Here is a 140168-nt window from a genome sequence, read left to right as displayed (position 1 = left end):
GAGCGCGTGTGCCCAGAGCCTGGGCCCTGCAACAGCAGAAGTCAGCTCTGTGAGAAGTCGTGGACGGCGACAAAGAGCAGCCCCCGCTCGCTGCAGCTGGGGAAAACCTGCATGTAGCCAAGCAGACCTCAGTTCAGTTCAGTCGCTCAGTCGTGTCCGACTCTTTGCGGCCCTGTGAACCACGGCAAGCCAAGCTTCCCTGTCCATCACCAACTCCCGGAGTTTACTCAAACTCATGTCCACTGAGTCAGTGATGCCACCCAACTATCTCATCCTCAGTCGTCCTCTTCTCCTCCCGCCTTCCATCTTTCCCAGCATCAGGGTTTATTCAAATGAGTCAGCTCTTCGCATCAGGTGGCCAAAGTATTGGAGTTTCAGCTTCAACGTCAGTCCTTCCAATGAACACCCAGGACTGATCTCCTTTAGGATGGACTGGTTGGATCTCCTAGCAGTCCAAGGGACTCTCAAGAGTCTTCTCCAACACCACAGTTCAAAAGCATCAATTCTTCTGCACCCAGCTTTCTTCATGGTCCAACTCTCACATCCATACATGACCACTGGAAAAACCATAGCCTTGACTAGACGGACCTTTGTTGGCAAAGTAATGTCTCTGCTTTTGAATATACTATCTAGATTGGTCATAACCTTTCTTCCAAAGACCTAGTGAAGCCAATAAATAAATAAGCACATAGACAATAAATACCAGTAGCCAGGAAGGAAAAGAAGGGTAAACTGGGCTATTAAACAAACCCATCAAAGCACACCAATTCAAGAGTGGAGATGCAAACTACAGAGAAAGGGAAGGTATTTTCAGCGCAAAAAAGACAAACGAGCTCATTTCTACAGGGCATAAAAGAACCACCAAGCAATGAGAAAAAGGCCATTCTAGAGACTAACAGGCAAGAAGCGAAAGGCTCTGCACCAGAGAGGAATCTAATCGACCAGCGATGCTGGCAGAGCTTCCCTGCCTCCCAGGAGTCTTGGAGTCACAAGCCGAAACCCACAGCTCCGGCTCCGTGGCCACGGGATGCCTCCCATGCAAAGCGGACCACAGCAAGTGCTGCTGAGGGTGTGAAGCAGCAGGAACCCTCGTACGCACGGTGGGGGAGCGCAAGTTAGCGAAACCACTTTGTAAAGCTTGTATTTCTACCCAGAGGGGACATCCATGCACCCGGTGACCTTGAAGTTTTTACTCCTAGAAATGCACCCAGCAGAAATGAATGCCCAGTCATCAGAGACACACACTCACACCGATGCTCAGGGCTGCGTGGCCTGGGGCCAGGGGGTGGGCACGGCCCTGAGCTGCAAATAGCCTGGGTGTCCATCACCAGGAGGCCGGATCTCGTGGACCGGACACGCTACAATGATGAGCATCGGTAGCTACTGTGGAGGAAACTCACAACACGATATTCCGAGGAAGACTCCAGTGAGGGTGTGAGGTGGGATCCCATCTGAATAGTGAAAGGTGCAGGCAAAACTCGCCTCGCATTGAGTGACGCAGACGGAGGAGGTAACACCTCAAAGCAAGGGGAGGAAGCAGCGACTGCGGTGTGAGGGGAGGAGGGGGCATCGGGGAGGGGCTGCAGGTGGTCTGGGGCCGGCGGGGCTCTGCTCGGGACTCGGCAGTGGGAGGCTGGTGCGGCTCTGTCTCCGGATGGTGCACTCCACCGCGGGCGGGTCCTTTCCTGCCTGTGTCATGCTTCACAGGGAATAAATTTTGAAAAAATTAAACCATTTCAAGCACGTCAGCTTGCCTGTCACACCTTGGGCTTCCGTTAGAAAACATTTACTTGAGGAAACACTTCAAAGAAAATGAAAAAGAAATGATAAAAGAAGTCGACACTGAATCCAAGAAAGGTGGGCGTCACATGACATGCGGTGTGAAAGGAGTCGTGTACAACACGGTGCGCCGACGGACGGGACGATGGGGAGCAGGGCGGGCACGCGGTGTGTGCACGCCCACGTGCCTGTGCGTGTATTCACGCGTGCGTAGTCATGTGTGCTATGGGCACACACACGTGTGTGTATTCGCCTGTGTGCCGTGTGCACAGTCACGTGTGCAGTGGGCACATTCTGTGCATCCTGGTTGTGTTTGCCCTGGCTTGGAGAGCCCGGGGGTACCGGGGGTTCAGGACGTCAGCGAGGACTTGGGCAATCAGTGGGTGAGGGGTAAGGTGAGGGGCTCCTCCTCGGAGCCCTGGGGGGCCCAGAGTGGGGGCCTCGTTTGAAGTAGGGGGAGGGAACGGGGCAGAGGCTGGGGCTGGCGGGTGTGAGGAGGAGGGTCCGTTCCCCCTGGAGGCTCCCCTGCCTGGGGGTGTCCCTGGAGGCTGCCGCGGGTCTTGGGCAGGGCTTGGTGATAAAGGAGCAGCACATGGCCGCCCCATCTGCAATGACGCTTGCAGGTGGGGGCGGCACTTGCTCCTGGGGTTCAGAGAAACGCATGGCAATGATGAAGGTGGTGCCCTCCCCTCCCCGGGTCCTGCCCCTGGCACCTGGTCTTCCTTGATGTGGAACTGGGGGTCTGGTCTGCAGTGATGCGGCAAGCGTGGGCCCAGGAGGGTTTTCCCCAAGCATCTGCTCTGCTGTGGGCACTGAACTGGCTCTGGGGACACGGCTGGGACCTCAGACACGTTCACGGTTCGCCTGATCCTGGAGCTGGCCTTCTGGGGTAGGGAGCGGTCAGCGTGGAGCTGATCAATGGGACAGGCGGGATGCGGGAGAGGTGGATGGCCTTCTGAGATGGTCTGGGGTTCCTGCCCTCAGGGATCACAAGTAGGCTGACTGAACAAAGCCCCTGACTGTCACGGCGCTCAGGGTCAGGGTCACCGCTGAAGTCCAGGTGTGGCCAGGGCAGGTTCCGCTGGGGGTCTCCAGGGGAGACCTCATTTTCAGCTTCCAGAGGCGCCCACAGTCTTCAACCCCTTTCTCACGTCACCCCGACCTCGTGTCTTGTCTGACCCTCCTGCCTCTTTCTCTAAGGACCCTGTGGTCACGTGCCCGGGCCCCGGAGAATCCAGGATCTTATATCGGATCACACCTGCAAGCTCCTTTGGGCCAGGTGAGCTGACATGACAGGTTCTCCGGGGCTATGATGTGGACACTTTGGAGACCACTTCTCAGCCCGTCACGAAGAAGATGGTCAGTAGAAAGAAGCAGACACAGAGCAGCCTGGAGTAGATCCCAGGAGAAGGGCACTTCCATAGAGGCGGGGAAAGCGCGGGGGATGAGACCAGAGCCAGACCCCGAAAGACAGCAGAACTGTGGACCGAGGTCAGGGCAGCCACGGGGCAGCGAGCATGGAGACGAGCATCCGAGCCTGTGGGCGGAGGGGAGGCGTGAACAGGAGGCGGGAGGCTGCCTGACACAGACCCGGAGCTGGGCAGTGTTGGCAGGCGGGCCCCAGCCGACCCCCCAGGCGCCGCTGCTCAAGTCTGGGGCAGCCATGCCAGGCCCCCTGCTGTTTCCCTCGCATCTCACCCATTCCAGAACTTCCATCTTTGGTCGTTGTGTTCTGGATTCACTAATCCCGGAGGGAAAGGGGAGGAGGATGCCTTGCAGGTCCGTAGCTCACAGGAACAACAGCCATCCACCTCCAGAACGCTGGCTCCTGGAGCTCCCGGCCTGGGCCCCACACACTCGGACAGATGGATGCTTGTCCGTCTGCAGCTGTGGCCACAGCTGTCTGCTCCCGCTCAGCCCTGTGCCCTGCAGGAGCCAGTCCCTGGCTCACATGTGACCCCATGTCCTTCTCCCCTTTGGGCCTCAGTTTCAGCCTCTGTGCAATGGGTTGTTTGAACCAGGGAAGCTGTGATGCCCCCTTCCAGTCCGGTCCATCTAGAGATCCAGGTGTTTTGGACGGGGGTGGAAATCCCAAAGCCAGAAGTGGGGGCTGGGGCTTCTGACCTTCTCAGAACCCTGTTTTCAGCTCCCAGGACACAGAGCAGGGGAGCAGAGGGGTGGAGGGCTTGCGTCAGGAGCCTGAGGGTTGCACAATGGCTCGGGCGGCAGCTGGCAGGCTCTGAAAAAGTTGTTTTTCACCAGGATCCGCTGAAACAGCTGCAGAGAGGCCAGGTCTGCCTGGCTGGTGGTCGTCAGGGCTGAGTGGCAGACAGGGATCAGAGGCCTCGACCCTCACAGAGCCTGCTGCTGCAGAGCCAGCCCAGGGGCAGGTGAGTGGGTCTCCTCCAGCCTCAGGCAAGGGGTCCCTCCGCCCCAGTAGTGGTATCCGTGGGCCTCCCTGAAGGCTGAAGCACAAAGTCAAGGGCGCCCACAGACAGGCAGCGAAGGGCTGAGCTGAGACCCCAGCCCAGGCCTGAGCTGAGACCCTCGCATCCCACCTCCCATTTCACACACAGATGGCCTGAGGTCGCAGAGGGCCGGGTAGCCCTGTTCCCCAGGGCCTGGTGCAGGAAGTGACCGGATATGAAGTGATATTTTGGGCACTCTGGGGCCAGACTGTGAGTCAGGAACCTCCTTTGTGACTTCTTTTTTTTTTTTTCTGATTACACACAGGGCTTGCAGGACCTTAGTTCCCTGACCGGGGACAGGACTCTTGCCCCCTAAGTGAAAGTGCCAGTTCCTAACCACTGGACCGCCAGGGAAGCCCCCCTGTGCGACATTTAATTTGACACTTGCTGCAGCAAAGCAGCTTTGGGGCCAGACGGGCCTCAGCCCCCCGCTTCGGGGCCACAGTCACGACTGCCCTCCAAACACGAGGGTTTCTGGGTGGTGGTGGAAGTGGGGGGCGATGCTGATGGGCTGGTCATCATTAACGCCCGCAGAGACGATGTCAGGGAGCCTGGCGCACCCCAGCGCCAGACCTCAGGGGAAGATGGTTCTGGACAATGCCCGGAGGGCACTGGTGACCATCCTGGGCACTTGCGAGTATGTGATGCCCCTGGGCCTCTGGGCAGGCGACGCGCACCCTGCTGTCTGTCTCTCCAAGTCTCAGGCGGGGACGGCCGGCCATGTTCCCCCTACACCCGAACTTCTGAGGACGCCTGCGGCCGCAAGGGACAGTTCTGGGCTCAGGGCTCCCTCTGGGGCCTGGGGGCCCCCTCTGGGCCCAGAGGACACTAACTCCGCCCTCTGGAAGGAGGGCAGGGGGGACCAGCACTGCCACCAGCTTTCCACCTGCACAGCTCTTCACAGAGGCTCAGCCAGCTTTGTCACCCCCTGATCCCTCCAGCACAACACCCACAGGCCTGTGTGTTTCCCTTGCTTCCCCGCTCCCTTCCTCCCGACCGGCGCCGCTGCGCCAAGGACTGGACTGTGTCCCCCAGTTTCACAAGCGGAAGCCCTCCCTATCCTCAGCGTCGCGGGAAGTGGAGGCAAGGCCTTGGGGGAACGAGCAGGGTTAGACGAGGCGGGGAGCTTCACGGTGGGATTACCACCCCTGTAGGAAGGGACTCCAGTCCTCTCCTGCCCCCTCCCCATTCCCACCCCTACCCCTGCCTCCTGGGCATAGAGCCATCAGCAACCTCTGCCAGGCCAGGAAGCAGCTCTCACCAGGAATCGAACTGACCCCCTTGATCGCGGGCCCCAGAGCCCTCTCAGACACCTGGCCCCATTCAAGTCCAAGCCTCCGCTCTGAGTGCCCTACTTCCCGCTTATCGTCCGGCCAAGCCCAGGCCCCCAGGCCAGCGGCCTTGATCTGGACAGATGGCCCAGCTCCCCCGGGCTCCCCACCCCCAGGGGGAACCACGTGGCCACTGGGCACACTGTCAGGGGGCCGGAGATGGAGAACAAGGACCAAGCTCTGTGTGCCGTTGTGGATGTGCAAAGCAGGGGCCCGCTCAGGGCCGGTGAGAGCAGGGACCTCAGCAAGTGGACTGACCCTGGGCATCAGGACTGCTCCGGATTGGACAGTGGATGGGGGGAAGGGGCGGGGGGTGAGATGGCACAGGCCTGCTCTGTGGGGATGGGCTGGTCCACCCTGGGTGGGCGAGTGGCATGGGGGCTGGCTGCAAGGTGGGTGGTCCCACAGTGCGGGCTGGGCCAGGCTCCGGGGAGGTGCCCGGACAGTTCCGGAGGACACTGGCTGCGGGGTGGGCTGTGGTAGGAGCCCGCTCAGGGTGGACGGGGTGTGGGGGTGGGCTGGCTGGTGGGTGGCAGGCACCACTGTGTGGTGGGGCTGGGAGGGGCCTTGCAGGGTGGCCTCTGTGCCCAGCCCCCTCCTTCCTCAGCAGGCCCTGGACGTGGCCTGGCAGCTGGGGAGTGTGCTCTGTTCTGTGATCGTCTGAACCCTGGGATTGCAAGACTAGGCTGGTGAACGGGATCACAGCATCATCAGACGCGCTCGGGTTCTTTTACGGCTGTGGGTGCTGAGAGCTCTTCAGTCTGACTCCCTATCCACCCCCACTCCATTTGTCCAGCCGGCCTGTGGCCACACAGCCCCCTCAGCCCCTCCAGCCCCCCACCCTCTGGGCCCATCTCCCACGAGTCCCTCTAGGTACTGAGCGGGATTCCAGCTACCTCCGTGGCCATCCGAGGCTAGCTCCTAAAATTAGCCCCCTTGGCGGGTCATTTAAGTTTGGACCTGTCGAATCTCAGGCTTTAGGAGCTGGGAAAGCGTGACATCTGTAGTTCCCCCACCCCCGAGGGACAAGCTGGCTGGGTCACACAGAGGCCAGCTGGGGGCAGGCCCTGCTGCTCTGAGAGGTTTGGACCAAAGGGGTCTCCATCTTTCCAGGATGGTGGTCCAGAACTCTGGGCTGGGCTCTCCTTCTCAGCCTGGATCAGTGCCCCTTACCCTCCTGCTCATGCGACCCTGGGGGCGGGCTCTGGGTGACTTCACAGCTCTCGGTCCCTGCCGGCAGCCCCTGCTGGGGTCCCGGGCAGCTGACTTTGCTCCGCCCTCCCTGGTACTGCCTCGAGCCCCCTTGCTGGGCGGTCTGCAGTGGGGATGACCCAGGGAGACTTCACCCCACGGCCTGACCGGGCGTGCACTGCACACTCAGTGGGCTCGCTGCTGCCAGCCAGACCCCTCTCCAAGTGGCCAGGAGGCCACTGCCAGGAGGTGGGTGGTCTCAGGACCCTCCTGTGTCAGGGGAGAGGCTCCTGCAATGGGGAGGGGAGGCATCTTGCTGGGGACCAGGGGCCAGGAGTCAAAGTGGGGAGCCTGGGGCTGAGGGCAGGCCGGCTGGGGCATGGCGATGCTCAGGCGCTGCTCCTGGCGGTGGACCCCCGCCCTCTCTGTGCCTGCTGACGGATGGGTGGGCTCTGGGTCAGGAGAAACTGTGCAGCAGCGGGCAGGGGGCCCCAGACACGCCCTTGCTGGCTCAGAACCACGTGCTTGTAAACTTTAATTTCCATACAGTAGAGAGACACACAGTACAAGCAACCGGGGACCGGGCTGCACTGGGGAGCTCACGGAGCCGCCCGGAAACAGGCTCCCCGCCGAGAGGGGGCGCCATGAGTCCCCGTTGCCCACAGAACAGCTGGGGAGGCCAGCGGCTCAGTCCTCGCCTCCCCTTGCCCGCGGGTCCCCGCTTCCTCCGCAGCCCCCACCCCACCCCAGGGTCTTCTCCAGGAGGACAGGCCAGCCTCCCGGGAGGTGGGGGTGGGAGTTACTCTCTGCTCCCTCTCTGCTTGCTTCTCTCCCACCTGGGAGGCCAGGGCTGGTCGCCAAGCCCTAGGGCTCGGCTAGGTCGTCAGGGGACCCTTCACAGTGCCAGCTGCCGGCCAGACCCGCCACACCGGACTCCTCAGTGGGAGCAGGTGAGCCAGGCAGACAGCCCTGGTCATTTAAGGTGATAGGCGCTGTGCTGGGTTGGGGGGCGGGCAGAGGGGCACCCCAGGGAGAGGAGGAGGCTGGGGGCCTGAGACCTGATCAGTGAGAGCTAGGGAGGTGCGGATGGGGAAGGAACGGCAGGCGTTTACAGAGAAGTACCCTTCGGACGGGTGCAAAGGCAGGAAGGCGGGAGAGAGGAGGGGCTTTGGGGGGAATACGAGAGTCTTCTAGATCTGGGAATGTGGGGGGCCCCCCGGAGCATTTGGGGGTGGGGTGGGGGACACCGTGATGCGGCTGAGATGCGGGCCCCCGGCCAAGCCCAGCCAGCCTGTGGCTCCGGTCCTGGACGCCGGGAAGAGTCTGCTGGCTGTGCTGAGGACCGACCCGGGTCCTTCGTCCTGATCCCGTGAGGGGCAGCGGCTCTGGAGGGAGACAGCCCAAGGGGCCCCCGGTCCTTGGCGGTGGGCTGGGTGGGGGAGATGGCCCTGCCTTCACAGGACCACCTCGGGTGCGATGCTGAAGAGCAGGTCGTCGTTGCCACGCCGCACCTCCAGCAGCAGGGCCGACTCGGTCAGCACAGCCTCCTGCAGCTCGCTCGAGTCAGCCAGGGGCCGCCCGTTGACCTTGACAATGATGTCTCCATCCTGGATGCCCCCCCTGCCAACAGGAGAGAGAGGTGGTCACAGCTCATCCCTGAGAGGCTGGGGCCGGGGTGCCTCTAACAGCCGCAGGTTTAAGGAAAGTCATTGCAACAGGCGAGGACAGGGCCGTGACTGCCAGGCTCTCACCCCGGCAGAGGCCACTGTCCAACCACCGGCTAGCACTTTGTCGGTTGACTTTACTGCACAGCAGAGGGACTGGGGTCACGTTCTGGCTGTGGCCTCCCCACCTGGGCCAGGGACGCAGCCCCGTGAGCCTCGGCTCTCGCCGCTGCAGCCCTGGATGCGGATACTCTTGGCAAATTACAGCGAGGTCCGGGGTATCGATTCCACCACACTGCAGTTACTAAGACTTTCCTGTTAGGGCTGGAGCGAGCGAGGCCAGCCCCCTTCTGCACCTGACTTGCCATGACCTCCCCCTCCATCCAGAGGGCAGGCAGGGTGGCACCAAGGTCAGGTTCACGAGTGACAGGACCCAGATCCACACGGGCTAGCTGCATGACCTCGGAGGACTAGCTGCATGACCTCGGAGGACTGACTGCGTCAAGGCTCAGTCTTCCCGTCTGAGCAATGGGACGGGAGCCCACACCTCGCAGGCTGCAGTGAGGAGCCCCTGAGGGGACACACCTGCAACGCCCAGCTCACGACCCAGCCTGGGTCAGCCGCAGCCACCGTCGCCACCAAGCTCCCCTGTCCGGGGCACCCTGCATGTGGCCACTCTCCCTGACGCTGCCTGCTACCCCAGAACCCCCATAGAGAGCCTGAGTTGGGGGTGATTATTCTTTGGCATCACAGATCTGTATCTTGACAATTTTTACTGCAGGGCGGCTGCGGGCTGAGCACGCGTGCCATGTTCAGGGCAGGAAAACTCCAGGGATCTGCGTCTTCCAGCCCAGCGCACAAAACAGAGAAAACGGGTCCTGTTGGGTTGAAGGGGCTGGGGGACCCTCCTGCCTGGCTCCACTGTCCCCCCCGAGGGGCCCCAGACCCTACATGGGCCACTTCTTGCTCCTGAAGCTACAGTTTAGAAGCAGGATGCAAAGGAGCCCACCCACTGCACAGACGGACGCCAGGGAGGAGGAGGGGCGGGCGCTCGTCCAGAGCCGGTCCAGGGCACGGGCTCACGCGTGCCATCACCCCCCAAGCCTGCTTCAGGCCACCAGGCTGCAACATTCGACCTTTCTGTCACGCTCAGTTTCCGAGAAGGCAAGGCCTTGTTCCCTAACTGATCTTGACAGTGTCCCGTGGGGCAGGAAGAGTAGGCAGTCATACCCATTTTGCTGATGAGGAACCTGGCCAGGAAAGACCCAGGCTGACCCGTAAGGCTGATGAGAGTCAGGCTGGCATGCAGGTCTCAACTTGGGGGGTGCGGACCTCTACTACACTGTCTCTCTAGACCCAAAGGGAAGGACATTCTGGGCCAAGGAGGGGACGGCCTTCACCCTCCAGCCTGAGCCCAGCTTAGAGGACTGGCCAGGATCCCGCCTGCCACTTTCACATTACACCACGTTGCCAGGACGCTCAAGGTCATGCAAGGTCAGTGAAGTCCGGCCCAGGTCCCAAGCCCACCCGCCCAGCCTCCTTGCTTCCTCTGGTGGAGCCTACCTCTGAGAAGGTGAATTCGGAACAACCTCTTGCACATAAATCCCACTGCTGACTGCCGGGAAGTCCGGGTTACTGGCCTTTAGCTCCTCCACCAAACTGAAAAGACAGTTCCACTGTTAAGGCGCTTCTGGGCCTCTGAGCTGACTCTTCAGTACAAAGCTGCCCCTCGTCCCCTCCTCCACCCGGGACGAGGAGTCTCCTCTGACCCCACGCTGCCGGGTCCTGCCACTGGCCACTCTGGGTTGTCACTGGTTCTTGCCTGTGACCCCCACTCAGCTCGGGCTCCTCGAAAGAACTCTGTGAGGGTGAATGATTGGAAGCGTGGAGAGGGGAGAGTGACGGACAGATGGGAGGACGAGCGGGAGGAGGGGTGAGGAGGGAAGGAGAGGAAGAGGGATGTGTGATCAGATGGCAGGATGGAGGGAAGGAAAGAGCGATGGACAGATGGGCAGACGGCAGGAGGGCGAACAGACAACGGATGGGCGCGGAGAGACAGGAGGCTGGAAGGGAGGCGGGGTGGACGGATGGCGGGACGGAAGAGAAATATAGCACCTTTAGACGGTGACTTGGCACATTGGTCTTGATTCCAAATCGCTTTCAGATTTACTCCCTAGAGGAACGGTTGCCGACACAGGCACGAATGTCATCTTAGGGACCGCGTGGGTGGGAGGGTCACTCAGGTGAGCTGGGTTCTCCCCAGGTCTCCCCAGCGCAGTGACCTCTTCCTTCTCCAAACCCCTGGACTTTGCATCTTCTTCGCTTCTGCCTCCCTTCCCTCCTCCCTGTCCCTCCTCTTCCCCAGCCCCTCCCCTATTTCACGCACTCAGAATTGCAGACACCTGCCGTGTTATAGTCCTGGCCCTGGGGGTAAGCAGGACCCAGCCCTTGCTCACAAAAAGCTCGTGGCCACGGCTGGGGGTGGGCAGGTCTGCCACCGGGGGACCCAGTGCAAGCTGGGGAGGGAAGCGCAGCTGTGCAAGAGAGGAGACATCTCCTCCCCTCGAAGTGGCCTCCGGGGAGGCAGAATGGTGTCCCATTCCCAGAATTCACATCTGCTCAGGCCTCAGAATGTGACCTTGTTTGGACATAGGGACTTGGCTGATGCGGCTGGTTAAGAATCTCGAGATGAGATTAGCCTGACTTAGGGTGGTCCCGAAACCCAATGGCTGGTGTTTTTATCAGAGAAAGAAGAGGGAGAAGGCAGCAGGGGCCACCCTCCTTGGACCAGCCCAGCTCCTGTGTGATCAGGCGCTCAGAGTCACCTCTCCCCACGTGGCTGCTCTTGAGAGTCTGCGAGATATCCTGGCTCTAATCTGGGGGCTTTGTGCCCACCATGCAATGAGAAAGGCAGAGCTTGTAGCGATGCAAATGCAACCAAAGAACCACCAGAAGCTGGGAGATGCAAGGAAGGACCCTTCCTCGAAGCATCCAGGGAGCGCAGCCCTGGTGACCCCTTGAGTTTGGACTGAGGGCTTCCAGAACTGTTGACAGAAAAACATTTCTGTTGTTTTAAACCACTAACTTGGGGGTTCTTTGTTTTGGTAGCCCCAGGAAAACTAATCTGGGATGCTTCCTGGAGGAGGAGCACCTGAAAGGAGTCCTTTGGATCAGGCTGAGTGGGAAAGGCGTTCCAGGCTGAGGGACTGACCTGAACAAAGGCTCAGAAGCCTGGTGCGTGGCCCATGGGAGCACCTGCTGGTGGGCAGGCCCGCTGGGGCCAGGGCCCGGGAGGAGGGCGGGGGTGAGGGGCGGCGGGCGCCAGCGTCCTTCGGACACTCACCTTGGCGTGATGGTCCGCATCCGGATGCCGATGAAGCGCTTCTTCCAGTCTGGAGACAGAGCATTGGAGCTCGGTTAGAGCCGCCGTGGGAGCCTTAGTGCTCCCCGAGGGGCCTGGCCAGGGAGCAGAGGGCAGCAGGGGCCACCCTCCTGGGCCCAGCCTGGCTCCTACATCACCAGGTGCCCAGAGGCACCTCTCCCCACGTGGCTACTCCTGAGGGCCTGGGAGAGGTCCTGGTTCCGATCTGGGGGCTTCGGGCCCACCCTCATCATCAGGCACCATTCACCCACTTCAGCTCTGATATCTGCTCTCTTGCTGGTCCCCTCCACCCGACCCCAGTGGAAAGCGGAGCTCCAGCCCCCATCCCACAGGCTCCCCAAGTCGCCTTGCTCTGATCTGAACTGGTCACCTTCTCCTGCCTTCTCCCAAAACCAGATATTAATTGATAACACCCAGTGAGCTCTAACGGCGTGGCAGGCCCCCTGGCTGGAGCAATATAAACACAGAAGGCTGAGGTGGTAGCTCTGTGACCCCAGCCTCTCCAGTCTGTGACTTAGCAGATGCCTTAGACTCCAAAACAACCTCACACAGTCTAACCCTAAACCTGGTGAAGGACGGGGAAGCCTGGCACACTGCAGTCCAAGGGGCCACAAGGAGTCGGGCATGACTGAGCAGCCGAACAGCAACAGCAAGCGCTAAACAAGTCTCAGCACGTTTTAAAAATGTCGTGTCACAAAAATGCGCTCCCTGGCCGCAGAGGAACTGACCCACAAGGTGTCTACAAGGTTCACAATAACTGGGAAAGTAAATATACAGACTTCTAAATAACCCAACTCTAAGGAATAGAGCAAAAGAGAAATTAGAAAGCATTTTAAATTGAAAAAACAAAATACAACGTACCGAGCGTCGTGGGATGGAGGTCAAGCAGTACTTAGAGGGAGATTAATAGCACTGAAGTACCAATATCAGGAAAAAAGAAAGATATCAAATCAGTGACTTCAGCCTTCTCCTTAAAACTAGAAAAAGATCAAATGAAATCTAATGCAAGCAGAAGAAAAGAAATAATAAAGAACAGAAATCAAAGAAGTAGAAAATGGAAAAAGCGGAGAAAATAAATGAAAACCAAAAGTTGATTTTTTGTAATCAGATACGTTTTTAGCCAGACTAACTGGCGGGGGGTGGGGGGGGGGGAAGACAATGATCAATATCGGGAATGGGAGAGGTGACGTCACTACAGATTATACAGGTATTAAGAAGATAAGAGACTAATATGAACAACTAGATCTCAGTAAACTGGACGACAGAGGTAAACGGAACAAATTTCTTGAAAATTTCAGACTACGAGAGTTCCCTCAAGAGGCAACAGACAGCCTCCGTAGCCCTATATGGGCTTCCCTAGTGACTCAGACGGTAAAGAATCTGTCTGTGATGCAGGAAGCCTGGATTCCATCCCCAGGTCAGGAAGATCCCTTGAAGAAGGGAACGGCAACCCACTCCAGTATTCTTGCCTGGAGAATGCCATGGACAGAGGAGCCTGGTGGGCTACAGTCCACGGGACTGCAAAGAGTCAGACAAGACGGAAAGCCTAACACTTTTTATAGCCCCGTACCTAGGGAGGAAATTGAAGTAGTTAAAAATCTCGCCACAAAGTAACTTCAAGCCCAGATGGTCTTACAGGAGAATTCTGACGCCTAAGGAAGACATATATCAGCTCTGCACGAACGGTTCCGCAAAACTGAAAGGAGTGACTATTTCGGTGATTCTTTGACTAATAATAAGAAATGTATGCATGTTTTGGTCTTCATCCAGGGTTCCTAACACATAGCTCCTAAAACTTTTGTACTTCCCTAAAGTGATCAGATTTCTAAGGGACATTTTTTTCTCACAGCTACTGAAATAGTTCCCAGACCCCTAAAGGTGAAGTTGTTATTGTTGGTCAGTCACTAAGTCGTGCCCGACTCTTTGCAGCCCCATGGACTGCAGCACGCCAGGCTTCCCTGTGCCTCACCATCTCCTGGAGTTTGCTCAAACTCATGTTCATTGAGTCGATGATGCCATCCAACCATCGCGTCCTCTGTTGTCCCCTTCTCCTCCTATCCTCAATCTTTCCTAACATCAGGGTCTTTTCCAGCGTGACAGCTCTTTGCATCAGGTGGCCAAAATCCTGGAGTTTCAGCTTCAGCATCAGTCCTTCCAATGACTATTCCATTGTTGATTCCCTTTAGGATTGCCTGGTTTGATCTCTTTGCTGTCCATGGACTCTCAAGGATCTCCAGCACCACGTTTTGAAAGCATCAATTCTTTGGTGCTCAGCACTTTTGTTTTTTTGGGCGCTCAGCCTTCCTTATGGTCTAACTCTCACATGGTTTTTCATTATGCACAAGTCCCTTTCAATCACATTTGACTTTAATCAATGAGGTGACCTTTGGAAAGTCCCTAAGGGTGTCTGTTGGTTGCAAGGGGAACCGACCACGTAACTGGAGGATTGGAACGTTTCTCCTCAGCCTTCTCTGCCTTGCTTCGGGGAGAGGAGATGAACTAGAGGTTGGATCAATTGCCAGTGGCTAATAACTTATTCAGAGGCTTCCCTTGTGGCTCAGATGCTAGTGTCCGTCTGCAATGCAGGAGACCCAGCTTCAACCCCTAGGTCGGGGAGATCCCCTGGAGGAGGGCATGGCAATCCACTCTGGTATTCTTGCCTGGAGAACCTCGTGGACAGAGAAGCTACGGTCGACAGTAGACGGGCGACAGGCTGTGGGGTCGCACAGAGTCGAACATGACTGAGCAACTAACGCATACACAGCAGCTTAGCCAACCATGCCCACATCACGCGGCCGCCACAGAAACCCAGAACGATGGGTATGAAGAGCTTCTGGGTTGGGGATCTTGTGGAGGTGCACCCAGAGACCACGGGCTCCGCATCCTTCCCTCACACCTTGCCCTGTGCATCTCTTTCATCAGGCTGTTCCTGAGACATATCCTTTACAATGAACTGTTATCTGTTGAGAAAACAGTTTTCCTGCTCTAGCAAACGATCCAACCCAAGAAAGGTGTCATGCGCAATTCTGGTTTAGAGTCACAGTGTGCAATGGGCCTCTGAAGGCAGGGCTGGGGGCAGTCATAGGACCAAGCCCTTAACTTGTGGGGTCTGATGCTATCTCCAGGCAGACAGTGTCAGAATGGAGTTAAATTGTAAGACACCCAGCTTGGCAGGGAGAAACCCCACTTATTGCTGACAGGATGTGTCAGAAGTAAAACAGCCCTGCAGTGGAAAATGGACAGTAGAAGAGACGGACAGGGGGACTGTTTTTCCTAAGCCACTTCTCAGCTCATTATCCCAACACCAGAACCAGAAAGAGAACTAGACCCACATTCCTCATGAAGATAGATGTGGAAAGTCTTGAAATGCTTTCAGCAAATCAAGCCTAGCAATATATAAAGCAGGATAATACATCACGACTAAGTGAGGTCTATTCCAGGAATGCAAGGATAGTTTAATATTATAAAACCAACCAAAGGAATTTACCATATCAAAAGATGAAGAAGAAAAACCATCAACTCAAAAACTAGATAGATAAAAAGAGGCAGGAGGGGTGGATGCATGAATGAGCAGGAGGAAGGATGGAAGGAAGGAAAGCAAGAAAAAGAAGGGAGAAAGGAAAGACAGGTGGATGAAGGGATGAGTGGATGGATGGCTGAGCTGGTGCGTGGGTGGGATGGTGGGTGGAAGGATGGATGGCTGAGCTGGTGCGTGGGTGGGATGGTGGGTGGAAGGATGGATGGGTGGGTTGGTGAGTAGGTGGATGGGGTGGTGGGTGGGAGGGCAGATGGGTTAATAGGATAGAAGGAAGTTCTGTCTGGGTCTGGCAACTATGGAGTGGCTCAGGCAAGTGAAACCTGGGGGCCACCACCTTAGAGGCGGGAGGTGAGATGGATGATCCCCAGCCAGAGGGGACCGTCTAGAGGGGTGGGGGTGGTCATCGTCATGAGGTGAGGAGAGGATGGGAGAGAGGCTGAGGTATCCCGGGTGGGGGTCTCGGCACATCAGGGTGGGCTGGGGGGTGGGTGCCATCACAGAGCACTGTGGGATCCCCTGGCCCTGCTGGAGGCGGTGAGCTCAGCCCTGGGACAGCGCTCCTGACCCCACGTGGGGGCTCCGTACCTTTGCCGGTCTTGTCCTGGAACTCTGAGAGGAAGCGTGTGATGCGGTCCGAGGGGATGGCAAAGGAGATGCCGGCCGCGACCTTGAGCGTGTTGATGCCAATGACCTCACCGTCCTGGGGAGGAGATCAGAGCGGGCGGTCACTCTGAGAGCCCAAGTGGCCGCTGCCCTCAGCGGCAGAGCAGCGTGTCCGTGGGACTTGGCTCCCAGATGGGGGCCCTCCCTGAGAAGCTCCCTAAAGGTGCTCCAGGGTCCAAGTCTGAGTCAGGGACCCCCACCTTTCCTGCCATTTGCCTCCACACCTGACCCCCTAGCTGCATCACTGCAGAGTGTTGGCCTGGGAAGCTACAGTCTGCCCCCTAGAAGCTGTGCCTACTGACCGAGGACGCCCCCAGCCAGCCTTCTGAGGGGCTGGAGCCAAGAGGGATGTGGTGAGGACTGAGGGACCCTCTATCCTCTCTTTCAAGAAGCAGGGTGGGGGGACGTGGGGCCAGGGCAGCCCCCAGCATCCTCCGCTGTCTGTCCCTTTCAACCTGGGCTCCCTCCCTGTCCTGCCTGCCCCCCACATAAGGAGGCAGGGGCAGCTTGGCCTGATCTGCCACCTGAGACCCCACTCCTGGACGCAGCTCCTCCCAGGGGTGCCCAACAGACACCCCTGCCCCAGAGCTCCTGCAGGACCCCGCCTGTGTCTATCCTTACATGGCCCAGACACCAGCCCCAGGGAGCCTGGGGGCCGAGGTGCGTGGCAAGCCCAGCTCCTCTCCCATCAGCATGATGTCGAGGGGACCGGCCCCTGACCCGTGTCCCCTGCCCCAGGCCCACCACAGGCACCGGGTCCTGCTGCTCTGAGAACTCCCTTGCTCCTCTGACGGCACCAGCTCCCTCGGGGGCAGCACATGCTTGGGGTCACATCCTCCTCCAGGGCCCGCAGACTGTTGGGTGTGAAGGCGCGAGGGCCGTGTTCTGGGTCCCAAGTCCCCATCAAGGCTGTGCCGCCCACCCCAGTGTGAACAGGGCCCCAGGAAACCCGAGGCTCCCGCCCCCAGGGGACACTCACCAGGTTCACCAGTGGTCCCCCGGAGTTCCCGTACTGCAGGGAGGAAATGCACGTCAGCCAGGCCCGCACCTCCCCTCCCGGAGGCCTTCTGAAGCTTTTTCTTTAGAAACTACCATCCAACCAGCCCAGAAACACGTAATTGAATTTCCTCCCCCAATAGGGTTGAATGGAGAAGGAAATGGCAACCCACTCCATTATTCTTGCCTGGAAAATTCCACGGATAGAGGAGCCTGGCAGGCTACAGTCCGTGGGGTCGCAGAGTCAGACACGACTGAAGCGACTTAGCACAACACGCTTCAAAGGCCTCAGTGCCCATTCCACAGACAAGAAGGCTGAGGCCCACAGTGGCTGAGTGCACAGCCGTCTCTGATCATCGGGGTCTGAGCTGGCCGGTGCTGTCCAACCAGACCTCACGGGCTCCCTCCAGCCTCTCATCCGTGTCTCTGCCCTCCCCAGTGGATGCAGGACAGGGCACCGCTTCTCATCCCACTGGCATCGAGAAGGCTTTCAGAGACCAACACTTCCCAGAAGAGGGTCTAAACCATGGCAGAGCAGAGGTGGCGGGTGCTGGGTGTCTGGGCAAAGGGCTTCGTGAATGCAAGAAGTGGCATCCAATAAAATAATAACAGTAGCAGCAATAATAGTGGTAATGATGTTGATGGGGTGAGTGATTGAGGCAAAGATGTTTCTGAGGTCTTGGCTGCATTTCCATGACTCTGAAGGGCTGGCGTAGATCAGGGCTGCGGCCTCTAAGGCTGCGAGGGCCGGCCTGGTGCCCACGGGCAGAACTCCCGGGAGCCAGAGCTCCACTTAATGTAAAGAAAGAACTTCCAGCTGGTGGACATTGGAGAGATAGAGGGGCTCTGGGGGGGCGGGGCCCTGTGGGCGGGGCTCCGGGGACCGGCCTTGAGGCCGCTGTGCGGACTCACGTTGATGATGGCGTCCGTCTGGATGTAGTCCATGTCCGAGTCCCGGAGGCCCAGCTCCCGGCCATCCCGCTGGGCTGTGCTGACGATGCCAGTGGTCACCGTGTTCTGCAGGGCGAAGGGGCTGCCGATGGCCACCACGAACTCGCCAGGCCGCAGGTCTGCCGAGTGGCCCAGGAGCAGCGCCGGGAGCTTTTTCTGGGGGTGGAGGGAGGCAGGGAGGACAGGGAAGGGAAGCTCAGTGGTGGGCCTTTGGTGGGACCAGAGCCAAATTATGGCCAGGCCCCCGGCAGGGTGGTCCCTGGAGCAGCAGAGCCATCAGGGTGCAGGTGACCCTTGGGGCCAGCAGACCCAGGGCTGGGCATTCGCAGAGCAGGGCCTCAGCCCACCAGCGACCACAGGTCTCCCCAAGGCAGGCCACGGGTCCACGTCAGGGAGGACACAGAAAGGTCTGGCTGGGCACAGCCAGGAGGCACAGCCACGCCCAGATCCCAGGGGCCTCTGCTGACTCTGGAGGTCAGAAGGCAGACCCTGAGCCACAGACCCTCAGGACCGCGGGCTCCATCCATCTGGCCTCTCCTCCCATGTCAGGAGCATCCCCTGTGTACTGTCTGCCTCCAAGTCAAGTAAGAAGTTTTCTGTTTTCCACAGCAGCTCTTGATAAAGCAGGAAAAATGCTGTGCACAGAAGTGAGGGTTAAGGAGGCGTTGAGCAGCTGTGCCCACGTGGGAGGCATGGAGCCTCAATGCGCCACGTTCTGTGCTGCTGGGCAGTGAAGCCTCTGCAAGAGGCACACGAGGTCCCAGGTGAGGACCTAGGAAGTGGCATCTGGGATGAGGACCCAGAGGGGACAAAGCAGGTCAGCAGCTTTCCCCAAAGCCCAGTTTAATGCAGGGCTGGGGGCTGAGAGTCAGACTGCGGTCAGGAGAACCCCATCTGGGCACCAGGGTACCTGGTCTTACTGACCCTGCCAGCATCTTTGGTGGCTGCTAAGATGCACCCCTCCACTCCCCAGGGGGGGATTCCAGTGCCTGGAAGGGGAGAGACCCAGCGGCCGCCCACCCAGGGCTCTGAACGGCTCTGCCTCTCCCCACAGGGGTCCTCGGGCAGGGGGCGCATACTATGGCCCTCGGCCAAATCCAGCCAGATCCAGCAGCCTCTTCTGTAAACACATCTTTCCCTGGACTGCAGCCCAGCCATCTGTCTGGCCTGTGGCTGCCTTCCCAGGACCGTTCCGAGTGGAGAGGTCGCGACAGAGACCACGGGGCCTGCAAAGTCTACGTCGCTCACTGTCCGCGCTTCACGGAAAGCGTCTGCCAACCTCTGACCTTGAGTACGGCCTTCCCGTCGCCCCCAGTTTCCCCGCCTCCAACATAGAGGTGGTGCCCCGGGCTCAGGAACAACTGTCACAGGGCTCCGAAAGTGGGCGAGGGTCTCCCTTAGGATAATTTCGTGGAGTCACTGAATTCCCTCTCGCCTGACCAGGCGAGAGGAGGCCTCCTTGCAAGACATTGATCATCTCAAGTCCTGGCAACTTTTATTCAGAAAGAGCAGAAGCTGGGTGCAAGCTCAACCAAGCTGGACTCGCCAGCCCACATGGGCCCCCACCCCCACGCCACCGCCGCCGCCTCCATGGACTTCATGGCGTGGGCTGGGCACAGGTCAACCCAGGTGAGCCCACGGTGCCCCATGGAGCTGGGACCATGAAGCTGAGCAGCAAGAAGCATGCAGGAGGGAGTCACCCCTTCTGTGACCCCCAGGGGGACAGTGGCATCTCCAGGAATAGGCCCAGGAGGGACAATGGAAGTGTCCCCAGCCTTGGAGACCCTCCACCCTCCATGTGGGAGCGGCATATTTCCTGGACGGCAGCCTGCTCTGCCCTGCATGGGCCACTTAGGGCCCTGCAGGGCGGTGTCCAGATATCGGGGTTGTAGTCTGACTAGACCCAAGACTAGGACATGTTGCCAGTCCCCAGGGGCCTCGGTTCCTCTGAGTGTCTGACGGGAAAGTGGGGCTGAGAGGTCCCTGAGCCCCAGGGTCCAGGAAGGGCTCCCCCCCCTACTCACCTTGGGGTGGATCTTGATGGTGGCGATGTCCGACTTCTTGTCGATGTCCTTGATGGTGGCCTCGTAGGTGTCACCATTCTGCAGCTGCACCTTGAGCTGCTGCCGGCCTGAGACGGTGTTGGTGCTGGACACCACGTGAGCGTTGGTGACAATCAAGCCCGCTTCCGACATGATGAAGCCTGAGCCGCTGGACAGGGGCACATTGCGGCCAAACAGAGGGTGTCTGTGGGGGAGGCAGGTGGGTGGGCTGGGTCAGGACTTGGGTGGGGGCAGCCACAGCCAGGGTCTGGGGGAAACGAGCATCCACCAGGCCTTAGGATTGAATCCTGGCTCTGCCACCTATTGGCTGTGGCCTTGGCCAGTCGTTAAGTCTGGACCCATTTCACAGCCACAGAGAGGGCGACAATGGCCTGTGACTTGCCATTTGCGAGGACGAGATGTGAGGCCTGTGAATGTCAGCTCCGTGACAACGCAGCAGGCACTTCCTGCCCTGGAGCCAGACAGACCAGGATTGTAACCTTGAGTCCAATCCCCACTTACACCTGCCTGACTGTGGACAGCCAGGGGGCGGACCCCTCTGGGCCTCAGTCTCCCCATCTGGGAAATGGGCCCATACCACCTGCTCCACCAAGCAGGTGCAGGCAGTCGGTCAACAAGCCATAGGGAAGACAGGAGGATGTGCACACAGCTCCACGGGACTCAGCAGGCCCTCGGGGAATGTCAGCTTCCTAATCTCCAGCTGCACAGAGAGAGGGTCATAAACACTGAGGGGCCCATGCTCCCACCTCCCTCTGGCACCTTGGTTGCCTGCCCTGAAGCCCTGGAAGGCTCAGGGCCTTCCCGGGGGAGGGTCGCCACTGTCTCTGGGGCCGCAGTGCAGGGTCTGGACGGGGCAGGTCAAGCATGCCTGAGGCTGCTGGACAGACACCAGCCATAAAGGGTCTAACTGTGTGTGTGTGTGTGTGTGTGTGTGTGTGTGTTTGGGGGCGGGGATGGGGAAGGGCGGGGAGGAAGAACAGAGAGGATCTCTGGGAAGCGCAGAAACGCCACCTCCCCAGCAGGTCAGGGACTACCAAGGTCACCAAGAGTGCCCACGGAGCCAGAGACCGAGTCCCACCGTGCTCACGGCCGGCCTACAAGAGAGAGAGGCCCTCCAGTTCACAGGTGGGGAAACAAGGCCTTCAGGCGCCTGGGTCAGTGGAGGTGGTGTCAGCCCCTTTCCTGGATGAGGAGACTGAGGCTCAGAGCGGTCAGCCTCCTGCCCACAGTCAGTTCACAGGTGGTGACCCAGGCCTGGTGACATGAACCAGCCTCCCGGGTCAGGGGAGGTGGTGTCAGCCCATTTCCTGGATGAGGAGACTGAGGCTCAGAGAGGTCAGCCTCCTGCCCACAGTCAGTTCACAGGTGGGGACCCCGGCCCAGGGACACGAACCAGCCGCCCGGGTCAGGCAGGGGAAGGGCAGAGCCAGGCTTTGACCTGGGCAGCCTGGCCACTCAGCCCCTCCAGTGGTGACCAGAGCATCTGTCTGCTCAGGCCTGAGACCAGCTCCTGCCTCCACCCGGTTCCGTGCAGTTCCCTGAGCAGTGGCTGCACCCAATTTCGGGGCCTGCCGGGTGCAGGATTCGCCTCGGGTCTGAGGAAGAGCCCCAGGCAGTCCAGGGCCCCTCCCTGTGCACTCGGAGGTCACAGCCGGAGGTGCCTGTGCTGGAGGACCACGCTGCCCGTGTCTGGGATGGTGCCCACCTCGGCCTCACCCTGCCCCCACCCCAAGACTTCAGCCTCCAAGGAAGGCTGGACCCACCATTGCGGCCTCCCACTGTAGTCAGCAACTATCTGGTTCAAGGGCTGGTGTCTGGAAGGACGCTGCCCCCCAACAACCACCTGCAAGGCCAAGGACGGGCCATTCACACATTGGGCTGTCGTTTCCTTAGAGACACATTTCAGGGTCTGGGGCCCGTGGGAAAGGCAGTGAGGGGTCAGGGTGTTGCAGGGGGATGGGCTTGGCTCTGAGATGCCAGAGACCTGGGGGGGAGCCCTGAGCCTGGGGCAGCTGCCTGGGCCACTGTTTCCACATCCAGAAATGGGAGCATGGGACCCTGCCTTCCCGACCCGTGGGAGGGCCTCGGAGTACGGTGCAGCTGCTGTCGGTCAGCGCTGAGGTATGGGCTGCTGGGCCTGGCTGTCTCCTCCGGGAGGCGGCACCAGGCCGGGGCGATGGGAGAAGCTCAGGAGGGCAGGAAGGGCAGCCCGTGCGGCGACGGGCACAGAGCAGGTTCCGAGGACCGTGCTGAGCTCGCACCAGGCATCTGCTCAGCCCCTAGGCCTCCAGAGGTTGGGGGCGGGATGCAGGTGCTCCCACTGATCAAGCTCCACGGCCAGCGGGCAGGGGCGGGGTCCCGTGCCGGGGTCAGGAGTCAGTGTGGGAGCGATTCTGCCCACTCCTGGCCCCCTGCTCGGGGTGGGGTTGGGGGCGGGTTGCCTCGTCCCCTGTGCTTTGGGGGGCTTGATGACGCTGGCTGCCCCCACTGCTTGGGGAAAGCTGTGAAGTCAAGTCAAGCGAGGCCCCGGGGTTGTGGCCGAGGCCTTGGCGATGGTCCCCTCGGGCAGCATGGCATGCAAGAGGCTGGCTCCCTCTGACCCCAACAGGATGGAAGGGGAGTGTCTGACCCTATGTGTCCCGTCTGGGCCCCTGCCAGCCCCCTCCACACACAGCGGCCGTGAGGTTAAGACAGAGCTGCAGTGTCGAAGTTGGTCTGGGAGGAGACCCCAGGATTCTGTGGGAGCCGGGGGTTTGCAGGGCGGTATCAGCTCAGACAGCCCTCGTGACCCTGCAGCAGCCGCTACAGCTGGGTCAAGTGCGAGCTGCTTTCTGCCTCCTTAGGCCACTTGGTCAGGGTCGGGGAGGGGCGTCCTCCCCAGGGCAACAGCGACCAGGAAGTCTGAGCAGGGTCCGCTGGACTCCACAGCCACTCTCGTCTCTACTGGCCCCCTTCCCCCCAGTGCTGGGATCGAGTCTAGTCTGGGCCCAGCAGATGGTGGGGTGGGGGTAGGAGGGGCTCCACGCACCTCAGGAAGAGCTCTATGTGGACCACAGCCGGCGCGATCTTCTCCACCACATCGGCAATGAAGTTGAACTTGTACCGTGGGCTGGTCAGCTGGTGGAGACCTGTACTGGCAGGAAGAACCAGGTGCATTAGTGAGGCCCAGACCTCCAGGCACAGGGCTCGCTTCTCCCAAGGGTGGCGGACGCCGGGCTTCCCCACCTTATATCGCCAGGGCCGCCGGGAGGCTCCGAGAGGTCAGGACACTTACGCTAGGACACGTAGCACTCACAGAAAGTTCGGGCTGGACCTATCTGGGCCAGCTGCCAAGGGCCCTTGCCCTTTCTCTCCTAGACAGCAGTGTGCTGGTGTGAGGAAACTGTCCCCCACCCCAGCTTGCAGCTCTGGCCTGTCCCTGCAGGCCCTGGGCCTGTGCAGTGGTTGGACAAGGTCACGGCCGAAGCCCCCGGCCATGGGGTGGCCCCCTCCTGGGCCGCGTCGGGCTGCCGCCGTCTGAGTTGCCAGGGCCCCTCCACGTGTGTGCCAAGCTTGGCCCGGCCCCAGGATGTCCTGCCAGGCAGCTCGCGACCTTCCCTGGAGCTTTCACTGGCTCAGATTTCTGCTGCCATCAGCAGCCGCCTGCCGGGACCACAGGCCTGAGGTATGTGGGTGCCACGAGACCCACTCCCCTTGGTCTCCCTGTGGGCACATGTGCTGGGGTCTCCCAGGTCCTCCACTAGACAGCAGGGTCATCTGTAGCCCGTGCTGCTCAGCACTGCTTCTAAGAGGCTCCCAGGGCCCGAAAGGAGCAACGGGCTGGGCTCCAGCTGTGTGGCTTCAGGCAAATCGCTTACAGTCTCTGGGCCTCTCCACCCCTGCCCGCTCCAGAGAGCTGAGGGAACAGGCCGTGACTTGCAAACCTTAAGGCTCCCCGAAGTTGCTGAGTAAAGAGGGCTCAGCCCGTAAAGCCCAGCCCCGCAGCTGAGGGTCTCTGCGAAGTGACTGGACACCAGGATCTAGAGAAAATCTGGTTTTTCCTGACTGTCCAAAGGGACGGGAAGGAGCGCAGGCCCACGGTCGGGGCCTCGGAAACCTCTGTGGACAAGTGAGGTCCCCACCCACAGCCGGACTCATCTCCCCAGCTGTCCAGGGGGCAGCCAGGGCAGGGGTCATCAGTTCCATCCCGAAGGTAGAAAAACAGAAACTCCGTTGGAGGAGAGCCAGGCTCTGGACGGGGCCACAGATCTCCCTTAGGTGACCCTTAGGCCACCCACCTTAGGGACCCCCTCCCTGCTGGATCCCCTACTCAAGGCCCTGACTGTGCATTAAAGCCTGACTGGGACTCGGGGCCCAGAAGAGAGCTTGCCTTGGGCTCTGTGGTCAGGGGAGGCGAGGAGGGCCCACCCTACTGATCCTGTGATGTCTGCCTCTCAATCAGCCCATGGTCACTGACCGTTCAGGGCCCAGCCTCCCGCGGTCAGCCTGAATCAAAGGCCGCCTGTCCAGGGTGGCCGGAGCCTAGCTGGGATGTGCCCCACTCTTGGCTCCTTGACGATCAAACGGCGGGCCGCCAGGGACCCCCTGCAGAGGCGGAGCCCAGTGGAGGGGTAGCATTTCAGGTTCAGAGGTCATGGTCAGAGACCTGGGGCCCACCCCGGCCAGGGCTCTGTGGCTCCCAGCACACACAGGTGCCCAGCACGCTTATTTCCATGTGGATTGCTAGTGGTCCCCGAAATTCTGGAGGAGAAGCTACTGGCCAGCTAGCCCGTGGAGGCTGAGCCTAGCTCTGCGGCCCTGCCCAAGGGCGCTGGGAACCTGCATTCATGTCTGCCTTCAGGGCGGAGGGGCCACTTCAGGTTCTGCCGTCTCACAAATTTCTCCCCTACCAGGCAACCCCCCTGTCCCCAAGGTTCCCGGACAACCCAGGCAGCGGAGGGCTTGGCACTAGGCCTGGATATTCTTTAGTCTGGGCTCGTGCCCACCCCCACTCTGCACTGGGGCGGGCAAGGCCAGGTGTCGCCCCTCCCGGTGGGGCCACTCACCCCCAGGCCCTGCTCTGTCACCCGCTGTCTGTGCCTCCTCCTGCCCGCATCTCTCCCGAGCCCTCCCCACCACGATGCTCCGGCCCGTCCCAGGTGTAGCTCAAGCCCCTCCTCCTCCAGGCAGCTCCCCCACCCCCGCCAGCAGGTTCCTCCAGATCCTCCCTGGGGCTCCCGGCATAAGACCGGTCTGCTGCCCTCGCTCTCATGGGGTGCCGAGCACCTTCTGGGCACACAGCCCGTGCTGGGAACGGGCCAGTGACCGGCCAGTCCCAGCACCGTGCGACCAGCGATGGGACCGAGGCAGGCCTGGGGTGTGCTGTGGAGTCCAGTGCCTGGAAGGGCGCACTGAGTTGGGGGAGCAGAGGTGCAAAGACACAGCATGAGGGCAGCTCCGGGTGGATCTGGCTGAGCACAAACTAGGCCCAGTGTGAACAAGGCAGAGAAGGGTGAGAGCATCCGGCCAGAAGAGGCCGTGCCACCACACAACCCTGTCCCCGGCCTTGGGGACCCCGTCCCCGACCTCAGGGACACTGACTCCATCCCCGACCTCAGGGACCCCGTCCCCGACCTCAGGGACTGACTCTATCCCCAATCTCAGGGACTCTGACTCCATCCCCGACCTCAGGGACCCCATCTCCGACCTCAGGGACACTGACTCCATCCCCGACCTCAGGGACTCTCACTCCATCCCTGACCTCAGGGACCCCGTTCCCCATCTCAGGGACCCCATCCCCAACCTCAGGGGCCCTGTCCCCGACCTCAGGGACCCCATCCCTGACCTCAGGGACTTCATCCCTAACCTCTGGGACTCTGACTCCATCCCCGATCTCAGGGACTCCACAGCTTTAGGCACATCTGCTCCCCACTGGCTGACCCTGCCCAGCAGGTCCTGCCAGCTGGCAGAGCGTGCCCTGAGCTGCCCAAGCCGCTGAGGCGCTGACCCGGCTGCCCGCAGATCCAGACCGCATATGGACCGTCCCCCAGATGCTCTCCTTTCCAATGCAGCCTCTCCAGAGATGAGTTAAAATAGGCCACACTCGATTTCATGTAACGAATTGAAAACAAAAACCCCCTGTAAAACATTCACAGGTTACAGGCTGGTGGGAAAACACATCACAAGGTTTCATGGTGGCCACCGGGGCAGAGGCAGGGCGACGGGCGACTGTGCTTCGGTTTGTGGATTTCCTGAAGGTTCTCCTCTAGGCAAGTTAGACGCAGAAAAAACAGAGACTGGAGAGAGGGAGGCCTGGTCCGGGCTGTGTGTGCATGCGTGTGTGTGTGCTCACGTGCGTGTGTGCATGCGTGCGTGCGTGTGTACACGTGTGTGTGCGTGTGTGTGTGCACATGCGTGCTTATGTGCACATTCATGCATGTGTGTGCGCGTGTTTGCATGTGTGTGTGCGTGTGTGCACGTGTGTGTGCTCACGTGCGTGTGTGCGCACGTGTGTGTGTGTACACGTGTGTGCGTGCATGTGTGCACATGCGTGCATGCGTGTGCTCACGTGCGTGCGTGTACACGTGTGTGCATGCGTGTGCACATGCGTGCATGTGTGTGCGTGCGTGTGTTTGCATGTGTGTGTGCACGTGCATGCGCTGGGCTAGGGGGGTGTGAGAGCAAGAGTTTCCAGCGCCGCAGGCGGCAGGGCCCTGGTGGCTGCAGGAACCCCAGGGAGAAGGTGGGCAGGACTTACCTCCCACCCATACACCAGCTCCTTTGGGACACAGCAGATGTCGGGATGCCTCACAGCCCAGCTGTCACCAGCAGAGGTGACCCCCAAGGCAGCCCCTGAGAGGGGGAGGGTGGGAAGGATGGAGAGCAGGGATGCTCTGCCAGACCTCAACTGACCCAGCAGCACACAGTAGGTCTGCAAACACCACCACAAAGGTTGTTCAGCCTGCTAAGCAGGTCTCGCCGTGGGAGCCGTGTGCCAGGAAACAGGCTGGAGGTAAAGACGGTTGAGGGTGGACACAGGCCTGGTGCCTCCAGAACCTCTGTCCTCCCTGACCCTGGGCCCCTGCAGAGCTCCTGAGTCAGCCAGCTGGTTCACAGCAACCCCCTCCACCACCCCCCCGGAACCAGGTCCTGTCCCTTTAAGAGGGCGAGGTGGGTGGTGGGGATGGGGGGGAGGCGGGGCAGGGCGGGCTGCCTGGGCCGCCTCCCCACACACAGATGAGTCATCCCATGAATCAGTGGGAAAGGAGAGACGCGGTTCCCACCGCCGTGCTCCACATGAAAACCGCGGGCCCCACGGCTGGGAGGCGGACTCTGTTTATTTGGGGGGTTTTTGACAACCCCCACCCCGGCCTCACCCTGTCCTGGAGCCAGAGTTCTGAAGTCAACAGTGAGTCTTGACCAGATTCAGCTGTTAGCACTTTGTGCGTGTGTGTTTGTGTTAGCCCTAGCCCGCGGGCCTTGGAAGTCCTAGTCAGGAAGACCTTGAAAACAGCGCAAAGCAGTCAAGGCCAGGTGTCCAGTGGCACCTCCCGGGGATGGGAAAAGTGTGCCCAGCGCCCGCCTCCTGCATTTCTGTGTGGCAGCGCTTCCAGGAGGGCTGACAGTGGCGGACCCTGAAAGAGGCTCTACTGTGTGTGCTGACTCTGGGTGCTCACGACGGCCCGGGGAACGGGTGGGGAAGTCCCGGCCCAGGAAGGCAGAGGGACTGGCCCAGACACCCCACCCAGGGCCACGCGTATTGTCGCACAGGTTGTGAACTGTACAACCCTGGCCGTTGTTAACAGAGATCACAGCGTGGCAGCTGCCCTTGGAACTGTGCAGTGCGCAACCTGCCTAACTGTACACCTCACCTGTCTAGCACACAGCGGGCAGAGCCAGGACTGAGACTCAGGGTTTTTCCCTCTAACTCGGAGGTCACTGCCCATTCTTCTATTGCCTCCTGCAATCAGAAGACTCCCCTGCTGCCCCCGTCCTCACCCAGCAGTCAGCTAAGAACTGAGGATGGAGGGACCATCAGCAAGTACCCACAAGGTCCCAGGCTGGGCCCATCCATCCACAACGCTGACAGCCTGCAGGCCGGAGGGCAACCTCTCGCCCGGGCTTGGGGGCCGGGGCTTCCCCTTTAGTCCCACAGCCTCGCTAGTGCCGTACCCGCCTCCCGGTGGCCTCGGCTGTGGTTCCCCAAGCACGCACGTTCTGCAGTGGCCCCCCCAGCCTTTGTAGTCAGTCCTCCTGCAGACCCCCAGGCCGAGACCCACACACTGCCCCTGGGGAGGCCGCCCTGCCTGACTCAGTGGGCTCAGGGACCAAGCTGTCTCATCTGGGGCCCAAGGCCCTGTGTGACCCCCTCCCAGACCTGTCCTTCGAGAAAGTCCCCATGGCCTGGGCACCCCGACCCACAGAAGTGAGCAGAGAGCCTCAGAGAACGGGGGGCCTGAGAGTGGGTGCACCGTCCCAGGGGCTCCTCCGCAGCCTCTTGTCCACACCCCCAGGCCCCACCCACCACCCACAAGGGGCCGCTCTGCAGCCCCAGGGGCTGCCTTCCGGATCTAATTAGTTCCCAGGATGGCTCTCTGCCTGTGTTTTTCTTTTTCTTGAAAACATGCCTGTCCCGGAGTGAACTGTCTCCCCGCAGCCAAAGACGGTGACTTCAGATCCCGCTGCGGCTCCAGGGGTGGGGTAGGAGGGAGGGGGGACCCCTGCTGTCTGTGACCCCCAGGCTCCCATCCCTGGAACACAGGGCTGAGGGCTGCAGCCAGACCTCCACTCCACAGGCCACACCAGCCCAGGCTCTGGGCATTTAGGCTTCAGGGAATTTTCACAGCTGTTCTGCAGGGCAGGGATCATCACGATTGTACAGGCGAGGAAAAAGGCTCAGAGAGGTCAGGGCACCCAGCAAGGCTGGCAGCCAGGTCCCCCGACCCCTGACACGTCTCTTTCTCCTCGTTGGTCCTTGTCCAGGGTGGCGGGCTGTCCTGCTCCCAGGAGAGCCTGGCATGGCCGGTCCTCAGCTTGGGGCCAGCCCAGCTCTTCCGGCTGTGAACCCCACTGCGGCTGCAGCCAATGCCACGGGGCAGAGGGCTCTTCCACCAGCCTGTTTGCGCTTTATGAAGGGGCCCCACAGGCCAGGCAGGACTCCAGGCCACCCGGAAGCTAAGGTGGGGTCAACCCCTGGTCTTCCTCTTACAGGAAGCCCTCCCTGCCCTACTGGCCCATCAGTTGACTCCTCTGGCCCGTCAGTTGACTCAGCTGTGACATGGGGGCTAAACGAGGCCAATGGAACCCCCGTGGGCAAGGCCTGGCATGTGGCAGCCTTTCTGCCAGCGCTGCCTTCTGGCTCCTTCCCATCCTCAATGGCCCTGCCTCCCTCTCATAAACTCCATGCACATCAGAAACGTCCACTTGGCAATGTTTAGGTTTCTTTCCACCAAGGCCTGTTAACCCTTACACGGGGGTAAATTATCTCATCGACTGTCAGTGATCCAGGGAGGAGGGTCTGTTGGCCCCCCTTCACAGATGGGGAAGCTGAGGTGTGGAGAGCCTAGACTTGCAGGGCCTCACCTCGGGAAGTGGTGGAACTCGAACAGAACTGGGTCTCAGTCCTGGCTCTGCTAGAGGGCTAAAGCATACAGTCGGGCAGGTTGTGTGGGGCACAACCCCAGGGGCCCCCTGCTCCCCTCTGCAGCAGACCTGGTGTTCTGTTTGGGAGACACACACCCACATGTCCTGGCCATGTCTGTGCTACTCTAGGACGAGGAGTCTGTGCTTTCTTTCTTTCTCCAACTATTCAACACCTTTATCAAAGCTGGGAGGCCACTTCCTCAAGGGGCTGGAGGCCTGCCCGGTGGCCAAGACCAGTCTCAGGGCAGAGCTGTCTCTTCCCACCTGCTGACCTCGGGCAGGCCACTGCACCTTGCTGGGGTCTTTTCTTATAAGAGCCATGACAAACACACCCAGACACGACGGGCGTTCAGCCTGCAGCACAAGGCCTCGCCTTTGACCCTGGTAAAGCCTGCTGGCTTCTCTGCATCAGAGCAGCCCAGGAGGAGGTGGCTTTCAGTGCCTCTGGCGGGACTCAGCCAGTGGCCCACCACTCCACACCCGGTTTGTACAAACCCCAGGCCTGCAAGGAGGCCACGTGACTCTGCTTGTCCTCATTTCTCCCAGGCTTTCGGCAGCCGAGGGGCAAGTGTCGGGCCAGGTGGACGCCGTCAGTGGGTTGAGCCTGGCTCACTTGGGCTCCGGCTCCCCTGGCACAATGCTCGCGGCATGACGGACTCGGGACAGTTTATCCCCCAAGTGGCTGGGTGGTCTCCACTGGGTCCGCTTGGGATGTGGACTTGAAGACAAGCTCAGACCTGGATTTGGATGGAGTGGGGGTGGGGCTCCACGGGCCCCACAGGTCATGGAGGGGGCTCCCACAGTCAGGAGGGGCGATGAGCCTGCGGCCCTGCCCCAAACCTCAGCCACCCCCCTCAATGATGCAAACACAGCAACACAGCAGCACCAACCCAGGGACAGGGCCGCTTACCAGCCAGGCTCCTGCCGCGGAAGCCCATCTCCCACTGGATACCCTCCACACCAGAACCCACGCCAGAACCTAAGAGCTCTCCAAACCTGCTCTTTCAGGACAGGCCCAACCACCCACCTGCCCTGCACCCTGCCCCCTCAGTCATGAGACCCCAGAGCCTCTGGGGCCTGTCCCCCTCGGCTGCCAGCCGAGCTCAGACCCACTCAGGCACCAGACTCCTGTGAGCTGGGCCCCATGCCCTGCTCTGCACACCTGTTACCCAGAAGCTTCAGGGGTCTCTCACTTCCTGAAGATGGCTCACCCTCACTGCTCCTCCCGCCTATGCTTAGCATTTCCTGCTATCCTCCTCTGCACAGGCTCTGCCTGCATCGGCCATCTCCACGGCTGTTTAGATGCCACCTCCTCCAGGAAGCTCTCTCTGATTGCTCCCTCTCCTCATCCCAAAGATGTGTTCTCCCTCCCCTTCACGGCACAGATGATCAGGGATTTCACAGGGACTCGGCTGGTGGTGGTGGTGGTGGCAGTGGACAGGAAGCAGAGCCCAGGATATACTGAGCCGGTGGGCTGCATGGGAAGTCCTGCTTGGTCCCCAAAGGCAAGTGGGGGTCCCGTGTGGAGGTGCACTGGAAGGGGACAGGCCTGGGGAAGGCAGGACCGGATGGGGTGCTGTGGGATCCCAGCGCACCTCCAGATCAGCTTTAGGGAGTGTGAGGTGGCGGGGTGAGGGTGCCGTCCAGGCCAAGCCCTGGCCGGGAAAGGATGGCAGCACAGCAGTCCAGGCCCTAAGCTCCTCTTGGCCGGATCCCTGGCTCCTCACGGGTCCTCAGGAGCCACCAGAGGCTGCAACTCAGCCCCTGGTCCGGGGCGGGGGGGGCGGGGAGGGGAGAGGTGGGGGCCCTGGTGAGTCCTGAGTGCAAGGCCCGGGAAGCTGCTAAGAGGATTAAGCACCGAAAGTCAACAAAGCTCTTAAATAAACAGAGCCCAGAGTCTCCACTGGCACCTGCTCTGGGGCTGAACAATAAAAACTGGTGATTAAATGCCACGTTGTGAATTGCCCTCCAGGATTCTTGCTGGGAAAATCCCAGGGACAGGGTCGGACGACTGACCTCTCAGCGACTGAGAACGAATGAACTGCCCTGGGGCTCGAAATTCTGAATTGCAGACGCGCAGGCCTCCTGGTCTGCAGCTGTGGGCAGAGGCTGTGAAAAGAGACCCCTCTGCTCCATGCAGACACAGCTTTCTGGCCTTTACTTTCCCCTTGATGGATACTCTTCCCCGACACGTAGCATCTGCCTTGCACAGACATGGGAAGGCGCAAAAGCTCCCTGGGTAGGTAGTGAGCCCACCATCACTGGGAGTATGCAAGGAGAGACACCCACCATGTGGGCCGGCCTTTCATTCCAACGGCACCAACTGAGCTCAGCTGCTGGACCAGGCCTGCAGAGAACCAACAGACCAGACGTCCGCCCTGTGAGGCTCAGAGCCTGGTGAAGTTGAAAATAAGACATTGAGTCAGAGAAGAAATGAGAGGTGGTTCAGAGGAGTCCCCATGGTGGGCCCATGAGGCTGATGCAAGGGACCACCCAGGCAGTCAGGGAGGGCAGCTCATCTAGGCTAAGGCAAGTTGAGGACTCGGTCCTACGAAGGTGAAGGAATGGGAATTGGGTGCAGCAGACACTGTACTTGCAACGACCCCGAGGCGGAAAGGAGACCAGTGTGGCTGCAGCAGGGGAGGAGAGGGTGTTGGAGGGGTGGGCAGGGCCAGACGGCACAGGGGGTTGAGGCTCAGGGTAGGTGCTGGGGAACGGCTGCAGGGGTCCCACCCGTGATGGGCAGCTCGGATTTATCACGGTCACCCTGGCCGCCGTGTGAAGAAGTGACCGAAGGGAGGATGAGGGAGGTGGAAAAGGTCCGCGGAGGCCAGCGTGGCTGGAGGGACCCTGGGGGGAACATCTCAAGGTCTAGCTGAGGACCCTCCTGTAGACAGGGAGTGAGGAACGAGGGGAAGTAAGGGGTCAAAGCGTGACGGAGCCTTCTGACCTAAACTCCCCAGGGGTGGTCCTGTCGGACCAGGACACAGGACTTCGGCTCAGGGAAGGAGGGGGCTGGAGACAGGACCCTGGGTGCATCCGAAGGCAAGTGAGGGTGGAGCCGGCAGGACTCACGTCCAGGGGAATATGTTGAAGATAGTAGCCCCTTACCTGCCGCTACACGTGGACATCACCCAGTGATTTCTGACCAGGCCCTGGGAAGGCCCGGGGTCGGGGAGCGAGTATCGCCACCAGGGATGCTCTATAGAGGTTGAGCCTATTGGCGCTGGAGACCCAGGCCTGATCCTGACCCCAGACCTTGGGGGCCCACCGCCCTGCCTGAAGAAGAGTGTCAGCCGGACCCGGGCCAGGCCTGCCTCTGTCATTTCCCAGCCGAGTGACCTCAGCCCCATCACTTGGCCCTTCCCTGCCTCCGTGAGCACATCTCGGGTGCATGAGTAAGGAACGGATTCGCCAAGTGAGACAGCGCCAGTCCACAGGGGCTGGACTCTGCCCCTGCTGCCTTGCGGGAAGCCGGGTGTCTGAGGTCCCTGTGCCCGGGCGCCGGGAGCAGGGGCGGGCCGCGAACCGTGGTGTGCAAGGCACCCATGGGAGGCTGGGCCCATCTGGCCCCGCCCACCGAGGCCACCGTGGCCGCAGACCCTCTGGGCGCCCCCTGCCCCAGGGGGCTCTGAAGACAGGGCTTGCGGTCTGCGCGCCCACCCGGTGCGGCTGGTCCCTCTGCCTCTGCCCGGCTCCCAGCTCCCTGCATCCTCCCCATCACCTGTCCAGAGAGCCCGGGTCACCTCCCACCGCTCAGCACTGGAGCTCTGCCTCTGGGGAGCCTCCCAGGCCTGGTCAGGTGATGGAAAGGGTGGTGGGAGGCATCAGAAGCGCGATCATGACACACAAAGTAACCGGCCGTTTGGCGACCGCTGGTTGGAGGCACGTGTCTGCGTGCCGTAGCTCATTACTCTCTGCACCAATTCACCGAAACTGAGCATTCGTCCCACTTGACAGATGAGGAAACTGAGGAGCAGGGTCTCGTGGGCAGCACCGCATTCGGAGGAGGGGCAGGGCCAGCCCCAGCTGCGGGCCTCCCACTCCGCCCCTGAGCCCTCTGCGGCTGCCTGTGGCCGCCACGCTACCGTTCTCTGCTCAGCCTCCAGTGTCTCCCTCCATCCGTTTCTCCAGGGCCCAGCCGGGCTCTGCCTCATTGCAGGGGCCTTGTTGCCAGCCCACGGCGAGCAGGACACGCAGAGCAGGGGCTTCGCAAGCTGGGACTCCATCGGCCAAGAAGAAAGGTTTCATGACGCCCCTGGTGGTCCAGGGACTAAGACTCTGTGCTCCCAATGCGGGGGGCCCAAGGTTCAACCCCTGGCCAGGGAGCTAGGTCCCACTTGCTACAACTAAGAGTTCACCAACCACAACTAAAGATCCCCTGGGCCTCAACTAAGCCCCGGCGCAGCCAGGTAAATGAACATTTTAAAAAAGAATACAACATTTAATAGTTATTAAAGAAAATAAAGGCTTCGAAATGCCTAGACCACCTCCAACCCACTCCAGCCCCTGGCGCCCTGGAGCCTGACTCTAAGAGCATCCACTACTTGGGAGAGTTGGCTTTGGGGAGCCCACCCTGAGCCCTCTGCCTATCTGACCTGCCAGCATGGCCTGAGATGGGCCTGCTGGCTCTGAGCCCCAAGGCAGAGGGTGAAGTGGGCACGCAGTAAATGATAACTTTTCCACCCCCGTGACATTGAGTGGCCCCACGCCCCCAGTCTCCCAGGCACAATCCAAGCACAAGCCTGAGCACATCACAATCACTTCTCTTAAAACCCTTCAAAGGCTGTCCCATATAATCATGGCTAATCCCACATAATGCTTCCCAAACCAGGCTCCCTGGAACCCCGGCGTGCCAGGGGGAGGCCCCGTGCGTTCTCCCGGGAAGGACCTCTTTGCTGGAGTTCTCTTGGGAAACCCTAGGTGTTTATCATTTTTTTTTTTTTTTACCGTGTTGCAGGGAGCTCTGAAAGACTCAAGCTGAATGTGACTCCCCACTGCAGGGCTGGAGTTTACTTTCTAGAACGTTTGGGCCCCAGGACACTTGTTTTCAGAATCCCAGACCCGATTTGGGAAGCCTGGTCTACAGGGTGAAATCTAAGGCACAGTGTTTATGGGACACGCATGGTCCTGTCCCTGACAAGCTGTCCAGCCTTGGGTGTCACACACATGCACACACGCACACACGTGCACACATACATGCACATGCGCACACACACGCACATGCACATGTGTGCACACATTCGCACACATGTGCACGCACACACACCCCTGCACACCAGCTGCTCTGGGCTGTGTGTTCTCCCTGACCTGGCTCACCACACACGCTAAGGTCTCCATGTGGCGATTCACACTGCCTTCTCTTCCCAGAAGAGCTGGCACTTCAGCCCTTCCAGGCTCCCTGGCTCCCAGGTGGCCTTGTGCCCCACGGTGGAGCCCGTCCTGGGGGTCAGCATCTCCCCAGCTGTGGGCTGAGGGCACACTCGGAGCCTGATTCCTCTCGGTTGCTGTGAACTCAGCACAGGGTGCTGTTCTCAGAGCGCCTAGGAACCAACGCGGGAGCCTGCCTTCCCAAGAGATGCCCCAGACAAACATGGGCACAGCAGGGTTTTCTAGCATTTTCTTTCACAGGGTCAGCCTGTGTGGCAAGAAGCCACCTGGAGCCAACCCCAGGTTAGGGGGTCTACTCTAAGGTTGGGCTTCTCCCGTGGCTCAACGGTAAAGAGCTGGTCTGCCAAGGCAAGAGACGAGAGATGTGGCTTCCATCCCTGGGTGGGGAAGACCCCCTAGAGGAGGGCATGGCAACCCACTCCAGAATTCTTGCCTGGAGAATCCCATGGACAGAGGAGCCTGGTGGGCTACAGTCCATGAGGTCACAAAGGCACGACTGAGCGACTTAGCACGCACGCATGCTCCAAGCTTTGATGGGACTGAGAGATTTCTTACCCCACGGCCTGTCCACACAGAGCCCCCTCACACAGTCCAGAGACGCCACACACTGGCTCACCATTCCTAAACGACCTTCCAGAGACGTATTTTAAATGCAGTACAAAAAAAAAAAAAAAGAAAAGAAAAAGAAAACACCCTATGTGGCTCAACTGCTGTCTGTCGTACGGATACCCAGACATCGCAGGCCAGGAAAGAGTGCTTTGCATCCAACTCCCAGGCAGGGCAGGGATGTGGGGACCAGGGGAAACGAGACACAAGGTGGGTACATTTTAATGAGGCTGGAGAAATGCTGCGCGGACCAGGCCCACTGGGGTGGTCAGAGCCCTTGGTCTCACCACCGGTGGGCTACTTCTGCCACCTTGGGGACAGCACTTTACCTTTCCCCGTCTTGGTTCCCCGACCTGAAAACCGGAAGCCTGGTTAGAGATCTCTAAAAGAAATCGTCACTTGTTCCCTGGGGAGCGTTCCGCCCTGGCTCTGGGCCCCGTTTCCCAGGAGACGCTTCTTCATCCCCACCCCCCCCCAACCCCGCCAGCGATGCTGGCGCTCCCTCCCCGGCCGAGCGCTTACCCGATGGGCAGGCGCCCTTCTGCAGCTGGCGCACGGGCGTCCCAGAGAGCTGCAGCGCGCGGCGGCTGGCCGCCTGCAGCGCGCACACGTTGGCGTAGGTGTGCCCGTCGGTGCCACACACAGCGTGCGCCCAGCGGCAGCGACACAGCCCGCGCACGCACTCCAAGCTCTCCCCGCACGGCGAGTCGACGGCGCGGCCGCACGGCTCGCCCTCGGTGGCGGCGCACACCAGGCAGCAGTTGCAGAGGTCCGGCACGTAGCCGCCAGGGCAACGGGGGCTCGGGCACCGCGACACGTCGCAGCGCGCGGGGCACGACGCGGCTGGGGGCTCCCGGGCCAACGCCAGGGCGGCCAGCGCGGCCAGCGCGGCCAGGAGCAGCGCCCGCGCCTGCATGGCGGACCGGCCGGCGGCGGGCTGCAGCGCGGGAGACCGGCCCGGGGAGGGGGCGCGCACCGAGGCCGCGGCTCCGGGCGCCGACGGAGGGAACGCGGCCACCTGCGCCGGCGGCTCGGGCTCAGGCGGGCGGGCGCCGGGACCGCAGGGACATGCCCGGGGCGCGGGGAACGCGGCGGCGAGGGACTGGAGAGGCGCCCCGTGCCGGCCGGGCCGACGGTCTGCGGGGCGGCCGGCCCTGCCGCGTTTTAAGGCGCCGGCCGCCCGCCCTCGCAGAAAGGGGGTGGCCCGGCCCCTCGCCAGCTCCGCCCCAGCCCAACCGCCGCCCCCCTCCACCCCCGCGCCGGCCTTCCGGGGCCTGGACCCACCCGCGGCCAAAAGCTGGGCCTGCCTGGTCTGGGGAACCGGGTGATAGTTATGCAGCGGCCCGCCCGGCGTGTCAGGGGCCTTGTAGGGGAGGAGCCACCGCGTGCAGGCCGCGGGCACCATCCCGGGCGGGAGTCTCTGACCCGCCCGGCCCGGTTCATGTCCCAGTTCCAGTGACCTCAGCTACTCCTCCGGGTCCCCCCCTTCAAAGAATGGGCAAGGCCAGACCGTTAGTCCCGGCCCCTCCTCCCCAGCCCGTCTCCTCTCCCTGCCCTGCGGCCCAGCGCCCCCACCCCCACCGCAGGCCTCCTGGGCCTGGGTGCCCTCAGGACTCACAGGCCTGGCCCCCGGCCCACCGGCGGTCGAGGTGGACATCGCCCCCCCTGGGGAGATGCTGGGGACAGACCTCCAGGAAGCACCTCCACCCCACCGACCCCGGCCCTTGGAGCTCGGAGGAGTTGCTTCCTCGGGCTCCGCACAAGGTCTGTCTGGTTCCGCCCGAGCTCTCGGTGCCCTGGAACCCTGGCGGGGTCACCTGACAGCCCTGTGCCTCAGTTTCCCCTCTGGGAAAGGGGAAGGCGTAGGGCTGTGCCGTATATGGGGCGTCCTCTGCTTTGGGGCATGGCACGCAGTCAGCCCACAGGGGGCGGATTATTCTGCACACGTTCTCAGAAAAGACGCTCCAGGCTGGGGGCCCTGCCCCGAGGGCCCAGAGCCTGGTGACCGGACTGCCTGCAGTGTGACGAGGGCTGTGGGCGGGTGTGGTCCAAGGAGACAGAGGACAGAACCCTCTTTGGAGGTGAGCTTCAAGAGGGTGTACGGTCTGGATGCTGTAGTGGGCCTGTGGGTTGGGAGCTAGTTCCCAACCTGGGTGAAGGCTCGGAAGCAAAGCCAGGTCAGAGGGGCGACCTGTCAGGCGGAGAAAGCCTTCGGCTGAAGACCCTGGAGCTGGGGGTCCGCACCTTCTTTGCAAGGCCCTGCGGCCGCCTGCTGAGGTCTAGAGAGCCCTGCTCAGAATGATGGCTTTACATGCATCAAACAAGCTGCACAGCATTACTGGGGGGGGGGGGGGGAGCCATGCTGTTATGAACACAGTTGTTAAAGTATGTGGTAAAGAACCCACCTGCCAACGCAGCAGACTCAAGAGATGCGGGTTTGATCCCTGCATCGGGGAGACCCCCTAGAGGAGGAAATGGCAACTCGCTCCAGTATTCTTGCCTGGAGAATCCCATGGGCAGAGGAGCCTGGTGGGTACAGGCCATGAGGTCACAAAGAGTCGGACACGACTGAGCGACTCAACAACAGTGGGGAAACTGAAGCCTTAAGTGAAAGGACCCATCCCTCGCTTTCCTTCTCCCATCTGAAACTGGGGTGCAGGCCCCTGGGGTCACCTTAGTTTTTGCCTGGAAAGGGCAGGCCCCCCGGTCGCAGAAGCTGCCGTGAGCATGGCTGTTTGGAGGCCCCAAGTGCTCTGTTGGTAAAGGGAATCGGGTTCCAGGTGTCCTGGCAGTGCCCAGGAGATGGAGGGAGCAGTGCCCCCTGCTGGTCAGACTCTGTCCTGCCTCCGGGTGCAAACCAGGACACCTTCAGGGCTTCCCTTTGGGCGGCAGGAATCCTTCACCACCACCCCTGCTCCCCGCATCTCAGTCTCCCCCAGAGCCCCGCCCCTCCTGAGGGTCAGTTCCGTTCAGCAGTCGCTCAGTCGTGTCCGACTCTTTGTGACCCCACGGACTGCAGCACACCAGGCTTCCCTGTCCATCACCAACTCCCGGAATTTAATCAAACTCATGTCCATCAAGTCGGTGATGCCATCCAACCATCTCGTCTTCTGTCGTCCCCTTCTCCTCCCGCCTTTAATCTTTCCCAGCATCAGGGTCTTTTCTAACGAGTCAGCTCTTAGAGGCCAAAGTATTGAAGCTTCTTCACCTTCAACATCAGTCCTTCCAATGAACACTCAGGACTGATCTCCTTTAGGATGGACTGGTTTGTCCTTGCAGTCCAAGGGACTCTCAAGAGTCTTCTCTAGCACCTCAGTTCAAAAGCATCAATTCTTCAGTGCTCAGCTTTCTTTACGGTCCAACTCTCACATCCATACATGACTACTGGAAACACCATAGCTTTGACTAGACAAATCTTTGCTGGCAAAGTAATGCCTCTGCTTTTTAATATGCTGTCTAGGTTGGTCATAGCTTTTCTTCCAGGGAGCAAGCGTCTTTTAATTTCACGGCTGCTGAGGGTGGGCATCCTCAAAGCTCTAGGATGCCCCTGGGTGGAGCTTCAAGGACGCTAGAGGTTCCTCCTGTTTATTATTCATTTACATTTAACCCCCCCAACCCCCACCGCTGCTCTCAGTACTAAAGCCCCTTTACAAACAAGATCAAGATAAAAAGGAAAGAAGAAAAACCAAGTAAAGCCAAAAACAGTGATAGAAAAACAAAAAACCAGGAAGCCAGAGGTAGGGCTGGTCCACAAATTGTTGCCCTGAGATGCTGTTTTTTGGTGCGGTGGTCCCCAACCTATTTGGCACCAGGGACCAGTTTCCTTTAAGACAACTTTTCCACCGACCTGGGATGGAGGGGATGGTTTCGGGATGAGTCAAGTGCGTTACATTTTTTGTGCACTTTAATTTCTGTTACATTAGCTCCATCTCAGAACATCAGGCATCGGATCCTGGGGGCTGAGGACCCCTGTTTTAGTGCATGGCTGTAAGTTTGGCTCCCAGCTTCCTAGCAGCTGGGGCAAGGATGGAGATGAGATGCCCGTGTTGCAGAAACAAGCCGTCACTCCAGAGCAGCCTGACTTCTCACTACGGAGAGGAGAGAGTGTCCCCAGGGGAGCCTCAGAAAGGATGCTGTGGTATGTCCAGGCACCCCCATAGCGGGTCCCGCGTGGCTCCCCAGAAAACAGCTCTCAGTGGGAACGAGGGGCAAGCAGCCTAGGCGTGCTTCAAGAAACGCCATTCGTTAGCAGGTGGGATTCAGACGCCCCGGGCAGGCAGGGGAGCTCTGCAGTGGTAACTAGGCCTGGCAGAACATCCTGGAAGCTCATTCAGGAGCGAGAGCATGTGATACTGAAAGTGATGAGAACCGGCCTCATGGATTCATAAGCATGTCTTCCCTGCACACGTCCTTGCCCCCATGACACATTAAACCGCAGGGAAAGAGCTCCAGGAACCTTTGTTCAGTGCACGGGCTGGGTCGGCCCATCCAACTAGTGGCCCACAACCCAGTAGGGCAAGAAGGTTCTAGAAGAGGTGGGAGGCCCGAGAGGACTGAAGGCCATCAGAAACAAGTCAGCAAGGGCCCCGACACTCTGCTTCGGGGCCCTCTAACAAAACATAGCCCGGGGGACCAAGGTAATCTCCCCATAGCCTGGCACCCAAGGGCCCCAAGGGTTGCCCAGCACGTTCCTGACCACCAGCAGAGCAGCAGCGGGCAGAGGACAGTCCTGCTCCCTGCAGACTCCACCGCCTCTGTGAACTGGGGGAGAAGCGCCCCCCAGGAAACAGCCACAAATTCTTGGGCCAAGGGGATGCTTTCTGTGGGGCTCAAGGTCTTGCACCTGCCGGTAGGGCTTCCTGCTACAGAAAGTGATCTTGCTTCAGCTCTCCATCACAATACGGTCACCCTCTAGGTCTGGCTCCCATCTAGACATCAGCCCCTTGCGGACGATGGGGACAGTGTCTTACCTCCCCAGCGCTGGCCAGGCTGGGCGTCGGCCAACGTTACTCCCACTGATGGGAATGGGGTCGGCTCCCTCCAGGGGGGAACCTGAGCTGGGCCAGGGTGTGCGGGCCCCCTGGGGCACCCCTATCCCATGCCTCCATCTCTGCACAGAGTTGGACAGCCAGCGGGGCCTGGGTCCCCAGGCTCTGGGCAGCCTCTGCCCTTTGACCTCAGCTTTGTCTACAGCTTCACTCTGGATGAGGTCATGACTCATGTAACTTTGGGGACCTGAAGGCCATCCCAGCCACACCTCAGCTGCAGTAAGACTCATCAGTGAGTGACTCAGAGGGTGGGCCCTGCACAGGGTTGGGGTGGGGAGGAGGGTCGGGGTGGGTGGGACCCGCTCTGTCTTCAGCCCCCACCCCCTGGGCCCTCCCCACACTTAGAGGAAGTGAGTCCTTCAGAGAGAGAGACTTCTCTCCCCAGCCCTGTGCCCACCCTGGCCCCTGGCCTTAAGGGGAGGAACACGGACAGGCACCGGCCAGCACTCAGGACTGCTCAGGGAAATAGGGGCTACTATGATCCCTGCTTCCTGGGATCCCTGATAGCTCAGTTGGTAAAGAATCCGCCTGCAATGCAGGAGACCCTGGTTTGATTCCTGGGTTGGGAAGATCCCCTGGAGAAGGGATAAGCTACCCACTCCAGTGTTCTTGAGCTTCCCTGGTGGCTCAGCTGGTAAGGAATCCGCCTGCAATGCGGGAGACCTGGGTTCGATCCCTGGGTTGGGAAGATCCCCTAGAGAAGGGACAGGCCACCCACTCCAGTATTCTGGCCTGGAGAATTCCACGGACTGTATAGTCCATGGGGTTGCAAAGAGTCAGATAGGACTGAGTGACTTTCAGAAAAAAAGAAATATCCCTGCAAGTGAGGCAGCTAAGGCCCAGAAAGGTGGAGTAACGTGCCCAAAGGCACACAGCCTGCCCCAGACAAAGCCAGCTGTGGACTCAGGCTGTCTGGCTCCAGAGTTCATGCCCAGGGCCAGTCCCCTGCACTGTCTCGGGGCGACCACACTGTGACTGCACATCCAGGAGATGCTGGGGCAGAGGGAAGCGTGGAAGTGTGAGGGACCCGTGGAGGGGGTCACAAGGCAAGGATCTGGGGTGACCTCTAAGAGCTACGTGGTCCCCAGCCAACAGCCTGCAAGATAGTGGGGATCTCAGCCCTACCCACAAGGAAAGGAATTCTACCAGCAACCTGAAGGGCCTGAAGATGTTCCCCCTGCTGAGCCTGCAGCCGGGGGTGTGGGCCGCTGAGTGAGGACCGGCTGAAACGTGCCGGGGTCTTGAGCCACAGAGACCAGGAGAAAATAAACATGTATGGTTTCCAGCCACTAGGTTTGTGGTGAGCATAGAAAACAAATATAGGCAGTGAGGACTGAGTAAGTGGGTGGCTGACTCAGAGGAGGAGAGGGAGCGAGTCAGGGGAGCAGCTGGGGGGCTGGGGGGACAACGGCCTGGAGGAGGGGAGGCACCCCCCTGCACCCCGGGGCCGGGCCCCAGCCCTGGGAGACAGCCACTCCAGAGCCCTGCAGGCCGGGCCAGGTCTGCCCTTTCTTGCGAGCTTTTTTTTTTTTAAAGTTCCAGGGAGGATACAACAAGGTGGGCACTATTTATACCCACCAAATGGGAGGAGAAAACCAAGCCGGGAGGGCTTGTGGTTTTCCAAGGCCCGAAAGGCATTAGGTGATGATGGACCCAGGGTTAGAACACAGGTGGGTCTGTCCCCAAAGCTCATGCTCTTACCTCACCCCACATTTCTGTTCTACGTCCATTTTACAGAAGGGAAAACCGAGGCTCAGGAAGGAGAGGTGGGTTGCAGAGACACCAGGCTAATTGATAACAGAAGGTCACGCGGACTGAGCCTGTACTACGCAGAAGCCCGAACACCTGTATCTGACCCTGACCACGTGCTCCGGCTGACGTGCTCATTTCACAGATGAAGAGGGAACGGAGAGGGTCAGTAATTGTCCGAGGTCACAGAGCAAGCGAGGGAGCTGTAGGTCGCGATGGGAACCCAGGCAACGTGCCTCTCCTACAAGAGCTGGTTCAGAACCAGCGGACACTGAGGACTGGGTAAGCAGAGCTGGTAGGAAGGAGTGGACAGACGTCTGTAAGGGGCCCCAGCTGAATGAAATGACGAAATCAGGGCCACCTGGCCAGCAGAGCTTTGTCCTTTTCCCTTCTTTTAAGACAACAGCTTTCAGCTTTGACTGTCTGCAGCCCAAGACTTTCTTGGAAATGACCCTGCCCGCCCCACCCCAAAGCTGATAGGAGTTGGACGTGAAAGTTCCCCTAGACGAGACTGCCTCCCCACGCCTGGGAAGGTACATATTGTCCATCCTGTCCAGCAAGGCAGCCCTCCCTGGACTGCCGGCTCACCCCCTCCCACACCAGCTGACGGTGCAGCTGTCCTGGAGGCTGCTTGGCCTCTGGCCACTCTCTGAGGAGCCTGAGACCCTCCTCCATCCTCCCCAGAGCTGTGGCCGAGCAGATGCCCAGAGACTCACACTGGCCCCCTAAGGTGTCAGGCCGGCTGGCTGGGTGGGGATCTCGAGCCGCTTTCCTCCAGCCCCTGGGCCACGCTGCCCTTCGGGACCCCTGAGCTGTTTCCACACATTCCTGGCGGCCTGCTGCACCGAGGACGAGCCAGAGAGGAAGGGCTGCAGAGCTGAGGGCGAGGAGGCTGCCTCTGGCCCTCCGGGGGCTCCCCTCCAAGCTTTCAAGCTGCTAAATGGGGTCCAGGTGCTGCCCAGGCCCCCGCCCCCTCAACGGTCCACATTCTCGCCCTTCCCCACCATGCTCCACGCCCAGGTTTACCCCTCACAGGGTCCCTGCAGAGAAGCTCCTGCCATCCCCGTGTTACAGGCTCAGAGAAGGGGAAGTGACTCCTGCAGGGCCACACGGCCAGGGCACGGAAGACAGGGTGCTGGCCCACGGGTTTCACGGCTGGGCCCTGGTTTGTGGGGAGGCCAGCTGGAGACTGACGTCACACAGTAGCCAAGGTGAGGTGGTCCGGGCCTGCGGGAGCCCCTTGAGAGGCTAGAGGGCCTCCGGGCAACCTCCTGATGACCTGCACCCCCAGCAGGGATGGGAACCCCTCCTGCACACCTGCCAGGGCAGCCTGCCCTGCTTTGTTCTTGGGCCCGGGAGACCCTCACACCCACGTCTCTTGAGCCAGGCTGGGCTCCCCTCTGCCTCTCAGCCCACCCGGTGACAGTACAAGCTCTGGAGGCAGACCCTGGTGCCTTTCTGGAACTGCCTATCATTTATCCATCACGTGGAGCCTGGTTTCCTGACCATCCTGAACCTCACGTGGGTCTGAACCCCAGTGCCTTCAGGGGTGAGCCCTGATTGGCTGAGCTCGTCAGCATGTCCTGCCCCCCTTCCATGGTGATTGGTTCAGGGGCGAGTCCTTTAGCCAATGAGAGCCAATCTGCACGACGGATCAGTCATTCACTGGCAGTGTCCGGAGGAAACACTTCTTTCTGCACAGACTCTCTTCCTCCATGTGGGAGCCGTGAAGAGTGGCCAGTCGCCATCTGATGGTCTTGAGGGAAAAGTCTGCCTTGGAATGGAGCCGCTTGAGGAGCGGAGATGAGCAGAGGAGAGAAAGCAAGCTGGTCTTGAGCCTGGATCGTGCCACGCCTGAAGCTGTTGATTCTCAGCTGTCAGATGACTGAGCCAAGTAGTGCTGAAGTCAGCTTGATTGAGCTTCCTGTGTTACCTACAGCTCAGATTGCTGTTCAGGGGCTGTGCCCAGCCAACCCTGACGATAAACATAGATTCACAAGAACTCAGCCACTTGGTGGGGGTTACGCCACTGAACGGACTGCCTGCCATGTGCCGGAAGCTGTCTGTTTTACGTCCCCACGACGAGGTTCCCTTTGCGTGGGCGAGGATCTGAGAATGATAGATCACCGACCCTTACCCAAGGCTAGGATTTGAACTTGGGTCTGTCCGACTCCACAGCCCCTGTGGGTTCTCTGCCCCTGGGCAGTCCCTCCCAGGGCACCGCCTGTGAGCTGGAGCCCAGAGCCTGGCCACGCTGGACATCTGGGGAGGCTCTCCCATGTGGACCCCCATCCTGCCAGCCAGCCTGGCAAGTCCGACGGCACTCCTTGGACCGGGAGTGTTGGCTGGCTGGGGGCATCCCTGAAGGGGGTGGGAGAGAGCACAGTGTTGGCCCGAGCCGGCTCCAGGGTGCAGGCGGCTCCTAGCTCAAGTTGTAGGTTCTGCCACGTCCTGAGCTCACCCCTCCCTCCCCAAACCCGAATGTCAGTCCCCATCCCACCCAGTGACTGAGTGGACGCGCATCCTGTGGCCCCTTCCCAGGACCCCTCACCGCAGGGACTTCCTCTTCCACCCTTCCTCGGCCCCCACGCCACATCCTGGATCTCATATCACCAGAAACTGCTCACCTCTGAAATCTCAGTTTCTAACCATCCCCCTTGGTTTTATTTATTTCTTTTTAGCTGTGGGATCTTAGTTCCCCGATCAGAGATTGAATCCATGCCCCCCTGCAGGGGAAGCTCAGAGACTTAACCACTGGACTGACAGGGAATTTCCCCTAACCTTGGTTTGAAAAAATATATAACAACTTTGTTGGGATGTGATTCATATGCCATAGAGTTCACCCTCTTATGAAGTACAGTTCAGTGGGTTTCTTTTTTTTTTTTTAGCATATTCACTATGTACAGCCATCACTAGACAGCATATTAAAAAGCAGAGACATCACTTTGCCAACAAAGGTCCGTCTAGTCAAAGCTATGGTGTCTCCAGTAGTTGTGTATGTATGTGAGAGCTGAGCTCATCATAAAGAAAGCTGAGCACCGAAGAATTGATGCTTTCGAACTGTGGTGTTGGAGAAGACTCTTGAGAGTCCCTTGGACTGCAAGGAGATCCAGCCAGTCCATTCTAAAGGAAATCAGTCCTGAATATTCATTGGAAGGACTGATGCTGAAGCTCCAATACTTTGGCTACCTAATGCGAAGAGCCAACCCATTGGAAAAGACCCTGATGGTGGGAAAGACTGAAGGTGGGAGAAGAAGGGGACGACAGAGGATGAGATGGTTGGCTGGCATCACCGACTCAATGGACAGGAGTTTGAGCAAAGTCCGGGAGATGGTGAAGGACGGGGAAGCGTACCGTAGTCCATGGGGTCGCAAAAAAGAGTCAGACACGACTGAGCGACTGAGCAACAGAAACAACTGTCACTACGACTGACTTAAGGACATTTCCCACCCGAAAAAGAGACCCTGCACCGGGCAGCTGTCACTCCCCATCTCCCCCTCGCCAGGGCCCCTGATGGCCGCTGATCTAGCTTCTGTCTCTGGATTTGCCTGGCCTGGACATTTCACAAATGGAATCACGCAACACATGGTCCTGTTGTGACTGGCGTCTTCCACTCGGCGTAAGGTTTTCAAGGTTCATCACGTTGTCATTATGTAACAGTGTTTCGCTTCTTTCCATGGCTAGGTGCTATTCCATTCATGGATATGCCACCTACTGTATGTCCATTTATAAGCCATTGTTGTCCGCTAGTGGGTGTTTGGGTTGTGCTCAGATTTTTGGTTCTTAGGGAAAAATACTATGAACATTCGTATAAGTTTATGTGGAGATAACTTTACAGTTCTCTTGGATACGTACCTGGGAGTGGAATTGCTAGGTCATACGGTAAAGAAAGTGTGAGTTGCTCAGGTCGTGTCCGACTCTTTGCGACCCCGTGGACTGTAGCCCGCCAGGCTTCTCTGTCCATGGAATCCTCCAGGCAAGAATACTGGAGTGGGTTGCCATTTCCTTCTCCAGGGGATCTTCCTGACCCAGAGGTAGAACCCCGGTCTCCCACATTGCAGGCAGATTCTTTACCAGCTGAGCCACCAGGGAAGGATGCTAACTCTATGCTTAACCATTTGAGGGACCGCCAGCCTGCTTTCCCAAGAGACTGCATCATTTTATGTTCCCACCAGCGGTGAGGCTCTGATGTCTCCACATCCTTGCCCATCCTTGTTATTTTCTGTCTTTTAAAAAGTTCGTATAGTTATCCTACTCTATATGAGGTGGTATTCCACTGTGGTTTGGATTTGCACTCCCCTAATGTTGAGCATCTTTTCATGTTTATTGGCGTTTTAAATATTTCCCTTGGAGAAATGTCTATTCAGATCCCTTGTCCATCTTTAAATTGGGTTACTTTTTTTTTTTTTTTTTGCTGAGTTGTAAGAGTTCTTTATACATTCTGGATAATATCCCTTTATCAAATATATGATTTGTAAATATTTTTCGCATTCCATAGGCTGGCTTTTTACTGGTAGCTTTTGAAGGCTTCCCTGGTGACTCAGGTGGTAAAGAATCTGCCTGCAACATGAGAGACCTGGGTTCAACCCCTGGGTTGGGAATATCTTCCCTGGAGAAGGGCATGGCTACCCACTCCAGTATTCTTGCCGGGAGAACTCCATGGACAGAGGAGCCCGGCTATAGTCCATGGGAATTGCAAAGGGCTGGACCCAACTGGACACCTAACACTTGAATTGAAGCACGAAAGTTTCAAATTTTTTTTAAGCTGTACAGCTTGGGGAATCTTAGTTCCTGAATGAGGGGCTAATCCAGGCCCTTGTCAGTAAGAGCACAAAGTCCTAACCACCGGACCCCCAGGGAACCCCAGAGGTTTGGCTTGGACGGGGTCCAGTTTGTCTATTTTTCCTTTGGTTTCTTGTGTTTTGGGTGACCTATCCAAGGTGCCTTTGTCTAACCCAAGGTCACGAACATTTATTCCTGTATTTTCTTCTAGGAGTTCTGTAGACTTAGCTCTTCTGTTTGGGTCTGCGATCCATTCTGAGTTAATTTCTGTGTTTGGCGAGCAGCAGGGGCCCAGCTTCAGTCATCTGCTATGGGAGGCCAGGGTCTCAGCGCCCTTTGCCCATCCCTGTGGCTTGCTTACATGGCCTCTGCAACAGTTCTGAGTGCCTGACCCCTTGGAGACCACCAGGACCTTACCCCTCTCTGAAGTCAGTCTCCTGGGGAGCCTGAAGTTGGCTTTCTGTGGCCAGAGTGTGGGCAGGGGACGTGCAGGGAAAGACGGAGATGGAGAGGAGGGCTCGCGCAAAGATTCCAAGCTGGGATGCCAGGGGGCGGGAGGGTGGGCTGATATGTACTTGAGGGTGGCAAGGGCCGTTTTGTGGAGGGGAGGGGCGAAGTAGCTGAGAGAGCATGGTTCCCCCCTGGGCTGGCCCAGGGTGCCCAGCACTGGGCTTTGCACTTCTGTGGTGCTTTGAGCTGCCAGTATGATGCCTCTTTAACCCAAGCCCCAGAGTGGATGTGTTCCTCGCAAACTCCGCCAGGCTCTTCCCTATAATTTCCTTGCGGATAGGTCGGGAGCTTCAGTCCCGAGGCCCGCGGTTCCCTGCCCCCAAGAGGCCTCGGTGCCCACCCCGCCCTCGGCCGGCTCTGGCCACCCCCAGCCCGCCCTGAGTTTGTGCAGACGCAGCACGTGGGCTTCGCCGGCCCAGCCGGCCCGAGTGACCTCAGCCCCAAGGCATGCCCCCTCCCCACACCACTTCTCCCTCCCTACTCTGGGCCTGATGCTCTGGAGCGCGAGGTGGGGCCCTGGGCCGACCTGGGGTGCAGCTCAGGGTCCTCCTCTCACTTCCTGGGACTCTCCAACCCCGTTTCCTACCTCCCAGCATGGCCAGGCTCCCTGCAGTGACACTTCTGTCTGGAGGTGGACGCTGCTGGCGGTGTGCGTTGTGAATGTCTTTAATGCCCCTGAACTGCACTTAAAAGTGATCTGAAAGGCAGGTTTTATGCTGTATCTATTTCACTACAGTTAGGAAGAAAAAGCCCACACCTCCTTTACTGGCAGCGAGGGGCCTCGTGCCATGGCGAAAGTCAGCCTGCCCGCCCACTTCCATTCCCTCCAAAGCACCTGGGGAGATTTCGGCCGCAGGGCAAACCTCCAGGCCTCTGCCCACGCTGCTTTCCAGCCAAGTGGAACACCCACTTCATCCGGGGGCACCCTCTGTGTTCTCCCCCTGTGCTGGGCGCCTGTGTGGGAACGGGGACTCCTGGACAGATGGGTGGACAGGGACCGATTCTTGTGTAGGTAAAATGCTGCTCACGATGGGCTCCTGGGAATTTATCAATAAACAACTGAGGCTTGGCTGTGAGTCTCCCACGGTGCTATTTATGACCCTGAAGACTGGTGTGACATTGGTGGCCTCCTAGGAGGCCACGTTGGTAAAAATCAGCCTGGGTCTATGCCTTGTACATTTCTATCAAAATCCGGAAGGAAACTCTCCCTGGTGGAGCGGCCCTGGGTGAATTTTTCCTTAATTGATTGCCTCTCTCTCCACGGACACGTATGGAGGGTGAGACTTTGAACAGTGGTTTCTAAGAGATGTGTCTGCACGCACGTGTGCGCATACATGTGCCCACGTGTCCATGTGTGTGCCGTGTGTGTGTGCTGCTGTGGTGAATGTATGGCTTCGGGTGTGTGGTGCGTGTCCATGTGTGTGCCGTGTGTGTGTGCTGCTGTGGTGAATGTATGGCTTCGGGTGTGTGGTGCGTGTCCGTGTGTGCTCAGGGGTGCGTGTGTGTATGTGTGCGTGTATGTGCAGTGTGTGTGTGGTGGGTGTGGTGTGTGTGGTCGTGTGTAGGCATCCACACTCCAGCCACTGTCCTGCCCAGCAGACAGTCCTGGTCCCTGAGGCAGCCTGTTCCCAGGGCCTGGACAAGAGAGTTCTCCCCTGACTTCCTGTCCTGGGACTCCTTCGGGAGGGGAGGAGGGGGAGAGGGGAGAAGGGGGAGGAGGGGGAGAAGGGGGATGAGGGAGAGAAGAGGGAGTATGGGGAGGGGGAGGAACTGGATGGGGGAGGAAGGGTTAGGAAGTGAAGGGGGGAAGAGGGAGGAGGGGGAGGGGAGGAGAGGGAGGAGGGGGAGGGGGAGGAGGGGGAGGAAGGGAGGAAGGAGAGAGGTTAGGAAGTAAAGGGGGAAGAGGGAGGGGGAGGGGGAGGAGGGGGAGGTGGACGGGGGAGGCCTGGGCGTCCAGCTGGGCCCAGGCAGGCCCAGGATGCTCAGAGCGCAGTGCTGACCGTGGTTCTGGGAAGGCCAGGCTTCCGGGGACAAAACCTTGCTCTTCTCTTTGTCACCACAGACCGGAGGAGCTGAGCTGGTCCGGGTCTCAGGTGAGGACACCGAGGCCCAGGGAGGCATCGTTGAGCGAGGGAGAGCAGAGTCGGGGGGCTTGGAGCTCTGGGGCCCCGCCCCAGGGCTTCGCCTCTCCAGCTGGCCACCGGCCACACAGGGACAGCGTAGATACGAGCGCTGCGCCCGAGCAGGTGGGTCCAGGAGCATCTATTGAGCACCACTGCACACACCAGGCAAGACCAGGGGACAAGGGTCCTGTCCACACTTGGCCAGAGTCCGTGTTGCAAAGCGTCCTCGAGCCCGGGGCCCCATCCCCGTCACAGCCCTGCCACTCACCAGCCCTCGGCCCCGAGCAGCCACCCACCCACCCAGATGCCGTTTCTTCTCCTGCACCGTGGGCTGCCATGCTGACCTCACCCAGTGGTCACAGCTGACCACCGAGGCTGACCGCCGCGCTCGGTAAACACGCCAGGGCCTCCCGTCTGCTGCCCCCGACATCCCGCCTCACCTCCACCACGGCCCCATCTTCTTGGGCCACGGGGCCCCCACCCTGTCCCTGCACACCCCTGAAATGCCTGTGTGATGATGCTGCCGGCAAACGGGCACGTCTGTGCCCCCAGGAGTCTGGCCCTGCCACCTGTGTTCCTCAGCTATCTCCCTGTTGCTGGCTGTCTCTCAAGCTATTATTATGCAACCCATTTCCTATTAATCCTACTGGCTGCTTCCAATGATGACATATTATTGTGGCTCATCTAGAAAGTAGCAAAGAGTAGACACACAGTTTTCAGAGTCACCCCCTCGCAGGAAGTTGGATGGTGGGGCCCTGAAAATTATCGATCCAAGTTCTTAAGCCCCATACTGGGAGGGATACATTATAAGTTTGAGGTGGACATGTACACACTGCTATATGTGAAACAGATAACCAACAGGGCCTACTGCGTAGCACAGGAAATGATGCTCCGTGGTCTGTAATAATCTAAACAGGAAAAGATCTTGAGAAAGAACGGATACATGTATGTGTATAATGGAATCCCTTTGCTGATCACCTGAAGCTAACACAGCTTCAGCTGTGTTTTCAGCTCTCGTTGCTCAGTTGCTAACTCGTGTCTGCCTCTCTGCGACCCCATGCACTGCAGCACGCGAGGCCTCCCTGCCCATCACCAACTCCTGGAGCTTGCTCAAACTCATGTCCACTGAGTCGGTGATGCCATCCAGCCATCTCATCCTCTGTCGCCCCTTCTCCCCCTGCCTTCAGTCTTTCTCAGCATCACGGTCTTTTCCAGTGAGTCAGCTCTTCACATCAGGTGGCCAAAGTATCGGAGTTTCAGCTTCAGCATTGGTCCTTCCAGTGAATAGTCAATTATACTCCAATATAAAATAAAACTTAAAAAAGAGGGAAACCAGGCCCTGTGGATGAAAACTTCCTTATTTGGAAATAGGGTCCTTACAAATGTGATTAAGTTAAAGGTCTTGGGATGAGATCCCCCTGTGTTACCTGGGAGGGTCCTAATCCCAGGGATGGGAGTCCTTGTAAGACACACACAGAGGAGGGAGCAATGTCCACGTGACGATGGAGACGGAGACTGGAGCGCATGATGGGCCACAAGCCCAGGAACACCGGGAGCCCCAGGAGGTGGAGGAGGCAGGAGGTCTCCTCCCCACGAGCCTCGGGAGGGACCTGGCCCTGCAGAGCCCTTTATTTGGAGTTTTGGCCTCTGAGACAGTAAGAAAATCAGTGTCTATCGTTTGATGCTCACTGCTTAGTCGTGTCCAACTCTTTGCGACCCTGTGGACTGTAGTGCCCCACGCTCCTCTGTCCATGGATATTGGAGTGGGCTGCCGTGCCCTCCTCCAGAGGATCTTCCTGACCCAGGGCTGGAGCCTACGTCTCTTGCATTGGCAGGCGGCTTCTTTACCTAGGAAGCCCTTCTATTGCTTGAAGTCACTCCATCTGTGGCACTTGGTCACGGCAGCTCCAGGAAATGAATAGTGACCCCAACCCCAGCCGCCAGGGTGGGTCCTTGTCGGCAGGTGGGGGGCCCTCCTCTGGTCGTGAGTCTTGGGGCCTGGGTATGTGTCTGTTCCACAGCTTAGATTTTACTGAGAGACCTTGCGGTGTGTTCATTTAAAAATAAAACATGGTTTCATGAACATTTTCTCATTTTATAAAGTATTTTCATGAATGCATCTTTTGACAGCAAAAATGTACATTAGAAAATACATCTGTATCTCAAAACTTAGAGCGTATGGGAATATACGCAGGAGGAATAGACCGTACGCTGGACAAAGGCAATCGCCGACAACCATCATTACTGCTTTTCTCCGAGGCACGCAGCTTAGTCACAGCCTGGCCAGGATGTGTAAAATGGTGCGGCCGCTCTGGAAAATAATAGCTTCTTAAAAAAAAAATCCACTTAAGTAAACATGTATGCGTGACCGAGCTTTCACATTCCTGGGTGTTCATTCCAGAGAGGGAAGACTCACGTTCATGTGAGACCTGCAGGTCATCCTTCAGAGAGATTTTCGGGGTAGTAGCCCAGAGTGGGGACAACCCAGGGTCCTATGTGGGTGGTGAAGCCAACCGTGCCTGTCGGTCCATCTCATCTGCACTGTGGACGCCTCTCCCAATGCCAGGGAAAGAGCTATTGGTACACAGCAACCTGGGCAATGGCCCGCCACTCCAGTACTCTTGCCTGGAAAATGCCATGGGCGGAGGAGCCTGGTGGCTTCAGTCCATGGGGTCACTAGGAGTTGGACACGACTGAGTGACTTCACTTTCACTTTTCACTTTCATGCGTTGGAGAAGGAAATGGCAACCCACTCCAGTGTTCTTGCCTGGAGAATCCCAGGGATGGGAGAGCCTGGTGGGCTCGCACAGAGTCGGACACGACTGAAGCGAATTAGCAGCAGCAGCAGCAAGCTGGGTGGCCCCCAGGGCATCACGTGGAGAGGACAAGGTCTCTGTCACAGCTTCACACGCCGTGTGATTCCTTGACCTCACCTTCCTGGAAGGACAGAATCACAGGGATGGAGAACAGGGCCATGGGTGCCGGGGGTTAGAGGTGGGAGGTGGGTGAGCCATAGGGAAGTGGTCGTGGGGGGTGGGACCAGCTCTGGGTCCTCACTGCGGGATGCTTGTCAGAATCTAGACCTGTGCTGAAGGGACATGGACTCACACACGCGCACACACACGCGTTCTCTCTGCGAAGCGGTTACCTAAGGTGCAACTGGGTGAAGGGTACACAGGAGGTCTCTGCATGCACTCTCTTTGCAAATTCCTGCAAATCAATAATCATTTCAAAATAGAAAGTTAAACAACGTCCTGCTGGGAAGACAGAAAGCACTCCCGGCACTTCAGACTGGTGATGGGCACCAGGGTGGTGATGGAGCTGCAGACGAGCGGCAGCAGGGCACGGAGCTGCCACCGCCCCAGGGGCCGGGGGTGGGGGCCGTTCCTGAGGTCTGGGACCGCCTGGCCAGGCATGCCTGCCCGTACCCGTCACCCATCCCTAGCCCCTCTGCTCTCCTGAGCTCAGCTGGAAGCTGGCCGGCGGCCTGGAAGGGGTCTTCTCCCCGCAGACGCAGGCAGAGCAGGGGAGACAAAGCTGGGGCTGGGGGAGCGGGGGCCACTGACTGGCAGGGCGTGTGCAGCGGGCGCTCCCGTCATGACGCGCGTCGTGTTTACCGAGTCACATCTCAGAGCGACCCCTTTCCCTTTCATTAAACGTTGTCGGAAGCCTGCTTCTGGAGGCCACGTGTTGCCTAGCCCTCGTGGGTGGTGTCATCCATCAGTCAATCCCACCTCCTCGCGTGGGGCGCTGGCCCTGATCAGGCTGGATGAAAGCTCCTGCGTGTGGACGCTGGCGGGCATCTTGCTTGCTTCTTTGGGAAGGAGTCCCACCTGAGTAGCTGCAGGGTCACTGGTGTAAATGCCTTGAAGACTTGGCGTGGGGAGCCACCTTGCTTTGCAGAAAGGTTAGGCTGGTGGTGTTTTCCTCCAGCCGGAGCACTTGGCTGGGTGCACCCTTGCCCTTGTGGAGTCTCATCTTGAACCATTTGCTGCACGCTACCGCCTGCAGCCCAGCTCCTGGGGCTGGGTGAGCCTCCTCGGAAGCCATCGCTGGGAGGGGTGTCCAGGATGGAAGGCCTGGGGTCTGGTCTGCAACTGCACTCCCCCAAACCCTCCCCTGGAGGCTGCTGGAGGGGCTGGCCTCACCCTCGGCCTCACCCTCCAACTCCCAGCCCTGGTCCGGGGCATCTCCCTGGCCTGGCTCTGCCTGGAATTGCCCCGGATGCCCCTCCGTCTGCGGCCTCTGCGTCCATCCACACGCGGCGCCCGTGAGCCTCGAGGACACGTGGACAGCGCTGAGTGCCGTCAGGAGCTGGAAGCGTCACCGTCACATGGAGCTGGGCACCCACTGCCCCCCTGCCCCCGGCAGAAGCCTGCCGGCCCCCAGTGGGATCTCCAGCCCCTTCTCTGTGTCCCCTCCCTGCTTTGTCTCCTTGCCTGAGGGCAGAGACGGGGGCGTCCACCCCTGCCCCCCGCAGAGGGTCACGCCGTTCTTCTTGGTTACCCCAGTGCGCCCACCCCGGGCCCCGCCAGCTGGAGGAGGGCCTGACTGTGCAGGGGACACTGGGCTGGGTGTCCCGGGGCCGTAAGAGCCCCCATGCGAGTGGGGGAGGCGGGCTTTGAGCCAGTGGGTGTTGGAACTTGGGGGCGCCCATGACAGGTGACCGGCAAAACCCTGGATCCGAGTGAGGTCACAACCTGAGGGCGGACCTGAGTCTGGGGGCTGCCGCTCAACACCCCACTACTGTCCTCAGGGGCTCCCGGCCTCCTGGAGATCAGAGCTAGGTGCTCAGCCTGCTCGGTAGGCAGATAACACCTGCCATTAATTGTTCATCCCATATCGCAGCGACATTTTCTTCCCACTAGCTGTGGGCCCAGGGTCCTCAGGCAACAGTTAAATGAATACGCCGGTAATGAGACAAGCAAAGCATTGAGGGTGATGCAGGTGAGGGGGAGACGTGAGTCACATCCCAGCCCCTGCTGGACCCGGGCCAGGCTCCTGCCGCCTCCCACAAGGGTGAGTCCACTCCAGGCCCTGACCAGCCCAGGGTTACTGGGACAAACCACGTCGGGTGCAGGCTGGGTACCCAGGAGCTGCAGGCGCCTTTGCACGTGGGTGCTGCCTCCTCCCCCAGGGGCTCCTATTCACCCTTCAGGACCCGCTGTGAACGGCCCCTTCTGTAAAGCCCTTTCTGGGTGCAAGGCCTCCCCGCTGGGACTCCACCTTGCCCTCTACACCTCACTGAGCAGTGCTCTTCACAGGAGACGGTCGCCACCTGGGCGTCTGGGTTCCGTCTTTCTCAACCCTGGGCCTCAGCTTCCCGGAGGGGCTGCGGCCACATGGTCTCTGCAGGTGCTTCATCCTGAAAAAGCCTCGGTTCCCACCGCCCACCCGGCACACGTGTGGTGGTTCAGGGCAGGAATTTCCACACGGGTGTTTGTCAAACGCGTACTTCACCGAAGCAGCCCGGCAAAGGCGCTGCAGCAGGAAATCCAACAGCCGCTTGCCTGGCCCATCCTTCAGTGGAAAAATATATGACAATAACTCACGGTGAAAAATACCGCCCGGGGAAGAGGCGCTTCAGGGATTTCTGAGAAAAGAACTTTCTGCTTTGTGCAGGAATCCGCCAAGTCTCCCTCTGTGTGGGTCCAAAGCCTGTTCTTAGCTGTGCAAAACGCATCTGCTGCTGGGGCTCAGGGAGGCTGGCAGGGCACACCCGGAGGGCTCCCCTCCGGTCCCAACCCGGGGATGACTCCCGCCTGCTTCCCAACCAGCCTCACGGAAGAAGGCTGACTCCTCACGGATCCATCTTCCGTCAGGAGGCCTCACCCCTGGGCCTTCTGCCTGAGCTTCCTGGGAGCTGGGCCAGAGCCGGGCTGGCATAGACGGTGGATGGACCTACCCTGGACCTCACAGTGAGCAGGACCCCGGCGGGCACACAGGTGGCGACCATCTCCGCGAAGAGTGTTGGACGGCGAGGTGCAGACGGCAAGGTGGAGTCCCAGCGGGGAGGCCTTGCACCCAGAAAGGGCTTTACAGAAGTGGCCGTTCACAGTGGGTGCTGGAGGGTGACTAGGAGCCCCTGGGGGAGGAGGCAGCCCGCACGTGCAAAGGGGATGTGACGGGCAGATTACGGCCCAGTGCACATAAGTAATCCCTCTGTTCTTTCCTCAAGCCTTTTCCCAGAAAAAGATAAGAACCGTGCCATTTACTGAGGGCTCGTGCTTAGCAAACACACCCTCACATGATTCTTGCAGTAATCCCTGAAATCAACATTGCTATCCCCATGGTACAGAGGAGAAAAACAAAGGTCCAAAGGGGGGTGACTTGCTCACAGATGTGTAGCTCTGAGCATCCGAGTGGGGACCCTTCTGACCTTGGGCATGCCCCTCCGACCTTGGGCTTGCCCCATCACCGTCCTCCGCCCCTCATGTGCCTGGTGGGTGTGTCAAAAGTCCTTGATACCCCTGAACAGCTCCCTTCTGGGGTCTGTCTGGCCCCTCAGGCAGGCATTTCTTGGAGATGCTACTTCCTGGGTCAGAGGCAAGGTCAGTGTCCTCCAGGAAGGCAATGGGACCAGGCAGACGTGGGTGGGAATACCTCTCTGCTGCAATCTCTCTCCCCACCAATTCCTGTCTGTCTTCATTCCCCCACCTCTCTCTCTCTCTCTCTCTCTCTCTCTCTCTCTCTCTCACACACACACACACACAGACCTCCCGAAGGGAAAGAAACCCAGCTCTCAGAGTCCAGACCCCAGACCCAGAGGACAGCAGCCCTCAGGGATGCTCACGGGAGCTGGAGGGCCTGAGGTTTCCCAGAGGAAACCCGCCTGCCCTCCTTCCTCCTGCCTCCTACAGGGCCAGTGGCCCCCACCCAGGACCCAAGTTCCCAGGCTCTAGGCCACACCCTTTCCTTCCTGCCCAGGGTCGGGGGGCGGCTGCGGGGACTCAGACTGCCTGCCTATCCCAGGCTGCTGGTGTGGACGGACCGCCCCCTCCCCGCCCGCTTCCCTGTGGCCCTTGGTGGGATCCACACCTCCACCCGGCTGTATGAAGCCACCAGCAGCAGTAGTGTTTGAGTTGCCCTTGACAGATGTAAGAGGCAGGACGTGTGTGTTAGTCACTCAGTTGCGTCCGACTCTTTGTGACCCCAGCCAGGCTCCTCTGTCCGTGGGATTCTCCAGGCAGGAATACTGGAGAGGGTGGCCATTGCCTTCTCCAGGGAGAGGCAGGATGGTAGCCTCCAAAGCGTCCACTCCCAAACCTTGGATCCTGTGACTTTCTATGGCAAATGTGTTTAAATCAAGGGTCCTGAGATGGGTGAACCTCCTGCTTATCTGGGTGACCCTGTGTGCGTTCACAAGTGTCCTTGCGTGGGGGAGGCAGAGAGGCGGGGGTGTGGAGATGGAGCAGGGACATCTGAGGATGCGATGCTGCCCTTGAAGGCTGGCCTGATGCGGCCGCAAGCCAAGCATTCTGGCAGCCCCTGCTGCTGGAACAGGCAAGGAGCCATCCTGCCCGAGGGCGTCCGGGGGTGAGGCCAGACTTCTGGCCTCCAGAACCCAGAGGGTAGCATTCTGTAGTCCTAAAGCCACTCCGTCTGTGGGCATCTGTTACAGCTTCCATAGGGAACTATGAGGTTCTTGTATGCGAGTGAAAAGTTTTAAAAAAGGACTGACTGCCATCCAGACCCCTGTGTGTACCTAACTTGTCCCGTTTTCCCAAAAGGGCCCCCAGCCAGCGCGGGAAGCCTGCAGAGGACTTACTTTGGACCAATGCTTGCAGCCCTCCCCAGGTGCCTAGGAGCCCTGGAAAAGCTGTGCTGGGGTCAGGGTGAGGAGGGAAGGGCAGGCCTCACGCTTCTGAGCCCCTAAGTGCGGGGGAGCATGGCCCCAGACGGCCGGAAAGACTGGAGCTCTCACTCTGGCTACTCTCAGAGTCATCTGGGGAGCTTTTTGTTTTTTTTTTTGGATTGTGCTGCAAGGTATGCTGGATCTTAGTTCCCTGACCAGGGATCGAACCTGGGGCCCCTGCAGTGAAAGCGGGGAGTCCTAACCACTGCGCCTCTAGGGAAGTCCCAGCTTTAGCTCGTTCTGATGCCAGGTCCCCACCTCCAACTGCTTTGCGAGAAAGTTTGGGCGGGGACCATGCTCGCTTGATTCCCATGACCATGTTCATTTCAATTCAGTTCAGTTGCTCAGTCGTGTCTGACTCTTGCGACCCCCTGGACCATGACCAAGTTACTCTTGGCTTTAGACTTAGGATCTGAACTCGGCCACCCTGAGCGGCACCTGCCCGGCCCCTCAGTTCTCAGGGGCTCTCAGATAGCTCTGCTATCAGGGAAGACCTCACCCCCCACCCTCCAGTCCTGGGTGCCACCCTGCCGATGGCCATGGTCCTGCCCGGGGCTCCCTACGTGGAGGCCCCCTCTCACGTCCCCCAGGGGTCCTGCAAGCCTCGGGCCTCCCAGAGCCCTCTCGACACTTCCTTGTCCTCAGATTGGGGAGGGGGATGCCCTGGCCGGCTGCCACTGCAGCCCCCGCCTCCGTCCCCGGAGACCCACGCTGGGCCTCCTTCCTCTCTCCGCCCATTCCAGTTTCCCGAAGGGAGTTTGGGAGGTTTTAATTACCAGAGGACCAGGGGGGGGTCCCTAGTGGTCCCGTGGTTAGGACAGGGAGCTTTCACAGCCATGACCCAGCTTAAATCTCTGGTCAGGGAACTAAGATGCCCAAAGCTACGAAGCTAGGCAAAGCAAAACAAAACAGGGCAGGCCCTGGGGCCCTCCCGGAGCTCAGTCACCTCGTTTGATTCACCGCCCCCCACACAGCCGGCCTTCAGGGGACCCTTAGCCCATTTTTTAAGAGCAGATTTATATTCATGGAAGAGTTGAGGGGAAGATGCTGAGAGTCCCTATGTGCCGCTCCACACCCCGGCTCGTGCACAGACCCCCGCAGCTCCAACATCCCCCAGCAGAGCGGCACCTTCTTACAATCGGTGAATTACACGGGCACGTCACCATCATCCAAGGCCGTGGTTCACTTTGGGGGTCACTCTTGGGGTTGCCAGTTCCAGAGATTTGGACAAATCTGAGATGACACGTTCCCATCATTAGAGTCATCCCGAGGAGGCTCCTGCGCTGAAAACTTCCGTTCCGCCTCTTCATCCCTTCTCCCACCACCCTTGGCAATCACTGCTCTTTTTACTGTTTCTATTTTGTTGTTATTTAGTCGCTAAGTTGTGTCTGACTCTCTGTGACCCCATGGACTGCAGCACGTCAGGCCTCCCTGCCCTTCGCCATCTCCCGGAGTTTCCTCAAACTCATGTCCATTGAGCCAGTGATGCCATCCACCCATCTCATCCTCTGTCGTCCCCTTCTCCTCCCGCCTTCGATCTTTCCCAGCATCAGGATCTTTTTCAATGAGTCAACTCCTTGCATCAGCTGGCCAAAGTATTGGAGCTTCAGCTTCAGCCTCAGTCCTTTCAATGAATATTCAGGGTTGATTTCCTTTAGGACTGATGGGTTGGCTCTCTTTGCAGTCTCAAGAGTGTCCTCCAACACCACAGTTGCCTTTGCCAGAATGTCAGATAGCTGGACTCATGCAGTCTGTGGCCTTTTGAGAGTGGTGGCTTCTGCCACTCAGAGCTTTGCAATTGAGTTCCCACCCCCCATGTTTTTCAGAGGCTTGATCGCTCGTCTCTTTTAAGCTCTGACTGCTAGCAATTTCTCTATCCATCATCACTGACTGAAGGGCATCTTGGTTGCTTCCAAGTTTTCCCAGTTATGAATAAAGCTGCTATTAACATGCATCTGTGGGTTTTTGTGTGGGTATAAGTTTTCAGTTCCTCTGGGTAAATACCAAGGAAGCCTGACTGCTGGATGTTGAGATTCCTAAGAAACTGCTTTCCCCCGTGGCTGCACCATTTTGGATTTCTATCAGCGGCAAGCCGGATCGCCCCCTCCACATCCTCACCAGCGTTTGGTGAGGACTGTAGCACCCTGACAGGTCTGTAAAGTGGCGCCTCTTCCCATCTGTTAATCTAGGCTCCTAATCATAAAACGTTTCATCTGTTTGGCTTTTACTCTGAACTGTCCAAGCCAAGCCCTTCTGGGATTAAAAACAAAGTCCATTCCATGTCAAGTGCTACTGAAACACAGCCAGTGCTTTCGGTTTTTTGTTTACTAATCACTGTGAGGCTTCTTGTGCTTCCCAGGCGGCCCTAGTGGTCAAGAATCCACCTGCCAGTGCAGGCAGCTGCAGGAGACTCGGGTTTGACCCTTGGGTCAGGAAGATTCCCTGGAGGAGGAGATGGCAGCCGACTTCGGTATTCTCGCTGGAATAATCCCATGGACAGAGGAGCCTGGTGGGCTACGGCCCATGGCGTTGCAGAGTTGGCCATGACTGAAGCAGCCAAGCAGACAAGCATGTTAGGCTTCTTAATCAGGTCTGATGAATCCTTGAGCCTTCCTACACTCCTAAATACACACACACACACACACACACACACACACACACTGCTTTGGATACACTCATTCAAACATCTTCTCCAAGCTTGTGGCTTTTCCCCCTTAAGCTTCCCTGATAGCTCAGTTGGTAAAGAAACTGCCTGCAATGCAAGATAACTTAGGTTCGATTCCCGGGTTGGGAGGATCCACTGGAGAAGGGCTAGGCTACCCACTCCAGTGTTCTTGGGCTTCCCCAGTGGCTCAGCTGGTGAAGAATCCGCCTGCAACGCGGGAGACCTGGGTTTGATCCCTGGTTTGGGAAGACGCCCTGGAGAAGGGCACGGCTGCCCACTCCAGTGTTCTGGCCTGGAGAACCCCATGGACTGCATAGACCATGGGGTCACAAAGCGTCGGCCACGCCTGGGCGGCTCCCACTCTTTTCATGCAGTGGTTTACGATTTTAATGGTGAACAAGCGCCTTCTGTTTCTCTTGCGCTATCGTGTCTTTCTGGAGACATCCTTCCCGTGCCAGCTCAGGAAAATTCCTTTTTTTTTTCCCTTTAGAGGAGCACATCAGTTCCTCTTTCCATCCTGTGGTCTTTAACCTGGCGGCAGTGGGCATGAGGGGGCTGTGTGGTCAGGACGCTGTTTCACCGGTGGGCAGCTCAGTGTCCCTCTGCGGCAGCTACAGCATCCAGCTTCTCCCTGCAGGCCTGCACGCTTTCTACTGAGTCCACATGTGGGACAGTTCAACACTAGGCTTCGGATTTTCTCCAGTTATTTATTCCTGTCCTGTATCCATGAAATGGCTCTTCCCAGGTGGCTCTCTGGTGAAGAATTTGCCCGCTAGTGCAGGAGATGTAGGTTTGATCCTTGGGTGAGGAAGACCCCCTGAAGAAGGCAATGGCAACCCAGTCCAGTGTTCTTGCCTGGGAATCTCACGACAGAGGAGGCTGGTGGGCTACAGTCCATGGGGTCACATGGTTGAACATGACTGAGAAAATACCCCCCCACGCACGCATGCCTACACGCATACACACACGCATGTACACGCAAAATACACGTGTACACACATACAAGCACACATCCATGAAATGACTTTGTATTCATAACAAACCATGGGGGATCTGGTGGGGCAAGGACTCTGAATCGCATGGCTTTTCAGAGCGTTTCCTAGCTCGTGGGTGCTGCTCTGCAGGAACAGAGTTGACTTCGGGTCACGCTTTTCCCTGCAGACTAGGCTTCTTGCTAATTCCAAAGCTGTCTGAGCCTCTCCTGGGGTTTTCTGTGTAAACCACCATCAGCATTGGTGAATAATGTCCCTTTGCTCCTGCTTTAACAAACCCTGAACCTCTTCCTTTTGCCTTTGTTTTGCTGCACTTTCTGGGACCTTCACTGCGATGCTGACGAGAAGGGGCGGTGGGGGCCGCCCGGCCTCACCCTTGACCTTCGGGGACCACGTCTCAGGCTTCACTAGAAACGGTGGAGACCCCTTCCCAGGTTGGGGGCCTGCTTCTCCTCTGTAAGAGGGCTCATCGCGGGCTGGGTGACAGGACTCAGCATGTGTCCACTGCACCCACCGAGGCGGTTCTGGGGGTCTCGTCTGCTCTGCCCCGTGGTGTTGGCCGGGGACCCGACGAGACGTGGAGGCTGGTGGAGGGTCGCGGGAGGGGCAGCTGAGCTCAGGGCGGCCCCGGCCTCCTTCCAGCCAGGGCCCATCCCGGCATGGAGGGGCCCTTCCACGTCAGCCTCCCTGTTCCAGGCGGGGCCCACCGGGTGCATCCAGGGGAGCAGATTTCCAGGCCCGCCCACCTTCCCCCTTGGCCCCGGGATCCAGGCCGCGTCAGGAACAGGCGTGTCTGCTCTTGCTGGACAGCGAAGCCTGCCGTGCGTGACCGTGACCACACTCCACCGGGTCCCTCCCAGCCAGCCTCAAGGAGGCTGCCAGTCTGAGTGGCAGCAGCTGGCTCAGGCGAGATGTGGGGTGTGGGGTGCAGGAGGTGGGCAGGGGCCACTCCACGGGGTGGAAGGCAGGGGGCCCTGCTCCTGGGCCCATCCCAGACCTGGTGAGCGGCCCTGCCACCCCCGCCGCCCTCCCCGAGGGGCGGGCCTGTCGGAGCCCCAGACATCAGCGTTCAGTGTTGCAAGGGTGTTCCTCCTCCCCGGCCTTCTCTGGAATCCCAGCCCTGCCCTCCCTCAGCCTCACGGCCTCCCCAGATCACTAATCCCTGGAGAGGTCTCCTCATCCTGCATGTGGGGCTCCCTGGAGCCGTCAGAGACGCGGAGCCCACCCCCATCTGTGTGTTCCAGTGTGGATGCCCCTCTTTCCTGGAGACACCCTTACCCTGCATGTCCCCTTCCTGGGATTCAGGGCAAACCCAGCCCAAAGCCATGATGATTCTGAAATTGTTGAGCATGGCCCCAGGGCGAGCAAGGGCCCTGCTTGTGGCCAGAAGTGACTGCCCCTGGGGTGGGAGGGAACAATGTCCCACAGCATCCCCATAGACCCAGACCCTTCTGGAAGGCTGCCCTCTGCTCCGCGAGGGAGGCCCTGAAGTCCACGTTGCCCGGGGGCCTCAGCCTTGCGGAAGGGCGGCTGAGAGCCTGGGGTCCCAATACCCAGGGTTCCCTGTCTTCCTCTGTCCTCAGCTCCTGGTGTGAGGAGCTGAGCCTCAGGGCCTCTTGTGTGGACTTGTAGAGCCTGGAGGGTGTGGGCAGTGGGCAGGTGAGGATGGAGGTCTCTGGGGGAGGGGAGCTGGCGTGTTGCTGGATGTGGGTCCTTTCAGGCGCGGCTCCAGGTTGCAGGCACACCCGGCGCTCAGCCTATTTGTTGTCTGTGTTTGTATCAAGTGATCACAAGCACAGTGGCTCACAACACGCCTGCTTCTTATCTCAGTTTCTGTGGTCAGTTCTCTGCTCGGGGTCTCAGCGGAATGTCATCAATCTGGGCTATGATCTCATCTGAGAATCAGGAGCCCCTTCCAGGCTGTGTGGTCATTGGCAAAATGCATCTCCTTATGGCTGCAGGAGGGAGGTCAGCTCCTCACCTCGTGGCCCCCTCCATAGGAAGTTTGTCCATGGCATTCTTCAAGCTGGTAGGTCCTTTCTGTGCCATCACAGCTCTCTGCAGGGAAGGCTGGGCCCGCTTTTAAAGGACTCACCCGATTAGGTCAGGCCCACCTTGTTTGGGAAACTCAGTCAACCAATCAGAGACCTTAATTACATCTGCAAGACCTTCACCTTTGCGCATACATAACCTAACTAACGGGAAGGAGATGGCAACCTGCTCCAGTGCTCTTGCCTGGAGAATCCTATGGACAGAGCACTCTGCCAGGCTACAGTCCATGGGGTCTCAAGAGTCGGAAACGACTTAGCAGCTAAACCACCACCACCACCAACCTAACTAAGGGAGACAAATCCCATCACATTCACAGTTTCACTCAAGAGGAGGGGGTTATATTGGCCAGTTTAGCGTCCTGCCTTCCCTCTGGGTGAAAGAACATCCTTGTCTTTACTCATTGGTTTGCATCAACCCTGACTGTCAACGATGGGGGAAAATACAAGCTATGCTGTTGTTAGGCATGGGTGGTAAAGAGCCCACCTGCCAGTGCAGGAGACATAAGAGACATGGGTTCAGTCCCTGAGTCAGGACGATCCCCTGGAAAAGGGCATGGCAACCCACTCCAGTGTTCTTCCCTGCAAAGTTCCAAGGACAGAGGGGCCTGTCAGGCTACAATCCATGGGGTCACAGAGTCAGACCCGACTGAAGCGACTTAGCACACAGTCTTGTTAACAGTCTGACGAGCAACCCACCCCCTTTACAGATGAGAAAACTGAGGCTCATGGAAGGCAGGGCACATTGACACACAAAAGGTACCTTCTGCTGGGTGCTCCAGGTCACAGCAGGTTGGAGGGAGGCAAGGTCCAGACTTGACCTAGCACGGACCCCAGCCCGGCTGTGGCAGACGAGTCCCACCACCACACAGCCTGTGACTGACAGCTGCACCCCCCCCCCGCCCCACCGCACCGAGTTAGGCGCCGGACCCCCACAGAAGCACAAGCTGACGGTTGTCAAGCTCCCCGAAAGTGTGGTGGGGTCACGGGCAACGCAGACCCCAGTCTGAGGGGCATCTTACATCCCTTGCACACTCTCAGGACTGTCTAGTGACACCTCTCCGTTCGCAAGGGAGACCTCCGGGGCCTGCTTGCACCCCTCTGCTGACGGACAGCTCCCTCCTCGCTGAGGTGAGCTCGTGCTGAGACACACCCCCTCCTTGCAGCTTCTGCCCGCCCGTTGTCCGGAGGTGATGGGCCGCTGCGGCTCCACCGTCGTGATGGAGATGACTGATGCTGTGCAGCTTTGAGACAGTCACTCTCCCTCTAAGAGCCTCGGTTTCTTGTCAAAACTGGGGGCCAGCCTGCACTTGGTTCTCCAAGGGTGGAGACAGCATGCTGGCGGGGAGCTCTGGGGCCTTGCGGTCAGGAAGGGTGCAGTGTGACCCTGGGCAGGCTGATTTCCTTCTCGGTTCGGGAAAGTGTGTGGGAGAGCCTTCAGGGGCCCCCTGCAGGGAGTGTGATTTTATCCTCAGCCCCAGGGTCTCCTCCAGGAGGGGCCGCTTGTGGCTCAGCTCATGCCTGGCCCGCAGGGGTTACTGAGCTTGCACACAGTAGGTGCGCAGTGAACCCAAGTGAGAAGGTGCCTGGACGGACCCAGTGGAGACCCTGGGGTGGCAGGGCCCCTGGGCTGCACGTCCCTGTGCCGGGCGCGCGCCTGTCCCACACCCACTGCTCTGCCAAACGAGGAGGCGGGGGCCTTGCTTCCCGGGGCCTGGCCACTGCAGCGTCAGAGCAGGACTGGAGCCCAGTCGGCCGGGGCCCACGGTGGCCGAACGCTGGCCTCCACCTGCGCGCAACGTGCCTCGGCCACCAGTGCGGGCCGGGCGGCCCTGTGGTGCGTGCCTCCTCGGTGCTGGTACACAGCTTCTCTTCACGCTCAGGACCCTGCTGTGGGGTTTGGTTTTGGTTACAGATGAAGAAGAGACGGAGGGTTTGAAAGGCTGGGCGATGTGATCAGAGTGACTCACTCTCTGGTTCCGGGTTCTGTAGCCTGCGGGTGCTGGCGCTCGGCCCTTGGCAATCTCACCGTTAATAGGAAACAGGCCACTATTAGCCCCGGCTCTGAGCTGAGCCCTCGGCTTCTCAAATCCTCACTTCAACCCCACATGCAGCAATCACCAGCTGTGTCTTAGTTGCAACCAGACTGGGACTCTGAGAAGTAAAGCTTCTTGCCCGAAGCCCCACAGCCTCTACGGGAGGAGCTGGGATTTGAACCACAGGTTGGATGACTGGGCCTCACCTGGACCTCCAGGTCTGCCGCCCTAGAGCAAGGGGTCCTGGGCTGCCCGAGCCCCCCGTGGGCCTAGGGCATGGGGCTGGGACCCCAGGTGGGAGCGGCGGAAACCTAACGGCTCCTGGACGGCCAGGGACGCCGCAGGTTCCGAGGTAGGTGGTGGACCAGGAGTGGCCCTGTCCCCACCTTGCGCAGCGCGGCTACAGGCCCAGCCAGGCAGCTGCCCAGCAAGCCTGTGACCTCAGAGCACTGTGACCCCGGGGTCACCATGATGGGGCTTCCCGCCGCCTCCAGCACGGGCTGTCACGTCTTCATGTTTTCAATTACAGCATGGCCTCCGCCCGCGGTGCAAACCCACCCAGCCCTCAGAGAAGGCAGCCCAGGGTCAGGGTTACAGGGAAGTCTGTTGGCCCTGCTGCTGGGACCTGCTCCCTCCCGCCTGGGAGCTGCTGCTTCTGGAAAGCTCTCTGCTGCCCCCTGGTGGGAGAGGCCTGGGCAGTTGGGGGGGGTGCCCTACAGGTATGTCCAAGCAGGGAGAGAACTTTGGGGCTCAGGGCTCCGGACCCCAGAACCAGAGAATGCTGGAGCGCCCCTGCCCACCTCCCCCCGACTCTGGGCCTTCCAGGCTCCACCTCCTGGGCACAGAAACAAGGCAGGGGTCTCCTGACTCTGTTTCGTTCTATTAATGAGGGTCCTGGGGAGAGAGATCTTTTTTTTTCGCACAGTTCTTCCGTGTATTCTTGCCACCTCTTCTTGATATCTTCTGCTTCTGTTAGGTCCAGACCGTTTCTGTCCTTTATCGAGCCCATCTTTGCATGAAATGTTCCCTTGGTATCTCTAATTTCTTGAAGAGATCTCTAGTCTTTCCCATTCTGTTATTTTCCTCGATTTCTTTGCATTGATCGCTGAAGAAGGCTTTCTTATCTTTTCTTGCTATTCTTTGGAACTCTGCATTCAGATGTTTATATCTTTCTTTTTCTCCTTTGCTTTTTGCCTCTCTTTTCACAGCTATTTGTAAGGCCTCCCCAGACAGCCATTTTGCTTTTTTGCATTTCTTTTCCATGGGGATGGTCTTGATCCCTGTCTCCTGTACAATGTCACGAACCTCATTCCATAGTTCATCAGGCACTCTATCTATCAGATCTAGGCCCTTAAATCTATTTCTCACTTCCACTGTATAATCATAAGGGATTTGATTTAGGTCATACCTGAATGGTCTAGCGGTTTCCCCTACTTTCTTCAATTTGAGTCTGAATTTGGCAATAAGGAGTTCATGATCTGAGCCACAGTCAGCTCCTGGTCTTGTTTTTGTTGGCTGTATAGAGCTTCTCCATCTTTGGCTGCAAAGAATATAATCAATCTGATTTCAATATTGACCATCTGGTGATGTCCATGTGTAGAGTCTTCTCTTGTGTTGTTGGAAGAGGGTGTTTGCTATGACCAGTGCATTTTCTTGGCAAAACTCTATTAGTCTTTGCCCTGCTTCATTCTGTATTCCAAGGCCAAATTTGCCTGTTACTCCAGGTGTTTCTTGACTTCCTACTTTTGCATTCCAGTCCCCTGTAATAAAAAGGACATCCTTTTTGGGTGTTAGTTCTAAAAGGTATTGTAGGTCTTCATAAAACTGTTCAACTTCAGCTTCTTCAGCGTTACTGGTTGGGGCATAGGCTTGGATAACTGTGATATTGAATGGTTTGCCTTGGAGACGAACAGAGATCATTCTGTCGTTTTTGAGATTGTATCCAAGTACTGCATTTCAGACTCTTTTGTTGACCATGATGGCTACTCCATTTCTTCTGAGGGATTCCTGCCCTCAGTAGTAGATATAATGGTCATCTGAGTTAAATTCACCCATTCCAGTACAAAAAAGATCTTCACGACCCAGATAATCATGATGATGTGATCACTCATCTAGAGCCAGACATCCTGGAATGTGAAGTCAAGTGGGCCTTAGAAAGCATCACTATGAACAAAGCTAGTGGAGGTGATGGAATTCCAGCTGAGCTGTTTCAAATCCTGAAAGATGATGCTATGAAAGTGCTGCACTCAATATGCCAGCAAATTTGGAAAACTCAGCAGTGGCCATGGGACTGGAAAAGGTCAGTTTTCATTCCAATCCCAAAGAAAGGCAATGCCAAAGAATGCTCAAACTACTGCACAATTGTACTCATCTCACATGCTAGTAAAGGCTCAAAATTCTGCAAGCCAGGCTTCAGCAATACGTGAACCGTGAACTCCCTGATGTTCAAGCTGGTTTTAGAAAAGGCAGAGGAACCAGAGATCAAATTGCCAACATCCGCTGGATCATGGAAAAAGCAAGAGAGTTCCACAAAAACATCTATTTCTGCTTTACTGACTATGCCAAAGCCTTTTATTTGTGTGGGTCACAATAAACTGTGGGAAATTCTGAAAGAGATAGGAATACCAGACCACCTAACCTGCCTCTTGAGAAATCTGTATGCAGGTCAGGAAGCAACAGTTATAACTGGACATGGAACAACAGACTGGTTCCAAATAGGAAAAGGAGTACATCAAGGCTGTATATTGTCACCCTGCTTATTTAACTTCTATGCAGAGTACATCATGAGAAACGCTGGACTGGAAGAAACACAAGCTGGAATCAAGATTGCTGGGAGAAATATCAATAATCTCAGATATGCAGATGACATCACCCTTATGGCAGAAAGTGAGGAGGAGCTAAAAAGCCTCTTGATGAAAGTGAAAGAGGAGAGCGAAAAAGTTGGCTTAAACATTCAGAAAACAAAGATCATGGCATCCGGTCCCATCACTTCATGGGAAATAGATGGGGAAACAGTGGAAACAGTGTCAGACTTTATTTTTTTGGGCTCCAAAATCACTGCAGATGGTGACTGCAGCCATGAAATTAAAAGACGCTTACTCCTTGGAAGGAAAGTTATGACCAACCTAGATAGCATATTCAAAAGCAGAGACATTACTTTGCCGACTAAGGTCCGTCTAGTCAAGGCTATGGTTTTTCCTGTGGTCATGTATGGATGTGAGAGTTGGACTGTGAAGAAGGCTGAGCGCCAAAGAATTGATGCTTTTGAACTGTGGTGTTGGAGAAGACTCTTGAGAGTCCCTTGGACTGCAAGGAGATCCAACCAGTCCATCCTTAAGGAGATCGGCCCTGGGATTTCTTTGGAGGGAATGATGCTAAAGCTGAAACTCCAGTACTTTGGCCACCTCATGTGAAGAGTTGATTCACTGGAAAAGACTCTGATGCTGGGAGGGATTGGGGGCAGGAGGAGAAGGGGACGACTGGGGATGAGATGGCTGGATGGCATCACAGACTCGATGGACGTGAGTCTGAGTGAACTCCGGGAGTTGGTGATGGACAGGGAGGCCTGGTGTGCTGCGATCCATGGGGTCGCAGAGTCGGACACGACTGAGCGACTGACCTGAACTGAGCTGGGGAGAGAGATGGGAGGGGCCGTGACTGCTCGGCGGCCCAGGAGGCTTCTTTGGGGACACAGAGATGTTTTGGAACTGGACAGTGGTGGCTCCACAGCCTTGCAGGTGTAGCATATGCCACTGAATCATTCACTTTTAATGGTGGGTTTGCATGACGTGTGAGCTTCCCTGGCAGCCCAGATAGTGGAGAATCTGCCTTCAGTGCGGAGGCCTGGGTTTGACCCCTGGAGCCCACTCCAGTGTTCTTGCCTGGAGAATCCTATGGACAGAAGAGCCTGGAGGGCTACGGGAGATCCACAGGACTGCAAAGAGTCGGACATGACTGAGCGATTAAGCACACACCTAGGCACACACAGGATGTGCATTTCACGTCATCAAAAGGAGAATCTCGGAAGAGCGCCATGGGACTGCCCACGGCCTCCGAGCCTCAGCACCCTGTCTGTGGGTCAGGAGCCGGTTTCAGCCCTGCCTGAATTCCCAGCCCTCAGCGGGTCGCTGGGAGGGACGGGAGAGGGGGCGGGCGGGGCTGGGGTCAGCAGTCCAGATAAGCCTCTAACTACGCTCAGCACCTAGTGGCTGCCGCTTGGGGTGGAGGCCCTGCCACCGCGTGTCCCGATGGCTGACTGGAAGCTGCAGGTGGGACTGGCCAGGCAGGGCTGGAGGATACACAGTGGGGGAACACTTGGAGCCCCTTCTCCTGTCTCCATCACAGACAAGGGGCAGGGACGAATGGGGTAGGTCCCTGCCCTCAGGTCCTAACGGGACACATGGTGTGAGGCAGGCTAGCAGGCTGGCACAGGGGTGAGTACACGGGACTCTGGCTCTCTGCCCCTTCCTACCTGCTGTGTGACTGCGGGCAACGCACCTAACCTCTCCGTGCCTCCGTTTCTTCAGCCGTTCATCAGGAGACAGACAGTCCTGACCTCGAAGTGTGCTTCGAGCATTCAAAGCAGAGAGGCCCCAGCGCTGGACACTCGGTGAGGGTCTAGGGAAGGGAGAAGGTGCCCAGGGTATCCCACGACCCACAGCTGACCGGCTTGGGGGACCTGGCCTGGGACGGCTGGACCCCCAGTCCTACCTGCCCACACCCGAGGATGGGGTGCAGCAGCGGAACGGCCCCCTGGGGACAGGCCCTGATCCCCACATACTCCCCAGGAGGCAGTCCGGGGATGGGGGAGCCTGGGGACTCCAGAAGGCTTTCTGCAAAACACATTTATTGCTTCTTGGCCCCTTGACCGCGTGCCTCCCTTTCCCAGGAAGCCAGCCCCCGAGACCCTGGGCCAGCCGGAGGCCGTGCCTACAAGCACCGGGCTCAGGACGGAGGCCCGGGGACCAGGTGGCCCCGGCGGACGCTGAGCTCGGTGGCGAAGGCCCGCGCCTTCTGATAGAAGAAGAGGGACATCTCGCGGTCGAGGAGGGAGTGGTGGTAGACGGAGGCCAGGCGCGCGCAGAGCTTCATCTGGGCCCGCTTGCTGCCCAGGTCCATGGCTGCCGCCAGCGCCAGCTGGTAGTACCCGGCCGCGTCCAGCGGGTCCTGGAGACAGACGGCGAGTCACTGAGGGGACAGCACCGCGCCAGGGAGGGCAGCCTTGGGGGAGCTTCTCCCTGGGCTAGGCGCCCCTGCCAGGGCAGCTCCAGGGCTGGGCCCGCAACAGCGCTCCAGGCGGGCAGGACACTTGCTCACCCCAGACGGGCCAGCTTTGGCGCCTCTGGAGGGGCCCTGCATGTTTCCCCCAGGGAGGAGCCCCCTGCTCCTCCCAGGGCTGCCTGAGACAGACCGGGCATCTACGGGGGCCTGGACTGCCATCCTGGTGGCTCTGGGACCCCCAGTCCCCACTCCCCGCCTTGGCCCTGGAGCCGAGGCCTCGGACCTTGTAGTATCTGGTCCCCTCCTCTCAGAAGCCTCTTTCCTGCTCACCCCCGGGGCCTCTGAAAGATAATCCGTGTCTCCCCCTTGGGCTGAGCTGAGGTCTGGGGGGCTGGGGTCTGAGAGGTCCCTGCAGGGCCATGTGGCCCAGGGTGGCCTGGCTTGACCCTTGCAGCCCACATCCATGCTGATGCCAGCATGCCCGGCCTTTTGCACCAGCCCCGGTGCAAAGCAGCTCCAGGCGTCACCTCTCAGAATATCCCGCCACCCTGAGGGGGCGTGACCCCCACCTCCGCCAGGACACGGGCTCCCAGTTCAGACACATCTTTGCCCTGGATGCACCATCCCCAGGCTGGGACGTCCCACGTCCCCTCACCCCTGCCGACTTTTGCCTCCCACCCCAGTCCCCACGTCCCCCCCGGAGGTTACCCAAGGGCAGGCACTAAACCCAAACCTGCCCGTCCCCTCCTGCTCACAGGGGCTCCCCGGGACAGAGGACACAGTCACCAGCCCTGGCCACTGCCCCCGCACAGAGCAAGGACCCGGAAGACAACGGAAGCAGGCGTGTGTAGCACTCACTGTCCCCTGGCCAGGCGGGGGGACCCTGTGTGTGTGTGTGTGTGTGTGTGTGTGTGTGTGTGTGTGCCGGGGGGAGAGGGCAGGGAGCCAAACACAGCTGACTCTGGGAAACAAGAGGTGTGACTGGCCCTGAAGCACAGGGAAGCTTGGCAGCTTGTGGGAGCCTGGGAAGCACCTCACTCAGCCTGGGGCAGGAGGGGAGGGCTTCCTGGAGGAGGCGGCATCCCAACTAAATGGAAGGAACTGGCCAGAGTGGGTGGCGGAGGGGGGTGTGCATTCCTGTGCACATGTGTGTGTAGAAGCTGGTGGGTGGCAGGTCCAGGATTCACACCCACGTCTTTCCTAGGCAGGGCTTGCTCCTTCTGCTATGACACAACACACGCGGGCTAAAGAGAGTCGGTCGGTGAAGACGCCACAGCAGCCCCCACCGCCAGGGCAGAGCCCCCAGGCCCCCCTTTCTGCACAGGGCTGCAGGGTCCCAGTCCCTGAAGCCCCAGCCCACTGCCCCTCATTCTGCCATAATCAGCTGCCCACGCCTAGCCTGGTCCCCTCCCTGCCCTGTGGGGGCACCAGCTCGTGCTGCAGCAAAGCACTTGAAGAGCGAACCGCACAAATCCTGAGCAGCTCGGGGCCTGGACCTCGGCGGGAGGGGCTCAGCTGCAGAGGTCACCGCTGCCCACGGAATCCCCAGCACCGGACACAGCAGTGGCTGCAGGGACGACTTATGGCCAGCAGGTGTCGCCAGTCAGGCCTGCCTAGTCAAGGCGCTGGGGGTTACCCGGGGCAGTAGAGGGTCTTCCAGGGCCGCTCCAGCTCCTAACTGCTGCTGGTTGGGGAGGGGGAAGTGGAGAACCCAGCCCCGAACTGGCGCACCCTCACTTCTCAACCAACACAGATCAGGGACGCCGTGCAGGGGCAGGGCTAGACCCAGAGTAGGGGTGATGTCTGCCTGTATGGGGACGGGGGAGGGGGGAAGGGACAATAGAAGAGACCCCCCCCCCCAAGCCCTTGTCTCATCCACTGCAGGGTTCACAGACGAACGGAAAAGTGGCCCCAGCTCCCACCGCTCCAGCCCCGACAGGGAGGGGCTCAGCCAGGGTGCTGGGTGTCCCTGCCGTAAAACCTGGGGCAAGTCACGCCCCACCCAAGCCCCAGTTTCCCTCTCTGTGCAGCGAGATGATAAAGAGGACACGCCCTCTCCCCCAATCCAGGTGATATGAGGATTCCGGGAAGGAAGAAAGGAAGAGCTCTGCACAGACTGGCAGGCTTCCTGGAGGAGGTGTCAGGGTGTGGGCTGTACCTTGCAACCTGAAAATGAAAGTGTTAGTGGCAACCCCATGGGCTGTAAGCCCACCGGGCGGCTCTGTCCGTGAGGACCCTCCAGGCAAGAATACCAGAGTGGGTTGCCATGCCCTCCTCCAGGGGATCTGCCCAACCCAGGGATCAACCCTCATCTCTATTGTCTCCTGCACTGGCAGGTGGGTTCTTTACCGCTGGCACCGCCTGGGAGGCCCGCCTTGCAACACGGGTCTCTGGGAATAATGGTAACACTTCCCCCTGGTGGCTCAGCTGGTAAAGAAGCCGCCTGCAAGGCAGGAGACCTGGGTTTGATCCCTGGGTTGGGAGGATCCCCTGGAGAAGGGAAAGGCTACCCACTCCAGTATTCTGGCCGGGAGAATTCCATGGACTGTATAGTCCACGGGGTCACAGAGTCGGACACCACTGAGTGACTTTCACTTTCTCGCTCTCTCACTTTCCCCCACCCCAGAAATGTCTTTATCCACCTCCTACATTTTTTGTGGTTCACTTCTGCTGGGCAGTCAAGACACAGCTTTGCAGTCACCCCATCCAGAAGCTCCCCCACCCCTGCCACCCAACTACACTCATTTCGCCCTTTACCCAGTGGCAGCTTCCCCGGCTGACCCTGAGCTCTTGAGGGCAAGGCCTGACCTGCCTGGAAGCAAGGACGGTGTCTACTGGCCTCGCCTGCAGCTCACAGGGGGGCCCAGAGCTCCGGGGAGAGCCCCGGGACTTGAGGAAGAGGACCGCAATGCCTCCCTCACGCCCAGCGCCGGGCGACGGCCCCCACGCCCCGCACCCGGCCCTGCCTGCACCCCTCTCAACCTTGAGGTCGTAGAAGATGATGTCGCCAAGCGTCAGGTACACCTTCACGTAGTACAGGGGCTCCTCGTCGAACTCCAGCGGTGAGGTGCAGAGTGACAGCGCCTTGAGGTAGAAGTGCTCCGCCAGCTCGCTGTGGCCCAGCCGGTGGTGCAGGGCGGCCAGCCGGTGACAGGCCACCCGCTGGTTCAGCCGGTCCCCTGGGGATGCCGAGGGGGCGGATGCCATCTCACAGCCCCAGCCCGTCCCCTCCCAGCCCAGACCGACGTCCCGTGCTAAGCTGCCTCAGTCAGGTCCGACTTGGCAGCACCAGGGACCCACCAGGCTCCTCTGTCCATGGGACCCTCCAGGCAAGGAGACTGGAGTGGGCTGCCATGCCCTCCTCTTCCCGTCTTTAAGGGGCACCTAGTGATGCCTGCTCTCCTGGCACCTCTGGGCTGAGGCAAAGTCGTGGAGCAGGACACCCGCCAGCCCAGGCCTGCACAGAGGCCCCTGCACAGGGAGCTTCGCTTACTGTTCTGACTGGGAGAACCCAGAAGCCCGGCAGTTTGTGCCTCTGCAGACATGACCTTTGGCCTCCCTGCTGTATCCTCAGCTGCCCTCCACCCCGTCCTCGGCAGGGAGTCACCAGATGAGGCTGCCTGCAAAATCCTCCCCCTTCTAGGGTGAACTCTGCAGGGCCTGAAGGCCCCCCCCAGGGGCACACCTACTGTGTGCTCGGCCCGGTCGGACTCCTCGCCTCAGGGAAAACAGACGGCCTAGAAGAGCCGGGCATGGAGGGACAGGCCCCGGAGAGGAGGACGGGGTTTCGCCGGCAGAGAGCAGCGGGGCCCATGGGCCAGTGGGGAGGGGAGGACCGGAGGGCATAGCGGGCAGAAAGGCACCAGGCGGCCCTGCCTGGCGTGTCCCGGAATGTCCGCAGTGCAGGGTGCCCCGGCCGGCTCCCTGGCCAGCAAGGGGGGCGCAGGGTGGAGGGCAAAGAGCTGATGATGTTCAGGCGGGATGGGACAGGTTCTCTGCCGCCCGTCTCAGCAGCCTGGCCCGGGGCGAGAGAGAGGAGCCTGCGGGCCTGGGGGACTGAGGCCCTGCCTAGACCTCAGGGGTGGGGGGCCCTTGGGGTGGGATGCGGGGCTCACCCAGGGTGAGGCTGAGCGCCAGGGCCGTGTGGGCGAACTCCAGGCCCTCCTGGGGCGTCTCCATCTCAGCCAGCAGCGCTGACAGCTTGTTGCAGAGCCGCAGCTCGGCCTCCCGGCTCCCCGTGGACACCGCCAGGGGCAGCGCCCGGTCCTGAGGGGACAGAGGGCAGGTCAGGCCTCCTCATCCCGCAACAGGCAGTCAGGCCCATGCCCTCCTGAGGGCCCCTGGCTCTGCCCCCGTGAGCCCCCTGGAGCTTCTCGTGCCAGGTCGCTTCAGGCGTGTCTGACTCTTGTGACTCCCTGTACTGCAGCCCGCCAGGGTCCTCTGTCCATGGGATTCTCCGGCAGGAATACTGGAGGGGGTTGCCACGCCCTCCTCCAGGGGATCTTCCTGGCCCAGGGACTGAACCCGCGTCTCCTGCATCTCCTGCCTGGCACTAGGAGGCGGGTGCGGTACCGCTAACGCCACCTGGGAAACCCTCCCTCCACACCACACCATCAGTTCTCAGCAGCATGCCATCCCCGGGCCCCTGGGGCGTGAGCAAGGGGTGTGAGCCTGGCCCGTCAAGCTACACCGCACGCCCTTAGACCAGCCTTGCTCCTCCTCGGTGCAGGGAGCCTGACCAGAGGGTCCAACACCCCCTGTGCACCAAAGAGGCTACTTTTATCTGTACCCTGGGGCCCAGCCTCATGCAAGCTGGTCAGACAGAGGCGGAGACGCCGCCCTCCCCGGGAGGCACATGCAGAGCCCTGGTCCCGGCGGCCCTCCATCTGATGCACTGTGTGCCCTTGGACCTGCCCCTGAGCCTCTCTGAGCCGGTTTCCTCCTCTGTGGAATGCGGGCAGGCCCTGCCTCCCAGGGTTGTGTGGATCTCTGGGAGGCGTGTCCTCCGACAGGCGTTTCTTGCTCTGTTCTGCCCAGGCTGGGGCTGGGGGTTGGGATGGTCTCTGACCAAACCACCCGGAAGCTGAGCCTGTGCGCGAGGTGGGGAGGTCCTGCCCCCCAGGAGGGTTGCCCCTGAAGCCCACTCGCCTGGACCCACGGGACGGGGCGGTGCTCACCCGGTAGAAGGACACTGCTTTCTCGCGATCCCAGGCCCCGTTGAAGAAGATGTCTCCGGCCTCCTCGAAGAGCTGCAGCCCCAGGCCGGGGTCCCCCGTGTACAGGGCGGCGTTCTGCGCAGCCTGGATGTACAGGTCCACCAGCTCGCTCTGCCGCAGCGCGTAGTAGATCTTCCCCGCCTGCAGCCAGGCGTGTGCCTCCTTGTCCTTCTTCAGCAGGTCGATGAAAACCCCCAGGCTGCGCTTGGTGTACTCCAGGGCGGACCTGTAGGCCCTGGGGTTAGATAGAGGTGGGTGCTCAGAGCCGGCCTCCCGGGCCGCCCCGCTGCGTGGAGGGGACCAGGTTCTCTCTGGGGGCCCGTCTGGCCACCTTGGACCTGGGGCGTCGGGGGGCCAGGCCCAGAGCCTGCGCATCCAGGCTGATGGGAGACCAGGGCAACACACGGCCCTCATCCAGCAAAGGTGAGGAGGCCTTAGGGAGGGAAGCAGACAGTCCTGGGGCCTTAAGGAGCGAGCGGTTCATCTCTGCCCCCGCTGCACACACACAGGCCCACGTCACCTCCAGACACAGCAGGGGTCGTGGCCCCTGGGCAGAAACGTAGAGCCCATCCAGGCCAAGGGTTCTGACACGGACGGAGCGTCAGAACCACCCAGGGTGCTGGTCAGACACAGATGGCAGGGCCTGGCTCCTGGAGCTGCTGGCTCAGGAGGTCCGGGCTGAGGCCTGCCACGCGTGTGTGCTCAGTTGCGTCCGGCTCTTTGCAGCCCCCATGGACTGTAGCCGGCCAGGCTCCCCTGTCCACGGGATTCCCCAGGCAAGAGTGACTCTCTGTGACCCCACGGACTGTAGCCCACCAGGCTCCCCTCTCCACGGGATTCTCCAGGCAAGAATACTGGAGTGGGCTGCCATGCCCTTCTCAGGGGACCTTCCCGACCCAGGGATCAAACCTGAGTCTCTCGCATCTCCTGCATTGGCAAGTAGGTTCTTTAGCACTGAGCCCCCTGGGAAGCCTAGGAATGCACACCTCCCACCAGCGCCCAGGGGAGGTGGACCTGCTGACCCTGGGACCCCACTCTGAGGAGCCTTGATCAAGGCTGTGGGCCCATTGGTCCTGCTGTGAAACTGAGGCCCCCAAGGTGAGAGGCATCCCTCCTGAGTCCCAGGGAATCCAGCCCCTTCTCTGCTCTCAAGGAGCCCCCACACTGGATGGGGTGTTATGAGACTCTGCCAGCCTGCGAGCTGTGTGGTCCAGCTATCTGTTCCCCACTCCCGGGCAGGACGCTCTGGGTGGACTTCACAGGTGACCCCGAAACCCTGCTCTGGGGAAGCAAGCGGGACAGTCACTGTCCCCTGTGGACTAGGACCCTCCAGGCTCACACGGTCGCTGTCCTCACATGTGAAGGGACAAACAAGGACCAGACTACGTGGCCAGCGAGAAAACACTCAGGGCAGGCTGGGGCCAGCTTCTAGAAGCTACCACGGAAGGGAGGATGACTCAGAAACACATGCTTCACCCCTGCCATTGGGGACAAGACAGAGCTTGCTGGCTCAGTGCCCAACTGCCACTAAGGACAGGGGGATGTCCTGGAATGGCGTCCGCACCCTCCCTGCCCCGGGGCCGGCCCTCACCGCTCGGTGCCCAGGGACAGGTAGAGCTGGCTTATGGCCTCCAGGAGCTGCCCCTCCAGCACCTTGTCGTTCGCCCTGCGGGCCAGCGAGAGCTGGAACTCGTGGTAGACGACACACCGGGCCTCGTTGGGCACAACCGCGCTGTAGAAGTGACAGAGCCGCTGGACGGCGAGCAGCTGGCCTGGCGGGAGACGGAAGGGAGAGGCCCTGTCAGGCACTGCAGTGGCCTTCCAGGGCCCGCGGCCCCTGTGGCGCGCCCGCCTCTGTGAGCTGGGGTCACTCCACGTGGGGACAGGCTGGGTGTCTGGCTCGAGGTCACACAGCCGGCCAGCAGCCGGGACGGGGCCAGGCAGGGCACGTCACAGACGCTTGAGGGACAGTGCTGGTCACTGGAGAACTCCCAGGCTGGGCGGTCCCAACTGGGCTCCCCTGATGGACTGGGACATGTTTCTGCTTCACAAAGCTCCTCCCAGACAGAGGGGCTGCGTGCAAGCATGCTCAGCTGCTCAGTCGTGTCTGACTCTGCAGCCCCGTGGACTGTAGGTCACCAGGCTCCTCCGTCCATGGGATTCGCCGGCAAGAACACTGGAGTGGGTGCCACTTCCTCCTCCAGGGGGTCTTCCTGCCCCAGGGCTCAAATCCAGGCCCCCTGCACTGGCAGGCAGGTCCTTTACCGACTGAGATGCCAGGGGAGCCTGAACGGGGGCTAAGCTCCCACCAAGTGGACCACCAGCATCCCCACGAGGCAGACCGGCCAGCTGAGTCCAACACTGGAGCAAAGGGCACGCAGTGGAGACGGGATTCAAGTCCGGCTCCCGCATCCCACAGCCAACGCTCCTTCGTGAAGCCGGGCTCCGAGCCCACAGCCTTACTCGCCTGTTCTAAAGCCAGAGGGATGGAAACAACTGGGAACTTGCGCCACTGAGAATGACCCGGCCGTGAACAAGCCACGAGAAGACGTGAATGACACCGCGAACCAACCAGGCCTAACAGAGCGCAGAGCACACGCCCAGCAGCAGCAGAACGCGGCGTCCTCCACGCGCCCATGGACGTTCTCCAGGACAGACTGGAGGCTGCCTCTCAGAACCGTCCTCCATAAACATAAAGGGCCAAAACCACAGGAGGCATAGCTTCCAGGAGCAATGAACAGAATCAGAGATCAGTAGCACTAAGGAGTTTGGAACATTCGCGTATCTGTAGAAATGGAGAGCGCGCTCCTAAATCACTGGGCTTCCCTTATAGCTCAGTCGGTAAACAATCTACCGGCAACGCAGAGACCCAGCTTTGATTCCTGGGTTGGAAGGATCCCCTGGAAAAGGAAATGGCAACCCACTCCAGTATTCTTGCCTGGAGAATCCCATGGACAGAGGAGCCTGGCGGACTACAGTTCATGGGGTCGGTCGCAAGAATCAGACATGACTGAGCAGCTAAACCACCACCACCAAATCACCAGTGGGTCCAAGACGGAAACTGGGGACTGCCCTAGTGGTCCAGGGGTTAAGACTCTGCACTCCCAACGCAGGGGACCTGGGTTCAGCCCTTGGTCAGGGATCTAAATTCTGCATGCTGCAACTAAGATTTTGTATGTTGCAACTAAGATTGGCTCAAATAGCTAAGTATTTTAAAAGATAAACAACCAAAAAAGAATAAAAATTTCAAATCAAAAACCTAAAGTTCGCCCTTAAGAAACTAGAAAAAGTTAACTCGATCCAAGGCAAGCAAAAGAAAGGAAAAATCAAAGTTGAAGAGGAGATGATAAAATAATAGAGAATAGAAAAATAAATAACAATGAAACCAAATCACAGTTCTTGGAATAGGTTAACAAAAGTGACAAAATTTTAGCCAGACTGACCAAGAAAAAAAGGAGGGAGCCGAAGATGACTAAGATCAGGAGGGATAGATGGGACATCACCACGGATCTCACGGGGGAAAAGGGGGAAGCTGTGAGCGACTGTGCGTCAGCAAATGAGATGATCTAAGTGAAATGAGCCCTAGAAAGACACAAAGTAGTGAAATGGACTGAAAACGGAGCCAGCGCAAGGATGGGTGACCCTGGGGGTCAGCACTGCCCTCAGTCCCCTCCCCGTTCCATACGGCGGAGGGGCAGGCCCCCTGAGGACCTCCTGGGTCCCCCAGCTTTGCACTCCCAAGTCTGAGTCCCCCAGTGCCTGAGTTGGGGGTGTGGGGGCATCACAGAAGGTTTCTGAGCAGCCACCAGGGGGCCATGTGCCCTTGGTGACCACCGCCTGCACCTGACCAAGGCTGCAGGGCAGGTTGGGGGACCCAGCTCCTGGCTCCTCCTGGAGGTCCAGGGGATTCCCCTTCCAGCCTCACTGAACAGATCCTACATCCCTCAGTAGCGCCCCAGTGCTCTCAGGAAAATGCCAAACCACAGCCTGGGGTCTTGGGCCCCTGCCTAGCTTCCCACCTGAGCTCCCACCACCCATCACCTGAGCCACTCACTCCAAACTTGGCACCGCCCTGCAGGGCCCAGTCACTCACCCCAGGGCCTTTGCACAGGCTGCTGTGCCTCCTGCCAGGCCCCCTCCCGTACTTGGCTAAATTCTTCTCATCCCTCAGGTCTCAGACTAAACAGCTGGCCCCCTCCCAGCTGGGGCCTGGAGCCGCCCCACCACCAAGCTGAGCACCTGCTTCTGTGGCTCTCGTGGCCCGAGCATCAGTTTCCTGTGGCTTGGCCGCAGCCCCTGTGAGGGCCACTTGGGCGTGTTTGCTGGTAGACCCGGCCCAGAGCCTGCCACTCGCAGCAGCTGCCTTTGGATGAAGCAGCTGCCCCGCAAGCTCTGGGCCAGGGAGGTGTCTGGAGTGCCCGGCTGTTGGGAGACACTAAGGATACAGCGCCAGCAAAGCACCCAGTATGCCAGGCCCACGTGGCCGCTTTGGCTTGGCTGCCCCCCTGCCTGGCCTGGGCTGCGTCTGGGGTCACCCCCTGCCTGTCTGCCCGAGACTGCCAGGATTCCCAGCCTCGGGACTTTCAGTGCAGAAAGCAGGATGGTCCCAGGCAACCCAGGATGAGCTGGTTGCCATGGGGACATCTGGCCCAGCATGGGGCACCTCAAAACACCTGCTGGTTCCCACCACTCGGCATTCTCGGTGGAGAAGCAACCACTTGCCTCTGATTTGCAACCCCCAGGACGCTCTGAACAGAAATGCCAGGAGCCCTTGCTTCCCAGGCAGCCCTCCCGCCCGACACTTACTCTCCCAGTGGTCCATCTCCACGGCAACCAGAAAGGCCCACTCGTAGTAGCACCTGGCCTGCCGGGCGAGCGCCCTGCGGGTGCACAGGTCCCCCAGCCGTAGCAGCACCCGGGTGAAGTCCGGGCCACCCTCCCTGCCAGGCAGCCGCGAGAAGAGCTTCACAGCCTCCAGGAGGTAGTGCTGGGCCAGCCCGCCGGCACCAGTCTGCAGACACAGGGCCCCGAAGTTGGCCAGGACCACCGCCTCATTCCGCGGGCGGCCCAGGCGCCGGGCCACCCTCAGGGCGCGGTAGTAGCCCTCGGCCGCCCGCCGGGTCCTGCCGGTCCTCTTCAGGGCGACGGCCGTCATGTTGGCGATCAGGCCCTCCTGGTCCGGGGTGGCCACCGCTGCCTCCAGGAGGGACTCCAGGATGCCCAGGGCTGCCAGGCTCTGCCTGTGAAGGACGTGCAGCCAGGCCAGGGCCACCAGGTGGTCCACGACGGTGCGGCCACCCAGCCGGGCGTCTGTCTCCACGGCCTGCACCATGAAGGCGATGGCCCTGCCCTGCCACCCGTGCTGGCTGTACAGCTGGGCCAGGCTGGCGTAGATGGGGCCATGTAGGGCCCGCCCGGAGCTGGAGGCCGGGGAGGCCAGCGCCCGCCGGAGGTAGTGAGCCAGCTGGGCGGGCAGGATGGGGAGCCGCGGGCTGTTCTGCAGGACCAGGGCCGCGCTCCGGAGTGCGCTGCGCAGCGAGCCCTGTGCCCGCAGCGAGGCCACCCTGATGCAGCTCAGCGCCAGGTGTGGCAGGCACCTTTGGCTGTAGATGCCCGCCAGCAGCAGGTAGCAGTCCATGGGCCAGGAGGCGCCCGGGGTCCCTGCCGCCCCGGGTAGCAGCAGTAGCAGCCTCTCCAGGAAGGGCAGGGCCTCCTCCGGCTGCTTGAGGCGGGCATGGTGCTTGGCCAACAAGAAGCAGGCCCGGGCCTCGGCCTGAGGGCTGCAGCCGCCAATGGCCCTCCGCAGGGCCAGGGTCAGGAGGCCGGAGTCAGCCTCGGAGCTGCCGCCGTGGCTGGGCGTCCCCAGGAGCAGGGCCAAGGCCTTGGGCACCACCTGTGCGCACTTCTCCTTGCTCTTCTGCCGCAGGTGGACTGAGGCCAGGCTGGTGTACACGGCCGCCACCAGAACCAGGTCCCCGAAGCGGCCCCCGAGCACCCCCAGGGCTTCCTCGAAGTACACGCGGGCCTGGGACAGCTTCAGCTGCCGCATGCACAGCCGTCCCAGCAGGAAGCAGAGCCTGGCCAGGGCCATGGGCAGCCCAGCTTTTTTGGCCACCCCGCGGGCCTCGGCCAGCCGCCTGACCAGCTCCTCCTCGTCGTTGAAGCCACCGAACACGCCGCTCAGCGCAGGCGGGGAGAGGTCGTACAGGCCCTGGAAACCGGCCTGGAACCCGGGTGCGTCCAGGAACAGCAGCTGCGAGCCCAGGGCCTCCGGGTCAGCCCAGTCATCTCCTACATCCAGGCAGAAGGAGGGCTCCTCAGTGTCCGGCAGTCCCGCACCACTGGATGCCCCGTGGACACCAGGGGACCCTGGTTCCTTGGGACAGCCCTGACAGGACTTGCATTGTTCTAGAACATTCTTCACCATCTGCAGGATCTCCTGTGGCTCTGGGTTCAGGCAAGGCGGGGACATTTCTGCAAATGACCAAAATGCCCGGATGGGTGAGAGTGGGATCTGAGTCCAGGCAGGCCCGGGGGCATCCCTCCCCTGGCGGCAACGTCCCTGTCGCCTCCTCCATAAGGCTGCCCTGGGCATCTGAGGTGCCGTGGACTGCTGGGCACACTGCAGGGCTATAGGGGTGACTTTCCGGGAGGACATGGAGGAGGTTAGCCAAGCTTCTACCAACTAACGTGCCTCACAGTAGTCCTCTCCTCTCGGCCGCGTGCAGGAACCCCCAAGACATCAAGCTGTGGCCAACCAGAGCTACTGACCAGCGTGAGCTCCAAAGCGCCCTCAGAACTGACAGTGGAGTCTTCGTCCACCTGCCCGGCCCCAGCACGGAGGCCCCTCTGAGGGGAAACACTGGGAACGGCTCCCAGACCCCAGAGTCCCTCTCATCTGGGCTGGTTTGGGAATCTGGTTACTAAAGGGTTAAAAACAACTGCTGAAGAGTCTGGGGACAAGAGCTGCCCACTGCTGCCTTGCCTGCTGAGGGCCTGTTGGCCTTGGATGGACCCAGCACCGAGGCATGTCCAGGCTTGAGGAGCAAACAAGCTACGTTTCCTGTTGGGAAAACATGGGCTTTGAAGGGGAATTTGGAAGGAAAGAAGCGGGAGGTAAAGACTCTTCTGTTTCAAGTTCGCTTGTAAAAAGTGTGTTCAAAGCTATTACTAGGAATTAAAAAAAAAAATTTAAATCCGGTTGAGCAGCAAACGTACAACTCGACTGTGTACTTGATTGGCTAAAAAATGCCCCGTCCAGTGGAGGCGCGTGGTCTCCCCGGGGCGTCTTCCTGCATTATCCCTGTTACCCTGCCCCTGACAGCTGAGGTCCTCCCGAAGGCAGCCTGCAGAAATCCGGGAGTGGGGAGGGCCCCGGGACAGCCCTGGGACCCAGGGACTGCTTCCGGCCCTCCTTCCAAGGGCCCTTCTGTATTTGCGTGTGGGTGGATCCCATTCCCAGGAAATCTCAAAGGGTCCTCGGCTCGTGCGTCCCCAGGCTGTCGCTGAAGCAGACCCTCTGCTGTGGTGGAGATGCAGGCATGGGAAAGAGCAGGGATTTTTCCAACGTAAGGCTCCACAGTAACGCCCTCTCCATCCACTGCACTCCTCCAAGCAGCACATGGGGAAAGTCAGCTACTTTGGGTTAAATGAAAGAAAACCAGGGACTTCCTGGTGGTCCAGTGGCTAAGTCTCGGCATTCCAAATACAGAGGGCCTGGGTTCGCTCCCTGGTCAGGGAACGAGCTCCCACATGCCCCAACTAAGAGTTTGCAAGCCGCAACTAAAACCTGGTGCAGCCAAAAAAGAAAGAAAGAAAGAAACCCAGAGTCAGGCATAAGCCCATCCCTTAAGGCTCAGAATCCACCTGCAGTGCGGGAGGCCTGGGTTCGATCCCTGGGTTCAGAAGATCCCCTGGAGAAGGGAAAGGTTCCCCACTCCAGTAATCTGGTCTGGAGAATCCCATGGACTCTATAGTCCATGGGGTCGCAAAGAGCCGGACATGGCTGAGCGACTTTTTCACTTTCAGGCAATGGCGGGGATGTGCTTCTTTGCTGGGGACAGTGCAGGGGGCCAGGCTATGGGCCAGGCAGTGGAGAGGTCACCCCACCTACAATGGGGACAGTGCGGGGGGGAGCCTCACCTCCGCTTCACCCAACCTCCCCCCAAGGCCAGACTGCATGTCACCAGCCCTTCCCCACAGAGGAGTGAGCTCTGCGGCCCGCTCCACCCCGAGGCCCAGCCCCATGCCCCAAGGGCTCCCAGGCCCTGTGGGAAGGACGCACCTTCTTCCTCCTGCTGCTGCTGCGTCTCAGCTTCTTCTGACGTGTCTGAAAAGTCAGAGAGAAGGCTGGCATCACTCTGGGACCAGTGCCCTCCGGGTTGGGGCCGAGTCGGGGGGCAGCTCTAGGACGGTAACGCCCCTGACGCCAGCGCTGAGCGGGGGCACGGTCCGGCCCGAGGCGGGCGGCGTCAGCCAAGAAGCCATGTCTTCCAGGATGCACCCCCGCCCCTTCAGGGCTCCACCCCCGCCACGAGGCGGCCTCCTCCGGCCGCCCTCGCCCCGGGGCTGGGCAGCAGAGCTGGACTTGCACCCCCTCCCCCTACCACCTGCGCTCTGCCACGCCTCGGCCCCACCTCCTGGCTGCCATGGAGACCAGGTGAGAGAAGGCGCTGCATAGAGACAGGGGAGTGTGCAGTGCTGTCAGCCGTGCGGCATCCAGCAGAGAGGACCCCACCGCAGCAAGCGAGGCCCCCCCATGGCTCCCTAAGCAGGGAAGAAACCGTGGGCCAGGCCAGCTGAGGGCTGATCTGCCGAGGCCTCAGTTCTCATTTGACTTGTATGCGGAGTGAGTCATGCGAAACGCTGGGCTGGGTGACTCACAAGCTGGAATCAAGATGGCCGGAAATATCAGCAACCTCAGATACGCAGATAGTACCACTCTAATGGCAGAAAGCGAAGAGGAACTAAAGAGCCGCTTGATGAGGGTGAAAGAGGAGAGTGAAAAAGCTGACTTAGAACTCAGCATTCAAAAAATGAAGATCATAGCCTCCAGTCCAAATAGTTTGTGGCAAATAGAACGGGAAAAAGCGGAAACAGTGACGGACTTTATTGTCTTGGGCTCCAAAATCACTGCAGATGGTGACTGCAGCCATGAAATAAAAGACGCTTGCTCCTCGAAAGGAAAGCAGTGCCAACCTAGACAGCATATTAGAAGCAGAGACATTCGTTTGCCGACAAAGATTGATCTAGGCAAAGCGATGGTTTTTCCAGTAGTCATGTACAGATGTGAGAGCTGGAGCGTAAAGAAGGCTGAGTGCCAAAGAATTAATGCTTTTGAACTGTGGTGCTGGAGAAAATGCTTGAGAGTCCCTTGGACAGCAAGGAGATCAAACTAGTCAATCCTAAAGAAAATCAACCCTGACTATTCATTGGAAGGACTTATGTTGAAGCTGAGACTCCAATACTTTGGCCACTTGACGTGAAGAGCCGACTCATTGGAAAAGACCCTGATGCTGGAAAGACTGAAGGCAGGAGGAGAGGGGGACGACAGAGGATAAGATGGTTGGATGGCATCACCAACTCAATGGACATGAGTTTGTGCAAATTCAGGGTGATAGTTAAGGACAGGGGAGCCTGGCGTGCTGCTGTCCATGGGGTCGCAGAGAGTCAGACACGACTCAGCAACTGAACAACAAAGGAAGAGAAATCCATCAGTTTAAACTGAACATTGGTGAGAAAATTCTTATAACATGTGTCAGGAGGCAAGCAGGAAAGACACGCGTGAACATATGCTCACGTGTGTGTGTACATGTGTGTGTGGCTATATGTGTGAGTGCACGTGTGTTCACATGAGCGTGTACACACGGACACATACACGTGTGTAGGCGTGTGTTTGGGTGTGTCTGTGTGTACTTATGTGAGTATGCATGCGCACATGTACACATATCTGTGGGGATGCGTCCAAATGTGCGCATTTATTTCCTCCCGCAGGAGGAACAGATGAGCTGAAACGTTGCATCCCCAGAGCCCGGGGAGTGGCGGGTAGGCCTGTCCCACACCGTCCCCTCTGCCCATGACCTCCAGCTGTGGCTGCCGACTCGCCTCCTCTCTCTACTGTTCGTAACACAGTCCTAGGCCCCCTTGCTTCCCCAGCCCCAGCGGAGCAGGCAGTCTTAGGCTGGTGCCTAGAGGCAGTGGAGAAGCGGCTCAGCTGAGACCCGTCCCCGGGGCAGCTGGGAGGCTCAGGCCCCACTTCCTTGCATCTCCCAGCCCCTTACCCTGCTCCTTCTTTCTGTCTCTCCTGTCACCCCCTACCTGTCCTGAAGGCAGTGCCAGCATCTGGCCACCTGTAAGTGCCCAGGGGCTGGCATTCAATACTGTGAACGATGGAGGAGGTGGAAGATTCCTTAAGGGCAGCAGGGTGGGGCTGCCGCCGCGAACGTGGACGAAGCCAGAGCTGTGCCGCACTCTGCAGAGTGGACAGTCCAGCCTCACAGAGCAGAGCGGACAGAACAGGGCTGAGGGGTGTCAGCCGGGGGCAAGCTCTGCATCCTCGTGGCCTTTCCGGGAATCTGCCCTAAGAACACTGTTCTGAATCATAGGCAGTAGTGCACTTCCCTGTGGCTCAGACGGTGAAGAAGCTGCCTGCAGTGCCAGAGACCCAAGTTCCATGCCCGGGTAGGGAAGATCCCCTGGAGGAGGGTGTGGCGGCCCTCCAGTGTTCTTGCCTGGAGAATCCCATGGACAGAGGGGCTGGCGGGCTGCAGTCCACGGGGTCACAGAGTCATGACTGAGTGATTAAACAGACAAGGTGCAGCCAGCTGCAGGTCCTGAGAGGTCCTCGGGGCCATCCTGAGGGGCGGGAGGAGCACCCCCATGTCCCCCCACCTACCCAGGCTGTACACCATGCAGACATTCGTGCTGAGCGTCCTTCTCAGCAGCTGCCTGGCCTCCTCCTCAGAAAAGCGTCCTTCACGGCTGAAGAAAGACCTTTCTTCTTCACTGAGAAAAATCACGTTTTCCAAAAAGCTGGAGAAAATAAACTGCATGTTAGATCACACAGTTCGTATGAAGACCCTTTTCCCTCCCGCGCTTGGCAGACAAGCCCTGCCCAGTGATGAAGACCTGAAGATAAAACAAAATAGATCCCGCCCTCCAGGATGCTTGCTCGGGCCAGAGGCAGACACCCAGGAGAGGAAAGGCTGTGACAGACACTGCTGATCACAGTTTCTGGAAGAGGCGCTCCTGAGCAGCCTTCAAAACCCCACCTTAAATGCCCCTTCCCCTGTGAGACAGGCCATGGCAGCTGCAGGCAGACTCAATCCCTCCACACTGCAATCTCTCAGAACTCCTTACACAACACGGGTACAGAGCACACGTGTACTCAGAAAAGTCAGGAGAGGAAAAACAGGAAGGAACAAAGGGAGGGAGGAAATGGGGGGAGGAAACTTCTGCTTATAGAACCAAATTAGCAGCAAAATATGAAACTTTCAAATGTACTTCGAAACTTAAGAGGGAGCTATTATGGGAAGTTAAAGAAACCCTTAGGGTAGATTATGACACGTTGGACATAATAAGCCTGTATTCCTCCAAAAAGTCAGTGTCCTAAAGGACAAAGAGACCAAGGGACTGTCTCAGATCAAAGAGATGAGACTCAAGAGACAGACAGGTGATAATATGGGGTCTGGAATTTTCTTTGGCTAAAGCGAGGATCACTGGGAAAAATAGCAGGATCTGAGAGGGTAACAGGCAGGAAGGCCAGGGGTCTCCAAATGGAGGAAATAGCCTGCAAGTGTCAGACATTTTTATCTCCCTTAAGCGGCAGGAGGAAACAAAGTAGCGATATTTTTCCTTCTCTGTACAAATTTAAAAGGAGGTTTCTCTTAAAATTCTGTGTTGCCATGACACCTGGTTTCATCTGAAGGTAACCAATCAATGCCTTTTTCTTATGGAAATGTTTATCTTAAGCAATACCCCCTGTCAAAGGTAAGGAGCAGCGGCTGTGCTTTGCTGGAGCAGCCGTGAAGAGATACCCCACGTCCAAGGTAAGAGAAACCCAAGTAAGATGGTAGGCATTGCAAGAGGGCATCAGAGGGCAGACACACTGAAACCATAATCACAGAAAACTAGTCAATCTAATCACACTAGGACCACAGCCTTGTCTAACTCAATGAAACCAAGTCATGCCTGCAGGGCAACCCAAGACGGGCAGGTCATGGTGGAGAGGTCTGACAGAATGTGGTCCACTGGAGAAGGGAATGGCAAGCCACTTCAGTATTCTTGCCTTGAGAACCCTATGAACAGTAGGAAAAGGCAAAATGATAGGATACTGAAAGAGGAACTCCCCAGGTCAGTAGGTGCCCAATATGCTACTGGAGATCAGAGGAGAAATAACTCCAGAAAGAATGAAGGGATGGAGCCAAAGCAAAAACAATACCCAGCTGTGGATGTGACTGGTGATAGAAGCAAGGTCTGATGCTGTAAAGAGCAATATTGTATAGGAACCTGGAATGTCAGGTCCATGAATCAAGGCAAATTGGAAGTGGTCAAACAAGAGATGGCAAGAGTGAACGTCAACATTCTAGGAATCAGCGAACTAAAATGGACTGGAATGGGTGAATTTAACTCAGATGACCATTATATCTACTACTGAGGGCAGGAATCCCTCAGAAGAAATGGAGTAGCCATCGTGGTCAACAAAAGAGTCTGAAATGCAGTATTTGGATGCAATCTCAAAAACGACAGAATGATCTCTGTTCGTCTCCAAGGCAAACCATTCAATATCACAGTTATCCAAGTCTATGCCCCAACCAGTAACGCTGAAGAAGCTGAAGTTGAAGGTTTTATGAAGACCTACAAGACCTTTTAGAACAAACACCCCAAAAAGATGTCCTTTTCATTATAGGGGACTGGAATGCAAAAGTAGGAAGTCAAGAAACACCTGGAGTAACAGGCAAATTTGGCCTTGGAATACGGAATGAAGCAGGGCAAAGACTAATAGAGTTTTGCCAAGAAAATGCACTGGTCATAGCAAACACCCTCTTCCAACGACACAAGAGAAGACTCTACACATGGACATCACCAGATGGTCAACATTGAAATCAGATTGATTATATTCTTTGCAGCCAAAGATGGAGAAGCTCTATACAGCCAACAAAAACAAGACCAGGAGCTGACTGTGGCTCAGATCATGAACTTCTTATTGCCAAATTCAGACTCAAATTGAAGAAAGTAGGAAAAATCGCTAGACCATTCAGGTATGACCTAAATCAAACCCCTTATGATTATACAGTGGAAGTGAGAAATAGATTTAAGGGACTAGATCTGATAGATAGAGTGCCTGATAAACTACGGAATGAGGTTCGTGATATTGTACAGGAGACAGGGATCAAGACCATCCCCATGGAAAAGAAATGCAAAAAAGCAAAATGGCTGTCTGGGGAGGTCTTACAAATAGCTGTGAAAAGAAGAGAGGCGAAAAGCCAGGAGAAAAGGAAAGATATAAGCATCTGAATGCAGAGTTCCAAAGAATAGCAAGAAGAGATAAGAAAGCCTTCTTCAGTGATCAATGCAAAGAAATAGAGGAAAACAACAGAATGGGAAAGACTAAAGATCTCTTTAAGAAAATTAGAGATACCAAGGGAACATTTCATGCAAAGATGGGCTCAATAAAGGATAGAAATGGTCTGGACCTAACAGAAGCAGAAGATATTAAGAAGAGGTGGCAGGAATACACGGAAGAACTGTACAAAAAAAATCTTCACGACCCAGATAATCATGATGATGTGATCACTCGTCTAGAGCCAGACACCCTGGAATGTGAAGTCAAGTGGGCCTTAGAAAGCATCAGTATGAACAAAGCTAGTGGAGGTGATGGAATTCCAGTTGAGCTCTTTCAAATCCTGAAAGATGATGCTGTGAAAGTGCTGCACTCAATATGCCAGCAAATTTGGAACACTCAGCAGTGGCCACAGGACTGGAAAAGGTCAGTTTTCATTCCAATCCCAAAGAAAGGCAATGCCAAAGAATGCTCAAACTACCGCACAATTGCACTCATCTCACATGCTAGTAAAGTAATGCTCAAAATTCTCCAAGCCAGGCTTCAGCAATACGTGAACCGTGAACTCCCTGATGTTCAAGCTGGTTTTAGAAAAGGCAGAGGAACCAGAGATCAAATTGCCAACATCCGCTGGATCATGGAAAAAGCAAGACAGTTCCACAAAAACATATATTTCTGCTTTGTTGACTATGCCAAAGCCTTTGACTGTGTGGATCACAATAAACTGTGGAAAGTTCTGAAAGAGATGGGAATACCAGACCACCTGACCTGCCTCTTGAGAAATCTGTATGCAGGTCAGGAAGCAACAGTTAGAACTGGACATGGAACAACAGACTGGTTCCAAATAGGAAAAGGAGTACGTCAAGGCTGTATATTGTCACCCTGCTTATTTAACTTCTATGCAGAGTACATCATGAGAAACGCTGGACTGGAAGAAACACAAGCTGGAATCAAGATTGCTGGGAGAAATATCAATAACCTCAGATATGCAGATGACACCACCCTTATGGCAGAAAGTGAGGAGCTAAAAAGCCTCCTAATAAAAGTGAAAGAGGAGAGCGAAAAAGTTGGCTTAAAGCTCAACATTCAGAAAACGAAGTTCATGGCATCTGGTCTCATCACTTCATGGGAAATAGATGGGGAAACAGTGGAAACAGTGTCAGACTTTATTTTTTGGGGGCTCCAAAATCACTGCAGATGGTGATTGCAGCCATGAAATTAAAAGACGCTTACTCCTTGGAAGAAAAGTTATGACTAACCTAGACAGTATATTCAAAAGCAGAGACATTACTTTGCTGACTAAGGTCTGTCTAGTCAAGGCTATGGTTTTTCCTGTGGTCATGTATGGGTGTGAGAGTTGGACTGTGAAGAAGGCTGAGCGTCGAAGAATTGATGCTTTTGAACTGTGGTGTTGGAGAAGACTCTTGAGAGTCCCTTGGACTGCAAGGAGATCCAACTAGTCCATTCTGAAGGAGATCGGCCCTGGGATTTCTTTGGAAGGAATGATGCTAAAGCTGAAACTCCAGTACTTTGGCCATCTCATGCAAAGAGTTGACTCATTGGAAAAGACTCTGATGCTGGGAGGGATTGGGGGCAGGAGGAGAAGGGGACGACTGAGGATGAGATGGCTGGATGGCATCACAGACTCGATGGACGTGAGTCTGAGTGAACTCCGGGAGATGGTGATGAACAAGGAGGCCTGGTGCTGTGATTCATGGGGTTGCAAAGAGTCAGACATGACTGAGCGACTGAACTGAACTGATGCTAATGTCCTATGCATTTACCCCAAACTCTGTCTTCAAGTTGGATCTGCCTTTTGGGCTCAGAACCTACTTGATAAACCAGTATGTTATACTCTGATATTGTTCCTCTAATCTATGTAAATGACACTATTTGTATGGTGCTCTGCCCTTCTTCAAGATTCAAGTTAATCCTTTTATGGCCCAAGATGAACCATTTGGAGCCAAAATTATCCCAAAATACATCCTGTGGGTGAGGGGCCTGGTGCCATTCTAAGTTTTGAGACATTCCTTTCTTTCATTAACAGACTGCTGATAACTATATAACATCCAGCTGAAGACTAGCAGGGGGTACTCTGTCTGCCCCCTTCTGATGCCTATGTCAGAAGCTTTCTCTATCTCCTTTATACTTTAATAAAACTTTGTTACACTAAAGCTCTGAGCCATCAAGCCTCGTCTCTGGCCCCGGATTGAATTCTTCTCCTCCGGGGGCCAAGAACCCCGGCGTCATAATTCAACAACAACCCTCCGGATCTAAGATCTGTGGAAAACAATTCTATCAGTGTTAGTTTCCTGATTTTGACAGTTGTGCTGTGCGCATGCAAGCGATGTCCTGGTTTCAGGAAACACACTGCATTATTTAGGGGTAAAGGAACATCGTGTTTGCAACTGACTCCCAAAGAATTTAGAAGAAAAAAAAAAATGAAGTAAAAAAACAACAGGAGAAAGTAGGCGTCATAACATGTTAACATCTGGGCAAACTGGGTGAAGGACACAGAGGAATTTTACCCTCTTTTCACAACTTTTCCTTAAGCCCAAATTACGGCAAAATAAAAGAAATGAAGAATAGCCACCAGAATGTTCATTAAACAAAAGGTGAAAGACCCAGATCTGGCATAGGAGAGACGTTTAGAAAGTACTTGTGAGTAAATGAGAGAGGTTGTCGGCGCTTCTCTGGTTGTGAATAGGATCAATGGCACTGGGCCCCATCAACCTTCCGGGTGAAGGGAGGGCAACAGGCCAGCTCAGACCCACAGCAATCGCACCACAGACCCTTGGCAAGCTCAGGACATGTCTAAGTCACATGGGGCCCAGCTGTCTGTTGACGTTGCGGTCTCCCCAGAGATGGTGGCAACTGTCTTGTGCTGGGAGTTCCACCACCCAGGGCACGTGGAAAGCCCATCGGTGCTGGTGAAGTTTGAGATGGAGCCTTGGGGGCAGCACGCTTTGGGGAACTAAGGTCTGGTTTCTAGCATCAGCATCGGAGCCCAGCCCAGCTTCAACCTGCTTCTGATGAGCGGGCGGAAGAGGCTCTGGAGCAGACAGACCCTTGAGTTCGAGAACAGAGCGGACTGGTAGGACATGTCGTGATGGCGGAGTGGCAGCCGAGACTTGGTCTTGGAGGCTCAGGTTTGTCCGAGGCGCCAGATAAGAATGAAACAGGATTTCAGGGCTAATGGGGCGCTAGGGACAAACATCTCGTGATGGACCCAGGGGCAGCTTCTGGACCAATAACAGGTCTTTTCTACACACTGACTCCTGGGTACTGACATCTTAGCAAAAGCCCAAGAATGTACCTATGCTGCTGACCACTCTCTAATGGTCACTTCCCTCCTCCTCTGTGCTGCCTAGGGCCAGGTGGTGGGGACCTGGAGGTGACTGGATAGGCCTGGCTCAGAATTCCCCAGAGGGGGTGGGGAGGCTTGCACGGGGAAGGAAGCACAGCCAGGAAGGGTGCCGCCCCCCGCCCACCCCCCAGGGATGGCAGACAAGACCAGGGGCCAGTGGATGGTCAGAGCAGTGGTCCCTGAAATGCGGGTCAGCAAGGCCTGGGTCTCAGAAGGTCAGGGCTTGAAGGTCAGATCCAGAGCTTCAAAGGGCTTTATGAAGGGGAGTAGAGGGTGTACTGGGTTAAATAGTGTCCTCCCTTCTCCCAAATCCATGTCTATTTGGACCCTCAGAAGGTAACCTTATTTGGAAATAAGACCTTTTCAGACTGGATCCAGTCAAGGATGTTGGTGTGAAGAGATGATCCTGGGTTATCCTTACGAGAAACAGGAGACAGAACCCAAGCACACAGAGAGGCAGAGGGGGGTGATGTGGCCACAGGCCCAGGGCCGCCTGGAGCCACAGGAGCTGGGGGAGGCGGGGAGGGTCCCCCCGGCCCCGAGGGGCAGGAACGCTGCCAGCACCGTGATTTTCACGTCTGGCCTCTAGCCCATTGTTTCAAGCCCTCAACTTTGTGCCACTGGCCCCACAGCCCCGGGACACCCGTGCACGTGGACACCTGTATGTCTCAGGGGCAGCCCCAGCCGCCCTTGGGGGAAGGGCAGGAGAGGGTCCAGACAGGAAGCGGAAGTCAGGCTCCGGGGACAGAGGTGAGGATGATGATGAGGAGGAAGGGGCAGGGCCTCAGCCACTCACTCAGACGCCTGGCCCTGCACACTGATGAGGCTTGTCCGCACAAACCCGACCTGGCCAGAGGCCGCGTGCCGGCCCAGGCACCAGGGCAGGCCGGGCACCTGAGCGCCCAGGATCTCGATGTGGTCGCCGCTTCGGAAGGTCATCTCTTCGGGCCCTGAGCCCTGGCAGTCCGCTACGGCCAAGGCCTGGCCTATGGCTGCGGGAAGGAGGCCACACATGGTCAGTGCAGGGAGGCAGGACCGGGAGGGGCCTGGGTGGGCCAACAGGCAGCCCTCGAGCACACCGCTGATGTCCCTGGCCAGGTAGCTTGCGGCTCTTCTGAGGACTGACCAGGCACCCGGCCAGGGTCGTGAGACTGCAGGGCTGGGTGTCCACGTGGTCCTGGGAGGTGGTGCCTTATCCCCACCCTGAGCATGAGGCCTGGGGACGTTGATCAACTTGGCCCAGGGCCCAACGGGGCAAACCCAGCTGAAAATGTTCACTTAACAGGTCCACAGGCCATGCAGACACCAGTCAGTCTGGGTCAGATCAGACACAGTGGGCCTGATGGTGGCTCAGATGGTAAATAATCCGCCTGCAATGCGGGAGACCCAGGTTCGAGCCCCGTGTCGGGAAGACCCCCTGGAGGAGGGCGTGGCTACCCACTCCAGTGTTCTTGCCTGGAGAATCCCATGGACAGAGGGGACGGGTGGGCTGCAGTTCACGGGGTCTCAAAGAGTCAGACATGCTTGAATGACTAACACACAAACGGGCCAGGCTGTTTTTTCCAAAGAAGACCCCTGCCCGCCCCACCCCGATGGTCTGAGGGTCCTCCGAGGGGTCTGACGCGGCCCTGGCAAGAAAGCAGAGGCCTCGGGGGTGCTGGTGGGTGGGGGTTCCTCAGCAGAGACAGAGCAGCTGGGGACCCTGGCCTGGCCCCCCGGGTGCTGCGTGAGTCTGGGCCAGCCGGTGGGCCTCTCTGAGCCTCCTCATCGTCTCAGGAGCTGGAGAGCATCCGAGCCACCTTTTCTGGCTTGGGGAGGACTGAGGGGAGCCAGAAGCTTCTGGAATGCAGGTGCCTGCCCACCTCAGCCCCCTCTTCCCCAGGGGAGGAGGACCAGCAGAAGCACGTACCCATCAGCTGGACGTCCGGCGCCATGGGTCCACCCAGGGGGTCGTTGACGGAGTCCTTGGGGACCCTGAGCGCCCACCTGGAGCGGGATGAGAGGGGGTTTCAGAGCCGGGCAGGTTAGAGCCGTGTGCATACACACACACACCACCCGACACACCCACACACACACTCACCAAATACACACACATACCTGCACACCACACACACACACCACACACCAAACACACACACACATACCCACACACCACACACACACATACACACACACACCACCTCACACACCCACACACACATACACACACCACACATATATACACACACGTATACCCACACACCACACACACATACACACACACACCACCCGACACACCCCCACACACACTCACCAAATACACACACATACCTGCACACCACACACACACACCACACACCAAACACACACACATACCCACACACCACACCCACACATACACACACACACCACACATATATACACACATGTATACCCACACACCACACACACATACACACACACCACACACACATACACACACACTACACACACACATACACACACACCACCTCACACCCCCCCACACACACACACACCACACATATATACACACATGTATACCCACACACCACACACACATACACACACACCACACACATATACCCACACACCACACACATATACACACACACCCACACATCACACACACATACACCCACACACCACACACACACACATACCCACACACCACACACACACACATACCCCCCACACACACATACACACACACACCACCTCACACACCCACACACCCACATACCACCCCACACACCCACAAAGCACCACATACACACTCACCAAACACACACACACATACCTACACACCACATACACACACACACCACCTCACACACACACATACCTGCACACCAACACACAGCACACACACACACTCACCAAACACATACATACACACACTACATACCCACACCCACACCCACCCCCACACACCCACACCCAGACACACACACACACACCACATACACATACACACACACACCACCTCACACACACACATACCTGCACACAGACACACACCACACACACACACACCAAACACACCCACACATACACATGTACCACACACACACATATACCCACACATAACACACACACACATATACCTGCCTACCCCCACACACCACACACACATACACACACACACAGAGATACACCCACCCACACACAGACACACACACACAGACACACACACAGTATGTGCCCTACAGGCCCAGGTTGCCACAAGCCCTCTGCCCAGGTGCCTCCTGCCCTCCCACAGGCTGGCATCCTTGAAGACCTCCCTCCATCACCCATGGACTATTTCACTGAAAACAAGGAGATCTAGTTTCTCTCTTCACTTTGGCTGCCAGGAAGCTCGAGCCCAGTCTACGCCCACTTCAGCACATGAACAGGAGCCTGTATGCTACCTGTCCCCGCCTTCCCCAGGCTTTCCCTGCTTTGGTTCTTATTTGCATAGATCCCTGCATGCTCCCTTACTATGGGCACAGGCTACGTGGCTCCCTCAAAAGCTTTCTGGAATGAGCCAGAACATGAAGCCAGAACCCCAGGCCGCACACCCCCGGCTGTCTCATTCCAGAGCAGTCTTGCTGCGGAGGTGTCACTGTCCTGCTGTGCAGGTGACCGCCCTGAGGCTACACACTGAAAATGGCGGAAGTATGGAGGCCGTGTCTGCTGGGCTCACACTGGTCCCCATCCACACGCCTTGGCCAGTGATCGACCCCGGCCTGGGGCAGTCTCCACAAAGCCTGCCAGCGTGCGGGACCCACAGGAGGCAGAGAAACAAAGGTCGGTACCTACTGATGGAACGGAATCAACGGCTCCGGAGCGGCCGCCGCTGCCCCCTCCTCCTCCGAGGACGTGCCGGGACTCAGGGCTGAAGGGTCCAGTGCAGTGGCCGCGTCTGCCTGAGGACCCTTCGGAGGCCGCCTGAAGGGCTGGGGGCCATTCCTCACTCTCACATGGTGGTCAGGACACAGGACAAAGAAAGGCCCTTCAAAGCGGCAGAGGGCGGTCATGCAGGCGGCTGGACACGGGGGCAGCACCTGCTGGGCCCCCAGCCCCAGTTTCTGCACCCACGCAGTGACTCTAGAGGCCCAGGGACCCGGGCCAGGAGGCTGGACCCGGGCTGGTGTCCCGCATCCGCCTGGACTTGGCCAGGAGGAGCCTGGCTCAGCCTCAGCTTCTCTGGGACTCGACTGGGCTGTGAGGGGGCCAGGTGCGTGATCCCGAGGACCCCTCCAGCTTGGATTCTCCCCGCCCCCCGTCACCCCCCAGCAAGTCTGGCTGCAGCTGGCCTCCTCCTGTCCTCTCTGCAGCCGGGAAGGACTGACTGCTAACACCCTGCTCGTGGCAGCCTTGGAACTCGACTGTGAGACCCCCGGAGTACTCAGAGCAACAGCCAAGCCAGGAACTCAGGGGTCGCTGGCAAAAGCCCCTTTTCTGTTATTTCTTTGGGGGCTTTCCCTGCCCAATGTCCCCTCAGTGTCCGCTCCTCCAGGGCCCTCCTGCTGCCGGGGCCCCGGGCCCTCCCGGACCAGTGGGGAGCCGCCGATATCACGTCGCTCACCTTCCTGGACGAGGAGGCTCTCGTACGCCAGCCTCAAGGCATCCGCATCCACCTGGACCTGGATGGCCGTCTCCTGGTCCTCGTCAGGCTCGAGCAGCCAGAAGGCCTGGTCCATGAGCAGGTTCTCCAGGCAGTGATGCGTGAAGCCTAGGAGAGCGGACAGCCCTGGCCACCAGCGGGCTCTGGGTGTGTGGGGAGAGGCCCTCACGATCCAGGGCGGACTGAGCCCTGCACTGACCAGGGCCTGGGGCCAGCCCACTCTGCCCACGGGGACTCAGGGTACTGTCCACTACCCGAGCCGGGCCTCGGGGCTGACCCTCCAGGCTGTGAGAGGACCGGCCCTTCTCTGGACTCGTCACGTCCTCTAGGACCATCAGTCTCCTCCTCTGTGACTTGGGACAAGAGTGTTCAAGGAGGCCAGGACACGGGGGGTGGGCACAGCCCTGCTCTGGCTCTCAGCCCTCAGTGGGGATGGAGCAGCAAGGTCCCCAAGGAGAGGCGCCTAGCCAGTCAAAGCCTTGCTTTGAGCAGGAGAAGTTTTGGAAAGAGGCATGCGGGCTGAGGCTGGCGCCGCTTTCCTCTGTGCTCGGCGAGGGAGAGCTCGGCTGCCCTGGAAGCCACGCTCAGCCCTGCCCATCGCGTCGATCCTCGCCAAGGACAGGTGACCCGTGGAGAGCTGTCGGGAACGCACCTAGTCTTAAGCCCCGGCTGGGAACATGAAGGGCTTAGTGCGTGCCGGGGGCCCCAGAACCCTTCCTGGGAGGGCCACTGCTTTACCGAGAGCGTGGTAGGTGGAAAACTTCCAGATTTCTTCAAACGTCTTGAATGTCACCACCAGCCGGTCCTGGTCACTGTGGATGGACAGCAGCCTGGCCGACAGCTCCTTCCAGGGCAGAAACGGGCGTGAGAAACAGTCCCAGGGGCTTGAGGGGTCTGCCCACCAGCAGGAACGTTTCACGGGAGTGACCTTGGCAGGGGTGGGGTGGGGCAGGGGGGCGGGGAGGCACAGGGGATTCCTTTACAGCCAAGCTGCTCCTCTCAGACCAGCTGTGGCTCCCCAGTGCCATTCCAAGCCTTCCCAGAGCTGGCGGCCTCCATGCCCCCTCCGTGACTCAAGGCCTGCCTCACGCCCTGCACACCAGTGACACCAGGGTCTCCTCCACTCAGCTCTGCACAGCCCCAGCCTCGCCTCCCGTCCCCTCCTGCAGCAGCAACTCCAACTCCAATCCTAAACCCGGCGTCCCCTCTCCTGACAACTGACCCATGAACCCTCCTGGTGGTAGCACCAGCCGGGACTCTCCCGGGTGGTCCAGTGGTTAAGAATCAGGAAGCGTGGGTTCGATTCCTGGCTGGGGAACCAAGATCCCACATGCCACAGGGAAATGAAGCCTGCCAGCTGTGGGTACAGAAACACAGCTAGAGAAGCCTTCGTACCCAGTGAAGACCCCGAACAGCTGCAGAAAGGCACCTAGAGGAGAGGGGGCCCTATTTTCGTCTCCACTGGGATTCAGAAATGAGGCGCCACCCTTAACCAGCCACCCAGCCCTGGCATCCCAGGGGCATCACCCCCCAGCCCCCGCTGTCGAGCACCGTGCTGGAGGCACCGTGCTTGAGGCACCGTGCTTACAGTCCGCTGACCCTCACAGCAGCTCTGTGGGGTCACAGTTCTAAGCATCCCAGTAAGTGGCTGAGGAGGTTGCATTCACAGAGTCCAGGGGGCGTCGGCCAAGGCCAGGCCAGGCTGAGTGCAAGATCAGACTCGGCCAGGAAACTGAGTCCCGGAGAAGCTGAGGCTGAGCCAGGCTCCTGAGCAAGTCCAGGCGGATGCGGGACGCCAGCCGGGTCCAGCCTCCCGGCCCGGGTCCCTGGGCCTCTAGAGTCACTGCGTGGGTGCAGAAACTGGGGCTGGGGGCCCAGCAGGTGCTGCCCCTGTGTCCAGCCGCCTGCATGACCGCCCTCTGCCGCTTTAAAGGGCCCTTCTTCGTCCTGTGTCCCGACCACCACGTGAGAGTGAAGAACGGGCCTCTCAGCCCGAAGTCTCCGGACCTCCTCCTAGACCCACCACCTTCTACTCCGAGCCGTCCTCCTCTGCCCCATTCGCAAGTGTGGATCCCGCGCCCCTTCTCCCACCCAGGATCCCCAGGAGCCAGACTCACCCCGAGGGCGCGGGCCACCTCGCAGCTCTCATTCTCCAGCAGGCGAAGCCGGCCCCGTAGGGCCTGCTGCAGGTTGGGGTCGGGCAGCCCGCTCTTCCGCCGCACCGCCAGCAGCTGCAAGGTCAGGTCTGGAAGCGCGGGGCAGATCAAGGTGGGTGGGGTGCCGTGGGGTGCTCCCCCGCCCCCGCCAGCCCCCCGGGCCGCAAACCTGGGGGCCCGGGTTCACACCCCACATGCACCACCTGGGAAAACTTCGCAGGCAGCCTGTCTCCCCTGAGGCCAGTTCCTTTCCTTGTAAATGAGTCATGTGCTGCCCACGACGAACACAGATGGGAGGAAGTGGACTGTGTCATCACCCCAGGGCAGGACAGCATCTGTCTGGCCTTCGGCAAACGGCCCCCAAGTCACCGTGACCTCCAGCCCCGATCTCTCCTCGGCCTGAGCTCCAACGGGGCACCTGACCTCCGGGAAACACCCTGCCAGCGCTCTCTGGCCCCCACCTCGTCCTTGCTTCTCCAGCTCCAGGAGGACCGCAGCCTCAGCCCTGCTCGGACCAGCAACACCTGCCTCCATCACCCTCCAGGTGGGCCCAGCAGCCCGCCCCACTGATCCACCTGCAAAGCCAGGCTGAACCCCGCACGCGCACCCGCCACGGCCCTGCCCCTTCGGTCTGCTGGGGCAGTGTCTGGGCCCCGGCCCTCGCTCCAGATGGTCCTCTGGTCCACAGAAGCCAGACAGTCCCCTACAACCAGGTCTGGCTTATGGCATGCCCCGGCTCTCAGCCCCCTGGGCAGTGCCAGCCCCTAGAAACCTCTGCAGCAATGAGCGTGCCTGCTCTCTACAGCGTCCCACAGCGGCCACCAGCCACACGGGCCCCTGAGCTCTTGAAATGTGGACAGTGTCATCAAGGAACTGAAGTCTTTCTTTTATTTATTATTAAAAAGCAGAGACATTACTTTGCCAACAAAGGTCCGTCTAGTGAAGGCTATGGTTTTTCCAGTCATCATGTATGGATGTGAGAGTTGGACTATAAAGGAAGCTGAGCACTGAAGAATTGATGCTTTTAAACTGTGGTGTTGGAGAAGACTCTTGGGAGTCCCTTGGACTGCAAGGAGATCCAACCAGTCCATCCTAAAGGAAATCAGTCCTGAATATTCACTGGAAGGACTGATGCTGAAGCTGAAGCTCCAACACCTTGGCGACCTGATGCAAAGAACCGACTCATTGGAAAAGACCCTGATGCTGGGAAAGATTGAAGGTAGGAGGAGAAGGGGACGACAGAGGATGAGATGGCTGGATGGCATCACCGACTCGATGGACAAGAGTCTGAGTAAACTGCAGGAGTTGGTGATGGACAGGGAGGCCTGGCGAGCTGTGGTCCACGGGGTCGCAGAGTCGACATGACTGAGCAACTGAACTGATGTTAAGTTTAAGCATAAATGCCCACACCCGGCTACTGTATTAGCACAGCGGCAGTGGTTTTCCATCTCAGAAAGAATAAAATGCAAATCCTTTCCACCTTCTCAGGCACAGCCTGGAGCCGCCCGGCCTTCTCCCGCCCGCTGCCAGCCTGCGATCTTCTCTCCGCTGCTCTGAGACATCCAGGTGTCCCCCACCAATCCCACACCAGCCACTCCACCCCAGGGCCTTTGCACTCTCCATACCTTCCCCTGAGGCACACTCCCAGAACAATGCCTGCCCAGCTGACCGCTGGAGGATTCCATCTCAGCTCAAACAGCCCCTGCCCATCCCTACTCCTTCCCCCCCACCCCGAGGCTCCAAAGCTGGAGAGATAAAGTGAGAGAGGAGAGAGGAAGAGAGGTGGTGGAGGGGGAGAGCCCTCGGAGTAAGCCTTGCACCTGCCTTGGAAATTTCCAGTTCCCCCCCTCAACACACCCCCAGCAGGAGACTCTGGGATCTGGAATCGGGCCCCTCCCCCAGCAGGAAGCCAGTCAGCTTTTCTCAGCCAGTCTAAGCGGTAACCCTCCCGAAGAGGGTAGGGCTGCACTTTCACTCCCACGATAGCCTGCCTCAAGACTCAATAGCCCTAAGGCAGCACTGACCACCTGAAAGGCTGGATGACAGACGACCCTCGAGGCAGAGGTGAACCGCCAACGACCCTGGGGTCTCTGCGCCCCCCGCCCCCACAGCTAGCACTCCGGGGCAGGGTCTCAGGATAAAGGACTCCTTGCTGCCCTCCTGCACCTGGGTCCGCCTCCCAGCATCAGCTCCTGCGAGAGTCCCGCCATCCTGTCCTGGAAGCTGGGATGCCTCTCCCGGGGGGCCCTCCGCACTCACCATGCCCCCAGGGTGTCGCTCCTTGGGACTCGCTTCCCACCTCCAGGGTGACATCGCCTCCTCTTTTACGTGTATGTGTGCTAGCCGTTCAGTCATGTCTGACTCTTTGAGACCCCATGGATGGTAGCCCACCAGGCTCCTCTGTCCATGGGATTCTCCAGGCAAGAATACTGGAGTGGGTTGCCATTTCCTTCTCCTGGGGATCTTCCCAACCCAGGATTGAACCCAGGTCTCCTGCATAGTAGGCAGATTTCTTTACTGTCTGAGCTACTGAGGAGCCCTCCTCTTCGGGCAGAGGCAAACAGTCCAGAGAAGGTCTTTGCAAGTGCAGGCTCACCCCAGCCTTCTGTCCCCCAGGGAAAATGCAGCGTCCTGGGCCCTACCGCAACCTCCCAGCGTCAGAACTGTCCCAGGAGCGTCTGCCTTTAACAAGCCCCGCCCCCACCCAGGAGACAGTGATGGACAGGGAAGCCTGGCGTGCCGCAGTCCACGGGATCACAAAGAGCCAAACACCACAGAGCGTCTGAACAACAGCCCCGACCCACCCCCGCAGTGACCTCAAGGCAGGCATCCGGCAGCCACATTAGAGAAGCCTCCATTAGACACTCTTGAGCCAGGAGTCCACAGAACGGTCCAGGCTGGAGGGAAGGGGACGCCCAGGGATCCCACATTCGTGAGCCTGGCACAGACTTAACCTGCTGCGTGGGGATGCCCACCTGTGGGGCAGGACCCCATCTGGCCAGGGGAGGGCCCAGCAGCCTGCTGAGAGACGCCAGAGGCCGGAGCAGCGTCAGTAGCAGAGCAGGGTCCTGTGATTGACGTGAGAACAGACAGCCTCAGCTACTGCACAGGCACCAATCCCGGGTATTTCTAGAGGACAGGTTTGTCCACGCCCCTCCAAGCCACCGTTCACACCCTTCCCCCACGGTCACAGAGGCCAGCAGGGTCCAGAGGAGGTCGTGGGCTTCCTTCTGTGCAGTAACCAAGTAGCCCACCCGAGCGGCTTCTGGAAACTGCGCAGTGTTATCTGGGGTCCGAGAAGGGTCTCACTGGAGCCAAACAAGGTGGGCAGCAGTGGTTCCTTTTGGAGGCCCTGGGTGGAGAATCTGTTTCCTTGCTGCTCCCGCTTCTAGAGGCACCATGCCCCCTGGCTTTTGGCCCCTCCTCCGTCTCCAAAGCCAGCAGCACCAGCACCTTCAGTCTCTCTTTGAGTCCCACCCCAGGGTAACCTCCCGTCTCCAGAGCTTTAAGCCCCTCTGCGAACTCTCTTTGCCACGTGAGCTAACTTGCGGGTGCAGGTTGTGGGGAGGAAGACGTGGACTTCTGCGTTGCCTGTTGCTCACTCGCTCAGTCATGTCTGACTCTTTGGGATCCCATGGACTGTAGCACGCCAGGCTTCCCTGTCCCTCACCATCTCCCAGAGCTCGCTCAACTCATGTCCATTGTGTCGGTGATGCCATCCAACCATCTCATCCTCTGTTGTCCCCTTCTTCTCCTGCCTTCAGTCTTTCTCAGCATCAGGGTCTTTTCCAATAAGTGGGCTCTTTGCATCAGATGGCCAAAGTATTAGAGCTTCAGCATCAGTCCTTTCAACAGATACTCAGGACTGATCTCCTTCAGGATGGACTGGTTGGATCTCCTTGCAGTCCAAGGGACTCTCAAGAGTCTTCTCTAGCAGCACAGTTCAGAAGCATCAGCTCTTCAGCGCTCAGCCTTCTTTCCCTTGTGGCTTCCCTGGTGGCTCAGCTGGTAAAGAGTCTGCCTGCAACGCGGGAGACCTGGGCTCGATCCCTGGGTTGGGAAGATCCCCTGGAGAAGGGAAAGGCTACCCACTCTAGTATTCTGGCCTGGAGAGTTCCATGGACTGTATAGTCCCCGGGGTTGCAAAGAGTCACACATGACTGAGCAACTCTGACTTCCCTTCGGCCTTCTTTAGGGCCCGCCTGCCACACCCATACGTGACTACTGGGACCAGCTTCGCCTCTGTGGACTGTGGTCACAGAGCGGCGTCTCTGCTCTTGATGCGCCGTCCAGGGTGGTCTCAGGTCTTCTTTGCTGGGTTGCTTAGTCGCTCTGCCGTGTCCGACTCTGCGGCCCAGTGGACTGTAGCCGGCCAGGCTCCTCTGTCCGTGGAATGTTCCAGGCAAGAATCCTGGAGTGGGTTTTGCCATTTCCTTCTCCGATAGGACTTCTCTGGAGGCCTCTGTCCTGCTGACCACAGAGGGGAGGTGACATCCTGGGGGAGCGCAGGGTCTGGGCGGACGGGGTTGCATCCTCATCCAGCCCCACCAGCCACTAGCTGGGGGGCCACGGGTCCTCTCGGCCTTGTGAGGTCAGTCCTCTGCTGGGGTCCCTGGACTCCAGCCCCCCGACTCGAGGCCAGCTCCCTGCTTGCATCTTGGCTAGAGCCCCCGTCCCTGCCCTGCACATCTTCCTCATGTGTAACATGGGATGAGTGACTGGAACTTTCGGATGGAGGGTGATCCGACCCAGAAACACCTGTGGGTCCGAGAGGGGTTGCAGAACCTCACTGCAGCCTCCTCATCACCCCAGGGACACCCCTGCTCGGTGCTGCGGTGCTGCCCGTTGACTTTGGACTGGGCAACGTGACCGGCTCGTTCCTGCCCTCTCCCCACCTGCGGTCCACCAGCCCCAGGCCTGTGTGGTCAGAGCCCATTTCCAGTCCTTGCTTTCTCTGGGTCTCCAGAACAGGGGCTCAAAAATGCCTGTCGAGTCCAAATAGGCACATGGTACTCCGATCTCGGCTTCAGACTCCGTCCTCCCACTGAGCCCGGGGCTCCTTGAGGCGTGGCCGATTCCAGGGCTGGGGCAGGGAGAGCAGAGATGAGACGTGAGCATCCTGGGGCCCCAGAAAGCAGGTGGTGCCCACAGGATGTTGGAGACATGTCACAAGACCAAATTGGGGGCCATTTGAACTTCAGAATAACTAAGGACAGCAACCGATAGAGTCCAGAGAATGAAATAAAGACCTCTGAGCCTGCCCAGGCTAAAATAAGCGAGGAACTGGGGAGAGGGGACAGCTCTTCGCCCCAGTGAAGGTCAGTTAGAAAGGAGGCAGGCGGAACGCAGCATTAGAAAGTCAACACTGAGCGACTGTTTTCATGGCTTCCCTGCCGCCCAGACACGGCCGGCAGTGCAGCACACCTGGGTTTGATCCCTGGAGAAGGGAATGGCAGCCCACTCCAGGATTCTTGCCTGGAGAATCCCACGGACAGTGGAGCCTCGCCGGCTAGAGTCCATGGGGTCGCACAGAGTCGGACACGACTGAGCGACTGACATGGGTGAGTTTGGAGGGGGTCAGAATAGTCACAGCATTCCCACAGGCTCCTTACTCACGACGAGAGGGAAGACAGGTGACTTTGACAGCGACGTTTACAGCGTCAGACATCCCCTTAATCGAGTGAGCGACGTGAGACGTGGACGTCACCGGGGCCCAGACCCACGGACGCCGAGAGGGACCGAAGGCACTGGGCATTTCTGCCCGAAGCACCAGTCTGCCATCCTGAAGGAACACCCGTCTCCACACTGCGGCACCTTCTACAGGTTGACCGCCTGGAATCTTCGAAAGACCAGCTGCCAGGTTAAGAAGCTCCAGGCACACACACCACAGATCGCAAAGCCTGACCAGGGATTTGTTTGGTGGAAAGGCGGTTACGGGGACCGATGGCGGGATCGCAGCAAGGTCTGTTGCAGGTTGTCTAAGCCAGAAAAGTGAGTTTGGAATCGTCTCACTGTGCGGCTGCACGAGCAGGTGCTGGTTTTAGGAAAGACACCCAGCAGTGGGGGAGGAGGGGAGTCATGTCTGCAATGGACCCCGAGACCGTCCTGGGAAAACACAGCACCTGCCTGAGCGCAGAGAGAGAAGGCAAAGTGTTAACATCTGAGGGGTCTAGGCAGGGTGGTGTGCGTGCTCAGATACTCAGTCCTGTCTGACTCTGTGACCCCATGGCCTGTAACCCGCTGGGCTCCTCTGTCCATGGGATTTCCCACGTGAGAATACCAGAGTGGGTTGCCTTTCCTCTCCTCCAGGGGATCTTCCAGACCCAGGCAATGAATCCGAATCTCCTACAATGGCAGGCAGATTCTTTACCACTGGGCCACCAGGGAAAACCCCTGGGTGGGCTAAGTGAGAATTCTTTGTATTGTTTCTTGTAAATTTGTTGCCCGTTTGCAAAAGAAGCTGAAAAGGGTAAGGGGTCCGGGTAGATGTGGTAGGAGCCCACTGGCCCCTTGGCTGCTCGGGGCTGGGGAGCCTGGGAAGACTGGGGGGGGCTCCTAGACCATCCTGGTGCCGGCGGATGCCAGCTGTGCTGTGGGGCTGCAGGGGCAGGAAACACCGGGCTCGTGGTCGGGATGCCCCTGGCTCGGTCACAGTGCCGGACAGCAGGAATCCTGTGCTCTAGCACTTATGGCACCTCGGGCGCTGGCTGCCTTGCAGGAGGCTGGAAAGGCTCACATGTTTCTGGCAGGACCCAGCCCCACCGTCTCCTGCTGTCGAGCTCTCGGTGGGGCCACGATCCCATGAGATCCCCGGGCCAGGCCCCCACCACTTCTTGGAGCCCCTCTTCTGGGCCAGGCAGGTGTCTGACCGCAGGAGTCGGTGTCCTCAATGGCCACTCCACTTCCTACCTCCATTTACACCGCGAAGGACCAAGAGAACAGGAGTGAAAACACCGCCAGTCACCAACCACGCACAGCGCCGGGCTCTGGGCCTGCTGCCCAGCACGTGGTTTTGTTGCCATTCTCCCAAAGGATCAGTCATTCGTCAGATGCTCATCCGGCACCTGCTGCGTGCCGAGCCCTAGAGCCTCTGCAAGCGGCTTACGCAGGTGACCGGGTGGAGGTGAGGATCTGACGGCAGGAAGGTGGGGGAAGGACAGGGGACAGGCTGCCCCTGGCTCGGGGCCTTCCTCCCTGTCCTTCCCTTCCTTCCTCCAGTCCTGGAGACAGGGGCCCTGCAGACCCCCTAGGCCACCCCGCAGGTTTCCAAGTGGGGAAACTGAGGCCCGCGTCCAGCAGCGATCCAGCGGCAATCAGGATGGGAACCAGCTCCTCCCCAGCGGCAGCCCAGCCTGAGTCCAAGCCCCTCCTGCGCACACCCAGGCCGGTCGGGTGGGAGTCGGAGGCGCCTCTGCCCTCATCTCAGCCCTCATCCTCTCCTTCCAGGAAGTAATCCTGCCCAAGGCCTGGCCCCGGCACTGCTCCTTGCCACCCCCAACCCTGGGGCTGGGTCTGCCCGCTGGGAGGGGAGGAGGGACACCCCACCCTGAGTAACCCCGGGGGTTCACAGCCAAGGACAGAGCAGGACGGTGGGGACGCAAAGTCGTACAAGAGCTGTGACCTCATGTGGGGCTGTGTCCCTGGATCTCCAACCCCTGCCTGCCTGTCTCACCAGGTTATCACTGATGTGACCCTGGAGAAGCGCGAGGTGGGCCTGCAGCCCTCGTGCACTCTCCATCAACGCAGGCGCTGACGGTGCGATGCCCGGCTCCGTCCCAGGGTGGGTGGGGGGCGGACCCGCACAGTGCACTCACCCCCTCGGACGGTGGCCTTGGCCTCCTCGGGCTGTGGTTGCTCCCAGATGACGGACGTGCTCTTGGCCGCTTCCCGGACCCCGCAGTCGCCACTGCTCCCCGAGGGCCCCGAGGGCCCCTTCCCCCTCGGAGCAGGCTCCGCTGGGCCCTCCATGGCCGGTGGCAGCCTCAGTGCCAAGGGCTCGGCATGCCGGGCTGGCCTCTGTGGGGAGAGCATAGGGCAGGGATCAGCAGCAGTCCTGGCCTCTCTAGGTGGCCGGGATCAGCATGGATGCTGCCCCCGAGTTAGGGCGCTAGAGGTGAGTGCGCCTCCGCCTTGCCTGGCAGGCTCCTGAGCACCTTCCCAGGCAGGGCCTCCTCCCTGAACAGCACAGTCGCCCGGAGCAGACTCCATCGGGGGCGCGAGCCTATGTCTGCTTCCAGCTGGAGGGCCCTGCGGGCAGAGGGGTGCCCGCTCTTGCCCATCACAGACCTGAGCAAACAGCTTAGAACCTGGTGGGTAGAGGCTGCTCAGAACCTTCCCACGAGTGCCTGGACAGGGACGTGACAACAGTCATGTGGAAACAGGAGATGGAACAGCTGTGCTTTAGGGACACCCCAGGACCCCAGGGTCTAGGGGTAAGCCCACCACGCCTTCCACCTGGCGAGGGCTGGGATGGACAGACCCACCCTGGGGACACAGCACACGTCCCATAGGGCTCAGGGGCCCTGTGACTCCAGCCTCAGTTCCCAGGGGTTCCTGCTGCTCCTTATAACTAATCTTGAGGCCTGGGGTGGGGGGTCTCCCACTAAAAGAGGCCTGCACCCAGCGGAGCCCCTGGAAGGAACGCAGGAAATGGGCCAGGTCCCAGGCTGTCCCCAAGACGGGAGGCAGTGGGCGGCAGAAGGCAGGGAAGGAGGAAATGGCCAGGGAGGAACTAGAGACCACTTCCCGTGCCCGGGTGCCCTGGGGCCTTCCCCAGACAGGGAGCCATCAAGAGACGGTGACTTCCCTGGTGGTCCCGTGGCTGAGACTCTGCTCTCCCAATGCAGGAGGCTCGGGTTCAGTCCCTGGTCAGGAAACGAGAAGCTGCATGCCGCAGTTAGAGTTTACATGCTATAACCAGAAGATCTGTGCGCTGCAGCTAAGACTCAGAGCAGTGAAATAAATATTGAAATATACATAAAAATAAAATTTGAGGAAAAAAAGGATAAGTGAGGGTCTGCACAGGTCACAAATCTGAGGACAGAGAAGGACATGGAGCCGCTTCCAGGCCTGGGGAGGAGAGGCAGACCGCCCCCCCCAGCCCGCTGCAGCCAGAGGGATGCGGGTCAACCATGCCGCCCTCAGCTTCTGCCTCGGGGACCGAGGGAAGGAGGAGCGGCCCTGCTCAGCCACGCGCAGGGCAGACGAGAGCAGGGCCAGGAGCCCCAGCCAGGAGCCCGTCTCTCGCGGAGTCTTGCTGCGCTCTGATGACAGGCCGGGGGGAGCTCCACCCTAAACCTCCGAGCAGGGCAGCAGGAAGTCCCTGCACAAAGAGCAGGATGCGCAGAGATGGGCGAGCACACTTACGAGACCCTTCCTGGGGAACAACACTGCCCGCTGAAGAGCAGGCCTGGACTCCAGACCCATCCACCTCGGGGTAGGTGTTGGGGCGGGCCCCACCCCCAGAGACCCAGAGAACGCCAGGCCAGCAGCATGGGACTCAGAGCCCAGACAGGCCCACCAGGGCGGTAGGGCCCCAGGAGCCCCCGGCCGGCCTCCCAGCTTCACCTGGGACCCTGCAGCAAAGAACGGGTAGGAGACGAGGAGGCCGACGGCAGCATCACCGAGTCGCCACGGGGGCTGGGGGAGCCTGGGGCACAGGACAGGGGCCTGGGCTGCTCCAGATTGGGGGGGGGGGGGCGGTGCCCAGGGCACTGAAGTCTCCACAGATGCCAAGAGAGGCCAGCAGAGCACTTTAAGCCCCGAGAGGACTGCATCTTCTTCCTTGAAAGGTCCATTCCTGAGTTTGGGCAGAAAGGACAGAGGAGGAGACGCTGGAGGAGGGACCTGCGAGGGGCCTTGGGTTCATTTACCGCCTCGGATTGTCAACGAGATCAGGGGGCTGACCTCCGTTAGACTCAGTGCAGACTATTCTCAGAATTGCGGGCCTCAGACTGTTCCGGGACGGCAGAGACTGTCTGCAGGCTCCCAGAGGGCACGCAAGAGTTTGTCACCACCTGCATGCGCCAGGCGTCTTGGCCAGGTTCCCAGTGGGGAGAATACATTGTCCCCTTCTACAGATGGGGATCGGGGTGGGCTCGGAGGGCTGGGCAACTCACCCCCTACACACACACGCACACAAACACACGTGTGTGCACACACGCACACGTGCGCACACACACACGCACACATGTGCACACAGACACACGCGCACACACTCTCACATTAACACTCTCTCACTTACCCCCACACGTATCCGTTAGTGCCCACATCCTTGTTTTTAAAAGGCAAACAGAGGCGCTCACACCAAACCCACAAGCTCCCGCCACCAGGTGAAGGTTCTCACAGGATGCTACCCTGGAGCCATCAGAAACTCCCTCAGAGGGGGCGCTGGGCTGAGAACCGTCCCACGCATCTGGGGGAGCAGGCAGGGGGCAGGCGGTGCCTGCAGGCCCACCCCTCCCTGTGCACTGCTGCTGTCCCCCGAGAACCGGCCTTAACCCTGAACTCACCCCCTGCAGGGGGCTGGGCCCAGGAGCCTTCAGCGTCAGCTCCGCCTGCAGGGTGGGCAGAGGAGGTCGAACCTCACACTCGAAAGCCTTTGGTTGTTTTGCAACAGATCCTGCCGACCTCTGCCCTGTGGCCAGCTCTGTGCCAGGCAGGGGAGAGGGGCGCAGAGGAGGGTGACCCAGGCCTGCTGGAATGGGCAGGGGTCTGGTGGTGTTGGTTCCATGGGGCACATTCCGGGAGAGGGAGAGAGAGTCTGCTGACCCCACAAGTGGAGGGAAGGTAGTCTGACCATTGAGAAGGCCCCGGGGGAGGCAGAGCCCGTGCAGGACAGGGAGGCGTGCCGAGAATGAGAGGGCGTGGAGTGTCGGCCATCCACGGAGGCAGGCCAGCAGAGCTGCGGGCCACCCCAACAGGCCAGTGTGGAGCAGGAGAGTCGTGGGCACCTCAGGAAGGCCATGCAGCCGGGAAGCTGCTGAGCAGCAACTGGGGCTCTGAACCCTTGATCCCAGAGGAAGAAGACCCTACTCCCCCCGTCCTCATGGACCCGACACACAGGGGCGTGAGCTCAGCACAGCCCTGACCACACTGCTCCCTGGCCCTCGGGGATTCGAGGTGGGGGCTCCTGCAGGACCACTGCCTTACAGCCAGGGCTCCCAGACCATCCCCGACACCCTTTCATCAGTGGTCCCCAAAGCCTCTGGGTATGACCCCTGAGGGCACCCCTCCGACGGTGACTCAGGGAATCCGGCTCCCCCATCCCGGGGGCCCTTGGGGCATCAAGGGGTTTCCTTGGCTCACAGGGGCTTCACCAGGCCCGCTGCCCCCTAGACCCTCTACTCCCCCCACACAAGACGAGAGAGCTCCCGGGCTGGGGAGCCTACTTTAGCTCATCTCAAGCTTGCTGATTCCTTTTCTCCGGAACCAGCTTCACTCCTCTCACGGATTTAACACAGGAGTAGGAAAGGCCGTGTTTCTGGCAGGCATTACCCTGGTCCCCCTTAGCCTGCCTCCAAGCTGTAGAGAAAAGCAGGGCATAGGGGGCCGTCTGGCTGTGACCTCGTCCCCAGCCCCCAACCACCTCTAAGGGCCAGGGACCAGGCCAAGGGGCACCCAGGGGACGCTGGCATCCTTGTAGGCACCCCCAGGGAGGAGGGAGCATGCTGGAGGTGGCTCCCTGTCCAGAGGGCGCAGCAGCATGGACCCTCGGGTTCTGGGACGCAGCCTTGCCGCATAGCTCTCCAGCCACCTTTGGTCAATGTCCAGCTTCGTTTCAAGCCCCCCTGCCTTGTGCTCCCCATTTCCTGCTGCCAGGGTCCGTCCCCTCCCCGACCCCGTCACACAAAGACCTCCCAGCCTTTTCAAGGAGGCAGCGCCGTCCATCTGACACCCACCCCCACCCCCAGCCTAGCCAGCCCATCACCCTCCCCTCCTGACTCTGGACACAGCAAGCCCACAACTCTCCTTGAGGTCCCCTGGCCACAGGGTGGGGGGGACCAGGCCACCATCTGCCCTCCTCTACTGTCCTGCAGCATCTCGGGAGGGCACGCGGATCCATCGTCCTGCTAGGGTCCTGTTTGTGGGGTCTCTCTAGCCGCCACCTAGGGTGCCTCGCCCCCCACTCTCTGCTGCCAGGCATCTGGCTCGCACAACCCACATCCAAGGCATCTTTTCCCAGCCCCCGCCCACCTGTCCCCAGAGAAGTCAGGAGCAGCCCACCAGTGCCTGCATCCCAGGCCCACGGGCCTGTCCCCAGCAGCTCAGGGAAGGTTTTTCGAGAACAGGGAAGGCTCTGGGGCTCAGGGGACTTCCCACCTGCTCAGTGAGGGGCCTGCCACTGACAGTGGTAAGCCTGGGGTTCCTAGTCATGGCCCGCAGGAGGAAGTGGGCTCTGTCTCCCCGGGGAGGATCCTAAAATAGCACTACTCAGCCGGAGAGGCTGCCTGTGTCCCCGACTACATCTGAACCTGTCCTGCCTCGAGGACCATGCAGACATTGCCCACCTCCCCAGGAAGCATCTTTTCAGGGTTGTCTGGGGACCTCAGTACAGAAGGTGACCAGCACACCCCCACATTCACACCCACCAGTGACCTCAGATTTGGTGGCCTTATTCGGACACAGGATGAAGTTAAGGTGCGGTCACTGGGGATGTCCCTGCCGGCCTGGTGGCTAAGATCTCACACTCACAGTGCAGGGTCTCTGGCTGGATCTTCCCCTGCTCAGGAAACTGGATCCCACATACCGCAACTAAGTCCGAAGACCACAACTGAAGATGCTAATGTGCCGCACAGCTGGGATCTGGGGCAGCCAAATAATAAATACTAATGGTAATAATAAGATGCGATCACACTGGGCTGGAGGGCCCTCCATGTGGGGGTCTTTGTAAGAAGAGGAGGAACACAGACACAGCGGGGACCCCAGGTGACGTGCCCATGAGCCCAGAGATTCCTGCAGCCGCCAGGAGCCAAAAGACCCTCCCCCAGGGCCCTCTGCCCACCCCGAGGCTTCAGATTTCCAGTCTCCAGAACCAGGGGAGAATGAACTTCTGTATTAGAAGCCCCCGTTTGTGGCCCTTCATTACAGCAGCTCCAGGCCAGCCGTCGCCCCGGGTCCCTGCACTTCCCTTCTCTGCTGGGAAGCGGGCGTTTCGGGAGGAGGAGTAAGTGACCTCAGGCATAAACACAGGAAGCGCCGTCACTGTTGGGAGCCACCTCCCTGCACAGCTGAGCATCCTCACTCTGTCCTCGTGACGCCTGGGGGAGTGTGATGGGCCCATTTCACAGAGGGGCCATCGAGGCTCCATGAGCAGCTATGGACCAGGTGGGCCCAAGCCCAGCCCTTCACACCTACCCTGAACCTGGGCGCACCCTGCCTCTGGCTCCCACACTGCCTCCGTCCACGAGTTCAGCCACAGCCCCCCGCCCCCGCTGGGGGAGGTCGCACCCAAGTGACCAGCAGCAGACTCCTCCCAGCGTGACTCTCCCATCTGTCGTCTGTGTGGAACCCCCACAGGCGGGGCTTGGGGCTCCCAGAGGGGTCACTGCGGGCGGGGAGAGGGGTCACTGCGGCCGGGACCACAAGCCCAGGCCAGGTGCTTAGTCTCTCAGTCGTGCCTGACTGTTTGTGACCCCACGGACTGTAGCCCACCAGGCTCCTCTGTCCACAGGGATTCTCCAGGCAAGAATACTGGAGTGGGGTTGCCAGGCCCTGCTCCAGGTCTCTTCCCAACCCAGAGATCGAACCCAGGTCTCCCGCATTGCAGGCAGATTCTTTACCGTCTGAGCCACCAGGGAAGCCGCTGGCATGAAAGGGCCTGGGTCAGGGTCTCCCTAGAGCTGACCGGCCGGGGTTCCCGGTTAAGTCACCTGTCCCATTGGTTGATGCAGAGGAGGCCCAGGGCGGTGACCTCAGAGTGGCCAGGTCGCAGCTGCCATGCCACCCTGGTCTGGTACTTGTGGTATCTGCCAGAGGTGGCACCAACCCAGGGTGGGGGCCCACTTGAGGTCCCCTGGGCCCAGAACCCTGCTTGCTGGCAACACAGCTCCTGTGTCCTGGCCAGACCCTCGGGACGCAAGTCTGAGTGGCCGAGGGGAGGTGGGGTGAGGTGAGATCTCAGAGCGGCGGTGCTTTAGCAAACCCGACATTAGCACTGGGACAGTAGCTGTCGGCGGGCACGGGGCCCTCCCGGAGCTCCGCTAGCCAGCACCCACGGTCTTCTGGCCTCTCCAGACACCAGTTCTGTTCCCTCCCAATCCTGAAAGCTCAGAAAACTCTCCGAGAAAGTGAAAAGCAAGAGATGGCTCAGATCCACCTGCGGCAAGACCCAGGTCTGTGGACAATGCCTGCTCGGCTGCCCTCACCCACCCGTCCAGAGCCCCGTACCTGCGCCCCGCTCCGTAGGACAGCGGGCACCGGGTGGCGGCTCCCGGCTCCTTGCTGGCGGGCCCCGCAGGCCGTCTCCACCGCCCACAGCCCGTCGGACTGCACAGCGGCCGCCACCGCCCCCTGCTTCCTGCCCCACTTCCTCCCTGCGCCTGGGTCTAGGCCTGGGCCTGGCGAGAGGCAGGCCTGAGCTGCTGCGCCGCCTCCCAGGGCTGGTTGATCATTAGCTCTGGCCTGGGCCGGCTCCAGGCCCTGACCCGCCTGCCCGCTGCCTGGTGCTCAAGCTCAGAGGTGGAGGCCAGGGGCCACGCAGGCTCCCGCCTTGGCTGGCAGGATTGGGGAAGTCGGACAGCTGCCCTGGGCCAACCTCAGCCCTGCTCTCTCTTCCTCTTCCACTTACTGCCCACACACACACGTGCACACACATGCACATGCTGTACAGACATTTGTGCACGTGTGCACACACACAAATGCACACACGTGTGCACATATGCACATGTTTACACACAGGTGCACACATACACACTTGCACACAGACATTCGTGCGCGTGTGTGGGCGCAGATGGGCACACATACTTGCACATGTGTGCGTGCACAGATACATGTGCATCCATGTGTCCACACGCGTGTACACAGACAGACACGCGGTTTCTTCCCACTGCTGCCCCACCCAGTGACACAATCAATGGGAACACATGCTGGGAAAGCCGGGGGTTTGCCGACAAGCTCTCCTTCCTTCCTCGTCTTCTCACCGGCTCCAGGCCTGACCTGGGTTCGAGAGCAGGGGTTTGAGCTTGGGGGGCAGGGCTGGGGTTCCTGGCTGTCCGACAAGCAGCAAGAACTGAACTGGGGCTCCCATCAGCTCTCAGGCCCTCACAGAGGCAGAGGGTGGGCTCCGGTTGCTGGCCCCAGCTCAAACCCAGGAGGCTACCTTCTCCACCCCCAGCTTGGGAGAGGCATGGTTTGGCTTCCTGACCAGGAACAATATCTAAGTTAAGTGCTAATGTGCCCATTTCACAGGCAGGGAAACTGAGGCTCAGGAGATGATGTGGTCCAAGGCTGGTGACAACTAGAGGGTGAGCGGGGAACCAGGTCTGACGGACACTGAGATCCCTGAGCCTGGTGTCTGACCCCAGCACTGCTGGTGTTCGGAGCACTCGCTCTTTGTCCTGGGGTCTGGGCAGCGTCCCCAGCCTCTGTCACTAGAAATTGACCCCAGGGTGACAACTACACCTGTCTCCAGACGCTTGCTCCCTGAGGGCACTCTCATTCAGGCTGAGATCCGCTTTGAGCCCAAAGCGGGCTGTTTCTGGTTGCCCCTCTCCCGCGCCGTCCGCCTTTATCCAATCAACTCCTGGCGTTATGCTTGGCCACCCCAAAGTCACAACCTCCCCTCCCCTCCTCAATGGGCCAGAGCTCAAGCGTGAGAGGCACAGCTGGAGACGCCACGGGCCTGTGGCTGCCTCACGCTGGAGAGGTCCCCACCGAGGGCCAGTGTGAAGACTCAGCCCCTCAGCGGGCAGTGCTGGCCACTGGAGGGACCCCATCAGGCCTGGGCCCAGCGCTCCGGCCCCTCACATCCCCAGCCCAGCCCAGCCCCGGGCCACACACCACTGACATGCTCGGTGACCCCGAGGCGGGAGGCAGAGGCTCCAGGGGGCCATTTTCATGGTCCCCCGTGACGCCAGGTGGAGTAGCAGGGGAGGGTTTCACATCACCCCATGCGCCCCGGGGGCCCAGGAGGCCCCAGAGTAGAGGGCCAGAGCAGGGGACCAGGCTCCCCAGGCAGCGGGGAAGAATCAGGGTGTCAGAAGTCCCCGTCTCCACCAGCCCCTGGCCTGGGCTGGCCCCAGGCTCCGTGGGGCCTCGGGGGCTGAGAAGAAGAGCTAAGCTTGGGCCCTGCACCCTCCCTTCTCCAAGCCACAGTGTGCCCTGGGTGCACCCCCACCCCGCTCCTCTCAGCCTCTGTGAAGCTGGGCTCCCTTGTTCCCCAGCCAGCCCTCCAGAACCCCACGCTGTGTGGAACGCAAGCTGCTTGCTCCTTCCCGCTCTGTTTTTCTGGAAACTGTGTTGAAAGAGGCCCCCGGCGGCTCCGTATCCATAAAAGGGTCTGGACTCGCTTCCTCTCCTGGCCATTGTGCCCTGCAGCGGCCCGAGACCCGCATCCTGTTTGCCTCTGCAGCTGTGCTCTTGGCTCAAGGCCGGGGGCTTTCCATGAGCCTCCCCGGCTGTGCCCAGCGTCCTTCCACTCCGCACAGGGCACTCCAGCCCTGCACAGCACACCCTCGTTCTGCGTGCTGCACCCCGACTCCTCAGAATGTAACTCAATTCTGCAAGAGCACTCCAACCCTGCACTGCTGCTGCTGCTGCTGCTAAGTCGCTTCAGTCGTGTCCGACTCTGTGCGACCCCATAGACGGCAGCCCACCAGGCTCCCCGTCCCTGGGATTCCCCAGGCAAGAACGCTGGAGTGGGGTGCCATTTCCTTCTCCAGTGCATGAAAGTGAAGAGTGACTTTCCAACCCTGCACAGCACACCCTAATTCTACATGTTGAACTCCAGCTTCTCAGAATGTTACTCAACTCTGCAAGAACACACCAACTCCGCATACGGCACGCCAGCTTCACAGAGTGCACCCCAAGTCTGCAACTGCACCCGAATAGACTTCCAGAGGAAGACCGTAAGCCTTTCAGGTGGGGGTCTTTCAAGTAAGGGATCCCTCCTGGAGGTGGCCCCACAGGGCAGCCCCACACAGCCTTGCGTGTGAGAGGCTGGTCTCAACCCCAGCCCAACCCCGCCTTCGGGTCCCTCTGAGGGAGCCTGTCACCCCCTGGGCCGCAGCTCCCCCCTTTCCAATGGGCGAGTGGGGCTTGGGGATCTCTGAGTACCCTCCTAGGTCAGCAACTCTGACCCTTGCAGTGATTTACCATCACTGAGCAGTTATCACTCCCTTAAAAATACTAAATCCACGGACTGTGGCCACCCCAGTGTACTGCCACGATCCCACGGGCCTGAGCGGCAAATGGACTTAAGAGACGCGGGACCTGCCCTGGACCACACGGCCCCCAGGACAATGCCAAGGCCTCCAGGGGAGAAAAGGCGGACCCCCGACTCCCTAAGCCATGAGACTCACACAGTCAGAGGAAGAGCTCCCAAGGACTTCCTGTTGGAATGTTTACACCTGCTCCCCAGTGACCCAGCTGCAGCATCTCTTTAACCTTCTCTGAGGGGCTGAGTGACCCCTGCCCACTGTAGCCTGCCTGGACTCTCCTCTGCCATCGTGGGCAGAAGTTCCGGGTGAGCTCCCAGGGCGGCTCCCGCCTGACCCCTGGACCACAGACAGCAGCCTGGGCTGTAATCCTGAGCTAGGGGCCAGGGGCTGAGGGGTGCCCGGCCCTCTGCGTGTGCTGCGTGCCAAGTAGCTCAGTGGTATCCGACTCCTTGTGACCCCATGGACTGTAGCCTGCCAGGCTCCTCCATCCATGGGATTCTCCAGGCAAGAATACTGGAGTGGGTTGCCATTCCCTTCTCCAGGGGATCTTCCCAACCCAGGGATCCAACCAGAGTCTCTGACAGTCTCCTGCATTCTCAGATGGGTTCTCTACCACTTGGGCCACCTGGGAAACCCCACCCCACCCACTACCCTCTGCTTATCTTTTTAACTTGTGGGGCAAGTAGCAACAGTTGTGGTCCTACAAAGACAAAAAGCAATTTCTAATTCCGTCACGCCATCTCAGAACATTTTCAATCCCCTGGGACTGTGTGGAACTATGTCAGCGCAGTCTCAAGCCTGGAGGGGTGACCCAGCCCAACCCCCCAGGCCCAGCTGGGGTCCCCTGGACAGCCTCCCTGGCCACGCGGTCCAGCCTCTCCCTGGATCCCCACTCCACCTGGTGATTGCTCTGCCCTTCAGAATTCAGAGCCACCCCTGCCACCGGCCGTCTTAGCTCCATCACCCCAGTTGCGCCTTCAGGTACCCACACACGAGGGGTCTCAGACAAGCCGGGGTTACAGACCTGGAAGGAGACTGGGGCGGGGTCCTGCCACCTGTGCAGCCAGAGAGAGAGGGGAAGGAGAGGAGGGAGAAGTCCAGGAAGGCTTCCTGGAGGCAGAGGCTCCTCAGCTGAATCTGGAGGAAGAGGGACTAGGCAGAGAGGGTCTAAAGGTCCTCCTGCGGAGTGGGGCCCGTCAGAAGAGTACCTGCGCCCGGCCTGCTCCAGGCATGCAGCTTGTCAAGCCTCCCACGGCCACTTCCAGGGACTGCAGATGTCCGGGTGGGGGGCGGGGGCTGAGGGTTAATCTGTAACGGGCCATAAAACATAAACAGAGAATCCCAGGAATGCAGAGGCCTCCAGGGAGGGGGCGGGTGTGGGGTGGGAGGACAGCTGCTAGACCCTGCTCGTTCACTCCAGCAGCCTGGGCAGGAGCAGCAAGCACACAGGTGGCCCCGGAGCAAGGGGCGGCAGCTGCCTTCTGGAAAGAGAGCAGCGAGGTTTGGCTCTGCCACGTCCCGCTGTTACAGCCCCAGAGCAGACGTGGGTGATCGGAAATGAGAGGGCCTGGCTGTGCGCCAAGAAAACGTTATTTGCAAATCGGGGGCAGGACTTGGTCCTGGCTGCGGGCCCTGCTCTAGAGAAGGGGTGGGGTGGGGATTCCTGGAAAAGCATCGCAGGACCACCCCTCCGGAAGGAGTCAGCACAAAGGCACCCCTCTCCCTCACCCCCTCGAGCCGGACGCCTGCCCGGAACCAGGATGTGTACAGTTCACTGTCAGGAGAGCAAGGGCCTCACTAGGGAGCAGGTGAAGCCACGACCAGATGGCTGAAGACCCTCTATGCCGGACGCCGGCTCAGGACAGTCCCGGGCGCGGCGTCCTGCCTCTCTCCTCCCTCTAGTTAGGATGGAACTGTTAAACTGTCAAAGGTCACCAAGAACCAGCCCTTAAGAAAGCCCCCGGGACTTCCCCGGGCGTCCAGTGGTTGAGACTCCACACTCCGGAAATGCAGGGGGCCTGGGTTTGATCCCTGGTCAGGGAACTAGGGACCTACACGCCATACGGTGCAGCTGGGAAAAAGAAAGCAAAGAATGCTCCCAATAAAGACAGGTCAGAGTAAGTCCTTTGGGTTTACAAATGGGGAAACTAAGGCTTGGGAAGAGAAAGGCCGTCACCCAAGTTCGCAGGAGGGAGTGGACCCAGCATTCCCGTCGTCTTTCCCAGCCTCTGGTTCCCCATCTGTAAGACGCATCTGTGACATGCCTTCCGAGGCCCGCGCATTTCTGAGCCCCACCCGGATCTCCCCAGCAGTTCTCCTGAGATGCCCTTTCTGACAGTTTCCCCTGCAAGCCCAAGCCCGAGGTCAGGGCCCGGGATGGAGCGAGAAGCCTGGAGTTGGCCTGGAGCCTGGCACCCGGCTGCCGCTGGGCCCGCCGAAAGGGCCGCGACCCTGTGTGTGTGCCCAGAGGGGCTCGTCTGTGCTCCTTGTTTCTGGCCTGAGCGGCTGAGACCCGCCCCCGTCAAAGCCAAGCAGACCTCCAGGCCCCGTGATTTCAGGAACCGCTCTTTGCAAAACAAGAATATCGGGACCAAAACAGGCTGTCCAGACAACCGGAGCTCCCCCCGGGGCCGGGTCGAAGGCCTGCAGGAAGCGGTCAGCAGTTCCCCTGGACTGAAGACGCCACCCCCACTGACCTGGCTCAGGCTCCATCCGGGCAGGCGTCGCCCTCTGCCCAGGGGTCACTGATTCTGCTGCCCTGTCTCCCCGCCTCAGCCCGTGAGCTGGCCAGGGCCTGGGACTCCTTTGCGTTTAGAAGAGGGGTGCTCCCTCATCAATGCCCTAAGTAACCTGACGTGGGCACTCAGAGGGAGGTGGTCAGAAAGGACCAGCCTGCATGGGAGCACAACCTGGACTGGCACACCCTCTTGTCACATCCGTAGCGGTCAAGGCAGCCCCTTACTTTAAAAAGGAGGGATAGGGGCCTTCCTCGTGGCTCAGTGGTAAAGAATCTGCCTGCCAGGGCAGGAGACGTGGGTTCAGTCCCTGGTCTGGGAAGATCCCACTTGCTGCAAAGCAACTAAGCCCGGGAGCCACAAATGCTGAGCCCGCGCTCCAGAGCCCAGGAGCTGTGGCTGCTGAGCCCGAGCTCCAGAGCAGCAACTACTGAGCCCGCGTGACGCAGCCGCTGAGCGCACGTGACGCAGCCACTGAGCCTGCGCGACGCAGCTCCTGAGAGCAGATGCTCCAGAGCCCGTGCTCCACACCAGGAGAAGCCACTATGATGTAGACAAGAGCCCAGAGCAGTGAAGACCCAGCACGGCCATAAATAAATAAAATGATTTTTTTTTAAATGAGGGACGAGGTTCTGAGAGGCCACAAGGCTGGCAGTGGCTGGGCCTCTGAGGTCCCTCCCGTCAGAGGACAGGTTCGCCCCACTCCCCTGGACCATGTGGCCCCTGAGTAGTGGTGGGGGTTGGGAGGTGGGTGCCTGGAGGCGACAGGAGTCGGAGGCCCCAGACTGGGATGCATGGCGATGGCCTCCCCGCTGCCATTTCCCCACGAGCCTGTGGAGGCCGCTCAGTGATAAATGAGACCCCAGGGATACCCAGATCCCACAGGCTCTCACAAGGTCCAGAGCACCGGTATTCCTGAAGCAGGGTGCAACAATCCCCCTGGAAAGCTGAATCTCCTGCCAGCCCAGGAACCAGGGGGTGGAGCTTGAACTTGGCTAAGCAAACATTAATCCAGCCCCAGCACACAATTTAGAGAGGCTTCCCCAGGGGGCAAGTGTCCTCCCAGCCAAGACCTCCTCATGGAAACGGAGCACAGATCATTCACGGCAGGCCAAGCAGGGCAGGAGGGCTCGGGGATGGATTTTCACAGGACTCCCCTGAGAGTCACTCTCAGCTGTGCCTGAACTGCACGTGGGTGATGCCGCCTCATTGCGTTGGGTTCAGCCCCCATTCCATTCATTTGGCTGCTTCCCATCTCCTTTCCCTTCCCAGCAAAGCCTCCAGAGCCCCCACCCCAGCCAGCTCTGCTTTCCGTCCTGAGCCTGGCCTCGCCCACTCCCCACTCCCCAAAGTAGCCCTCATCCAGGCTGCCAGCACCTTCCACGATGCTAAGCTCACTGGCTTTATCTCCGCCTGCAACTCACTGGCCCCTCAGCGGCCACTCTCTGCCCAGCTGACCACGCCCTCCTCGCGCTCACCCGCCGCTCTGCCCTGTCTGCACTCGCCCTTAGGGGTGAGCATGAACATAGAGGGCTTCAGAGCCATCTGCCCAACTCAGATGGTCCAGGTGCCACTCAGCCCTGAGAGCAGAGCCAGGCCTTGCTCTCGGTGGAACTGGATAAGTGCCTCATGGCCCACCACCCACCCCTCCTTCCCCCATATCTCAGTAATGGAACCAGCCACTTGGCATCTGGTCCTTCAGTTTCCCCAGACCTGTCACGTTCAAGCCGCCCTGTTCTCCAAACAGTTGGGGGCCTTGGGCTCCCTGAGCCTGCTCTGACCCCTGCGTCCTCTGCGTTTGCGCCTGCTCGTCGTGGTGCTGACACTGATGCCCGTCTGTCTCCGAGTCTCCCTCCTGCGTCGCCTGACGTGGACAAGCCAGCCCTTCCCCAGCCCTGAGGGCCCCGAGCACCTTTGAGCTGAAACCAGGTGCCACTGTATTAACACTCAGGATCCTCAAGGCTCTTGTCCAGGCAACCTGCAACCGTCTGTTGCATGACTGACTAACTGGCGCCTGAACGGGAGCTGTGTGCAGGGGCCCTGCCTGTCCCAGACACGCAGAAGGGGCAGCCCCACAAGTTACCGCCTCTGATCAGGCAAAGCCGTGCAGGACACTGACCCCTATCTCCCGCCCATTTCCAGGCGCCCACTTTCTTCCTGGCTCTCCAGGGGGCAGCTGGGTGGGAGGGACTCACTCAGGTCTTATCCGCGGGGCCACTGCAGGCTCTGAGCAGCGGCCCTGTCTGCACCCTTCATGCGTCCAGCCACCCAGCTGTAGGTTCACAGGCCACATGGTGGGGAGGGGTGGTCGGAGCGCCCACTGATTTGGCGCCAATCCAGGTGGGAGCCCAGGGTCTCCCGTCACCGTGCAGGTGGGCACAGCCTCCTCTCCCTCCCCACACAGAGCTCTTCTGCCTTCAGAGGGCAGCTCTGTGGTGCCAGCCCCTCACACACCAGCCCTGTTGAGCTGCGCTGACCCTGCCTGCTGCGAGCTAAGGTGGTGAGCAGCACAGGTTCCGTCCAGGTGGGAAGCTGGGTGAGCCCACTTCTCTGGCCTCCGTTGTCCGCCCTGGCCCGGGGCCCAGCACCCGCCCGGTGTGGGGAAGGGGGCCCACAAAGGAGAGTGATGATCATCAGAGCCAGTGGGGCAGGGTCTGGCTGCTGGCAGCACTGCCCAGCCCCACCCTGTGCCCAGCCCCACCCTGTGCCCGGCCCAGTGCTGGGCACTGGGGACCTGGGTGGATGGATGAATCAGATGGCCCTGCCTGCGGGAACTCTCAGCCTAGTAGCAAAGATAGCCAAGGAAACAGAGTGACTGTGATGGAGGATGAACAGGGAGGCCAGGGCCACCAAACAGCCCCCAAGCTGCCCGGCGATAGCCAGGGAGGCTGCCTGGAGGAGGGGCTCCGAGCCAGGCCTTAGCATGTGAAGCAGATTATCTGGCGGGAAATGTAAGCAAGCCTGGGACATCTTACAGGCCCAGAAGGCAGGAAGTGAGACAGACAGATAGACAAACGACAGATGGGTGGATAGCTGGTAGATCTACAGGCCCGCACAATGATGGGACCGAGTCAAAGAGATGCAGGGAGGGGCCCACAGAGGAGACACAGGAGGGGCCCATGAAAGAGAGTGATGATTACCATCAAGGCCAGTGGGGGCGGGGTCCGGACAAGAGCTCACAACGGCCGAAGCTGGGACAATCTAAGGAACAACATTAAGTAGGTATTGGATGATAACCCCAGTTATAAAAGCCTGGTGGGCTTCAGTCCATGGGGTCGCAAAGAGTTGGACACGACTGGACGACTGAACATCAGCAATAAAAGGAATATCCCTAAGTCCATACCAATATAAATCAAAGGGTGCCTAGGTAAATGGAGGAGAAGGAGGTGACTCTCCCATGTCGCAGAGCTCCAAGGGATCTATGTGGCTGTTCCACCCCCCGGGAGGGGCATCTCCCTTTCCAGTCCTTAGGGGTGGCTGGGCAGGTGACTTCCTTCCGGGGAGCACTTCATGGAAATGGAAGAGAAGGGTAATTTCACGGGAGAAAGCCTGACAATCACTGCCTGACTTCAGCAGTGACAGGTCATGTCAACACCAGGCTCCCTCGCCAGGACGGAGGGAAATGGGCATTTCACTTCTGTGGCCTTCCTCCCCCAAACCCATGGCCCCAGTATTAGCATGAGGAAAACTGCAGACAGACCCAAACTGAGGCTGTACATGGGCGGGGTAGGGTGGCAAAGGCGAAGAGAGTAACTCAGCTTGGTAGTCAGGAAAGGTTTCCTGGAGATGGTGACGTTTGCTTAGGGGCTTGGCTTCCCTTGGTATGCAGATGACACCACCCTTATGGCAGAAAGCAAAGAAGAACAAAAGAGCCTCTTGATGAAGGTTGAAAGAGGAGAGTGAAAAAGTTGGCTTAAAACTCAACATTCAAAAAACAAAGATCATGGCATCCAATCCCATCACTTCATGGCAAACAGATGGGGAAACAATGGAAACAGTTAAAGACTTTATTTTCTGGGCTCCAAAATCACTGCAGATGGTGACTGGAGCCATGAAATTAAAAGATGCTTGCTCATTGGAAGCAAAGCTATGACCAACCTAGACAGCATAGTCAAAAGCAGAGACCATACTTTTATGACAAAGGTCTGTCTAGTCAAAGCTATGGTTTTTCCAGTAGTCATGTATGGATGTGAGAGTTGGACCAAAAAGAAGGCTGAGTGCCAAAGAATTAATGCTTTTGAACTGTGGTGTTGGAGAAGGCTCTTGAGAGCCCCTTGGCCTGCAAGAAGATCCAACCAGTCCATCCTAAAGGAAATCAACCCTGAATATTCATTGGAAGGACTGATGCTGAAGCTGAAACTCCAATACTTTGGCCTCCTGATGCAAAGAGTTGACTCATTGGAAAAGACCCTGATGCTTGAAATGGTTTGATGGCATCACCGACTCAATGGACATGAGTTTGAGCAAGCTCTGGAAGTTGGTGATGGACAGGGAAGCCTGGTGTGCTGCAGTCCATGGGGTCACAAAGAGTCAGACACGACTGAGCAACTGACCTGACTTGGCTTTCCTAGTGGCTCAGACTATAAAGAGTCCATGGGCAATGCAAGAGACCTGGGTTCGATCCCTAGGTCAGGAAGATCCCCTGGAGAAGAGAATGGCAACCTACTCCAGTATTCTTGCCTGGAGAATTAAATGGGCAGAGGAGCTTGATGGGCCACAGTCCATGGGGTCACACGGAAAAGGTGACTCACTCCTGCGTTCTTGCCTGGAGAATCCCCATGGACAGAGGAGCCTGGAGGGCTCCAGTCCATAGGGTCGCACAGGGTCAGACACCACTGAGCAGCCACACGACCTGAACAGCCTTGGAGGATAGGTCAGAGCAGGCAAGGGAGGCTCGGGTGGACGTCCCAGCATGGCCAGAGAGCAGGGCAGGGTAAGGCGAGAGGAGGGAGGGCGGGTGGTGGCCGCAAGGAGCAGGGCTTGTCATCCCTTACCAGGAAGGGGAAGGAAGGCGCCCATGCACAGGGCCAAACGACAGGAGGGGGTGACAGACCTCGTCACAGCACCCACGTTTGGGCAGCCGGGCCCGCAAGGAAGCCAAAGGCCCTCAGGGCTGGAGGCCCGGTGAAGCTCAGGGCCCGGGACGGCGGGTTCAGCTCATGGGAGGCTGATTGCGTGTGTGCACGTGTGCGCTCCAGTCGTGTCCAGCTCTTCACCACCCCAAGGACCGTGTAGCCTGTGACAGGGAGCCAACCGGGCTCCTGCCTGAGTAGACCCCCTACCCCAGAGTCTGGGTTTTAGATTTTCATCACGAACACAAGGGTCAGACAGGCAAGGCCAGGGGGTTCCCGCCACAGGAAACACACATTCCTGCTGGAGATGCAGGGACACAACAGGCCCAGAAGAGGCCAGGAGCCCTCTGCCCGGGGTCTCGCATCAGCGCCCACTGCACCCACGCCCGGTCAGGGAGCAGGAAGAAGGGAGCCGTCCGTGCGTCACTGCACTCGGCCATTTCTCATGGGGAGAGCTTGGCTCAAGCTGCTCCCATGCCCAGAATACCTTCCTTTCCCTGTGGCAGCCTGATAGACTCTTACACATTCTACCAAGCCCTGCTTGACCATCCCCTCCTCTGGGAGCCCTCCCAGATTGCTCCCGATTCCAGGAGAGAATAAGGAGGAGTGGAACAAGCTGCTTCTTCCATTGCCCCCTGCCTCCCGTGGGCACCAACCTTCTCCCTGCACACCTCTCACTGAGGGTCGGCTGCGAGCCTCCCCTTCCACCTGGTCCCTGCCTCAGAGCCAGCCGTGGTGGGGGCTCAGGCTTCATTCGCTTCCCTTGGCCTTTCCTTAGTGCCCTATTTCATCCCCGGAGGGCACTGGGGACACCACCTCGCACTTAAGCATCTCGTCTCGTCAGGCTCCCCTGGGCTGGGACCAGCTGTCAAATTTTCCATGTTTTTCATGACTTTGATAGTTCTGAGGACGGGCCAGGGCCTTCTGCGGGCTGAGCTTCACCTGGGGTTTGTCTGCTGTTTATCTCAGTCCCTTCACTCTTAATTTTCAACAAACAAAATCTGCTGTGGGATTTGGTTCTGAGTCAGGCTGGACCCTGCCCTCTCCCAGCAGGTATTTTTAACTGAACCTCACCTGAGACCCCATGGCTCAGATGGTAAAGCATCTGCCTGCAATGTGGGAGACCCAGGTTCGATCCCTCGGTTGGGAAGATTCCCCTGGAGAAGGAAATGGCAACCCACTCCAGTACTCTTGCCTGGAAAATTCCATGGATGGAGGAGCCTGGCGGGCTAAAGTCCATGGAGTCGCAAAGAGTCGGACGTGACCCAGCAACTTCACTTTCCTTTCTTTCTTTCTCACCTGCCATGCTGGAGGAAGAGAGCAATGACTCCACAGAAAACGGGGCAGACTGGACACACACAGTTCCTACTTGTCTGTGTCCTTAAAATATATGAAACGAGGCTCAGTACCCCCAACCAGAAAGACAAAGGGGTCCCAAGACACGCTCTGTCACCTCCCAGCTCCTCCCTGAAGTCTGCGGGCACACCCTCGGTGGGCTGCAGGGAGGGCAGGGCCTCGCCATGCTGAGGGCGGGTTACCAGTCAACCAGCCAGCACCTATAAAATCACAGTGCCCTTTGCCCAGAAGCCCCACCTGTGGGAACACTCTGCAGACGACTGTCCGCTTCTGACAGGGTAGGGCTCCAAGGGAGTGGGGGCTCTGTAACAGCGACACCTTGGAAATGACCCAGGTGCCACAAAATTCATGCTCCAGACTGGCGCGAGCAGCGTGAAGCTGGTGCCAGGGCGTCGGCAAGGGAAGGCCTCTGAGCCACAGCAAGTGAGGAATGCAAGCAGCGGAGTGCTCTGGGCGCCGCCTTCTGTGTTCTGAAGGGGGGTGAGAATGTTTTCATATTCCCTGCCTTTGTGAGAATAAGCTGGAAGGATCAATACATCAGCGGCGTGGAGGGCTGAGCAGGGAAGCCCCGGGGACTTTTCAGGGTGGTCCTGTGATGGTTGCTACCTGATGCCTCCCGTTTTTCCAAAGTCTTTAAACTTTATAGCACAAGCGAACCTTAATGAATGAAAATAAAACAGATTTGAGACGACTCGGGAATCCCAGGATGGAAGCTGAGTCCAACAAAGCTGTGAACTGTACTATGAATGAAAGAAGCGCCTCAATGACCGGAGGGGAGAGGTGTCTGCCCCCAAGCCCGGCGAGGAGTGGAGGCTGAAGACTGGAAGTAAAGGCCCCACCTCTGTGTCCTGGGCTCCAGCCGGTCACCATGTTTTGTACAGGGCCTGGGTTTCAAGATCTTCACGCTTCTGTACATGTGTCCAGCAGTCTGATGTCAACAGCTAAGTAAACGGTGGTTGGTGGTGATAGACAGGTTTCTCACTGTTGGAGCAGGAGTTACAGAAACCCAGGAGAGGAAGCCGGAATGACCCATGGGCTGCTGGCTGAGAGATGGAGACACCAGTGCGAACTTGAATTTCACGGGACAGAGATACGCGTGTTACATGTAGAAATACTCATTAGATGTGTGTGTGTGCACAGGTTGGAATACACGTATATACAGGCAAACTTACAGATATATGTATATAGACAGGTTAGTATACACATACACACACCCACTTATAGCAGCTGGATGAATCACAAGCTGGAATCAAGATTGCTGGGAGAAATATCAACAACCTCAGATATGCAGGTGATACCACTCTAATGGCAGAAAGTGAAGAGGAGCTAAAGAGCCTCTTGATGAAAGTGAAAGAGGAGAGTGAAAAGTTGGCTTAAAGCTCAACATTCAGAAAACTAAGATCATGGCATCCGGCCCTATCACTTCATGGCAAATAGATGGAGAAAAAGTGGAAACAGTGACAGATTTTATTTTCTTGGGCTTCAAAATCACTGCAGATGGTGACTGTAGCCATGACATTAAAAGATGCTTGCTCCTTGGAAGAAAAGCTATGACAAACCTAGACAGTGTATTAAAAAGCGGAGATATCAGTTTGCTGACAAGGTCCATCTAGTCAAAGCTATGGTTTTTCCAGTAGTCATGTATGGATGTGAGAGTTGGACCAGAAAGAAGCTGAGTGCCGAAGAACTGATGCTTTTGAACTGTGGCATTGGAGAAGACTCTTAAAAAGAGTCCCTTGGACTGAGAGGGGATCAAACCAGTCCATCTTAAAGGAAACCAGTCCTAGGTATTCTTTGGAAGGACTGATGCTGAAGCTGAAACTCCAATACTTTGGTCACTTGATGTGAAGAGCTGACTCATTGGAAAAGACCTTAATGCTGGGAAAGACTGAAGGTGGGAGGAGAAGGGGACGACAGAGGACGAGATGGTTGGATGGCGTCACCGCTTCAATTACATGAAACAAAGCAAACTCTGGGAGATACTGAAGGACAAGGACAAGCCCATGGGGTCACAAAGAGTCGGACACGACTGAGTGAACAGCAACTTGTACAGGCTAAGTTACAGATGTGTGTGTTTACATGGATATGTGTACACATACTCCTGTATCTCTCCATGGGTTTATATACACATATATGTCGGCTGAGAGGATCTAAAAGACACAAGTGCAGCAAGCACACACAGAGAGCAGATAAAACACCATGGCTCCTAAAGCCGTGCTCCAGTAAACAGAATCTTTGGAGAAATGGCCGATTCTAGGACTGGGCCAGGACAGACACACGATAAGCCTGGCTTGTTGTGACAGAAACCTATCTGAGGTTGTTGATGTTTCTCCCAGCAATCTTGATTTCAGCTTGATATTCATTCAGCCCAGCATCTTCCATGATGTACTCTGCATATAATTTAAATAAATAACAGTATACAGTCTTGTCTTGTTCCTTTCTTGATTTTGAACCAGTGGGTTGTTTCATGTAAGGTTCTAACTGTTGCTTCTTCATCCATAAAGAGGTTTCTCAGGAGATATGTAAGGTAGTCTGGTACTCCCATCTGTTGAAGAATTTTCCAGTTTGTTGTGATCCACACAAAGGCTTTTGCACAGTCAATGAAGCATAGGTAGATGGTTTTTTTTTTTGTTTTTTTTTTTTTGTTGTTGTTTTTGGAATTCCCTTGCTTTATCTATGATCCAACAAATGTTGGCAATTTGATCTCTGGTTCCTCTGCCTTTTCTAAATCCAGCTTGAACATCTGGAATTTCTTGGTTCATGTACTGCTCAAGCCTAGCTTGAAGGATTTTGAGCATAACCTTACTAGCATTTGAAATGGGCACGATTGTCTGGTAGTTTGAGCATTCTTTGGCCTTGCCTTTCTTTGGGATTGGAATGAAAACTGACCTTTTCCAGTCCTGCGACCACTGCTGGGTTTTCCAGATTTGCTGGCATATTGAGTGCAGCACTTTAACAGCATCATCTTTTAGGATTTGAAATAGCTCAGCTGGAATTCTATCACCTCCACTAGTTTTGTTCATAGTGATGCTTCCTAAGGCCCACCTGATTTCAGACTCCAGGATGTCTGGCTCCAGGTGAGTGACCACACCACTGTGAGTATCCTGGTCATTAAGGCCTTTCTTGTATAGTTCTTCTGTGTATTCTTTCCACCTCTTCTTAATCTTCCGCCTCAGTTAAGTCCTTACCGTTTCTGTCCTTTATCATGCCCATCTTTGCATGAAATGTTCCCTTGATATCTCCGGTTTTCTTAAAGAGATCTCCAGCCTTTTTCATTCTGTTGCTATCTTCTATTTTTTTTGCATTATTCATTTAAGAAGGCCTTCTTATCTCTCCTTGCTGTTCTCTGGAACTCTGCATGAAGTTGGGTGTATCTTTCCCTTTCTCCCTTGCCTTTTGCTTCCCTTCTTTCCTCAGCTGTTTGTAAAGCCTCCTCGGACAACCACTTTGCTTTCTTGCATTCCTTTTTCTTTGGGATGGTCTTGGTTACTGCCTCCTACACAACGTTATGAGCCTCTGTCCACAGTTCTTCAGACACTGTCTCTAGCAGATCTAACCCCTTGAATCTGTTCATCGCCTCCACTGTAAATCATAAGGGATTTGATTTCTGTCATATCTGCATGGTCCAGAGGTCTTCCCTACTTTCTTCAATTTAAGCCTGAGTTCTGCAATAAGGAGCTGATGACCTGGACCAGGCCGCTCCTGGTCTTATAGAGCGTCTCATGGTTGGCTGCAAAGAATACAGTCCATCTGATTTGGCCATCTGGTGATGTCCATGTGTAGAGTCGTCTCTGTTGTTGGAAAAGAGTGTTTGCCGTGACCAGTGTATTCTCTTGACAAGACCTCATTAGCCTTTGCCCTGTTTCGTTCTGTACCCCAAGGCCAAACTCGCCTGTCATTCCAGATATCTCTTGACTTTCTACTTTTGCATTCCAATCCTCTGTAATGAAAAGGACGTTGTTTTTGGTGTTCATTCTAGAACATCTTGTAGGTCTTCATAGAACTAGTCAATTTCAGCTTCTTAGGCATCAGTGGTTGGAGCATAGACATGATACTGAATGGTTTGCCTTGGAAATGAACAGAGATCACTCTGTCGTTTTTGAGACTGCACCCAGGTGTTGCATTTCGGACTGTTTTGTTGACTATGATGGCTACTCCATTTCTTCGAAGGGATTCTTGCCCACTGTAGTAAATATAATGGTCATCTGAGTTAAATTTGCCCATTTCACTGATTCCTAAAATGTTGATGTTCACTCTTGCCATCTCCCAATTTGACCACATCTAATTTACCTTGATTCATGGACCTAATTCAGTCTAGGTTTCTATGCAATATTGTTCTTACAGCATCAGATTTTACCTTCACCCCCAGACCCATCGTAACTGAGTGTTGTTTCTGCTTTGGCCCAGCTGCTTCATTCTTTCTGGAGCTGTTAGTAATTGCCCTCCATTCTTCCCCAGTAGCATATTGAACACCTTCTGACCTAGGGGGCTGACCTTCCACTGTCATATCTTTTTGCTTTTTCATACTGTTCATGCGGGTCTTGTGGCAAGAATACTGGAGTGGGTTGCCGTTCCCTTCTTCACTGGATGTTTTGTCAGAACTCTCCACCATGATCATCTGTCTTGGGTGGCCCTACACAGTGTGGCTCATAGCCTCATCGAGTTATGCAAGCCATAATTTCTGTCTAATCAGACAAATCTTAAGTGGGGGCATTTTATAAAGCACCATGAAATTAAAAGACACTTGCTCCTTGGAATAAAAGCTATGACCAACCTAGACAGCATATTAAAAAGCAGAGACATTACTTTGCCAACAAAGGTCCATCTAGTCAAAGCTATGGTTTTTCCAGTAGTCATGTATGGATGTAAGAATTGGACCATAAAGAAAGCTGAGCACTGAAGAATTGATGCTTTTGAACTGTGGTGTTGGAGAAGACTCTTGAGAGTCCCTTGGACTGCAAGGAGATCCAACTAGTCCATTCTGAAGGAGATCGGCCCTGGGATTTCTTTGGAAGGAATGATGCTAAAGCTGAAACTCCAGTACTTTGGCCACCTCATGCAAAGAGTTGACTCATTGGAAAAGACTCTGATGCTGGGAGGGATTGGGGGCAGGAGGAGAAGGGGACGACCGAGGATGGGATGGCTGGATGGCATCACAGACTCGATGGATGTGAGTCTGAGTGAACTCCAGGAGTTGGTGATGGACAGGGAGGCCTGGCGTGCTGCGATTCACGGGGTCGCAGAGTCGGACACGACTGAGCGACTGGACTGAACTGAACTGATCTTACAAAGCACCAAACCAAAACTCCTCAAAAAAATTAAAATAAGGAAAGTCTATACAGGTGCCTAACAGGCACATGAAAAGATGCTCAGCATCATAAATTATTAGAGAAACGCACATCAAAACTGCAATGAGGTATCACCTCACACCAGTCAGAATCAGTTCGGTTCAGTCGCTCAGTCGTGTCCGACTCTTTGCGACCCCAAGGAATGCAGTACGCCAGGCCTCCCTGTCCATCGCCAACTCCTGGAGTTTACTCAAATTCATGTCCATTGAGTCAGTGATCCAGCCATCCCATCCAGCCATCTCATCCTCTGTCATCTCCTTCTCCTCCTGCCTTCAATCTTTCCCAGGATTAGGGTCTTTTCCAGTGAGTCAGGTCTTTGCATCAGGTGGCCAAAGTATCAGAGTCAGAATGGCCATCATGGAAAAGTCTACTAAAAACTTTCTAGATTAGACGTGGAGAAAAGGGAACCCTCCTAAACTGTTGGTGGGAGTGTATCCTGGTGCAGCCATGACGGAAAACAGTATGGAATTTTCTTTATAAAGTAAAAACAGAACTACCTTGCGCTATGCTGTGCTAAGTCACTTTAGTGGTGTCTAAGTCTTTGCCACCGTGTGGACCCACACTCGCCAGGCCCCTCTGTCCTTGGGATTCTCTAGGCAAGAATGCTAAAGTGGGTTGCCGTTTCCTTCTCCAGGGGATATTCCTGACCCAGGGATCAGACTCGCGTCAGGCAGGTTCTTTAGCCACTGGCGCTACCTGGGAAGCCGTAGAACTACCGAATGACCCAGCAACCCCACACTTGGGCATATATCCAGAAAAAGTTCTAATTCAAAAAGATATGCACTTCCTTGTTGGTGCGGTGGTTAAGAATCTGCCTGCCAATGCATGGGACATGGGTTGAATCCCTGATCTGGAAGGTTCCACGTTTTGCAGAGCTATCAAGCCCGTGTGCCACAGCTACTGAGCCTGAACCCCTCAGACCCCCTGCTCCGCAACAAGAGAGCCCACCTCAATGAGAAGCTCATGTACCACAGTTAGAGAGCGGCTCCCACTTACTACAGCTAGAGAGACCATGTGGCGATGAAACCCAGCTCCGCCAAAAATAAATTTTTAAGAAAAGATACATACAATCCTATGTTCATAGTAGTTTCAACTATTCACAAGCGCCAAGGTGTGGAACCAACCTAAATGCCTATCAACAGATATGGTACATATATACAATGGGGTATGACTCAACCATTAAAGAGAATGAGATGATACCATTCGCAGCGACACGGATGACCCTAGAGAGTCTCACACTAAGTGAAGTAAGTCGGAAAGACACTTACATGTGAGATCTAAATATCGACAGAAACTTATCCATGAAATGGAAAAAGCTTCATAGACACAGACAGTAATCTTGAGGTTGCCAGGGGGAGAGGGGGATGGGGGAAGGGTATAGTGGGAGCTTGGGGGCTGGCAGATGCTAACTATTACATACAGCCTGGACGAACAGCTAGGTCCTACTGTCTAGCATAGGGAACTCTCTTCAACATTCTATGACAAGCCATATGGAAAAGAATGTGTGTGTGTGTGTATATATATATATATATATACGCATAAAACTGATGTGTTTTGCTGTACAGCTGAAATTAACGCAACACTGTACATTAACTGTACTTCAATAAAATAAAATTTAAACAACAAACAAACAAGGAAAGTCTGGGCAATCATCCCAGCCCAGGAGCCCTGGGAGCTGTGATGACTAAATGTCACATGGTGTCCTGGATGGGGTCCTAGAACAGAAAAGGGACATTAGGTGGAAACGCAGGGAAGCTGAATGAAGCCTGGGCTTTCCTCAGTAATAATGAACAAACTCTGGTTCATGAGCCATTGCAAATGCGCCAGAGACTGCGTGGGGCTGCAAGAACTCTGGGCGCTCTGTTTGCGATTGTTTTGAAAGTCTAAAACTGTTCTTTAAAAAAAAAATCATCTTTTTTTTTTTTTAAAGGCCCAGGAAGGTGGAACCACCTGGAAATGTACAGAGAGAACAATTAAAGGCCAAAGACCCTGGAGGGCACGTCCCAGGCCAACTTGCTGTGTGGCCCTGGCTTGCCTCTGCGCCATGCCTCCCCCAGCTGCACGAGGAAGGTGAGAGGGGCCGAGCCTGGCTCTCCTTGCCATCCCCGGGGCACCAGGAAGACCAAGGTAGGCCTTCGGAGGAGACCCCACTTCCAGCCACTATGAGTTATTCCACCCCCCGACCTCCCACCCCCCACCCTGGAAAACCGGCGCTGGGCCCAGCCCTTCCACGGGTCACCTGAGACTCTGCCCGGGGCCGCACCCACAGCCCCCTGGGGGAAGGAGGAAGGGTCATCAGGCTCACGGGGTGTAAGGGTCGGAGGTGCACGGCCTCGCCTGGGCCACAGAGCTGTCCCCTCACCACTGGTCCATCTGTATGAAGTTGGCAGTGCACCCCAGGACCCGGGGATAGAGCTGCTCCCCCCTCGCCCCCTCTGACCCTTCCTTGTCCAAAAGGCCCTCTTGGACAGAGGAGCTGTCCCCAGGGCTGCAGGGACATTGGCCCCTGGGGGACTGGGGTGGGGTCTGGGGGATGGAGAGGGAGCAGAGACGCCGCCCCCAAGGGCTGATCGCCAGGGAGGGCGGACAGCCTTAGGGGTGAGGGACCTGGCCCCCACCCCAGCCCTCTCCAGGGCCATTGGCGCTGGACTCAGCCACTGACCGCCTAGGGACACTCTGCTGGCCCCAACACGTGTGCCGCCATGTCACAGATGGCAAATTGAGGCTCGGAGGCGGGTCCCTTACTCGCAGGCCAGGGGCTCAGCCAAGATGGGAATCTCTGGGGCTGCAGCCTCCGGGGCCATAAAGAGGCCCACCCCACCCCCACCGGGGAGAGGCGTGCAGCTCCGCTTCACTGCTGATGCCTCGACGAGGTCCGGCTTCACGGCTCGCGGCCCCTCCCCGGACGCGGAGCCGCTGGAGCACTGCCCCGCCTCTCCCCAGCTAGGACGGTTTCGGGGCGCACGCCCATGCACACCCTCCCGTGGCTTCCCCTGTCCTGACAGGTGACCCTCCGCGCGCAAGCACGGGGCTGGGGACTGCTTTGTAGGTGGTCTGGAACTTACCCCGCTGGGGAAGGAAAGGAGGGAGGCTCCTGGGGTCCCGCACCTACCTCTGCTCCTGTTCTGGCGCCTCGCGATGGTCCCGGCTGCGTGATGCCTGTCCCGGCAGGAAGGCACACATTTGCAGCAAGCTGGCCCTCCAGGCTCCGATCAGGTGGCCAGGGCTGTCAGCCCGGGTCATTGGCTGCGCCTGTAGCCGGCCCGCCCTGCCGGGAAGGGGCCGGGTCTCCTCCATGACCTTCCTCCTCCTTATCGGTGGTGGTGGAAGATCAGCAATTCCCGGCTTAGCATTCCCCAGCCGGGCGGGGAGGAGCTGCCTGCAGGCGCGAACAGCAGGAACCTGGCTTCCTGACCGCCTGGGTGCCAGGGGACCTGGGGACACCAGATGACACGTGCCACCTCTTGGGTGTCCGTGCCTCAGAGGGGTAGGAGGTTGGGCCTTTGGGTGCTGGGCTGCTCACAGCTCTTGCTGGGGCCGGGTTTTCTGTAGCTAGGAGCTCAGCAAAGGTCCACCGAGCGGCCCCCTGTGCCGGGCCTGGCCACACCAGCAGCAGGTCCCGAGGCGTCCAGAGGGAGCAATTCCCAGGTGAGCTTCTAACCAGGCACCAGGTGGCCTTGAATTTACAGATCCTTGACGCCAGACCCACCAGGTCAGCACCTGCCAGGGCAGGGCCTAGAAATCTGGATTGTTAATGAATCCCAGCTGGCCCTGTCATCAGCAAGGGGCACCCCTGTCCCAAATGATATGTCTTCAGACATCCAAATAGGCGGGCAGAGTCACTGGGGGCCTGTGGCAGACGTGTCCCCTGGCCCTTCTCAGATCCCTGAACCACAGCAGGGCGGCGGCCTTCCAGGACTGACTGTGTGACTTGAGGCAAGACTCTTAACCTCTCTGTGCCTCCTGTTCCTGTCTTTGAAACGGAAGATGCTAGGTACACGGCCCCCCTCATCAACGTTTGTGAGAATTAAATGCATTAGTAAGTTCTGAGGGCCCAAAATTAAGCCCTGCCCACAGATATAAACACACACACATACACACATATACACACTCCCATACCCATATACACGCATACACACAACACACACACACATACATCCATACTCACAATACATCCACATACACCCACACATGCACACAGACACACACACACACACACCCATACACACCATGCACCCATACACATACACACACACCCATATACATACACACACCCCCATACACACACACCCCCATACACACACACCCATACACACACACACCCATACACACACACCCATACACACACACCCATATACATACACACACCTCCATAAACACACACACCCATATACATACACACCCCATACACAACACCTCCATACACACAATACATCCAAACATATACACACACCCGCACACAGACACACACACACACCCATATACATACATACATCCCCACATACAATATACACACACATCCATACACACAATACACACACAGATACACCCCCACACACACACCCATACATACACACACATACATACACACACACACCCATACACACAATACACACACACATAGACACCCCCCCCACACACACCCATACACATACATACACACACACACCTATACACACAGTACACACATATACCCACACACAATACACAACACACGCACAGACACACAGTACAGACACACACAATGCGCACACACATTACACGCACACACCAGATGTGCAGTTGTATCATCACCCTGTGGCTCTGACCTGGCCGCACGAGGTGCCGTGTGCTGTCCTGGGGGAGCGCTGGCTCGGGCAGGAAGGGCTGGGCCTGAGCCGGCCGCGGGGCTGGACAGGAGTTGGCCGCTCAGTGCCTGTCCGCTCTGAGGATGCCCGAGAGAATGGGCGAGTGGGCGCATGCGGTACGAGGTGCCTGGCGCCCTCTCTGCTTTGACTCATGATGAGAGCGCAGGGCTCGCCCCCACACGCCCTCCGGGCTGGCACCTGACAGCTGTCCCTGTGGCCCCTGCCACTGTCACTTCAGTCCAGAAGCCCGGCCGTCCCCCGTGCTTCCTTGGGTTCACGGTCCAGCCTGTCCGAGGCCGAAGCTCCGGCCTCAGGGCCCACGCTGCGGCAGCGTCCCCAGGTGTCAGCCACCCTTGGTCCACAGGTGATGGGCTTAAAGACCTCTGATTCATTTTCAACAGTGGGAAGTAGAGATTCCACCCTAAACCAGGTATCTGGCTGTTCTGAAAAGTCGGGACGTCTGGACCTACAGGGCTGTGTTCCCCAGCGGCTCACCAAGGGCCCGCTGCACCTTCATAGAGGGCACGCTGTCCCGCGGGCTCTGGGAGTGCCCCCCACTCCTGGCTGGCGACCTGCAAGTGCTGAACCCTGACCCTTGTCCCTAGACCATGGCTTGGCGGCTTGATTCCCAGGAAGCAGCTCAGACCCTTGGAATTCTCAGTCGCGCCCCTGCCCCGCCCCCAAGCTCTGTCCTGTGGCTTGGCCCCAGGCCTAGGCTGACCCGCAGACCCCAACGAGTGGCCTGGGGAGGGTGCCGGTCCCTGGCCCCAGGGAGGCCAGATGGGGGCGGAGAGGTAGTTAGGTCCTGGCCGCCCTCCTTGGGGGCCCTTCCCTGGGTCGAGGGCTGGCAGGGACCAGGCACCCAGCTCAGGCTTAGATTCCCAGCACCCGGCCAGGGCCCTTTTCACAGTGGAGACCAAGGCCCTGAGCAGCCCAGTGGCTTGGGCAGACTCTCCCCACGGAAGTCCCCAAGCTGGGGTCCCACCTCTCAGGTGGGTGATTTCCCGCCTCTCAGGTCTCAGGTCTGGAAGATTTTTAGTGCTGGAGACCTGTTTCCTGCACCCCTGTAACACCGCTAGTTTTCTCATGGGTCCCTGTCTTTTCTTTTCTTTTCGTCTGCACCACACTGCTTGTGGGATTTTTAGTTCCCTGACCAGGGATCGAACCTGCGCCCCGTGCGTTGAAAGTATGGAGTCCCAACGATTGGATGACCAGGGAAACCCCATGGAGCCCTATATTTTTCAGTCCTGGGGTGCTGTGGGGCAATTCACAGGTCTCTCTGGGGAAACTAAGTTTCCCCATTTGCAAATGGGAAGTGGCTGGGCCGGGAGCCCTCTGGGGACCACAGTTCCAGAGCGGATGCCTCCGCTTCGGCCAGACTGCAGGTATCACTGCTCCTCTCAGTGGGGCTGGTGAAGGGGCCCAAGGCTGTCATGAGCCCGCGTGGGGGGCCCTGACGCCTCTCCTTCCTCTCTGAGAACCCCCTCAGCAGCCTCACATCTGTCCCCCTGCACCTGGCTGTGATGGGCTCGGAACTGGTGCAAGGAACCCCAGGGCTTCCCTGATGGGCATGAAAAATGCAGGCCATCTCGCCATGAGGACTGGTGCTGCGGAGGCCAGAATTCACTTAAACAAATCACCTATGCCCCAGACTCTTGTCTTAAGCTTTTAAAGACCATTCTGGAAATCTCGCTTTAAAGAAACGAAAGCCAAGGGCAACTTCTTTTTTACCAGCCGTGATCCTGAAGGGCGGGCCAGGCCACCCCGGCAATCCAGGATGGAGGGGTGTCGGCGGAGTCGGGGCTGCCAGCTGGGTGAGCCTCCCTAGCCTGGAGACGCCCGGGAAAGCCCCGCAGAGAAGGGTGGATGGTGGCCTGAGGGGCAGGCATGACCCCTTCTGAGCGAGGAGGACCTACAAGAAGCTAGAAGGCTGTAGAAAGCAAACGAGTCTGGACAGGCCGAGATACTCACGGCAGGGAAACAAAAGCTTGAGTCAAAGGGACAGCGCTTGGTCTCACACCTTCTGGGATAAGCAGTGTGCCCTGCAGCCAGGGCGACGTGCGAACAGGGGCAGGGCCTGAGACTGCAACAGGCATGACCCCAGCGGCAGCAAGGCAGCTTTGGCAGCAAGGCAGCTTTGCACGGGAATCGGAGCTTGAGGCGACACCCCTAGGCCATATGAACGAGGTTCCTGAGTCAGGGTCACGGGGGCTGTCTCAGCACACTCCTGTGATGTCCCCTGGGGCTCCCTCCAGGGCTGGGCCTATCCCAGACCACAGACAGTAGGAAGCCGATGTGGTGGCAGGGTCAACACTGACGACATGAAAATATTCTCAAAGTAGCCTGCAAGGGCTTCCCAGGGCGCCTGGAGTGGGCAGCCTGTCCCTCCTCCAGGGGATCTTCCCAACCCAGGGATCGAACCCAGGTCTCCTGAACTGCAGGCAGACTCTTTACCAGCTGAGCCACCAGGGAAGCCCAAGAATACTGGAGTGGGTACCCAATCCCTTCTCCAGCGGATCTTCCCGACCCAGGAATTGAACTGGGGTCTCCTGCGGTGCAGGTGGATTCTTTACCAACTGAGCTATCAAGGAAGGCCAGCAGTCAAAAACCCGCCTGCCAATGCAGGAGAAAAACGGGACTTGGGTTCGATCTCTGGGTTGGGAAGATCCCCTGGAGGAGAACACAGCCACCCACTCCAGTGTTCTTGCCTGGAGAATCCCAGGGAGAGAGGAGCCTGGTGGGTAACAGTCCACGGGGTCGCAAAGAGTCGGACATGACTGAAGTCACTTGGCACGCATGACCTGCAAAGCTAGGCCAGAGGAGGGGATTTCAAAACATCGTGGGTGACTAAAGCCCAGTTTTGGTTTTGAAAATGCTCTTTCGAGTAAACGAGAATGGGTCAGAAGAAAGCAAAACTCTTCTCTGTGGTCATCAGAGTGATGAGGTCGGGGCCATTAAGTGTTCGTTAGACTCTTTCCGTATGTTCAGGGTGTATCACTCCTATAACAGAAGATGGCTATTTTCTGATCAGAAAAAGCACAGTGGATAAGGGTACTGTCTTAGGGTGCACGTTCAGACATAGAGGCCTTCCTGAGCAAGCTTCTGAGCCCGAGGGTGTCCTCAGCAGACCTGGGCTCACGACCCTCAGCACCCCGCCCTCCAGTTTTGCTCATGGTGTAGCCACCCCCCCAACCCCACTGTGAAGAGGCGCAGGCGTGGATGAGCCCCAGGGAGGCTGGGGAAGGGGAGTAACTCTCCTTGAGTGGCTTTGAGTAAGTCCCTTCCCACTGGGTCTTCTCCCTTTCACCTCTCCACGTCAGATGAGATCCCTGGGGGTCCCCACCTTCGTGTTCAGTCCAAGCCAGGGGCGAGCCCTGCCCACCGCTGCCCTCTAGTGGAAGACTGAGCGTGAAGCACCACACAGGTCACCCCTCTGGGACCTGAGGGGCTAAAACCCCTACAGTGGGCTCAGGAGGAGTGCCCCCAAGGCTGTGTTCTTATAACCACCCGCCACCACCCTGGTCTTCTCCACCTGTTAAAGCCCCAATTCCTCATCGTACAATAGCACTGCGATTTTGGTGACAGGTAATGTGTATCAATGGCACCTCATACCAGTACTCTTGCCTGGAAAATCCCATGGATGGAGGAGCCTGGTGGGCCGCAATCCATGGGGTCGCTAACAGTCTGACATGACTCAGCGACTTCACTTTCACTTTTCACTTTCAGGCATTGGAGAAGGAAATGGCAACCCACTTCAGTGTTCTTGCCTGGAGAATCCTGGGAACGGGGGAGCCTGGTGGGCTGCCGTCTATGGGGTCGCACAGAGTCGGACACGACTAAAGCGACTTAGCAGC

General features: G+C 58.3%; 2 protein-coding genes across 10 annotated transcripts; both read right to left on the bottom strand.

The window, feature by feature from the left end:
• Positions 1-7287: 7287 nt before the first annotated feature.
• On the bottom strand, positions 7288-37099 carry HTRA3 (HtrA serine peptidase 3). The gene is made up of 9 exons (XM_069593271.1): positions 36167-37099; positions 23055-23154; positions 19988-20210; positions 17925-18119; positions 16996-17028; positions 15939-16053; positions 11777-11825; positions 9997-10092; positions 7288-8389 (listed from the first exon to the last, which is right to left on the bottom strand). The coding sequence occupies exons 1-9, from the start codon at positions 37047-37049 to the stop codon at positions 8224-8226; spliced, it is 1860 nt and encodes a 619-aa protein (XP_069449372.1). The 5' UTR covers positions 37050-37099; the 3' UTR covers positions 7288-8223.
• Positions 37100-70281: 33182 nt separating this feature from the next.
• SH3TC1 (SH3 domain and tetratricopeptide repeats 1) lies at positions 70282-134685 on the bottom strand. Of its 9 annotated transcripts, none has more exons than XM_069594832.1 (17): positions 134580-134667; positions 107393-107594; positions 102554-102646; positions 99540-99667; positions 98161-98266; positions 97384-97530; positions 96615-96807; positions 94726-94802; positions 93613-93808; positions 86783-86919; positions 84173-84217; positions 80695-82362; positions 77480-77660; positions 75850-76123; positions 74788-74938; positions 73655-73851; positions 70282-70618 (listed from the first exon to the last, which is right to left on the bottom strand). In XM_069594832.1, exons 2-17 carry the CDS (start codon positions 107544-107546, stop codon positions 70397-70399), a joined length of 3969 nt encoding a protein of 1322 aa, XP_069450933.1. In that variant the 5' UTR covers positions 107547-107594; positions 134580-134667; the 3' UTR covers positions 70282-70396. The 9 variants fall into 9 exon arrangements, 8 of the variants coding, with proteins under 8 accessions (XP_069450933.1, XP_069450928.1, XP_069450929.1 ...); XM_069594827.1 differs by having other exon boundaries at positions 134533-134616; XM_069594828.1 differs by lacking the exon at positions 134580-134667 and adding an exon at positions 117981-118063.
• Positions 134686-140168: the final 5483 nt, after the last annotated feature.

Source organism: Ovis canadensis, chromosome 6 (assembly GCF_042477335.2).
Source record: "Ovis canadensis isolate MfBH-ARS-UI-01 breed Bighorn chromosome 6, ARS-UI_OviCan_v2, whole genome shotgun sequence".
NCBI classification, from domain to species: domain Eukaryota; kingdom Metazoa; phylum Chordata; class Mammalia; order Artiodactyla; family Bovidae; genus Ovis; species Ovis canadensis.
The sequence above is the reverse complement of the archived record's forward strand: the minus strand, read 5'-3'. Positions and strand labels throughout refer to the sequence as shown.

Excerpts from the sequence above, each read along its gene's own strand:
- HTRA3 (XM_069593271.1), bottom strand. The coding sequence starts at position 37,049 with ATGGTGCCCGCGGCCTGCACGCGGTGGCTCCTCCCCTACAAGGCCCCT. Across the intron at positions 18,120-19,987 it reads CCATCAAGATCCACCCCAAG|AAAAAGCTCCCGGCGCTGCT; the intron begins GTGAGTAGGGGG and ends CTCCACCCCCAG. Across the intron at positions 16,054-16,995 it reads GGGGACCACTGGTGAACCTG|GACGGTGAGGTCATTGGCAT; the intron begins GTGAGTGTCCCC and ends TCTCCTCCCCAG.
- SH3TC1 (XM_069594832.1), bottom strand. The coding sequence starts at position 107,546 with ATGGAGGGCCCAGCGGAGCCTGCTCCGAGGGGGAAGGGGCCCTCGGGG. Across the intron at positions 99,668-102,553 it reads GATGGGGTCCTGCCCCACAG|ACCTGACCTTGCAGCTGCTG; the intron begins GTGGGCATCCCC and ends CCGCGCTTCCAG. Across the intron at positions 76,124-77,479 it reads CTGTCCCTGGGCACCGAGCG|GGCCTACAGGTCCGCCCTGG; the intron begins GTGAGGGCCGGC and ends ATCTAACCCCAG.